Source organism: Bidens hawaiensis, unplaced genomic scaffold (genome assembly GCF_021521415.1).
Source record: "Bidens hawaiensis isolate Kalapana, Puna unplaced genomic scaffold, B.hawaiensis_p1.1 tig00017468_1, whole genome shotgun sequence".
In the NCBI taxonomy this organism is placed as follows: Eukaryota; Viridiplantae; Streptophyta; class Magnoliopsida; order Asterales; family Asteraceae; genus Bidens; species Bidens hawaiensis.
The window spans coordinates 354,437-470,256 of NW_027492644.1; the positions used below are offsets into that span (position 1 = coordinate 354,437).

General features: G+C 35.9%; 8 protein-coding genes and 9 pseudogenes across 11 annotated transcripts; 14 read left to right on the plus strand and 3 right to left on the minus strand.

Moving 5' to 3' along the window:
* The first annotated feature begins 6,822 nt into the window (after positions 1–6,822).
* On the plus strand, positions 6,823–14,272 carry LOC143553979 (3-hydroxyisobutyryl-CoA hydrolase-like protein 1, mitochondrial). 2 transcript variants are annotated; one of them, XM_077043856.1, is made up of 14 exons: positions 6,823–7,031; positions 10,813–10,957; positions 11,105–11,185; positions 12,311–12,379; positions 12,476–12,539; positions 12,626–12,705; positions 12,800–12,883; positions 12,970–13,054; positions 13,142–13,227; positions 13,310–13,492; positions 13,567–13,665; positions 13,755–13,856; positions 13,954–13,995; positions 14,079–14,272. In XM_077043856.1, the coding sequence occupies exons 2-14, from the start codon at positions 10,817–10,819 to the stop codon at positions 14,196–14,198; spliced, it is 1,236 nt and encodes a 411-aa protein (XP_076899971.1). In that variant the 5' UTR covers positions 6,823–7,031; positions 10,813–10,816; the 3' UTR covers positions 14,199–14,272. The 2 variants fall into 2 exon arrangements, with proteins under 2 accessions (XP_076899971.1, XP_076899969.1); XM_077043854.1 differs by lacking the exon at positions 6,823–7,031 and having other exon boundaries at positions 10,808–10,957.
* Positions 14,273–16,779: 2,507 nt separating this feature from the next.
* LOC143553980 (putative mitochondrial import inner membrane translocase subunit TIM21) lies at positions 16,780–19,324 on the minus strand. Of its 3 annotated transcripts, none has more exons than XM_077043859.1 (7): positions 19,168–19,324; positions 18,967–19,103; positions 17,749–17,927; positions 17,623–17,671; positions 17,407–17,526; positions 17,143–17,318; positions 16,780–17,037 (listed from the first exon to the last, which is right to left on the minus strand). In XM_077043859.1, the coding sequence occupies exons 1-6, from the start codon at positions 19,307–19,309 to the stop codon at positions 17,160–17,162; spliced, it is 786 nt and encodes a 261-aa protein (XP_076899974.1). In that variant the 5' UTR covers positions 19,310–19,324; the 3' UTR covers positions 16,780–17,037; positions 17,143–17,159. The 3 variants fall into 3 exon arrangements, with proteins under 3 accessions (XP_076899974.1, XP_076899973.1, XP_076899972.1); XM_077043858.1 differs by having other exon boundaries at positions 17,116–17,318; XM_077043857.1 differs by lacking the exon at positions 16,780–17,037 and having other exon boundaries at positions 17,046–17,318.
* A 1,803-nt stretch (positions 19,325–21,127) lies between these two features.
* LOC143553989 (cell number regulator 6-like) lies at positions 21,128–22,697 on the minus strand. The gene is made up of 4 exons (XM_077043864.1): positions 22,599–22,697; positions 22,402–22,513; positions 21,468–21,733; positions 21,128–21,385 (listed from the first exon to the last, which is right to left on the minus strand). Exons 1-4 carry the CDS (start codon positions 22,695–22,697, stop codon positions 21,128–21,130), a joined length of 735 nt encoding a protein of 244 aa, XP_076899979.1.
* Positions 22,698–26,377: 3,680 nt separating this feature from the next.
* On the plus strand, positions 26,378–29,134 carry LOC143553981 (putative 2-oxoglutarate-dependent dioxygenase AOP1). The gene is made up of 3 exons (XM_077043860.1): positions 26,378–26,780; positions 28,012–28,336; positions 28,889–29,134. The coding sequence occupies exons 1-3, from the start codon at positions 26,413–26,415 to the stop codon at positions 29,129–29,131; spliced, it is 936 nt and encodes a 311-aa protein (XP_076899975.1). The 5' UTR covers positions 26,378–26,412; the 3' UTR covers positions 29,132–29,134.
* On the plus strand, positions 27,821–27,946 carry LOC143554009 (U2 spliceosomal RNA; annotated as a pseudogene).
* Positions 29,135–30,186: 1,052 nt separating the features above from the next.
* On the plus strand, positions 30,187–32,138 carry LOC143553982 (type III polyketide synthase A-like). Its single transcript, XM_077043861.1, has 2 exons — positions 30,187–30,615; positions 31,157–32,138. Exons 1-2 carry the CDS (start codon positions 30,198–30,200, stop codon positions 32,134–32,136), a joined length of 1,398 nt encoding a protein of 465 aa, XP_076899976.1. The 5' UTR covers positions 30,187–30,197; the 3' UTR covers positions 32,137–32,138.
* Positions 32,139–36,115: 3,977 nt separating this feature from the next.
* On the minus strand, positions 36,116–36,848 carry LOC143553983 (dehydration-responsive element-binding protein 1E-like). The gene has a single exon (XM_077043862.1). The coding sequence runs from the start codon at positions 36,846–36,848 to the stop codon at positions 36,234–36,236; it is 615 nt and encodes a 204-aa protein (XP_076899977.1). The 3' UTR covers positions 36,116–36,233.
* A 10,692-nt stretch (positions 36,849–47,540) lies between these two features.
* Positions 47,541–51,937, plus strand: LOC143553991 (protein ARABIDILLO 1-like; annotated as a pseudogene).
* A 4,457-nt stretch (positions 51,938–56,394) lies between these two features.
* LOC143553992 (protein ARABIDILLO 1 pseudogene) lies at positions 56,395–57,959 on the plus strand (annotated as a pseudogene).
* Positions 57,960–62,950: 4,991 nt separating this feature from the next.
* On the plus strand, positions 62,951–65,178 carry LOC143553984 (protein ARABIDILLO 1 pseudogene; annotated as a pseudogene).
* Positions 64,342–67,096, plus strand: LOC143553993 (protein ARABIDILLO 1-like). Its single transcript, XM_077043867.1, has 10 exons — positions 64,342–64,437; positions 64,505–64,585; positions 64,657–64,788; positions 64,873–65,000; positions 65,079–65,166; positions 65,297–65,394; positions 65,610–65,673; positions 66,006–66,178; positions 66,545–66,845; positions 66,920–67,096. Exons 1-10 carry the CDS (start codon positions 64,342–64,344, stop codon positions 67,094–67,096), a joined length of 1,338 nt encoding a protein of 445 aa, XP_076899982.1.
* A 7,466-nt stretch (positions 67,097–74,562) lies between these two features.
* Positions 74,563–78,957, plus strand: LOC143553994 (protein ARABIDILLO 1-like; annotated as a pseudogene).
* A 4,457-nt stretch (positions 78,958–83,414) lies between these two features.
* LOC143553995 (protein ARABIDILLO 1 pseudogene) lies at positions 83,415–84,979 on the plus strand (annotated as a pseudogene).
* A 4,989-nt stretch (positions 84,980–89,968) lies between these two features.
* Positions 89,969–92,197, plus strand: LOC143553986 (protein ARABIDILLO 1 pseudogene; annotated as a pseudogene).
* Positions 91,362–94,115, plus strand: LOC143553997 (protein ARABIDILLO 1-like). Its single transcript, XM_077043868.1, has 10 exons — positions 91,362–91,457; positions 91,525–91,605; positions 91,676–91,807; positions 91,892–92,019; positions 92,098–92,185; positions 92,316–92,413; positions 92,629–92,692; positions 93,025–93,197; positions 93,564–93,864; positions 93,939–94,115. The coding sequence occupies exons 1-10, from the start codon at positions 91,362–91,364 to the stop codon at positions 94,113–94,115; spliced, it is 1,338 nt and encodes a 445-aa protein (XP_076899983.1).
* Positions 94,116–101,581: 7,466 nt separating this feature from the next.
* Positions 101,582–105,988, plus strand: LOC143553998 (protein ARABIDILLO 1-like; annotated as a pseudogene).
* A 4,465-nt stretch (positions 105,989–110,453) lies between these two features.
* Positions 110,454–112,018, plus strand: LOC143553999 (protein ARABIDILLO 1 pseudogene; annotated as a pseudogene).
* The last annotated feature ends 3,802 nt before the right edge of the window (positions 112,019–115,820 follow it).

The window sequence follows — 115,820 nt, forward strand, 5'->3', positions numbered from 1 at the left end:
AAAATATACAAGAAAATGAGTATTGGAGGTTGACAATTCATGTATCACCATGACTTTTCAAGTCTCCAACCTCAGAACATAATCGTAAATGGAATTTGAAAATCAACTATTCATGTATCACCATGACTTTTCGGATTTTCAATCCCAACAAACGAATATGTAAGTAAAATCAATAAAAATCGAAATTCAGCAAAAATCGAAATATCGCGAAATAAAACTTAAAACCATACGCTGCGTCTGCGCAAGCATATTTATAAATAACGAGTAATTAACAATAAGCGTGCAAACATGAGATTTCTCTCATGCGCGAGAAGGGACTCTTAGGTATTCTAGGCCGTTACGTCTAACCACCTATCCTAAAGTCAACGAGCTCTGATACCAATCTGTAACACCCCGACCAAAGGCGGATTATACATCGGGGCGCCACATATTGTTTCATTACTCGTGACACTATTGGGTGTCAATATTTAATAAATATATTCATTCGCGCACGCGCAACGTAATCACAAGATAACATAAATCAACATAAATCTATATATTATAAGACAAAATATTCGAACAATAATAACTTGTCTTGATACATTTTAATCTAGGTTCAAAAGTAAAAACGTCCTACGTGTCCACAAGCTCCAAATGCAGCTACAGCAAACCTGAACATGTGTTAAAATAAAACGTCAAACACTTGCGTGTTTGTGAGAAATCAAGTTTAATACCATACATAGATAACAATAAATCTGCGCGCAACATGTGTATGTCTGGTTTTCAACAAGGGTGTAATCAGTTCGGGACCAAGTCTAAGATTCATAGCTCATAGTCAATCCGTGCTCCCAATTGAGCACAAAAACAAGAAAACTGTGCAAGTGTAAACAAAAGAGAAAATCATAAACGATTGTTCTCCCGTGTTCATCTAATGGTACCATGAGAACTGCGGAATAGACCGACAAGACGGTTAATGATCCACACATACAAATAAACAGCCAAGTCTACGTCCTCAACACATGGGATACTGCGCGACTAAAGTTCATAAACAAGTTTAAGACTCTAAGTTTGTATGAACACATGAACATCCCAAAACATTAAAATAAAAAGGGATTAGGTACGAGATTACTCACTTGATAAACGGTGCGGTGAAAGATAAAGCAAGAACCAACTTTAAACAAGCACAAGTTAACCTATAATTAAAGATTATTGTTTTAACGATTGGTTTTAAGTCTTGATTATAAGTTAGCATAATTAATAAGTAACTTAAACAAATTATTATATATTATAGATTACCGGAAAACAGGGCAGAACAGGAGAGAGGACGAAGGCAGAGAGAGGAGACGGCAGAGGATCAACGGCAGAGAGCAAAGGAAGAGAAAGATAATAAGTGTTTGTGTGTGTAGTGTTAAGAAAATAGCATTATTATTTATAGGGAAACCCTAGGGAACACAATCCCTAGAAAAGGGGAAAAGATCTTCAACAGGATCAAGCAAAAGATAACAAAAGCAAAAAGGTTCCAAAAGCAAAAGATATCAAAAGATATGGCAGCTGCAGGGGACAAGGAAAAGCTGACAGGTAACAGTAAACAGGCATGGGAGGGTCAGATAAAGGTACTGGTCAAGCATGGAAAAGCAGATCTCAAAAGATAATGTCAGTCACTTTTTCTGTCAACCAATGGGGTTGGTGCGCATGCTGCGCCAAAAGTAACTTTTCAGACATAAGATAGGTCAGGTCAAAAGCTCAGAAGATAAGACATCACAAAAGTAAACGGCTGGATTAAACAGAAGAAGACTCAAAGGGTTTAGCGCGAGAAGACTCGAGCGCGCGAAGGCAGACACAGAAGGGCAAGAGTGCGTGAGCGCGAAGGCAGACAGAACCAACCTTAGCACACCGCGGGAAGAACTACAATTCTAAGCACGCCGCGGGAAGAACTATATTTCTTAGCGCGTCGCAGGAAGAACTATAATCCTTAGCGCGTCGCGGGGACAGTTCGCCTCGCGTATCGCAGCAACAGATGGTCTTCACGCAGGCTTCCTTGTAAGGAGTCTGGCGCGTGGAGCTGCGCAGACCTCCTTAGGCGGGAAGAAACAAAGGACAAAAAAAAGGGGGGGTTCAAGGCTTAGGGGCGGAACGACGACAAGAGAGAGAAAGAGGCGGGACGGCAACAAGAGAGAGAAAGAGGCGGGGCGGCGGAAAGAAATAGAAAGGGACGGGACGGCGGGAAGGAAATATTATTAGTAATATATATATTTTAAATGTCAAGTTTTAAAAGAAAATAATTAAATTTTAAATCATAAAAAGAATCGGATCAGAAAACGGGTACCTGGGTCGGATCGGATTCGGGCAGATGTCACATTGAAAAAGCCCAAAATTTAAAAAATAAGGTTCTTGAGATGAACAAGATAATGAAGATGAAGAAGATTCTGAGTTAGATGATGAAGATATAGGGATTCTGGGTTAGATGATGAAGATGAAGATGAAGATGAAGATTCTGGGTTCTTTAGATTTTGGGTTAGATGATGAAGATGAAGATATAGGGGTAAAATGGTCATTTCAACTTTTTTTGGTAGTCAACGCCGGTCAACTGACGGGAAGGGCACAGACTGCCCCGCCCAAATATCACAGACGTCCAAAATGCGCAATTTCGTTTTCAGTGGTCAATCCATCTCCCAACGATATATTTTAGGAGGCAAATTGGAATTTCCTCCTCCTAGAAAATTATCTATTTTTATTTTAACCTACTTATATATATATATATATATATATATATAACTTTTATTACTTTTTATAAATTTGTACAAGAAATAACTGTATAGTATATTTATGATATATATTACAATTATACTTATAAATATATAAAATATTAATTATCAAATTTACAAATTAAATAATTAAACAAGTAACAGCTAATGAACAAGCTAAGTCTAAGCAAGCTTAAGTTTATAAAAGTACTCACTAGTCGAGTTCGAATTTTATAATCGAGTTCTAGTGTTTTACTAAGTGGTCACTTGTTAGTCGTAACTCCATTTTAAAAGTAATAAATGTGCTTGAATATGTGAAAATTTTTAATGAGAAATGACATGAAATGACAGGGAAATTCGGTGAATGTTCGACAACAGTCCTCGGATCATTAATTTCATATATGTCACCGGAGCGCAGGTGTTTGGGGGGCGACAATTGAAACTGGCTGTCAACGTAAGAGTTTGTGTAATGACGGTTTTATGCTTTGTTAAAATCCATAATAAGAAATTTTTTTATACATTTATGAACAATATAACTTTGTGATATATCTAATAATATTTATACTATTAAAAAGTAACATTTATTGATTTTGTTTCACATTTATTAAAATTAATTCTTTTGTACTTTAGTATATTATGACCATTTTATATTATTAATTTTTACTTAATCGCCATCTTACTAATCTATTAAAGCAATAAAAGTCTTCCACATGTCTTTCTACTAGGTTGTCCACCTAGGCCTATAACTCACCATATTTCCATTCTAAATGTGTCTCTAATGCTGTCACGTGTCATATTTACCGTACACCCAAAAAACTTATATTTGGAAGATTTTTCATAACCAACCATCAATTTCACCACTCAATTTTCTCTCTAACCTCTTCAAGAACATACGAATCCTAATTCCGCCGCTCAGATCCAGCATCGAATGTCTACAGTATTTACCAACAATTGTTTAATCTACCATGTTTTTCTTCACTTCTAAGGTTATTGATGTCTTCAATCGGTTCGATTCCGTTCAATTGATCGTTTCTCAGAGGAGATGTTATAAGGTTTTGATTGGTCAATTGATGATGATTATAACATATCGATTCTCTGATGAATATATTAAAGGTAATTAACAATCCATTCTTGAACATAGAGTTAGTTTTTTATTATAGTATCCGATGAATATATTCCGGCCACTTTGTTATAAGCATATTTTACGTTTTCTGAGATTTTCCGACCAATTTGTTATTGTTGTGTTTAATGAATATTAAGAAGTGAATTTCCGTCAAATTTCTTAATTTTTTTCCGTCCAATTTTTTATTGTTTTCTTTGTCCAATTCTTAAATTTTTCGTCCAGTTTCTCATTGTTTTGTTTACTAATATTAATAAGTGAATTTCCATCCAATTTCTGATTTTTTTTTCCGTCCAATTTGCTATTGTTTTCTTTACTAAATATTAACAAACATAATTTCCGTCCAATTTTTAATTTTTTTTCCGGCCAATTTTGATTCAGTTTTATCAAAAGTCAGAAACTTCGATTTAATAACACAATTGTTTTGAATGTTTAATAAATTTGTTTTTAATTCTTTTTTTCATATATAATATTAATCTTTTAATATTCCAGAAATTTATTTATAAATTTACTAATTTTTTATTAATATTTACTAAATTGTAAATTTACTATTTTTATAATATTGATCTTTAAAATACATATTAAAGTATAATATTGATCTTTCAAATATAACTTATTCTAGAATTTTCTAAATATATAAATGTACATTAATCCGTTATTAGTTGACCTGTTTACTATAATTTGAAATTCAAATTCTATTTAAAGCTTTGACTATAAAACGATAATTAAGGAAATAATTTATGTTTTTATTATTGTTATTATTTGATTCCTAAATTACTTAATGTATTATTATTAAATATTAACTGATTTTCGAAAAACCTTAAACATGGAAATATTAAATATTAGAATGTAATACATTCTAATAATACTTTTTTTTTATAATCAATTGGTTATTTTTGGGCATGATTATTTGAATATAGTTTATTTTTTTAATTTATAATATTCAATGTATAATTATTCTAATAATACTATTTTTTATAATCAATATGTTATTTTTGGAGATAATTATTTACAATAAACCGGATTATTATATTCAAACTTATGTTTAGAAAGTTTCTATACATAATACGTTTAACAAAATTAATATTATATAATCCTGTAATGTTTTAATTTGTGGTCAAAATTTAAAACTTCAAATAAGAACAAATTAAATTCTTGATTGTTTTTACAAACTATTTTTGTTAAGCAGTCAATGAATTAGTTTAAAACGGATTTGACATTTCCATAATAACAAATTATATTTCAAAACTTTTTAAAGTTAAATACATATTTTTTTAATGGGTCAGCTGGGGTTTGATTTTCCTTTCAACACACACACACACACACATATATATACTTATCTAGCAACCGATTTTATGATAAAGTTAATCTTTCCAAAGTCAACATAAATTTAAACAATCTTTCCAAAGTTATTTGAAAATTAATTTATTGTAAAACGTTTTTAAGTTTAACAAAATATTAATGTTAGTGATTTAAAAGTTTGTTGCAAGATTGGTCACAAATAAAAAATAAGTGTTCAAGATGAGTTTCTTTTGTTATAATGTTTGAAGAAGTTTAACAATTTATTCTAATAATAGTATTATTTATTATAATATATTTAATTTTGATGCTATTGTTTTATTATATTTTCAGGTGGTGAAGCAAAATGAGTTTCTTTTGATAGAATGTTTGAAGAAGTTGGCGATGGTTTAATATGAAAGAACATGTTTATGTCTTTTGTTGATGTTTTTTATTTGTTCAGTGTACATTAACTTATTGTAACTTTTAACTTTTAATATCTAGACAAAGTAAATGCTTAATGTTTTGGTCCAAAAGTTTGAAGAAGTTTTGTGTTGTTTGAATTTGTTGTTTAAATTTATTATGTTTGTTGACATGTTTTTCCACCCGTGTGTAACACGGGCTATACCCTAGTTGATCAATAAATGAACGATATATCAACGTTTTCACATCTTGATTTTTCTATGGTTATAAATAGCATTGCTAAACTTGTTCAATACTTCAACTTAAAACAATAAGCTTAAAAAGGTATCATCTCTTTCATTTTGCAATGAAGGCTTCTAGTTTTATTTGTGTCATGGTGATGATAGTCACAATAAATCTTATGGTGCAAGTACATGCGGATGTAAAGGAACATTGTTCTATGGATAAATTACTTTATGTGTTTTCCTCATCTATTCGTTAATAAAACAGGTGATCCAGCTTCAAAGTGTTGTCAAGTTCTCCGACACCAGGAAGATTGCCTTTGTTACCATCAAGAGCCCGGGCCACTTCATATTCCTGGCATTGTAGGAGTTGCGAAAGGTTGTAATATCAAACTGCCTGCTTGTTTACAAAAATATTAAATAAGTTAATTGTTGAGAAATCATTTATATGTTTTATTTAAATATGAATAATCGCTTATGTAAGTTCATTTGAAGAACATTTAATGTACTCAAAAGTATAATTCGCTACATGGTTTTTATTTTAATATTTTATTTGAGACCAAAGATCCAATGACACATGTATAGTCGGTTTAGTTATAACATATTTTGAATCACATAGTTTAATAATTAAACACTTAAACCATCTATACTCAGATCTATAAATCAAACCAATTTGCCATGAATAAGGCTATGGAGATTTGCTAGGGGTGCATTGAAGATCGGTACCGACCAACCCGAACATGTTACCCGAGGACACCCCCAAACACCCTTATATTAATCATTTATGTATAAAGTTGGACACTATCTTCATGATTATTAATTAAATTAAATATCTAAGATAATAAATTAACCATATACATACTGATGCTCTATAGTATCTTTAATTTAATTATTCTATAGTCTACACAATTTAGGCAATTGGATAAGCCTTAACGTGGACTAAGGGAGATAAACATCAAAGATGGTGATGTCGTGATAGACTTCTTTTAAAGTTCTAATCATGTTGTATATGTATTTATAAGTACACTATCTCTATTCAAATCTTATCCTTAATATATATGGAAGCAAAACAATATAGCGAGTCTGAATGTTTGACAGAATACTAGCATGATCTATTATTGATGCACTTTTTCGTCGCTGTTCAACTCGCTCGTATATAAACAATTGAAGCGATTGAAGATGATTATTTGGTAGATCTATTTCATGAGGGTAGAAAGTATATTCGAGCCTAGGTCCACTTAAACGAAGCTTAATATCATTAATTAGGTGAGTTTCATATGATTTGTAAATAGTTTAATTTACACATGTTATAGAAAATGCTATTATAGTACATCTCTATAATTACGTAGCATATATGTATAATAAATAACACGTAGTTACATATATAATTACGAAGCATTATATATATAATTACTTATAATTATACAAAATGTGTGAGCATTTAAAAAATCGTTTTTATATATCAATATTGTACTCAAGTTAAAGATAATAAATAAAAGTAAAATAACTTAAATACAACGATGTATATAAAAATTATACGTGCTTAAAGGTAGTATAATTAAAATAAAAGAAAAATCAAAATTGTGGTTATTCCAATTTTGTTCTTTTAGTCATAGTTTAAATAAAATTATTGATGAAATTGTCATCTTCTAATTAAATCTATTAAGTTACATTATTTTCCAGATTCACTTTACATCTCATCTTAAAGTTTACTTATGTTTTTATCCGAACTATGTTAATATATTTATTATGTGAGTCATTTTAGGAAAACAACTATGCAAGGGTCATTATAATATGTGTATGGGCACAGAATTACGACAAACATGTATGTTTTGACGTTTAGTGGTTTGGTACAATAGTGACTATTTTATGCAAAGAAAAGAAAATAAGAATGATATGATTTGTGATTTTGTGTATTTAACTCGTATTTGACTATGTGATTATTATTATTTTTTTAATTAATATTCAATAACTATATAGTAAAATACTAGAATTATTAGAGATACGACATAAAATCATTCATATCAAGTTTGATAGATATTTCATCAATTTAATAACTAATACCATTCAAGTCTTCTGATATTTCATCTCTTCAAATATTAAAATCTTGTTACCACTAATCCTAGTATGCAACAAAATTCTTTTAATTGAAATACAAAATTTATGCTACAAAATTATTACACAATATAAAATATACATTAAATATGAATCTAAACTAAAATGTATCTGGACTAGATAAGGAACATGCCATGAGACAAACACCTAAGAAGATGCCCCCATACGTCTATAAATGATTTAATAATAATAATAATAATAGTGTCTTATCATCACCCTGACAAAAATTAAAATTTGAATCACATAAAACACCAAGTTTATTTCTTATCATTTTACCATCAGCTCCCAGGTCAGGAGTCAATTGCTCAAATATATAAAAAAAACATATATTGTACTATTACTATCTGGGTGCCCGTGCGATGATGTAGGATATGCACACAAACATGACATCGAACGCGTAAGCGGCGTTACTGCTTTTGTACGTGCGTGACCCGGCGATAGTATGCTCGTAATGCGACATTGGAAGCTTAACCAGTGCTAGTAAGCACGTCACACAACGGCTATAGGTGTGCACATAACGTTACATTAAGCGCGTCTTGACCTGCAACCCGTTCCACCTGACACTGTTCTAACCCAAAATCCGTTATGACTTGACCACTTTCTACCCGAACCCCTCCCGACCCGACCCAAACCAAATAAACCTTTTTTGTGTTGACCAATTCCAACCTTACCCGAACGATCGAACCCGTCTGACCCATTTGTCGGTCCTTAATGGTAACCACGTAACATGTTAAGCTTTTAAAATGAAAAAAAGTATAGCAATATCATACTCAAATTAAAAGAAAATAAAATACTCGTTTTTATAGTATAATGCTTTTAAAAAAATATTGATGTGTGAGATATATATATCTAACAATTTTATAAATTTTTGAATAAAGTAAAATTCACCTGAATGATTTTGTTAAAAGACAAAATTACCCATTGCGGTTTTTAAAAATAAAAAAACATAATCTATAATATATATAAATGAAGACCCAAAAATCATACGTGTCGCGATGTGGGCGCTCCCCATTTTCTTGGAGTCACCAGATTTGCTTGATTTTTAAATGGAGGCTTCTCATGCTTTTGACCCGAATTCACAGGTATGGGTCTTACCAAACCCATACATTTCTTAAACGGGTTATAACGTCTCATTAAATTAAAAACTAATCTCATCAAATATTTGATATAAAAATCCTATAAAGTAGGAATATACTAAAAATTAATATTTTATTTATTTAAAAAAAGATATATATCATTTATAATTAAAAAACCAATTTTATAGTAAAAAATAAACGGGTCTTGGGTCCCATCAAACCCATATAGCTAAAAATTATTGTATGTTTTTTTTTAAAATAATATTATTTATAATTAAAAAATAATTTTATAGTAAAAAAAATAAGCGGGTCTTGGGTCTTACCAAACCGAAATAACTTTTAAACCGGGTTATAACATATTAGTTATTTGTGAAACCTTTTTATCATCAAACTCTAAGTATATTATAAATTTCATTACAATAAATAAAATTAAACCCAAAAAAAGTATATAAATATTAAAAACGAGAAATGTAAAACAGCCCCGTAATACGGGGAATAAAAACTAGTATATTAATAAAGAGTTAATAGCCATTTTCGTCCCTGTGATTTGCTACTTTCGCCACTTCAGTCCAAAGTTTGAAATTTTGTCAATTTAGTCCTTATAGTTTTAAACATTAGCCAATTACGCCAACCCGTCTAACGGCATCCAACTATGCCGTTAGATTTAGGGGTATTATTGTCTTTCTCCTATTTATATTTAGTTAATGGTCAGTTTCGTCCCTGTAGTTTGATACTTTTGCTACTTCAGTCCAAAGTTTGAAATTTGTCAATTTTATGTTTAATTTATTCAGTTTTTTTGTTTTTTTTGTTTTTTTTTTTGCTTTTGCTACTTCAGTCCATGATGGAATTCATTGGTAATTTGGTAAAGTGGTCAGGGTAATTCCCTAAAACCGAACTATATCGAAAAAACCAAAATCGTTTATCTGATTAATGCATAATAGTTAGGGTTTAGAGATTAACATACCGTAGCAAACATTTGGGTCGAAATCAACATCAGGAGGTCGAATATCCCGTATTTCCATGTTTGCTCAAGAAATTAATGCACTAAATCGCATGTGTGTTCTTCAAATCGTGGTATTGTTCTTGAATTCGTCGGATTCAACCCTAGAATTGTAGTCGATATGAAGAATTCAAGAACAACACCACGATTTGAAGAACACACATGCGATCTAGTGTATCGATTTCTTGAGCAAACATGGAAATGCGGGATATTTGACCTCCTGATGTGATTTCGACCAAGATGTTTGCTACAATATGTTAATCTCTAAACCGTAACTATTATGCATTAACCAAAGAAACGATTTTAGTTTTATCGGTATAGTACGGTTTTAGGGAATTACCTTGACCACTTTACCAATGAATTCCACCATGAGGGAGAGTTTAGAAAATGTTTAGAAACTAAATACGAGGGGGTATGATTATTGTTATCGACAGAGTAAACGTAAACCTGTTTTGGTCGATGATTGATGGTTTTGGGCTTGGTTTATGCTCTTAAAGGCTATAGACAAAAAAAAAGAAAAAAAAGCTGAATAAATTAAACATAAAATTGAAAAATTTTCAAATTTTGGACTGACGTAGCAAAAGTATCAAACCACAGGGACAAAACTGGCCATTAACTAAACATAAATAGAAGAAAGACAAAAATACCCCTTAAACTAACGGCATAGTTGGATGCCGTTAGACTAGAGGACGTAATTGGCTAATGTTTAAAACTATAAGGACTAAATTGACAAAATTTCAAACTTTGGACTGAAGTGGCGAAAGTAGCAAACCACATGGACGAAAATGGACATTAACTCGTTAATAAAAGTAGAAAAGAAAAACATGTACTAGTTTGTGACCTTCATTTATCATAGAGAGATGCAGAGCTTAGCTAGAAGATTACGTCACCTTCGTTCAAACGAATTCAAACAAACAACAAGAAGCAGTTACACCAACACCAATAGCAACGCTTTTCTATCCGATCATCATTCGGTTATCACCGGTGATCCTGATTCAACGGTAACTCCTTAATTATTATTATTATTATTATTATTAACAAATTCATCACACACACACAATCTATATATATAATTATATATATATATATATATATATATATTAATAGTGGTTTAATGAATTTGATAATGATAATGAATGAATATGCAGGTGTTAGTTGAAGGCAATGCATGTTCCAGATCCGTCCTGTTTAATAGACCGTCCTTCCTAAATGCACTTAACACTTCCATGGTTAGATGATTATTATTATTATTATTATTGTTATTATTATTATAAAATTGCTGGTGTAGTTTGATTAAGTTATTATTATTATTAATTGCTGGTGTAGTTTAATTAGGTTATTATTTTTATTGTTATTATTATTATTATTATTATTATTCATTGATGGTGTTGTATAATAAGGTTAAGTTTTTAATAGGAAGGGAGACTTCGGATTTAATTAGATTTATTTAAAAATATATATATATGTTTGGAGGTCAACTTGATTATTTAATATCTCCATGTTTCTGCTGATTTCTCATTTTTCATCCATGTGGTGATTTGTTTATTTCTGGATATTTAAATGCTTAAAATCCTTAGCTTGACTTATATGTTAACTGCTCTACTTTTTATGTAAAAAATCAAGATGATACTCATAATATATGTTTGACTGACTTTAAATAAAAAAAAAACGTTTTTGCGTGCGCCAAGGCCCCCAAGCGATCAGACCTGTTTAGACACGATCAGACCTGTTTAGCAAAAAAGTGCGCTATGCAATTTTATACTTTTTTAAAAATAATTAATTAAGACACTAGAGTACATCATTTCTCTTTCTTGATACATAAAACGTATAACTGTCATGTCTGCTCAAACCTGTTAAACGAGTCATTTTCAAGTTTGATACTTGTGTTAATCACGTCGTCTCTTACTTGTTAAACACGTTAAGACACGAACTGACAGCCATAGGCGAGGCGCTTGCTTGCCATCCAGGCGATCAGGCGACCTTCGAGTCAGATTTCACTGAGATTTCAGCCAAATCCTAAAAATTTAAGCAAAGTTCAGAAATTTATGGGTAAACTGGTCTGAAAGATCCTAAAATGGCCTGGAACCAGCCTAAACTAGCCTTAAACAAGCTTTAAACATGTCTAAAAGCCTAAAAAAGGGTATGTTTATGCTATGCGCCTTGTTAATCTCGGGCCCTGCCATTTAAAGCGCCTTGCGCCTAGGCCCAAGGCTCAATCTTTGCACCGTTGACAACTATGCTTTAAGTAGAAACATTTCGCCTTAAATAAACAGCATGTTGTTTGAGTTTTCCGTTGGTTTTCTTCTTGTTATCGGCTATAATTATGTTATTTGGGCACTGCTGGTGTTGTTCAGGGAAAGAGGTTGCAGAAGCTATATAAAAGTTGGGAAGAAAACCCCGATATAGGCTTTGTGGTAATGAAGGTAATTCTATGAACTAATACCAAGTTACCAAACATTTGGTTTCATTTTTCTACAAACTACTAACAAGTCACTGATAGTTCTGCGTATCTTTTATAGGGCAGTGGCAGGGCTTTTTGTGCTGGTGGTGATATTATTTCTGTTCATGATATGATAAGAAAAGGTATAAAGAGAAACCACTTATGTCGGTTTAAATTTGGTACACTTGATATTATTTCTTACTGATAGTCTGATACAATCAATATACAGGTAATATTGAAGGATGCAAGGAATTCTTTTGGACACTGTATAACTTTATGTATCTTGTAGGCACGTATTTAAAGCCACATGTAAGTAGTATACTACAACTCTACCTTCATGTTTAATTGGAAGTGGTGATTATTGAAACCAGATTGGATTACTGGTGGTAACTATTATCCATAGGTGGCTATATTGAACGGGATTACCATGGGTGGAGGGGCTGGAGTGTCCATTCCGGGAACATTTAGGGTTGCAACTGATAAAACTGTAAGCGTTTTTATACGCACTTTCTTTTTATTTCTATGTTTCTTTTTATTTTAATATGAACACTTATAAGTTATAACATACTGCAGACGTTTGCTACGCCTGAAACGCTAATTGGTTTTCATCCTGACGCTGGAGCTTCCTTTCATCTTTCGCATCTTCCCGGTTATTTAGGTACTAAATTTACTCGTACTTTTCAAAATCGATTAAACATATGGTAAGGTAAGTGATGCTGAGTTTTATAAAATATTTTTTATGCAGGGGAGTATTTGGCTCTAACAGGAGACGCATTAAATGGAGTAGATATGGTTGCATGTGGACTGGCTACACACTATTCACCCAGTGCAGTAAGTTCTACTTGTGACATATTAATTTTTCTTAATTTCATGATAACTATAAAATAGACTATCGAGATTAATTTCTTCGCAGAATGTTCCAGCAATTGAAGATTGCCTTAAGAGTCTAGTAACCGATGATCCTTCTGTTATTGAAACGTGTCTTCAAAAGTACAATTATATTGACTTTCCGAATAATGCAAGTGTTATCAGGAGGACCGAGACGATTGACAAATGTTTCAGCTATGATACTGTTGAGGAAATCATTGATGCTTTGGTAACAATGAAACTGTTAACTTTCATATTTGGATATTTTAAATAAGTTTAGTAATAAACAGGTAAAACCGACAGGAAAGTGAAGCTGGAAAAACTAATGACGAGTGGTGCGAGTCAATCTTAAAGAAACTAAAATACGCATCACCATTGAGCTTGAAGGTTGCTTTGAGATCTGTAAGTGTCTTCAAAATTTAGCTTCTTCAGCTGATCTTAATTTATAACTTTATAAACTGAGTTTATTTTTAATTTTATTTTGTATTCAGATACGAGAAGGCCGGTTTCAGACTTTTGATCAATGTCTAATTCGTGAATACCGGATGTCATTACAAGGAGTTGTTGGACATGTATCAAGTGATCTCAATGAGGTATTATTATCACTTATTCACTTCTTCATCTAGTTATGTACCAATGAAAATCATCTTTTAAAAGAGTATCGCCTTATCCGGTTAATATCTTCGTCAGGGTGTTCGGGCACGACTGGTGGATAAAGATTTTGCACCAAAGGTATCAACTTTGTACATTTTTTTCTTGAATGTTTGTAGATCTTTGGTAATATGAACTTAGTCTTTACTCTAAAAAATGTACAGTGGGACCCACCGAGCTTAGAATACGTCACGAAAGACATGGTGGATCAGTACTTCTCTCGCCTCACTCCACTAGAGCCTGATTTGGATTTGCCTACGAAGCAACGAGAGGCATTTACGTAAACGATGGCATGTTGGTAAAAGGGTACGGATTAGGGATGAACATAATTAATTTCGTAGAAAGTGAGGAAGCCACCAAATTACGACATGTATTTTCGCAAGGGGTATAAATGTTCACATGTAACCACAAACCATTGTTTTGTTTAATGCATCACATTAGACGTGCACAAAAAAACCGGTTTCGGAACCTAACTGGTGGAACCGAACCGGAACCGGTTCCAGTTCCTACCCGGTTGGTCCAATACCCGGTTTGGGTATTTTTGTACCCGAAAATCGTACCCGGTTCTCCTATTTGTACGTCCCCATCGGTTCCAACCCGGTTCTTAATTGTAACCGGTTCGGTTCGTACCCGAAAAAACCGGTTCCGGCGGGTTTTTTTTGAAGAGTCAAACAAAAGTCAAACTAGCCGTTGGAACCGGTTCCAACGGTAATATAGCCGTTGGAACCGGTTTTTGAGACACCAAATAGCCGTTGTAACCGGTTCCAACGGTAATATAGCCGTTGGAACCGGTTTTTGAGAGACAATAGAGCCGTTGTAACCGGTTCCAACGGTAATATAGCCGTTGGAACCGGTTTTTGATGCCCGAAACCTATATATATCTTGTTTTCCACCACTTGTTTCACCACCAAACTCAAAAACAAACTAAAATACTACTCCTTTAGCAAACCCGTTCTGTTACCCGACCATCCAACTAAATATTATTATGGCACCCAACAAAAAAACTAACAAGAAGGCTAAGAAGAGTGTTTTTGTTGCCCCCGTTCCTGTTACGGAGGACCGAAGGGTTGTTACGGTAGTCAACCATAACCGCAACGAAGACATATGGAAGAATTGGGATTTGATTGTGGGTGACGAAGGTTATCAAAAGGCTCGTTGCAAACTATGTGGTTCAATATTAAAGCACGATTTCAACTCTACTTTGAGAAAGCACATCGAGAAGCCATATTGCAAGGCGTTGAAAGGGATTGGCGCGACCGATCAAATTGACTTGGGTAAAGATGGTACACTATTTCGTTACAACACGACTCAAGTTCAAGATAGAATGGCAAAGTTCGTTATTCAACGAGGTTTGCCGTTTAACCACTTTGATGACCCGGATTTGACGTCGTTGATTCGCGAAACTCTACAACCGAGATACACACATGTAAGTCGTACTACCTTAAGACGTCATTGTATCAGGTTGTGGGAGTGTGCTAAAAAAGAGTTAATCGAGTCTTTTCATTCTTTAGAACCCATGGTTAGTTTAACTACCGATGTTTGGTAGGCACCACACGGGTTGCCCGAATCATACATATGTGTCACCGCTCATTGGGTTGATCCGGTGACATGGCAATTGATGAAACGCACCATCGCTTTTGAAAACTTCCCATTCCCACATACTGCCGAAAAATTGTTTGAATTACTTGATGAAGTTATAACGACTTACAACTTGAGAAATAAAATATTTTCGATTTCGTTTGACAATGCTTCAAACAATACTAAGGCGGCTGAAAAATTTATCATTAAATATTCACCACCTTGTTTCGGGGATTTTTTCATGTTCGATGTGTTGCACATATCATCAACTTGGTTGTTCAAATAGGTCTTGACAATGAAATTACTTTTGTTACTCATGATTAAATATTCACCACTTGTTCAACTAATATTTAGTTTTGATTTGTTTTATTATAATTACTTTTGTTACTCATGATTAATTTTTTGTTACTTTTTTAATAACGACGAACATTTTATTTATTTAAACAATAACTATTACAAACATTATTAAAACATAAACGATACTAAACATAACAACTAAAACTTAAAAAACAAAGTCCGTCGTTTTAATCCGGGAATACTTATTTTTGGGTTGTAGAGCCGGACGACTTTCCCACTTCCGTTTTTTTAGCATCCAAACTTCTTTTCTCTCGACAATACTTATTCGTATGTTTTCGTAATGTCGAGTTGGACCCTGCTTTAAGAAACTTCGAGCAATATTTGCAACGTGCCATCTCATGTGAGTCGGTCATGAGACACAAATCGTAATGAACCCAAACATCGGGGCATCTTGTTGTTTCGATCACCATAACAACGTCATCATTAATTGCCATTTGTTGTCGGTTTAAGGTTAATTGTGGTTTGGAGTGTGTTTTATAGTTTTGGAAGTGGTTTAACAAGTACACAAACAAACATTGCTATTTAGAGTAAAAAAATAACCTATTTATAGTTAAAAAACCGGTTCCAACGGTCAAAAACGGCTATATAGCCGTTGGAACTGGTTCCTAACGGCTATAATATTTGAATTTAAAAAAAAACCGGTTCCTAACGGCTATCACATGCCAGTTTATATAATCTCGTACCACCATCGCAATTGTTCAAAACCACCTATTGAGAACTGATGACTGAATTAACCAAAGTCAATTACCTTTGGTTTTTCATAACCAAAGTGTTTTAGTCTTGGTTCATTTTAAAATAATAACCGAACCAAACAAAACCGACTCATGTTTGCCCCAGTATAAAACGGCTTTTTGCACCATTTCAGCTTTTAAAAATGGGTACATTAGAGAACCTATATATCAAGAAAATAAAACATTACAAGTGCAGGATTCAATAACTTTTTTTCCCATTCAATTGCTTCCTTTCAAACTAAACCAAACAAGATTTTTATCATCCTCATTCCATTTACTACCTATCAAACATAACTTATTCGGGCTACGAAATAATTAGTGACAAAACCACCACCACTTGACACAAAAAGAGACTGATAGAAAATGATACAAATAGTCAAATGGAAAACAGACAACAGGATCAAACCCATTCAAGTGTCTTATGTATCATCAAAACAGAGTGCTTGATATCATTTGCCTGCATAAAACACACAAAACGAACCCGTCATCATCACCGTTAAAACAGGCTTGATTGAAAACAAATAATTTGTGTAACCTTTATGCATTTATGATGTTAAATTACATGGTGCATTTGTTTAATCAAGCGGGAATATAAGATTCAAGCAGCATCCTTGACGGGGATGGCGAGTGGATCTCGACTTGAAGATACATAAACTTCCATTGCTTATCCTCGTTGTCTTTAAACATTTCGCTGAAAACCTTACCAGCACCATGTGGGCCCCGGATGGAAAAATTAACCTACATATATCCAATCATTAACAAAATTAAAACAGACGTATTTTCCTAAACATAATTATATGATTCAAAAGAAGTTAGAAAGAGTTACCTCAACATGCTCAACACCATCATCATCCTTCCAGACTCTATTAGGGATTCGTTGGCGAGCCGCACGGTTTCTGGTTTCTTGACCGTATCCAGTAATAGGTGAGCCTATCCTAACTCTAACCTAGTGTCCATGATAGATATTACGATAAATAATATTATATTTTATTCCTTTCTTGATAAAAAAAATGTTGTATATGAAACACGATAATGAAGAAACCTGACTATCATCTTGAATCCTGCGCAGAGCCTTGTTAAAAACCTTGTACCTAATGAACAAAAAATAACGACAGATCAGTAAAATAACAAAGTATAAAAATATAAAACTTACGCTACGAAGTCATACTCTTTGGGTTCAAATACAAGTTCTTTAAAAACACCATATCCCGCTGCAGCAGCAATTCCAAGTCCTGCCAAAATAACAACACTGTACGAAGCTCCTTCGGTAAATGTCATTGGCTTTTCGGGTATATTGTAAGTCGGTGCATCAAATGGATCTTCAACAGTTGTAACATCTTTCCTACTCTATAAAGTAAGACGGAAACTGAGATAAGTTAAAGTCCAAATAATGACTTTGGAAAATGAGATAAGTGGTTACTTTCAGGCTAGTAGAAGTTTGTTTTCAGGTACATTATATCAAACTTCATACTTGTTTCTTATAGAAATTTGCATGCTACTAGAAGTTTGTCTAAAAGCTACTAGTTTGTTTTCACATTATATCCAACTTCAAACTTGTTTCTTATAGAATTTTCTAACGTGAAAAAAGCGATTTAAGTAAAAAGCAAATACACCCACACAAACTTGGAAGCCGGACTGAACCGTTGACACTAACCATTCTCAATTAATCAAATCAAAAATAAGATTATTTGTGTTCGTGAACCATTCATGAACAAGCTCGATCCCTAAACGAATGAGCACGGACAAGAAATTCGTTCGGTTAGCTGTTCGTGAACCGTCCGGTTGTCCGATAAAAGCTTATCACACAAACAAGAACAAGGTCTTTTTCGGTTTGTTTACATCCTTATATAAAACTGAAATAGCTCAAAAGCTAGTTTCTTTTCGATACAGATTCATACAGAGTTCCAAAAACACACTTACTGCCCTTCTCATTAGTTTTGCTAAATTTTGTCAACCAAGAACCGTCTATGCAGTCGATATGATATGACGGTGATAATTGGTTATCGATCCCTTGGTAAAATATCGGTCTTAATATCGGTAACGATAATATCCACGATATTGACCGATATATCATCGATATTCCCGATATCATTGTTTTTAAGTCTTAATTATCAATTTTTAGTATTCAATGTTAGTGTTTAAAGTCTTAATCAATTCCTACTTGCTACGATTGCTAGTATTTTGCAAGTCGCAAAAGGTTAATTTGTTAATGGTAGGAGAGTATACTGAGTTATTAGTGTTAAATTGATATATGAATTTTACATGATATTGAAATTATCGATATCTCAAATATCCGTCCTTGACCGATATCCGACATTTTTCCGTGTTTAACTACAAATAAAAAAAATCACTAATTAGGTCATAGCAAAATAACACAACACACAACCTGCGACGCATTCGCACTCGTAGACCGCGAGGCTTTCGACGCAAACGATCTCTCGCCATAACCACTCACATTCCCACCTCCATTAACCCGAGCAGCATGAAACCGAGACCTCAAAAACCCCAAAGCACCAAACTTTCCTGCAAAAACCCATACAAATCAACAAAATAAACCAAACCCATTAACAATTACACAAACCCATACCCGTTTCTTGTCTATTTGGTACCGTTACATCGGTTGTTAACCGCCGAATCGCAGTGACAGTTGACTGGGAAGATGGAATAGAAGGCCAGGATCTATACGAGGATGTTAATTTGTGTAAAGAGCGTGAAGATGATCGAATCATCGTGTTAACTGATTGATTGATCTATTGATTAATTGATTGATAATGATAATGATAATGATAATGATAATGATAAACCCTAGTCTTGAGATTTGGGGTTTTTGTTTAATAGTAAAGGGAAGAGTTTTGAGTTGTGGAGTTTTATGTCGGATATGACTTAGTGGGGTGGATCACTGGTCCGCATGTCGGTTTTTTAAGTTTGAGTTTGGCTCATTTATTATTATTGGTCCCAACATTTAGTTTGTTTCTAAGTGATGATGTAGACTAGACGAGTATATAGTTTTCGTTAGTTGGATAATTGAAGTGAGCGAGTTCTATTTCGTTGCATTGTCGTGCATTCGAGCGAATGTTAAGGGCGTTGGTATTAGGTGAGGGTTTTTCCTGGATTAAAAGACGAGTGTATCTTGATGTAGCGAATTTAGCCTGTAGCTCGTTTGAAGGATTCGTTGGCGTTTAAATTAAAAGGTAAAGCTTATGAACGGGCTCGTCTTAATCCACCATGATTTTTTTACGAAATAAAAATGGTTGTAAATTGTTAGAGAAAGAACCATACATTGAAATATTTTCATATGCTAATTGTCTGAAATCCCTCTTATTTTGTTAATAAAGGAGAGGTTGGGAGATAACTCTTGAAGTGAATTACTAGCCGAACCAATCTGCGAATAAAACCTAGCCTTTATAATTGCTTAATCTATCTTAATTCGTGTAAACCAGGACTCATGGTTATGATCAAACCAGAGATCTCGTGATTGGAGTGGAGGGGAAGGCCGATTTATAATATAGTTCAAGTCTAGCCCAGTTGCTCCCATTTTAGGCGCTTCCATTAGTTAAAGAGTGAATTCATGAGTTCCAAGCAGGTGATAGAGGGGGCTTCAGGGCGGGAAAAGCTTGGTTGTATTAGCTTCATGCGGGGATTGTTGACGTACTGACTCATGCTCAAGATATGCTTATGACCCTTAGAGTATGTACTTCTGAAAAGGAAGAAGGTCCATTTTCCACGTAGTTCGTCGGTCAAACCAACAATTCTCTTCTCGGACCAATTTGCGAATCGAGCGAGAATACATTTTTAATTGTTTTTATATAGTTTGAGAAAGGCTTTAAACAAGCCTAACTTCGGCTCAAGAACGTGAAGTACTTTAAACGAGCCGAAGCTAGGTTGTGCAGTGTGAAACTAATACATAGGAGCCCAAAAGGGGTATAACTTAAAATTCACAAGGTTCGTTAGGCCTAAAAGAGCTTCTCATACAAGGCTCGAGTTCGAATTCAATAACTGAACGAGCTTTTGAGGACCGAGTTCGTTTCAAGCCTTTTATCAATCTGATATTGAGTAAGTTGCAAACGACTTGACTCGTTTTCATCGCTACTTTAACTTTTATTACGTAGCATATTTACCTCTTCATTTGATGCTTATTTTATATTTTTCATATACATTTTTGTATTGTATTTTCTTTTCTGTTTATTTTAAGCACCTATTGGATACTGACAATGATGTTAATGAGCTTTAACTTAAATGACATTGAATGGGAAGTGAAGATTTGGGCCGGAGGTAGCAAGGCTCAAGCACATTTAGCCCTTTACACTTACAGATGGTCTAAAAGGATGATCGTAACTAATAAAAAAACATAGGTACAAATTGGAACGAATGGTTTTCTTGGTATAAAGATTATATCACTAGAGATAGAAATAAGATTATTAGACCTACACCATAATTAACTATGTTAACTCATTTCATACAAGTAAACACTCACTACGATTTCTTTTTTCTAAAACTTGAGCACGATTATCTTAAGGTTTTTAGATGTCCGCATGCGTGTTTTTCACTCATATACTAACCATCTGGAGCTCAGTATTCTTGGCATTTTCACCTTCTTGTTGGGAAGACGAAGCATGTGATGAAGAAGTAGACACATCATCTTTTTCAGTTCGTTCAACAATGGTCTTCATCTCTTGAACGTGAGGCGGGCTCAGTGGGGTCTCTTCAATGTTATCTGCTAGATGCAACTTCATCTCACGATGCTCTTGACATAACGCACACCAATGCAAGCAACAATGTACCGCACAAGGGTCACAAGGTGAATTCTATACAAAATAGTAAACAAAGTTAAAGAATATGCATGTAGCATTTGTTAATTTTATGATATGAAAATGCTACACAATATACCTTTAGGTGGTATTTTCTTTGTAGTGTTTGTCTTGCCATACCGGCATAAATACCGCACATCCACCAAGCAAAGAAAAGACACTCAGTAAGGAGACACAACGTGCCAGGGTCGATTCCCGGGATGCATGCAGTTATTCCGACTACGGCCATGCCACCTTCGACACATAACGCGTGACACATACATGCATTGTTTGCCGGAATCTCTTCATTTAAGGTCTCTATGTTACGCCCAAACAACATACATGGACAAAAAAGTCCGGTCACACCTAAACAATATTGAAACAAAGTGCTACAAATTTAAGATATTTATAAGAGGTTGTAGTCTATAGATTTGATAGGTGTTTTTGGACCATTTTTTTAATGAAAGATACATATAATGTAGTGAACTCATGATGAAAGATGGCAAAGTCAAAAGAGTTGATCATATGAAGTGATCCAATTGAAATTCTTTTTCTTTTTCAATGTAACATGTAATTTGATTTTTCCTAAATTAAAATACGTAGTTTTTAAAACATTTTGAGACAAATTTTATTAAAAACCAAGTTATATTTAAATTAAATCATTTTTTATTTTATAAATTTAAAAATACAATACATTTTTAATGCAACTTAGTTTTCAATGAAATTTATATCATATTATCCACAAACATATCTTTAAATAAATATAAATATAAACTACTAGACAAAATTCAAATTAGATCACCGACGGTCAAATCCATTGGTGATAATCATGAGTCATGACATTCTTTGTTTCGTCGTGTTATTTGTTAATTGAAATTTAAAAAAAAAGGAAGAAGAAGATGAATTCCAATTGAAGTTCATGCTTCTTGTATAAACTTTTCTCATCTTTTTATATAAGTTCGTTATTTGTTTGTATAAACTATAAAAGAATTCACGATGTATATATGTATAAAGGTAAAGAAAAAACTTATAACTTTTGGAGTCGTCCGCACAACTAAATAAACCCGTAGACCAATCCTCATCGGCTGGTGGTTCATATGATGAAGGTAAAGCTTGCCCACATTCAGGACATCTTCGAGCATTTAACTATGAAAACAACAAAAGATAGTACGTATTAGCATGCACACACATACATGCATCATACACACATATATATTATCATTTTTATAACCTGATGAACATCGATAGGCTGATTGAGCTCCCCTGGTGTGACATCTTGTAGGGACGATTCTTGCTCTTTGGTAAGCTTCACATAAGACTTATCTCCCATTTCTCTATGTTATTTTGAATTGTATATACATACAAAACATTTGTCATTTGCACATAACTTCCACCATTTTTTGTGTACAAGTGTGTGTTTCCACGTCTATATATGCATGTGTGTATTCTCATCCATACATCTTAGTTTAAGAGAGAAACTCTCTTGTTTGTTTGAAACGTGTGAACCAAATTAACTTGACCTTAATAGTTACAAGTTTAGCTTATTACTAGTAAATGTATATCACTTATGCCTACTGACGGACTACATTTGTCAGGATTGACAGTTAATCCCACAGTATACGAAAAAAAAAACAAATAATATATTACATATCGGCAGTTAAAACCTATAAAAATTATGGGTTGAGTTATTCTACAAATGTTAATAAACATGAGAAGTGTAAGAAGCCATAATTAATTGACACGTGTTAAGTGTGAATCAAAAGAAAATGGTATAAAAATAATCGTACATATTTTATCTTTTCACATGCAAGTCACATGTTAATTCCCCTATCATTTTAAAACGTTTATAACTTTGTAATATGATATTTTTTTAAGAAAAAATCACCATAATGATAAATGTTTTTTATCTTTAATATGAGTATGATTTTGTTATATAAAAATTAAAACAAAAGTTATGTCATTGTGTCTTTTTGCTTACCATTATATCTTTTTCGTCAGCGTGTCTTTCTTATTGTCATTGTGTTTTTTTCGTCATTGTGTCTTTCAACACATCATTGTATTTTTTAAATACCAATAACACCGTTGTGTAATATTAATATGTAAATATAATGATAAAATAACAACAAATTATCTAATACCTAAAACACAATGATGAATACATATTACACAATAACATGAAACGTAAAACACAATGATGAATACATTTAACGCAATGACCTGAAACATAAGACATAATGGTAAATATATATAACACAATGACCTGAAACGCAAAACACAATGGAAACTATATATCACACAATGTTTTGAACGTAACACATAATGAACATAATACTATTTTTCTAAAATTAAGTGAATGCCACATGTCAATCCCGAACAAAAGACCATGAACGTATTACACAATGACAACACAATGATAAGTAGAAAGTCAAATGTTGAGCATAAAAAATAATGACTAACAAAAAGACATAATGACGTAAATTTTGTTTTAATCTTTATCTTTAATATGTGTACCAATTGAAAAACACAATAACCAAATCTACAACATAATTCATAGAAAAATCCAATCAAAAAACACACTTGATAACCAATAACATAATATAAAAAACCCACTAATATTTTATTAAAAAGAAAGTCATAATTAATTGAGTGACATGCATAAGTCAAATAAAAAACATATTAGTGAATGAATTGACGTGTGTCTTGTATGTGAAAAGAGAAAGTTATTATAATTAAGTTATTACATTTATGTTTTTTTCATCAATTTTTCAAATTAATTAATTTCAACTATTCAAAACTAAAAGTATTGGATTAAATTACTTTTTAAATTTTTCATTTTCGTCGTCGTTTGTATTTTAACCTTCTATGTAAATTAAAAGGATATAGACAAATTACTTTATTGATATATATTTAATGTTTCATATTGGGGGTCGTTTAGTCAAATAAAAAGATACATTAGAAAGGAAGAAAGTAGATCCTGATGTCTGAAAGCAGTGGACATACATTAATCAAAGAGATAATGATATTTTATCTTTCTTTCATTCACTAAAATTATTTGTTAGCCAACTATTCATCGTTTGAACTAACGCAGGCGCAGTCAAATAGTATCATGATTAGTTGTCTTTTCCAGAAGTGATTTAAGGGGTGTTTCAGATTCCTTTGTTTTACGTCCTTATGATTTATACACTTACAAAATCTAATAACACAGTAACCAAAATCTAATAACACTGTAACACCTGTATATTTATAACACCTCTTTATCATATTTTCTTAAAAGGAAAACCAGTCTTAAAATTTTATTTGTTTTTTTACAGCTGCAGAAGCGTATGTTGATATAATGTGATATAACAACCAACTTTAAATTTCACATTATATATTTGATAAGTCGAGTAAGTTTACATCATAAAAACTTACTGACAACCCATACTTTTGACATCCAAAAGTGAGTCATAAACATATGTTCGATCCTTCAACGTACGGAGGCTCAATCTATCCTTTTAGTCTCGCTGTAGTGATTTTACCTGGAGAACATTATTTAAACATTTATTAACAATGCTAAGTGAGTTCATATATAAACTATTTATAATGTTCTCCACGTCACACATTTATCCATTCCACCATATCTTTGTCATGGCAATTCATTCGATAACACTATTTGCATGGCAATGACTTATAAAAAAGATGCATTAGTATGAATGCATAAACATTTGTCACATGTATAGCTATCACCAGTACGTGAATTATCAATTATCAATCATAGGTGGATTAACTCCTCACCCCGCCTTAATCTCCATAGCAAAGTATCACACAAGTGATTTAGCACCTTAGCACCCACCACGTTATTTTTGTGGCAACAATTATCACATAAAGTGATTTAACGCCCACCACATTATTATCATGGCAACAACTATTACGCATGGCAATATTTATCACAAAATGGTGATTCAACGCCTCACCACATTACAATTGTGGCCATATTTATTTTTACTATACAATAACATAACATTATTTATTTAAAATCTAGCTACTTATGTAAATAAGAGCACATCTTTACAAGTCTTCCTAACGTATAAACACCAATTCCACACACAGTCGTTGCTGATTGCCATCGACAATCTGTAACGTCCAAATTACCATCGAAAATTTGTTACGTACGTCCAACCACCTGTCACGCTACTAGTTGCCTTCTACCTCTTAATATATATATCATCACTATAATCTGATCATCATGAATATTAGTACGTCCACTCTCTAGGCATAAATAAAAATTCTTCTTTTGCTAATATATATATATATATATATAGATAGATAGATAGATAGAGAGAGAGAGAGGTGGTAATCGTAAGTTTCAAACACCTGGCATGTGAAAGCATAGTCATCTGATGAGTTTTAATATTTTTGACAGCCTTATGACAACTAATATATATGGAACCATATTTATCCTCTCCTCATAGTTGTGTATATATAATATTCTTTTTTGATAATTGGTGTTACATCGAATATTAAATGAATTAAAAATGGGAGCACTGGTGCAACTAAATTTTACAATCAGTGAATTTTTTAAGATTCAACACCAATTAAAAATTTGCATTAAAATGTATGCATGTAATTAATATCGATAATTTGTTTGTTTAGAAATATTTAAAATTTGAAGTTCAATATTTTATTTTTCCAAACTACTGATAACAGGATGTTACAAACACATTAAAACTTATAGATTATAAGCTATAACACGGTTAGATAAGAAATCCCAAACACCTTTTTCATTATTAAAAAAAAACGTGTGATAAGATCATGGACCCATTCTCAATAATGATATAAATAATGAGTGGATGTCATGAAATGATTTGGTTTATTCATAAATAATTGAACAAGGGTACCCATTAAACAAACAAATATGTTCAAAGTTTTGCCTAATTAACAAACCTCTTTAAAGCGAGAGAAAACTACATTTTTAAAAACCATCACTATTTCTACACACTCAAAAAGACATACAAAACATCTCTCTTTCTCTCTTACATGGGCGCGCGCACACACACATAAGAATCATGATTTCCGTATCAGAATCCAAACTTCCTATAATTAATATGGAAGACTTGAAACCTGGAACGGAATCATGGAACATGACTAGTCATAAAGTGAGACAAGCACTTGAGGAGTATGGTTGTTTCATGACTATATACGGAGGGTTTTCGCAAGAAGCCATGAAGGAAGTATATGATGCCTTAAAAACCCTATTTGATCTTCCGGTCGAAACCAAAATCAAGAACACTTCGAATAAGCCTTTCCATGGCTACTTGGGTCCTTTTCGTAGTCGTCCTCTTTATGAAAGCCTGGGAATTGAGTGTGCTACAAGTTATGATAATGTTCAAAGCTTTACAAACCTCATGTGGCCATCTGGAAATGAAAATTTCAGGTAATAACCTATGCAAATATAGAACCTTTGGTATTAATAGGTGATTTAAGGATACTACTCATCTTCTTAGGTTATTTTTTAAGTTGTATATTAAAAAAGGTAAGTTGTTCGGGTGGTGGGCTACGAGAAAAAAACAAGTTACCTAAAGTTGTAGCCCTACCCAGCTACTTTTACACAATGTTGTAAAAGTAGGTCTAGAAGACCCACTATTCTCTTAGTAGTCGCTACAAGGTATGGCGCCGATATTATTTTTTTTAACTATGCTTAGGTTTTACGAAGTGATCAAAAGCTGTCAATCTCAGTCGGAATCAAATCTAATCAGTCAACTTGGGCCAATTTTGACTTGAAAAAATAAAACATAATTCTTATTACTATAATATTAAAGAACAAAAATTATTTTTTTAATTAATTAATGATTAGCAATTTTTGGAATAATTCAGTGTTCAAAATTATATTTCTCTTATCTACATTGATATTAACCTATTTTGTTATAAATATTACTAAAAACTTGTGATATTAATTTGAAATATGCATGATATCCAATAATTAATATTCTTTATATTTGAGTATTCCTCGAGTACTCCGGGTACACCCAACTCTCAATCGATCGCATATGGCCCGCCTAACGACTTTTACAACGTTGCTTTTACATTAAAAAATGGAAAATTTAGGAAATGTCCAGTTTGACCTCACAATTTCTAGGGATGTCCATGGAATTCAAAAATACCCAAAGTGTATGTGACATACCGCGCGCCTCTTATAACTGTGTCATCAAAATTGTGTTTCTAATATTTTCTTAATAAACAGCCGGATTCAAAGAGAAATGGTTGGATGGGTTTAAAAATAGTCGGACCCGAACGAATAGCTGACATGTGGCTTGGTTTTATTGGTTTAAAATTCAGGCGATTAGGATTTGTAAAACGGATGGAGCGACGGTTTTATAGTGGATATTTTGGGTGTTCTTGAATTTCATGGAAATTCTAACTAGAAAGTGGAAGTTCAAAATGGACAGTTTGGAAATTTTCACTTAAAAATGACCTAAAACATGGATGCTTTTTGGCTAAGATCAAGTGTAGTATCTGTTCTTATCAGTTTAATATTAATATATGATATGTGAGTCATCGGCTCACTCGATATTAATCTTAGCTTCTCCTAAATCAACTATTATTACAACTTTTTTTCTTTGAACAACTGGGTATATATAATAATCATATTATGAACTCTTTTTCAGTAAAACTATGCATTCCTATGCAAATATGATTTCAGAACTAGAACACATGGTGAGGAAGATGGTATTTGAAAGCGATGGAGTTGAGAAATACTATGAATCGTACAACGAATCAATGGCTCCTCTTCTCAGAGTAATGAAATATAGGCCAGCGAAAGCGGATGAGAGTAATATGGGTTCTGTGACTCATACAGATAAACACTTTTTGACCATACTTAACCAAAATCCTGTGGATGGATTAGAGGTTCAGATTAAGGATGATGAAGAAATGGTGAAAGTTGAGTACCTTCCGTCGTCCTTTGTTGTCATGGCAACTGATATATTCATGGTAAAGTTACATTATTATTTGTATCTAGTAGATATGGTGATCGATCACTATTTCTTTTTAGAAAACAAGTGTTTCCAAAGAATTTATCATTTAACTAAGACAAAATAGCAAAAGACGTCCTTTATGTTTGAATGTTTTTTCAATGGACGTCATTTAGCAGAAGCACATGACACATTTACACGTTCAAACATTAAGGACGTCTTTTGCTATTTTGTCTTTAACTAATTAGTAGTCACCAATGAGACGGGTAGTGGTTTATAGGCAAAGTACGTACTACGTACGTTATTATCTGTTTAAGTTTTAGTTATTTTTGTCATGTTTCATCATTCTGCTAGTTTCGGATCAACTCCTCATCATCGTGTCAAGTGAACAGAAACATAGTCACATAGATGACTTGAAAAGTATTCATGGTTATGTTTTTTCATATAAGGACACTGATTGTTTTCTAAAGATGTAGAAAAATGTATTTAGTGACTTTTAGGATGTGCCATTTTGTACAATCAAATTTTGCAACTCTTGGTAATGACTTAATTTGTTTGTGTATATATTTAGGCATGGAGTAACGGTAAACTTAGATCGCCTCGTCATCGAGTGGTCATGAATGGACAAGAAGATAGGTACTCCATAGCGTTATTCACGTTTAAGAACGGGGCAGTAGAAATCCCGGAAGAATTTGTAGATGATGAACACCCTCCGAGATTCAAACCATTCGATCATTTCAAGTTTCTTGAATATTATGCTAAAAATCCAATATACACGGATGAGCGCACGATCAAAATGTTTTGTGGAGTCTGAAACTGGATAATTCAATATGGAGTTGAAGTTATTAAGGTTGGAAACTTGGAATCATTTGAAATAAGAGTTTGTTGGTATTTATGTTTGGTTTGTTTCTCTTTTAGTTTGTTTAGTAATTGGCTTAGAAAGCCTTCCTAAGCATTGAAATAAAAACTTATAACAAGTACAATAGTTTCATTGATGATTGTTTCGTGATGTTGCTAGCGCTGGGTTCGATTTAAGCATGTCTCTTGTGACGTAACTAGCCAGATCAATCGTAAGTTTTTACAAACGAGAAGAGAACTGGCTCCTTAGAAAACCGGCCTACGTTCCTGGATAGGTTAATTAACCGTTTGTTTCTAAAGACATCGAAGTCGGTCTCCATTAGATGCATACAACCATTTTAATTCCAAGATCACGAATTATAACAAATTAGTTTTCACCACACCAACACTTATTAGGTATTCAACAACTCATTTGGCGAAGTTTAATTCGAAGGCACCGATTCTAACAAACGATAGTTGATATCAACAAACATTGTCACTAGAGAGATCAAGAACAAAAATCATGAAAATCATAGAATACGTAAGTATATACAACATATACATTTATGACGAATCTCATAAATCACGGTCGAGGAAAAAATATTCTCAACAACACGTTAAAATATTGGAAGGAAACCTTCTCTAGAATCTCATATTTAAAATTTGCAACGGATCGATAAGGAATTGTTCATCTCCAATTTTTCCTCACCCCACAACTACCTAAAAAGTCTAGAACGAAATCTTATCTGAAATCTTATCCGCAAACCCTTGAATGGGCTACTTTTTATTGCTTAATAAAATATGATTGGGCTTGTTTGTTAGAGCCTTAGAGGTATCCATTGAAAGTAATTGTCTTTGTTCATTTCAGACACAAAATCTTGGATTTAATTCATAAGAGCCTCAACAATTATAAGGTTAATATGACTTGATCATAGATGCATACACCTTGGAAAGTAATAATCTATAGTTAAATATTGTTAGATCAAAATAGTTAGTTGAAATCAGGTTTCCCAGAAAAAGAAAACACATATTTAACATAATAAATGATTCTTGATTTACTTGTTTCATCACACTTCCAACACACAAATTATGAACCCAAACAATCCAAGAAGTATTTCTTAAGCAATTTTATAACCTTTTCATGCTGTTTCACTTCTTCTCCAAACCAAACTTTCTCCAACAATTGCCTAAATCATTTCATTATATATACATCCAACTTAATCAACTTATCTCCATCAAACTTTCAATTCCTCTTAAAAGTAACCATGTCAAAGATTAATAGCAACGGTGTATCTGACTCATCAACAACTAGGCGTCTTCCTACCCCAGGAAAAGCCACCGTGCTAGCAATAGGCAAGGCCTTCCCGAGCCAACTCGTGCCACAGGATTGTTTGGTTGAAGGATATTTTCGTGACACAAATTGTGTCGACTTTGCCATGAAAGAGAAGCTCGAACGCTTGTGTAAGCAACTTTATATTATTATAACGACATGTCGTTGCTAAAGGGTCTGGTGACGACAAATGGGGACATGTCGTCAGTAAAAGTTCGTCGTATCATATTACTTTTCTTCTAGTGAATGAAGGAAAATAAAGTACAATGTATTTTTTATTTTATAAAACAAAATAATAATAAAAAATAGATATTTGGTTCCGTCAAATCGGTAGCAAACACCCATTTTGCTACAGATTTGATCCGTAGCTACAAATATCATCGTTAATCTATGAAACCGTATGTTAACGATTTTAGCTAAAAAAGGGTGTTGCTAATTTAGCTAGACATTTTGCTACGGATTTTTAGCTACATACTCTTTTTGCTCTAGAGTTTTTACAACAAATAATTTGGCTATGGGCGTTACCTACAAGTTTTGCTACGATTTTTGCTACTTATTCTCCTAGGAATCTAGCAAAATTTCATAGCAAAAAAATATATGTGTACTAGTGAGAATTTATTTTTGTAATTTTTGTAAAATTTTTTAATCTTTTTGTTTGTTTTGAAATGATAGGTAAAACAACTACTGTGAAAACTAGATACACAGTCATGTCAAAGGAAATCCTTGACAAATATCCAGAACTAGCAACAGAAGGCACAGCAACTATTTCTCAAAGGCTAAGCATAGCAAACCAAGCTGTAACAGAGATGGCGAAAGAAGCTAGTTTAGCCTGTATCAAACAATGGGGAAGACCTGTTGAGGACATCACTCACATAGTCTATGTTTCCTCAAGCGAAATCCGTCTTCCAGGAGGTGATCTCTATCTCGCTAGCGAGCTAGGGCTACAAAACGATGTTAATCGCGTAATACTATACTTTTTAGGATGCTACGGAGGCGTTACAGGCCTCCGTATCGCTAAAGATATCGCGGAAAACAACCCTGGGAGCCGAGTGTTATTGACCACTTCCGAAACCACCATTTTAGGGTTTCGACCACCAAACAAGTCCCGACCATATGACTTGGTCGGGGCAGCTCTTTTTGGAGATGGGGCTGCAGCAGCTATTATTGGTGCAGATCCCATCTCCAATGTTGAGTCCCCGTTTCTGGAACTGAGCTACTCTGTGCAGCAGTTCCTTCCGGGGACTCATAATGTGATTGATGGACGGTTGACCGAAGAAGGGATAAACTTTAAACTTGGACGTGACTTGCCTCAAAAGATTGATGATAACATTGAAGGGTTTTGCAAGAAGTTGATGGAGAAAGGTGGTGGTGGTTTGGAGGACTTTAATGAGTTGTTTTGGGCGGTGCACCCGGGCGGTCCAGCGATATTAAACCGGTTGGAAACTACATTGAAGTTAAGAGGGGATAAGTTGGATTGTAGTAGGAGGGCTTTGATGGATTTTGGTAATGTGAGTAGTAACACTATATTTTATGTGATGGAGTATATGAGGGATGAGTTGATGAATAAAGAGAATGCTGAAGAGTGGGGACTTGCTTTGGCTTTTGGCCCTGGGATCACTTTTGAAGGCATTCTTTTACGTAGCCTCAATTAAGTGAACACAAGTTAACTATTGTTCAAGTATTAATATTTATATAACCCTAAGCAAGAAAATATTATAAGTATGTCACCCTTAGAATGCATGTTTCATGTTAACCATGAACTTTGCACCCTTCATTTCTATTATTTTCACAAGCTTTAACTTGTAAGTGTTTTCGGATGTAGCAAGTCGCGTGTTTCCATGCTGTCCACTAATCGGGCTATGTTAACGAATAAACTAGTGAGATTTATTGTTGATTCTGTGTTATGAACCGGCCCAAGCCCGTACAATCGGCCCAAATCAAATGGCCCAAACATGAAAAACGTTCCAGGTTATAAGCAAAGTCACAAGGGAGTCCAGGCATGAATGAACTTATGGTGAATTGGTTCTACTCTCCCATCTCCTTTCTCTCTGTATTCTCATCTTCTTTATATTGGATCCTAATTGCTTCTTGTAATTTCTAATTACAATTGAACGATTAATTGATTTGAGTGTTATCAATTGAATTATTTGGTTAATTCCACTTTGTATTGAGAAGTAATCACTTCATTCTGATTCCGGGTCTAAAATTTCACATGGGTTATGTGTCACGCAACATCAACACTAGGAAACTGATTATTGCGACAATAATTTTCTGTGGTAAAAAGGGTAACGAAACTTCTAGCTACCAACTATCATCAATCTATATTCTAGTTAAAGTCGACAACGATAAACTAAAAACATTTTACAAAGTATAAAAATGTATGTGTGTAAAACTGTAAATAGTATGTAAAGTTATATAAATAATAATATAATGTAGAAATTAATAAATTATTTTAAAAATTTTAAAATATATCTTTGGAGGATTTGAGGCCAACTAAAAATTGGGTCCAAACTCAAGTTATCGTATAATGAATATTAGAGCATGTTGTGGACAGGAGCCCGCGTTATGGCCTTTGTTATATATATATAAATATTTTTTATAGAGCTTGTGTTGTGGAAGAGGGGGGGGGGGGGGTAAGAATAGTTTGGATCATGATGTGCCGATTTGTATAGGTTTAACATTACGAATGCTCTTATGTCAGCCATGAGGCCCATGACTAGAGGCTTACTTAACCGGTGTATTTACACTATAAAATATGCTTTTAAAAAAACAATATTATTTTTTTTGTTTGTATTATGAGAAAGCATATTATAGTACATGCCGACACTGAATACAAATATCATACTTTTGAAATCATTGATTTTAAAGAAATACAAAACTAATCTAATTGAATATTATTTCTTTATAATACATAAATTTCTACAAAACATGAAGAATCCCATTGATATTGATGTGAGATTTGCCGACGTGTCCCATGAAGGATTTGATGTTTTAAAATGATAATTATAAGGGGGCCTTAAACCATTAGATTCCAAATTCACAAAGTTAATTGGATTGATTGTCAACCTTATTGTAAGCTTGACCCCTTTGATAGATGTCTTTCTAGTTGATCAACTTAATTTTTATATTAATTTTGTAGAGCCAAAGGCACTCAATAACTCAAACACGCTCAAACGAATTCCGACTGAACTTATTCTGATGGCACTGAAACCAACTCGGCGTTTATATTTTATGAACACCCTTGATTCAAGAGAACCGCAAAACTCTCCACCATCAGATTATTGACTCCTATGTAATTTTATTTTTGATTTGCGAGAACCAAACACCATCCTTTAGGGGATGAATGGTAAAGGGGTCTTATAGCATTGCCTTAGAGGCTAGCCAACTGTTGTATAAGTAGGTTATGGGCATGGTAGCGACGAGCCGATGACTAATGGCGTGGAGTGGTGACGATCATTCATGTTATGTAAGTTATGTACTTATTTAGATATTGAAATGTTTTGATTGATGTTGTGTGGTTAAAGTATGTATCCTTGTGATATGCGTTCATTAAGTTTTCATGTTAAAGCTACGTCATGATGTAAATGTTATGTTTGTGTTAAAGATCCCTTTCAGTGGTTTGTGAAAACTAGAAATTATACACCAAAGCTAATTTTAGTATGTACATAAGGTTAAAGTGTATTGGTTCCATAACTAGTAAGTTTTAAGAAGCGATATTTTGAAGCTTATCTTCGCCCCTTCATTCCACTACGTAGAAAAACCCTTTATTATTCATATATATATATGTGTGTGTGTGTGTGTGTGGTTTGAATCAAATACAAGTTAAATTAACGTGCTAAACGTGAGAATCAAGTAGAGTAATTATGTAATTACATCATAGGGTAATTATTATGTAATTATATTATAGAGTAATTATATAATTACTCTAATTGTATTTATAATTACACGACTTGATTTTACGTTTAGCACGTTAATTTCATTTGTACGCTAACCTCCCCCCCTCTCTCTATATATATTTAAAAATCATGAAATGACGTATATGATGCAAATACATGACTGTTAGATGTATACAATATTATTATTGATAAAACTAGTACAATGATTGTGTTAACTTTTAGTTTTGTTTTACTATAACATAATAAAGAAGGGGGTGGTCATTTATATTATATAGCATTAAGATCTTGTCATGTTCTTGTTGCCACTTTCATGTGTGGGTTCATTCGAGTAGTTAGTATGGTTTTTATATCCTAAAAGGCAAATTAGACAAGGATAGTGATGACAAAAGATCATTATTGCATTATGAGATATCTATATATAGTAAATGACAATAGTTAATGTAATTTAAGTTAACAAACATGTTAACTAATCAAACAAACAAACATACTAGTATAATCTTACTGATAGCAAAAATATTAATAGGGACTGGAAATCATGTTAACTAATCAATTACGTCAATATAGGAACCCATTAACCGAAAACCAAGACCCAACCCGAAACCAAACAAGTTCAAAACTCATAGAATAGGAATTAGTTTGGAATCTAAGTTAACTATCAGTTTGGGACCGGTTTATAGTTTTGGAGCAGGAACCAATTTGAAACCGGTATGTATGTACTTATGTATAAACTATAAATAAGTAGGACTAAATTTCTAAATACTCATAGTTATGAATAATATCCAAACATATGAATATATTGCATAAATTATATATGTAATTTAGCATTTTAAATGTTATATATATTAAAAGATATAAAAACTTAGACATGTAAACCACTAGCTTGATGATCTAATAGTAAATGTGTATAATTTTCAATCAAATGATCATGGATAGTCTTATTTGAGACATGAAAAAAGAATAAGAAGGAAAAAAAGACTATATGTTAAAAGTAAATATGTATAAAAATGTAATTCTATCACAATAATTTAAGCACTATATATAATAACTATTAAGTACAATCATATATAAACGACACTTGACAACCACAATTATATTGTATTATATAAATATTAATTTAATACTGATTTTACAGTTTTTCCACTATAAAGAAAAAGCTAATTCTAAACATTGATATGCTATTAGTTCGGGGACAAGATATAAAAATCAATAATTAATTATCAAGAAAAGGTATAAACTTCTTTTGGGCCCTATCTCTCCGTCTAAAGACTTTGATGTATTGATGATCTAGTATACTATTGTAGTATTTTTAACATCATGTGTTATATAACTTATATGACTATATCTTATGCTTATTGTAGAAACAAAAATCTCCATGTTATGATATATACTTTTTTAAAAATAAAGTGCATAAAAGTTACTTGATTTTAAAAAGATGATCAAACTATTGTTTGATGAAAGTAACTCAGTGGGTGAATTCATTCATTTATGGTTTACCTGTCACAAGTCGTCGTCGTTACATGTTTTAAATAATTACAAAATTATCACCGCATTTATTTTGATAAATTGCTAGTTTAATTAAATAAAACTCGTATATTTTTTAAGTCTCTCACGCGATTAACTATTTTTTTTAACGGCTAAACTACTCCTAACTCAACCTAACCCGTCTACGCAGGCGATTAAGTTTATATGGGATTTAGCAAGTATATGACATGCTGATAAACGTGACCCATCTCTTGTTAATATATTTACCAAAGAAATTTAACTATTGTACATTAACTTATATACGTGTCACACTGTCACACTGTAAAAGGTTATCCAGAGCTTAACTCAAAGAGCAAAGGTACAATAATATCTTATAGATATGGCTCTTGACCTTCAACCCAAAAGCCAGTGTCAACACAATCCATTAGCTGCCATGATGAAGGATAATAAGCGAAATCATCGTTAACGAAAGAAAGATCCGGCAAGTGAAAGAATGTATCATCATCATCATCATTATCTTCTATCGATTGTGAGGCCACTGATTCTTGAGTGTTATCTGTTGATGAAGATGACAATGACGACGACAAATTGTTTGATGAATCTTGTCTAGGTGGTTCGGCTTGGTCTCGACCAAATGAGGCGGCTGCCTTGGCAGCCGCTTCTTGAATGTCTTTTGGTGATGTAGTGGCTGGTTGTGGAAGTAGGTGCACCATGTCTGGAAAATTAAGGAATGCGGAAGGACCTTTTATCGCGATTGCTGCCACATCATGTGCTCGAGCCGCCATCTCAGCAGTTGAGAATGTTCCTAGCCGTATTCTTGATTTTTTCCTAGGCTCACGAATTTCAGACACCCATTTTCCCCAACTTCTCCTTCGTACACCACGGTATGTTGGATGTTGTTCTTCTTTCGATCTTTTTGTTCCTTTTCGATGAATGGTAGTGGTAGCAGCGACGGTGATGGTAATTACTTGGCCTTCATGTTCCATGTTTAAAAGATTAATGTTGTTGAATGGTGGAACATAGAGTTAAGAAGTAAATAAATGAGTGGATTTGAATTTGATTCAAGCATAAAATGATGAAATTGGTTTAAATAAGGAAAAGTTATTTGGCCTACATGAGGCATCTTATTCTTCTAGCATTATCTAAAGTTGTAAAAATGGATAGATAAATAGAAAAAGATGTCGGGGAAGATTGGGTTGATTTGTTAATAGTTTTATTTTAATATATGTATGTAAATGGAAATACTTTGTATTATAAAAACTATATTAATAAAGAAAAACTATTCATGTGTATCAAACATGTGATAATAGACCACCTTTTTTTGTACATTAAATTACTTAAAACTTGTAAAGATAAATAAGAACTCACCTGGTGTATTAAAATTAGGGTTGTTATAAGCCGAACCGAGCGAAGGTTGTTGCTTGGCTCGTTTCTAAACGAACAGAACCGAACGGCTGAAATTCGAACCGAGCGAAAATCGAAACGAGCCAAAAACGAATCGAACATTTTTCGATCGAACAGCGGTTTCAAGCATTATTTATTTCTTTTTCACTTTAAAATTTTCAATAATAAACAAATTTTAAGTTTGTAAATAATATATTTTATAAATAAATTAGCAGTTTTTAGACAAACGTAAAATATATTGTAAATTTTTATTAAAAATAAGTTTGAAGTGAGATATAATGAAAATGTAAACAACTTCTAGTATTCTAAAAACTTGAATCGAACAAATAAAACAACAAAGTTGATGGGATATGAAAATTTTAAATGAGTAAAAATAATTGTAAGCTTATATTTATGTGTTTTGTCTATATATTTATATATTTTTTCATATATAATTATATATAAAATAAATTAAATATATTCGAGCTGAACCGAACCGAGTAGGTCTTTGCTCGTTGCTTGGCTCGTTTGCAAATCGAACCGAACAGAGTGGCTCGTTTTCAATCGAGCGAAAAAACGAGCGAGTATTTTCCGAGTGAATGATGAGCGAGTTTGAGCGACGAGCAGTTTGGACGGCCCTAATTAAAATCTTGAAGATGTCTTAGAGGCATTTTTCATGCATTTACTTGTGAAAATGATAAAATAAAATAATGGGTTGTTTATTTCTTCTTAAAATGGTAAAATTAAGATTATATATGTATAGTATAATGTAGAAAGAATTTAGACCTGTTTTAAGTTGTAACATGTCATCATGTTATATGTTTTTTTTCATGATTTTTGTCTTATCTTAGTCCACTTGTGTCTATAAAACTAAAGTATATTAACTTATGTGACATTATGATTTAAAAAAAAAGGGTACATAACTATTTTTGGTTACTAAGATAAAAACATGTTGATATATTTAAATATATTTTCTAAATGCTTATAATTTTTTTGGTGAGCATTTTGTCATATATGATATGTGTATACCTTGATTGCAAGCCACTAGTTCACACAATTCATGTGATTTTACAGTTATTGGTCTTTTGCATAATAATGGTGGGCTCACACAATGATGTGTTTTTCCAAGATATTTGGTTTTAATGATACTTTTGTTATTATTTATTTTGAATATATAATCATGTAATCATTTTGTTAATGAAATCAAATCGAAGTTTTATATAATTTACTATAAAACGATTACAATAAAGTGGCAGGCAAACGGGCAACAAGCTGCGCCGCAACCCCCTTTTGAACAGCAAAGCCAATCCTGCTAAAAACGAAGCTTTGGGACCTAGAAGCTGAAGAGGTTCCGTGTACGACGCGCTGAACCCTACTCAAAAATTTCACAGCCTCTGGAGCCAGAAAACCAAATGTATCAAAGGCAAATGGTAGAAAGACATGTTGATTATCTAAACAAGCTTTCTCGTGTTTAACAACTTTGCCCGATTCAGCCTTCGACGCAGCCTGACCCACAACAAACCCACGGTCCCTGAGCCCAACAAGAGGAGACACTCCTGTAAGATCCACACAAGCGTGTTTCCTGCCCACCCGAACACAAGAATATCAGCTGGTCGTAAAGTAGACCTCCCTTCAATAGGATCCGTGAGAAAGTTAACAGGGGCCTCCTTTTTAGCAGAAATCCCTGCCCGTTTAAGAACATCACACAGAACATCCCTAACCAGATCATGTCTGTATTTAAAGCCAGGCAATTCTTTGCAATGCACCGCATGGTCACCAAAAGAATCCAAACAGACCTTACGACAAATTGGGCAAGGTTCATCCGTCGGGAACATAGGGATCATTAATCGGTACTTAAGGATAGCCCGATACTCCAAACCCGACATACGTTGGCCTAATCCTTCAATGGGGATGGCCGTTAGAAAATCCTGAGCCCGAGGAGCCCGAAGGCATTCAAACACCGCCTTTTGGCGAGGGGATAGATCAAACTTCACTTCTAAACTCTTGACGATTCCACTAAATAAGGCACTCGCCACAACATGTTGGGCTTTAGGGGGGGCGGTGTCCTTATTAGAGAACCCGCTAAGATCAAAATCTGGAAGTGAAGTACGTAAACGATCCATCGCACACCTATAATCAGAGTCCAACCCATAAATATCACAACCCCGAAGAATTTGGTCTTGCAAACACCACGACTGTGCTCTCGAAGCCACAAAAGCATATGTAGATACATCCTCGGCCGAACAGAGACCCAACCCCCCATAACGGATCGGAAGTGATGCCAACCTCCATTGGAGATCCCCAAAGAACGGACCTCCACAAACCACGATGTCCTCAATCGCCCTCCGAAGACCATTGTCAAATATAGAAACAGCTTCCCCCACATACATAGGTTGGCATGTTCTCAAACCGAACAAAAGCTTGGCGACTCCCATACATGAGCGAAGCAAAAGAAGCTCGCATTGAGGATCCCGAAGTCTTGGGAGACAGCTCATCAGTTCCACCGCGCTAGATGCCCTTTTCATAGCCAAACTGCTGATAAACCCCGCATCCTGGCTTACAGCACCACCAAGGAGTTTCACGCCAAGTACCGGCCTTCCAATCCCGCAAGGGAACAACCCCTCCTGTGCCTTCACCCCATTGCATGTTGGCCAAAATAACTCTGTTTTCTTAACGTTTAATTCAAGACCCAAACGAGGCCCCTCAGACCTGATAATATCTAATGCTTTGGCTACCTCTCTAGTATCCCCGATAATCGTGCCATCATCCAAGTACCAAGCATGAAAGAGAAGCTTGCACCGATCTCTGATTTGGTGAACAAGTGGGTGCAAAGCCAAGGCAAAAAGGAGAGGCCCAAGAGGGTCCCCCTGTTGAACCCCAGTGGTGGATTTAATGAAAGTATCACCCACATATAACCTAGCCGACTGCCCATATAAAAAATCCACCCAAAGAGAAATGGAAGGACATCGACTCCGAACCTCATGTAGAAGGGTCGTCCTATCAACTAAGTTGAAGGCATTGGAGAAATCAACAGTAAGCATAGCCAATGACCCATCCGAATGAAACTGATTTAGAAACCTGTTCGCGCTATGAAGCACGGCCTCTGCCCCACTGGGGACTCCCACCCCAAATTGAAAGTCACCGAGGTATTTAACCATCTCCTTCCCGACACCCCTCATAGCCACCTTAGAGACCAACCGCCTCCAAATGGCCCCAAAGGCAATAGGTCTAATCCCATTGTCCGGTTTAAGCAACGGCGTAAGTGGGGCAGACGCAACAAACTCTGCCAACACCTTAGGACACCTTCCCCCCAAAAATAAATTAACCACCGCAGAGATAGCCTTGAGCAAACCATCCGCAATCGGAGACCCCTCTCCGCACAACGCATCTAAAATGTGTTGGGCTCGCAAACCGTCCCGCCCACACGAAGACCCTTTAGGGAAAGACTTAATGCACCCAAGCACACTATCAACGTCCACGACAAGGGGAGACTCAGAAAGCAAGGAAGCAGGCATAATCGGAGGTGCCATGATGGGATGCTTAGACAATAAAGCGTTCAAAGTATCCTTACCGAAAGGTGCAACCCCTGAAGAGCATAATACCTTGACCGCAGCAGTGAAATGCCCGTCCGCAACTTTTCGCAAACATTGTTTAACATTGGCGCCCAACCCGGCGTTGTCAGACTCGGGTACAAACGCATCACCACCCGGGGCATCTCCTAGGGGTTGGTTAAAAAGCGATATAAGGAGCTCAAAGAAACCGTCACGGTCACCCCAAGCGGATAGCGACCGTTGAATAATTCGGCATTGCTCAGACTTTCTATTGCCAGACCTGCGTTGCTGACGATTAGAAGGTCTGAAAACTCGTAAGGTGCAACGTGGTAACAACAACAGTTTCACCCACGCCTCAACAGACTCTGGCATAGCCGCCACCTTACCCAGAGCACCCACTAAGGCTTGGGAAAAAGCCATACGACAACTATGAGGAATGTTTTTAACAGTCGTAATAGGAAGAGTGAAGACACGCTCAAGGAGAGCTACATCCACCTCCACCCTTCCCACCGCGACAACTTCCCTCCCAACATGTGGCTTCGTAATCCCCACTATATATTCCTCCACATCTCCCGTGACACACTTGTACCAGACCGACCCGTCATCATGATGGCACCCCCGACGGAGAGCATGTGACTCCATACACGCTCCACACATCCACCTACGCGAGACCTTTAAAGCCTCACCAACCGAAATAAACAAATCCAAATTTGTCGAGATCGCCTCCCGTAAGGTCTCTTTCTTGTCATCCGATGACAAATGAAGCCGCTTAATATGTGCGGCCAATCGAACCCCCTTGGACCCCGGTAATCCATCCGGGCAACAGTGGAAGCCTCTAAACGGACACGGCCAAACAACCTCCTCAATAGCCCCGGTCATACCACCCCCGACCCACAAAACACCCCGGTAGCCAAGTACCACACCAAGAAAAATAATAATAAAACAAAACTCGAGTTGAGTTTGAGGAATGAACACCCGAACCAAAGAGGAAGGAGGAGAGCAACCACCCGTTGCCCTCCCCTCCTCAAAACACCAAAAACAAAGATTATTTCATTGAGGCGTTTTGTCAAACACCTGGCGGGCAAACTATTTTCTTCAAAATTTTAGTTGATGATGATTCCTTTTTAAATGTGCAAAGTGAAAATGGGATATTTGATATATTTTGCAATGAAGGATAATCACAGCACAGGGATTTATCGAAAATCTAGAATAATGATTTTCGAATCTCCTAAGGACGCCATGCCGTGGGTTGGCCTGTATATTGTTGTTGCATCCTTGACATGCACCCTTGCAATGGCAGCTTATAATGATTCGGTTGTGTGAAATCTTAAGTTTGCGTGGGATAAATGATTTAGATAATTTCTTACCTGACCTCTATCAAGAAATTAGGATTAATTGATGTAAATTAGGATTTAGAGAGAATATTGAGACATCAATTATAGAAAGAACCGGATGGAAGGAAGAACTCGGCTAAATTATGGACGTGTAAGCTCAATTAATCTAGTGTTTGATTGATTTTAGGTCATATTTTGTTGGTTATTGCTTGACATTATATTCCTAATTCACTCACACCCACAATGAACCATTTTATGCTTTTGCCTTTGTTATATATATACCTCTTTACTTTTCTTGAAATAATATTGTTGACGACATTTTCATGAATATCGTATTATAAAGTTATGTCATTGCCACTTATAACTACCTTTACGAGCATTTCCATACGTCTTCTAAGGAAACGGTTTTGACAAACGCTATTACGGGATGGAAAAACGTCGATTATGATATTGCTTCTCACTCAAGATTGTAACAAACACTACTACACGATGAAAGCTAATACATTGTGCCAAACACTATTACGGGATAGAAAAAAGGTCTAAAGTAAAGTTAGGAAATTTATTTTATTTCATTTGTTAGAAATGAAAGAATCAAACCATCTCAATGTCCATTCTTAATATAACCTAATTTTGCTTTACTTGTATTAATAATCAGAGATGGAATTTTAATGTACTATTAACAAATTAATAAGTCATTTAATAGTATTTATTTGATTTAATGGAGTAGTTAGATATTCTTTTTATTCTTTAAAAAAAGGATGATGGCTTTGATAATTAAAAAATATACCAAAAAATAGTTTTATAAATGGGATTAATCAAACTCAGTTTGAATATAAAATAAAACCAATGTGGTCAAACTTGTTTAATTAACTTAAATATTATGATACTATATGTGATATTATATTTGTAAGGCCCATTTATGTAATGTAGTCTTTTGTATTATTATTTTGTTCATGATATATGTTGTTAGGTTTTGGTTTGTTTATGTATGTTTGGGTCCGAGACCTTGTAATGTTGAGCCAATTGGGCCGTAAATAATGAAGAATATGCATGTCATGTTTCACCTATAAATAGTGAAGCATGGACATGCATCACCAAACCTTTTTGCAAAATCTTATCTACTTTCCTACCAACTCTCTCTCCCTGTCTCTCTTTCTTTCATTTCTCGGCAATAAACCAAACACACTCAAGATCCGAGATCTCGGTTATACACAAGTGATTTCTGCTAGCTTGGTGTGAGATTGATCCAAGAACATTGTTGTTTGATCCGTATCTTAATGACTTACAATTGGTATCAGAGCTTTTGGCTATACTAGTTGAGGTTCTTGGGTCACAACATTGGATTTTAGTCTTGTTTAAGTGTCTGAAAGGTGTGTTTTTGTGCTACAAGTGTTTTTCAAGTTGGAAAGTGTGTTTGTTAGCTTCAAGATCGGTTAAAAGTTATACTCAAGAGTATTCAAGTGTTCTTCGGGTCACTTGTGGGGTGTGAAGCAGAAAAACAGGGTAAAAGTGTGTTCGTTTAAAGGACCATACATAAAAATTTGGATTTGTGCCTTTTTGAAATTCCAATCGAATCACATGTGGAAATTCCAGTTGAATCGCATTTGAAATTCCAATCGAATCGCATTTGGAAATTCCAATCGAACCGCATTTGAAAATTCCAATCGAATCGCATTTGAAAATTCCAATCGAATCGAATTTGGAGATTCCAATCACATCGCATTTGAAAATTATATTCGAATCACATTTATGAAAACAAATCGAATCACATTTTTAGAAGCAAATCGAATCGTATTTCTGAAAACGAATCGAAGCGCATTTGTAGAAACGAATCTAATCGCATCTCCTGTGCGATTCGTTTGTACTTAATGTTCCTAGACATATTTTGCTGCTTTTTGAGGATTGTATGGTTTGATAATCTGTTTGTCAAGATGACACATGATCCCGAGTTGTTGAAAAGTTACATAATGCTTGAAAATGAGGCCGAAATCACAACAAAACCTCCTAAGCTGTTGATATTTGAAAGTAACTTTAAAGAATTCAAATGGAGATTTAAAAATTATATGAGAATAACTGACTTTGCATTTTTTAGATCCACTGAAAGGGGACCTCATAGGCCTACTACAGACACTGAAAATGGACAAGTTGATATTCCTATTGAGAGCTACACTAATGAAGATAAAAAGATAATACTTGATGACGAAAAGGCCTTCTCTAACTTTAAGAGAATGCACAACCACTAAAGGGCTTTGGGATGCCTTGGTTGAGAAGTTTGAAGACAATATAGACATGAGAAATAGCCGGATGGAAATTTTGAGAGGAAAGTTAACATATTTATTCACATTCAAGGAGAATCGGTTGCAAACCTCATCAGCAGATTTGAGAAATTGATTACCAAAATGAGAAGTTCCGGAATTATTTATGAAATGTCAGAAATCAACAAGTTGTTGAATTCACTGCCATACATGTGGAACAATAGTGTGACTAACATTAAGAGAACAAATAATCTGAACACTACAACCTTATCTTACTTGACCTCCACCACAAGTCATTTGAGATGGATGAAAAGCTCAGATTGAAAAACCATGTCATTTCTCTCAACAATAGTGTGACTAACATTAAGAGAACAACTAATCTGAACACTACAACCTTATCTTACTTGACCTCCACCACAAGTCATTTGAGATGAATGAAAATCTCATATTGAAAAACCATGTCATTTCTCTCAACCATGCTGGGGTTTCTACAGGTTCAGGAATCAACACTTCTTTTCTAAGTCAATCTCATCCAACTGTTCATCAGTTAACAGGGTGAAAATGTAGAACAGAACAATTCCTTCAAGTCATCCGTGGGTCAATCAAGATCGTCAAAAACTAACTCCTTTCAAGATGCAGTCAACCAAGTTGTTGAGAAAGCTCTCAAGGCCCATGGGATCAATAAACCTTCAAGAAAAAAGACAAGCAGCTTGAGTAACTCCACCACTCAAGTTGATGACTCTCAAATTGCACTGTTCAATGCCTTTCTGGCTAGTCATAAGCAACCGCTACAAGGAAATCTGTTGCCTCCGTCTTTTCAACAATGAGACATTCCAGAAATCAACGAGAAAAACCTTGAGAAGATGGATATCAAGTATCATATGGCCATGACTGTTCACAGGGCCACAAACTTAATGAAGAAGCATGGGAAGAACAACTTCTAGGATTCTGATGGCAAACACGTTGGGTTTGACAAAGACAAGCTCCGTTGCTACAACTGTAATGAGATAGGTGTGATCTAATTGTTGGTTTGCTATATTACAACACGTTTATTTGATGTAGATGTCGTGCTCTAATAAAAAAAGTATTTTGAAAAGTTAAATACCTTTAACTAGTACGGGTAAGTAAGGTCGTCTTCACGAGGAATCAGTGACCAATTAATTAACTCTAGGCAGACAGACGATGTCAAGCAATTTGAATTAATTTGGTTGTAAAACGTTTTGAGAAAATATTGATACACCTCAGGTTCAGGAAATATAACAAACTGAATAATTATAACTCCTGTCAAATGGAAGTTTAAATTGATAAATATTTACTATACACAACAGTTTGATTGTGATAATTCACATAACCTAATCCGACGAATTGACACAACTGAACTTAGTCTACCTAATTACAAGCTTATTAGTATAAAACTCCTCAAGGTTTAACGATCAAAGGTAAACGGTTCAACGACTATAAGATCTTAATCTAAAATGTCAATGAACACAAATCAATTGATTTAATGAGATAGAATCCCAGAAAAAATATAAATAGATGTTTTAATAAATTCAGAAAACGTAAAGATTCAATCAACAAAATCTTAATAAAAAATTAATCCACACATAGAAACCATACACCTGAAGTGGTCAAGAAGGGGTTAGCCTTGCCTTTGCATCTTGAGTAGGTCGATTATCGTTTGGAAGGATGAATTAATGGATGATTTAGTGATTTAGTTAGGGTGTTAGTTTGGTGAGTCCTTGCTCCAAGATCGTCCAAAGCTGCTAGGGTATGAAGATAACTCGACTTAGGGTTAAACCCGGGCTTAAATATGGAAACAAATAATCAAAAATTGCCTTTTCGCGTCCCGTGTAACGCAAGATACGATAGGGCCACCGTAGCTTACGTGGGCCCAGCTCCAACGATGTCAACATTCTGCGTTACGGTGCCTGCTACGACATTTTTTGCCCAGCCACCATCGTAAGCTACGATGGAGCCACCATAAGTTACGGTGGAGGTAACACCCAAATCTTCAATTTTCATTTTTTATGCTTGTAAAAGGTATGTAGGTTCTACTTCACGGAGATCTGATGTAGTTACTCGTCACTATGAATAATTAATGATAGAAACAAAAGTTATAAAATACTCATAACAAGGTTCAACTCCACGAAGATCTAATGTAAAAAGGGGAGACAAAGACGGAGGAGAGAGAAGCCGAAAAAGCTTGTTGGTTTCTAAGTCCAACTCCATGATCAAAACTTCTGTGAACGATAGAGAGAGATCGGTTCATGACCTAAACTTAGTCTATGAGTTTTTCGTTCGAAATAACCAACATACAAATTTGTTTGAAGTGCTCTTAATTATGATGGCCGGGAGACAAAGGCAGGTGTGTGAGAAGCCGAAAAAGCTTGCTGGTTTCCAAGTCCAACTCCATGACCAAAACTTCTATGAACGATTTCCATCAGAATTAAACGATAGTGAGAGATCGGTTCATGACCTAAACTTAGTCTACGAGTTTTTCGTTCGAACTAACCAACATACAAATTTGTTTGAAATGCTCTTAATTAAGGAAAAAATACTTGACTAAAACACCTCAATAAACAAACCAAGTATGTATATTAATTTATACCAATATAATAAAATTAAAATAAGTATTACAAATTAATAGTACATTAATAAAACAAATTAATTAACAATCATTTTCATTGAAAAAAAACAAACGAATGTTGTTATGAAAAGCCCAAGTGGGTCCTTTTAGGGTTTTGCTACTCCACTCAATTCATTAGCACTATATATACTTAATACCTAGATTATCGCCTACCCTACCTGACACTTGTGTCCTCTTTCATTTTCTCTCTCTCTACACCTCTTTGCACCGCTCATTCTCTCTCTAAACCACACAATTTTCATCTTCTTGATATCATTTTGATCTTCTTAAGACTTCTGGTTTCTTGATCGGTGTTGTAAGCTATAGGTTTTGATCTAAACCCTCATCAGACTTGATGTGAAGTAGCTAAATATATATAAGATCTGATATCTGAGCTTATGTTCTTGTGCATCTGGTTTAGTTTAGTTTGATTACATGGCATTCTTATATGCATATTTGGTGATTGATTGAAGGGTTTTTGTTGTTATAATCTTTAGTGTATATTTCTTTGTAAAATCTTTGTTGTAAGATGTATCGTAGGGTTAGGAATAGAACCCAAAAGTCGGATTTGTCGGATCAACCCGAAATGGAGAGTGAAGATTGTCATATAGTTGATTGGATTAGATTGCATGATGATTTAGTAGTTAAGATTTTTACTCATTTAAGTTACCGTGATCGAGCAAACTTGTCATCGACTTGCAAAACCTGGAGATCAGCTGGATCTTCATCAAGTTTATGGCAATCGATAGATCTTCGTCCTCACAAATGTGAGTCAGGTTTAATGAATGTGTTGTCCTCAAGGTGCTCGAATCTAAGAAAACTTAGGTTTAGTGGATCTGACAGTATGGATTCACTAGTTAATCTTAGAGCTGAAGGTTTGAGAGAATTAAGAGGTAGTTACTGTAGGGAAATAACTGATGCAAATCTTGCACACATCGTGGCCCATCATTCGCTTCTTGAAAGCATCGAACTTGGGCCTGATTTCTGTGAAGGGATTACTAGCGAGCAGTGGCGGACCCAGGATTTTTTGTCGATGGGGTCCCAATTTTTCGGTTTACAAAATTTTTCGGGTCGGTCGTTATTCGGGTCGGGTCGAGGCGAGGAACATAATAAAACACGGAACTATGGTGTCATTGGAAACGAGTAAGTACAAAGAATCTAAATTAGAAACTAGATGAAACATACACTTTTAATTCATACCCGAAAAACATGAACGTAATCTGATGGAAGGTCTTCCAAATCAATTTTCTTAGATGTATTACTTGAAGAAGACGAGGGCTCAAACTTTCTTTTCAATGATTCTTGCATAATTAACCCTAAAGTTCAAGTTTTTAAGAAAACTAAGTCACAATCTAACAACAATATACAACATACAATAACCAATATGAGTATAAATGTATAATTATATATAAAATCAATCAACTAATTAGCCCTAAAATTACCTTTAGTTTGAGACAAAATCAGAGGAAACAAAGACTTATAAGACCAAAGAGGGGTGAACGGTGGCTGGAGTGAGTCGGAGGCTGGCGGATATGGGCGGAGATTGGCCGGAAAAACTGAGAGAGGCGTGAGTTAGGGATAAGCAGTGGGGTTGAGATGTGTGTGGAGGGTGTTACGTCTGATGAGTTGGGTTGGGATATGTTAAAACCCATGGGCCAAAAGTCAAAACTAAAACTAATATAAAGTAAATTTTTAAAAAACGAAATACATAAAAAAACGGGAAAGAGCAAGGCTCGAACTCGGGTCATTCGTGTGGTATTGGAAGGGGGTTTCCACCAGACTAGAATGGTAATATTGATATGGGGTCCAAGTGTTAATTTATATGGGGTCCTTCAAAAATTTTCTATATCGCTTCTAAATAAATTTTAAAAAACATTGGTGTCCCGGGACCCCGACGGCTACTATGTAGGTCCGCCCCTGCTAGCGAGGCAGTAGTCGCTATAGCCTTAGGCTGCCCTAGGCTCAAGAAACTTAGGCTTTCGGGCATATCAAATGTAAATTCTGCAGCCATTAGTTCTTTAGCTAATAACTGCCCGCATCTTCAAGAACTTGCATTTGTCAATTGTTTAATAATCGATGAAACGGCGTTAGGAAATGTGGTGTCACTTCAATTTCTTTCGGTTGCTGGTACCACACATATAGACTGGAATTTGGCTGGTAATTCTTGGGGCAACCTACGAAATTTAGAAGGTTTAGATGTTTCTAGAACCGACGCGGTTCCATCTGTTGTTAGGAGGTTGTTTAGGTCATTAAACACTTTGAAACTTTTGTGTGCATTTAATAGTCCTTTATTAGATGCTGACGCCGATCTTCATGACACGGCTAATCGCCTTGGTATAATGATGCTCGGGGTTTCTTTAATGATACTTTTAAAGAACTGTCTCGTATGTTTCCCGGCACTTTCTCTGAATGGAGAAACCGGTTAGGGAAGAAAGAAGGGAATTTGGATGAGTTTATGAGTTGGGTTGAATGGATTCTCTCATTTGCGCTTTTACATATAGCCGATTGGCTTAACACAGCCGGGTTCGAGGAGTTTTGGGTCAATCAAGGGGTGTGTCTCTTGCTTAATTTATTACAAAGTTCTCAAGAAGATGTCCAAGAATATGCAGCCATGGGGCTTGCGGCTTTCACGGTGGTGGTTGATGGTGTACCGATGGTTAATGCGATACTTGCTGACGCCGTCATAATAAGTGGCGGTGTTGAGCTTCTGTTGGGTCTTGCAACATCTGTGCAAGAAGGTATCCAAAAAGAAGCCACAAAGGTTGAATTATCTTTTATGATTTCTAGATTTATTTATCACAAAAGAGTACTTCTTGGGGCAGTTTAATAAAATAATTGTTTATTGTAGGCAATTGCAAATCTTTCTGTAGATCCGGTTTTTGCAAAAACTGTGGCGGGGCGTGGTGGGATCACCATTCTTGCAAGCTTAACGAAGTCTCTGAACCGATGGGTGGCTGGAGAGGCCGTTGGAGGGCTTTGGAACCTTTCTTCCTTTGATGAGCATAAGGTTTTTGGTTTTATTATTTGTTTGTCAAATTTCGAAACTTTGGCTCTTGGTTAAAATTGTTACTAATTTGGTTAATCTTGATTAAGGGAGCTATTGGTGAAGCTAGTGTTATTAAATCTTTAGTTGACTTAACCGTTAAGTGGCCAGGGTTCGACAAACTTCTGGTATGTCTCTTGATTTGTGCCACGTCTTACAAATGCGGAAATTGTATAATACAATATATTTTTCTTTTTAGGAACGGGTGGCGGGTGTACTTGGCAATTTGGCATTTGATGATATGTGCAACATGGAAATGGCGGCACTTGGTGGCATTAATGCTTTAATAACACTTGCTTGCATCTGCGAGTGCGAGGACGTGCAAAAAGAGGTAATAATATGATATTAATTAACGTGTAAAGTGAAATATCTAATTATCAAGAAATGTGATATCTTATTATGGTATAGGCTGTCCGAGCATTGGGTAATTTAGCACTTGACGATAGAAACCGAGAATATGTTGCATTAGCAGGCGGTTTGGAACCCTTGGTATGATAATTTATCTATTGACATTGACTTCTGGTACCTTTGTTTATTGCACACTGAGGTTTTATTGATGATATATGCAAAATCATGCACTTCATTTATTATAAATTTGACAAAAATAGTTGTATGATTTATTGTTTCATTACAGGTTGCTCTCGCAGAAACGTGTATTACCGCTTCTCCAAGTCTTCAGGCGAGAGTGGCTGTTACTCTATGGTCGTTGTCGGCTTCAGAATTCAATAAGTACATGCAAATATTAACCATTTACATTAATCTAACTATATATATATATATATATATATCCTAACTCACAAAGTAATTACCTTTTGTATCCAAAGATGATTAAAAAACATGTAACTTTCTATATGATTTTTCGATTTTGTATACGATCTTATGGTTACAGGAAATCGATTAATCATTATTTGTTCCATTTCTACTAGAATTACAATTGGACGAGAGGGAGGCGTCGCGGCTCTTATAAGGCTGGCAACAACGAACATACAAGTAAAGGCTTATTTATTTATTTACTTATTTTAAGAAATTCACTTCTTGTTAATTTGTTAAGTTTGATATAAAGTTATTAAAATGTTGCTATAAAATATTAGGATGTCCAATCAATGGCTGCTGGAGCCCTTTGGTGTCTAGCATCCAGCCCAGAAAACGCTCTGCGCATAGTCGAAGATGGGGGGATTCCGGTCTTGGTTGGTATTTGTTCAACAGGGTCCCAAATGGGTCGTTTCATGGCGGCTTTAGCTTTGGCATACGTGTTTGATGGCAGGTTATAATTTGAAGTTTTATGTCTTGTTATTTTTGTCCAATTACTATATTGCTTAATTATATATATTTTTTCTTTTATCTTGTATAGAGTGGAAGATTACGCTCCGGTAGACTTTGAAAGTGCAAGAATAACAAACTTGAAGTGCATTGAAGATTTTGTGTCGATTTTTGTTGACCCACATATGTTTACTGGCGTCTCTTTATCATCGGTTTCTGCTTCGTTGGCACAAGCAACAGAAGCTGTCTGTATTGTTGAGACAGGTCAATTACTATGCAGCCCAAGTGATATTAGACGGTTTGTATCCATGCTGCGTAATAAGTCTCCGGTGCTGAAATCCTTTGCCGCATTTGCTCTTCTTCAGGTCAAACTCATCATTCCTCTTATTTTAACAAAACTAGATTTTAACAGTTTTTGATTATAACTAGAATTACAGTTTACTGTTCCTGGTGGACGAAATGCACGCCACCATGTGAACCTGTTGCAAGAGGCGGGTGCATCACGTGTTCTAAGGGTAACTTCCGCGGCAGCTGCTGGTCCATTTGTAGCGAAGATATGCGCAAAAATCGTGCTCAGGAACCTGGAGCACCAAGAGATGTCTTCAGCAGATCAAGTTAGATAGCAATAAGTCAACCTGAATGTCAACAGTTATATATACTCTTTTATATTTTGATGTATTTGTTTGAGTTTTGTTTGTACCAGAAACTCTTTTTCTTCTTCTAAACTGGTTAGTTTTCAAGATCTGTTTCGAAAGTCAATTTACATATCTTTGGGTTTGAGTCTCACAATATTTTGGCTTTGCTCTAGATTACATTTTGAGGTTTGAAATCGTGTGGTACGTGCGCATTCAAAACAAAACTTTGTGACTTTCTTAGGATTTGATGAAAACGAATCCAAATCACAATGAAAAGACGAACTAAATCAATCATAGGCAATTTAAAACACACAAATGAATAGGTGAAGAACATTGCGATGTCGATTGTGACAAATGATAATATCTAGAAATACTTGGGATGATTTCTTCAGAAAAGCACACTTTATTATTAAAACTAACAAATTCGAACGAATTCTCAGCAAGGAGCTGAATAATAAACACCCAATTGTACAACACGGAAACCGCCTAACAATCTAGGACATCAGAAACAAAAGTGACAGAATGATAACAACCTAAACCTTCAACCCAATAGGAGCACAAGACAAGGATCAGCCAACAAAATTAGGAGGAGACACCAAAACGTAACAGCAACGAACACATGAGTGGACCAAAACACAAGGACAGAAAGGGATTCTCGATACCAATAATCACTAAATGAGTGTAAATTATAACTGAGACCCCAACCTCGAGCATGATAGAACTTCACTTCACACCATTAATCTAACACTGACTAGTCGAAACCTTACTCTAAGGGAATTCTCCATGTGGTTTATGAATTCTGCTGCTTCATTGTTCAATTGGGTGATTCACGCTTCTATTTCCTTCTGTTTTCATTTGCTTAAACCCAATATGCATGCATTACCTTGGTGATGAAATATTAAGGTCAATTGCAGTGACGGGCGTAGTAAATTTCTCACTTCAGTAGACTACCGCTATTTACTCACATGGTCGGTTATGAATTTTACCCTATATTAGTAAAAAAAAGTCACATGGAAGCCGACCCATATACCACAAGGGTAGGTCCGCTTCTAGCCAATTGGGGGCCTAAAGCCTTAGTTTCACTTCACTGTCCCTTGTGTAGGTCATAAGAACGGATCAAACAACAAAGTTTTTGAATCAATCTCACTTACTAGCTAGCGAAAATCACTAGTAAGCAACCGAGATCTTGGATCTTGTGAGTGTTTGTTATTACCCGAAATGGATAGAAAGGAAGAGTAGGGGGAGAGAGTTGGTGAAATGAAAAAGTTATTGTTTTTCAAAAGGTTGTTTGTAGCATGTGTATGCTTCACCTTTTATAGGTGAAGCTATGCCATGCTTGTTTCTATTATTCACGGCCCAATTGGCTCAATATTACATGGTCTCGGCCCAAACATACAACAAGTAAACCATATAAGCTACCTTGATATATCGTAATTAAAGCAAACAAATGCAAAAGACTAAATTACAAAACGGGCCCCTACACCTTGGGCTGAGCGTGTCGTAACATATTCCAATATCTGACTACCTAAGTACCTAAGTATACACCAAGGCTCAAGTTTGTTTGTATTTATGGGTTAAACGAAAGGAACAACCTCGTCAACAACGTCCACTTTGGTTAAGAATACGTAATTTTAAGTTATTATTCTCACTCAGTTTCGATCTCAAATGCTACATAAGTCTACACATTTATCTACATAATCATCCATTTTCAAATCATCACTCTCGTAAATTTAAAAGAAATTTTCAACATATCAACCCATATGAAGATATTAGTTTCTAGTTTGCAGTGACTATATGATAGATGCATAAGAAACGAATAAAACAAACATACGCTTCTCTTTCATGAGGATAGATAACACAAAATCTCAAGTCAGTAACAAGCGTTCTAAGATACCTATAATAGATCTGAACATGCCGCTATTAGTATCTAATAATGATAAAAAAACATAAATTCAAATAAAGTTCTCTAACGCTCATTACAAAGTTTGACTCCATAGACACCAAGACAATTGTGAAATAGAAAAGTTGAAAAACTTTGATGACTTCCAAGTCCAAGGTCCATTACCAAAGACTTCCATGAATGTTTTCTTAGAAGATAGAGAAAGGAGATCGATTCATGATCTGGGTTGGGTCCATGAGTTATACGTTACTAAAGACCAACAGAAAATTAAGTTTGTGACTCCCAGTTAGGGCTGTCCAAACTGTTCGCCGCTCGTTCGTCGTCCGCTCGAAAAATGCTCATTCGATTTAGGCTCGGTTTGGAAGTGAGCCGTTTGGTTTGGTTCGGTTCGTTTTGCTCGGTTTGGTTCGGTTCGTTTTGCTCGAATTATTTTTATTTATTAGTTTTATATATAAACTTTATGTATATATATAGAAGTATAATAGTTTTTTAAAGTTTTTAAGATTTCCCTATTTTGTGTTGAATTCAAAGTTCAATTTTAAACCATAGCTGCTCGTTTTATATATGTTTTGTTGTTAACTTTGAGTTTTATACATTTTAAAGGTGAAAGTTTAGATGATTTAGAGTTAAAATTCTTGAATTAATGATATTTTGAAGTTTTAAAAATTTAAAATTGGAAACTTTGTATGAAATCAAGCAAAACCAAACCTAACCAAGCCGCTCGGTTTCAAAACCAAACCAAGTTCAAGCATAAAGATATTGCTCGTTTATTTAAATTCAATCCGCTCGGTTCGGCTCGCTTTCAAACCAAACCAAGTATGAGCATGTCTGCGTTCGGTTCGGTTCGTGAACAGCCCCACTCCCAGTGCGTTAGAAACGCTCTTAAGACGAATCCTTAGGGGTGTTTGGGTGGGCTTCTAAAACTTGCTTATTTGCTATTTGTTTATTGAAAAGCAAAAGGTGTTGGGTAAAGCAACTCAAAAGCTTCAAAGTGAAGCTTTTCAAAAGTTGATTTTGCTTTTCAAAAGTTGATTTTGCTTTTCGAAAAGAAAATAAGCAAAAAAGTAAAATTATAAGCTCACTCAAACACCCCTTACTCTAAAAGGCTCCATTTCCATAAATGAAACCATGTAAATATATAAAATGATGAAATGAAAACGAAACCAAGTAACTGCTAAGAGCCTTAATTACTTCCCTACCTCTTTGAAAATGAAAAGGATAAAACCTGTTTGGTGTTATTGTGCATGATAAAGCAAGTGATTGCTGATTTTGGAAATAGTGTTGGAAAAGGGCTAACTTGATTCAATGCCGGTCAAGGGAATTATCGAGCTGTTTATCATTGTTGCATCAAGTTTCGGTTAAAAGCTATTATATAAAGTCTCAAATCCATCGGTCTCTTTTTTTAGAGGTGAAGTAGATTGGGTTCCTAAAAAGTTAATATGTGGCAGGTAGAGATGGATAGAATCTCAACTCTTGTTGCCCTTTCAAGAAATATTTAGGTGGTTTCGGTGACTTGTAGGCTTTGCAGTGATTACAAGGAAACTGCGACCATATTCTTGCGGGTTGTCACTTTGCTACCTTAGTTTGACAATTTAATTAGTGCCATTTACCTCCAATCTATGCATTACTCCGTTCCTGATTTGCTAAAAATTCAAGAATATAGTAACTTGGGTCATAGAAAACAAGAAAGGATGTCATTTTTGAAAAAAATCGGTTTGCTTGTCCAAGACTATAGTGGATCAAAAACTGATCTTCTCAAAAGCATTGTGTGGAAAGATTGATATAATTTAAAATAGTGATTTGGTTGTTTAGTTTAGTTTCTAAAAATATATAAATAATAAATATATATTAAGAAAACATATATATTAGAAATTTAGAATATATCATTTTCATTGAAATGAACAAGGTGGAACACAAATCTCGACAACAAGTGTTCTTATGATTGAAAGTACAAAAGCCTATGTGGGTCTTTTTAGTTTTTTTTTTCGTTTTCTTCTCATTCTCATCTGACACAATAAATTAAATACCTAGATATTCTCCTACCCTAGCTCACATTTGTGTCCACTTTCATTCTCTCTCTCTCTCTCTCTCTACATCGTATCCACCTCTTTCATTCGCACCGTTCAATCTCTCTCTAAACTACACCATTTTCAGCTTCTTGAACTCGATTTGATCATCTAAAGGCTTCTGGTTTCTAGATCGGTGTTGCAAATTATATATAGGTTTTGATCGAAAACCCTCATCGGTGTTGTATTCATTCTCTCTCTAAACCACACCATTTATAGCCTCTTGAATTCGATTCCATCATCTAAAAGCTTCTAGTTTCTAGATCGGTGTTGCACATTATAGGTTCTGATCGAAAACCCTCATCAGGTTTGCGGGATTCGCCAGGTTTCGTTTGATGTTGTTGTATTCATTCTCTCTCTCTCTCTCTACACCATTTTCAACTTCTTAAACTCAATTCGATCATCTAAAGGCTTCTGGCCATCATTAGATCTGAAATCCTCATCAGGTTTGATGTGTTGTAAGATCTGAAATCTGCTCAATGTATGCGCTTATGTTGTTGTGTACCTGCGTTAGTTCAGTTCGAGTATAGGGCGTTCTTTTATGCTTGCAGAAATTGTGATTAAAGCTCGATTAATGTTGTGAAATGGTGATGAGATTTTGAGGTTCGATTTTGGGTGTTTTTTGTGATTTTGTTATAAGTATTTAGTGTATACTTCTGTGTAGAATCTTTGTCGTAAGATGAATCATAGGGTTAGGAAAAGAACCCAAAAGTTGGATTTATCAGATCATCCTGAAACGGAGAGTGCAGATTGTGATATAGTGAGTGAAGACGCTGGAGGTGTTAATTGGTTTAGGTTGCCTGATGATGTATTAGTTAAGGTTTTTACTCATTTAAGTTATCGTGATCAAGCAAATTTGTCGTCAAGTTGCAAAACCTGGAAATCACTTGGATCTTCGTCGGATTTATGGCAATCATTAGATCTCCGTGCTCACCAAATCCAGTCGGGGCTAATGAATTTTCTGTCTTCAAGGTGCTCAAGTCTAAAGAAACTTAGGTTTAATGGATGCGATACTATGGATTCACTAAGTAATCTTAGAGCCAAAGCTTTGAGAGATTTAAGAGTTGGCTATTGTCGGACGATGACCGATTCAAATCTTGCACACATTGTGTCCCATCACAGGCTTCTTGAAAGCATCGAACTCGGGCCTACTCCATGTGATAACATAACAAGCGAGGGTATAGTCGCTATAGCCTTAGGCTGCCCAAAGCTAAAGAAACTTCGGCTTTTGGGGGTAAGACATATAAATACTGCGGCCATAACTGCTTTGGCTACTCATTGCCCGATTATTCAAGAAATTGGGTTTATCAATTGTGCAACTATCGATGGAGCAGCGGCGTTAGGAAGTGTCGTGTCACTTCATTTTCTTTCGGTTGCGGGGGCCTTACGCTTAGACTGGGATTTGGCTAGTAAATCTTGGTGCAACCTTCCTCATTTAGAAGGCTTAGATGTTTCTAGAACCAATGTGGCTCCAGGGGCTGTTATGAGGTTGATTATGTCCTTACAAAGGTTGAAACTTTTGTGTGCAATTGAATGTCCTTCATTAGAGCTTGTTGCTGATCTTCATACCAAGGCTAAACGTCTCGGTATAACGATGCTTGGTTACTTTAACGACACATTGAAAGAACTATCTCGTATATTTCCCGGCACTTTGTCTGAATGGAGAAACCAGTCGGGGAAGAAAGACGGGATTTTAGATGAGTTTATGATGTGGATTGAATGGATTCTCGCACATGTGTTTTTAGAGATAGCCGGGATTAGACCACCTGGGTTCGAGGATTTTTGGGTCAATCAAGGGATAGATCTCCTGCTCAATTTGTTGCGGAGTTCTCAAGAAGATGTTCAAGAATATGCAGCCACCGGGCTTGGTGAATTCACGGTGGTGGTTAATAATGTAGCGAGGGTTGATGCGGTAATTGTTGAAGCCATCATGAAAGGTGGTGGTGTTGAGCTTCTAGTAGGCCTTGCAACATCATTGACAGAACAGATCCAATATGAAGCAACAAAGGTTGAATCTTTTGTGTTTTCTTGGTTTATTTCTTAGGGCAACTTAATAATATAATTGTTTACTACAGACAATATCAAATCTTTTGGTGGATCCGGCTTTCGCAATGTCTGTTGTGGGGCGTGGTGGAATCAGCATTCTTGCATGATTAACAAAATCTATGCACCTGTGGGTGGCTAAAGAGGCTGCTGGAGGGCTGCGGAATCTTTCTGTCTATGATGAGTATAAGGTTTTTGGTTTTATCATTTGTTAGTCAAGTTTCAAAACTTTGATTCGGTTAAAATCTTTACTAATACGGGTAATCTTGATTAAGGGAGAGATTGCTGATACTGGTGCCATTAAAGGTTTAGTTGGCTTAATCTTGAACTGGCGTGGTTCCTACAGTAGTTGAACTCTGGTACGTGTCCTGAATTTGTGTCGCGTGTTACATATGAGGAAATTGTATGTTACAAAATATTTTGCTTTTTAGGAACTGGTGACGGGCGCACTTGCCACTTTGGCAACCGATCATAAGTGTGCCATAGAAATTGCTGCAGCTGGTGGTATAAATGCTTTAGATACGATCGTTCGCTATAGCGATCGCGTGAACGCGCGAGAACAGGTAATATCAGAATAATATTAAGTCTGCTGGTAAAAGAACAAGTTAATTAATGTCTAAAGTGAAATAAGTAACAAAACATGATATCTTATTTTGGTATAGGCAATTCGAGTATTGGCTAATTTATTAGAGGATGATACAAATCGAGAACACGTTGCGTTAGCTGGTGGTGTTGAATCCTTGGTATGATATTTTATCCATTGATCACTTTGACTCCTGGTACCTTTGTTTATTGAACATTTTGGTTGTATTGAAGATATATGCAAAATCCTACACTTCATTCGTTTAAATTTGACCGAAATCGGTTGTATCATTATTAGTATGATTTATTGTTTCATTACAGGTTGCTCTTGCGAAAACGCGTATATATAATTATCCAGATCTTCAAGTGAGAGTGGCGGATGCTCTATGTGCCCTGTCGGCCGCTTCAGAAGCCAATAGGTATATGCAAGTATTAACCCTTCACATTTCTATATAAAACTTACAATGACAACTTTTGATGTAACTATATATACCTTAACTCACTAAGTATTTAAGTAACCATTTGTATCCTACAAGTATCCAAAAAATGATTAAAAAACTATATACTATGTTTAGATTTGTATATGATCTCACAATTGCAGAAAAATCTATTAAATTATAATTTGTTTCATTTCTACTAGTATTGCAATTGGACGACAGGGGGGCATCACCTCGCTCGTTAGGATGGCAATGATATCTCAAAGAGAAGTGAGTCGCGGTTTCTCTTTTTAGATTCTGTAAAGGCTTATGTTTTTGTTACTTTTACTCTTTAAGAAACTCACTTCTTGTTTAAGTTTGATATGAAAAATAATTTGTCATTTTATAAATATAAGCATTTAAATATTGCTATAAAATATTAGGACGTCCAATCGATGGCTGCTGGGGCTCTTTGGAGTCTAGCATTCAACCCAGGAAACGCTATGCGAATAGTGAACGAATATCGGGGCACTGGGTTCTTGCTTCATATTTGTTTCACAGGGTGCAAAAGGGATCGTTTCACGGCTGCTTTAGCTTTTGCATACATGTTTGATGGCAGGTAAAATCCTGATGTTATATATTTCTTGAGGATTTTTTTTTTGTCAAATTTCTTTATTGTTTGTTTCATCTTGTACACAGACTGGAAGAATATTCTCGGGTAGCAGAAGGCGGTTTAAGGACTATTGAATTTCTAAGAACTAGAATGATACCAATCTTGGAGGACACTGAACTTGTTCTGAAGTACCATTTTGACCTACATGTATTTACCGGTGTCTCTTTATCATCGGCTGCTGCTCAGTTGGCACAAGTAGCGGAATCTGCTCACATTGTTGAATTGAAGTAGGTCAACTGCAATGCAAGCAAGCCCAAATTGAACGGTTTGTATCGATGTTGCGTCACAAGTCTCCAGTGCTAAAATCGTGGGCTGCATTTGCTCTTTTTCAGGTCAAACTCAACATTCCTCTTATTGTAAGAAAACTAAATTTTAGCAGATTCTGATTATAAATAAAATTACAGTTTACTGTTCCGGGTGGGCGGTATGCACACCACCATGTGAACCTGTTGGAAGAGTTGGGTGCATCGCGTATTCTTAGGGTCACCGCTGCTGCAACTTCTGGTCCGCTAGAAGCGAGGGTATTGGCAAAAATTGTGCTTGTTTTGAGTGTTGTTTGTTTTTGAAAAACTTCATCTTTTTCTAAACTGCTTAGTGTTCAAGATCATAGTTGCATGGGTTTTAGTCTTGTGAAGTTGTAATGTTTTGGGTTTGACTTAGACTACATTTTAAGCTTTGAATTTCTTGTGGTATGCATAAACAAACATAACTAGTTGATGGAAGCCGTATAGTGCAATAGTGACATTATTGATGTGGTTAAGTATGTAGAGAGAAGTGCATCAAGTTACGGTGAATTCTTTTTCAATATAGGAAATTTTAGAAGAGCGAAATGGTTTCTAGGAGAGAGAAATGGTTGTAATCGTTTCTAGGAGATTCACTATTTGAAATGGCGGATCTCAAATTATATATAGGGTATGCTAGTTTATGTCTGGTGAGTTGGAAAATTAGCTGGTGTTTCGCCATTTGAAATTGATGAATGTGGTACATTTTCTGTGTGTTCCGCCATGTTAAATGGCGGATGCCACTTTGTCTGGCGGTTCACGATACCCAAAAGTAGTTTGCCCCTGTATGTCAAAATGCCTTTAGACAAACATTTGTCATTCGAAATGACAAGTGTCACCAGGATATCCGCCATTTCAAGTGGCAAGTGTGAACATTATTTGCCATATTGCCTTTTGATTAACTCCAGTGTCTTATTTTTCTTTTTTTATATTTGTTGTATTAATATGTTTTTACTTATATTTTATTTTTAAAAACTATAATATTTAGAAAAAAATATAATTAATTATTAAAAAATAATTTGTATATCCTTCACTTATGGCCTAGTGTAGAGCCAATTTTGTGTATTTAGTCATGTATTATTCCAGAAACATAAGCGTGTTTGTAATAATTTGCTTATTTGTATATTTGGGTCCGATGTCATATGTTTAAGCCCATTGAGCCGTTTTAATGGAAACCTAGTATGGCATGTTCTCACCTATATAAAGTGAGACATGCACATACTAGAGACAACCTTTTACAAAACAACTATCTTATTCAAGTGGAGGTTTAAAAACTACATAAGAATGATGATACTACTCTCCTCAGGTCAATTCAAATTGGACCTCATTTACTCAAACCCCCGATGGACCTATTGACACTCCCGTTGAAGCCTACGAGGATGAGGACAAGAAGCTCATTCAAGAAGATGAAAAAGCTTATGGAATTCCCAGTGTCTGTCTGTCAGCTGAAATTGCCCAAACTTTAAGAGAAGAAACCTCCGCCAAAGGAATCTGGGACGCTATGGTTGAAAGTTTGAAGGAACCTTAAAATGAGAAATAGTCAAAAGGAAATGTTAAAAGGAGAGTTCAACATGTTCAATCACATTTAAGGTGAAACTGTGGCAACACTCTGTAGGGCCAAATTATGTGACTTGCGATATCAATATGATGAAACTCGTTAAATATAATTGGTTAAGTAAATAATTAAAGTGGACGTGAATTCCGGATCCGAGACGAGATCTTCGACACGTGTTTAACTTCAACGGGAAAACTTCTAGAATGTTAGGATTTTGTATTCAGCTATAAATAGGAAACTTGTTTTCTATTTGATTGTGTGTTTGTATGGTGTAAATCATCCACTCAAGGAGAGCTCACCTTGGGTGGGTCGGTTCTTGTTTAATGTTATTAACATTTTAACCGACAACGAGATCGTTCACTTATATTATATCTATATATTATCTTCTGTTCGGTCGTTTAATTTACCGCACCCGTCTCGACAGTTTGTATCAAGAGCAAAACCGTTCGAGTTGTCGTTTGAAACCTACGGTTAGGAACCGGCCGGTTTGGACTAATTTCTAGACAAGAACCTTTTAGGCTTTTGTTTCTCATTTCAATAAACAAAACCATATATGAATAAGATCCATTCCAAAAATATATACATTACAAATTTATAATCCATTAAAAAAACAAATTTACAAATTGTTTTCATCAAAAAAGAACAAAGTTGGAAAACAAAACGAATGTTTTGTTATGATTGAAAGTACAAAAGCCCACGTTGGTTCTAATTCTCATACAATATTAAATAACCTACATTCTCTCCTACCCTACCTCACACTTTCATTTTCATTCTCTCTCTCTACACCGTTTCCACCTCTTTCATTCTCACAGCTCTTTCTCTCTCTAAACTACACCATTTTCAGCTTCTTTAACTCAATTCGATCATCTAATGACTTCTGGTTTCTAGATCGGTGTTGCAAGTTATATGTTTTGATCGAAACCCTCATCAAAAGTTTGCTAAATTCTCCAGCTTTCGTTTGATGTTGTTGTATTCATTCTCTTTCTCTCTAAACCACACCATTTTCAGCTTCTTGAACTCGATTCGATCTTCTAAAGGCTTAAGTTTATAGGTTTTGATCTAAAACCCTCATCAGGTTTCACACCATAATCAGCTTCTTGAGCGAATCCGATCTTCTAATGTTTTTGATTCTTGATTGGTGCTGTAAGTTATAGGTTTTGATCGAAAATCCTCTTCAGGTTTCACACCATTTTCAGCTTTTGAAATCAGTCCGATCTTCCAAAGCTTTTGATTCTCAATCGGCGTTGCAAATTATAAGTGTTGATTGAAAACCCTAATCAGGTTTGCGATGTGTCGTAAGATCTGATATCGGCTTAATGAACGCGCTTATGGTGTTGTGTACCTGTGTTAGTTCAGTTCAATCATATGGCATTATTTTATGCATAATTTGGTGCCATTGTATGTTGTGAATTGTTGACGATTTTGAGGTTCAATTTTGGGTGTTTTTTGTAAACTGGTTCAAGGGTTTGTATATTTCTGTTGTAAGATGAATCGTAGGGTCAGAAAAAGACCCCAAAAGTTGGATTTATCAGATCAACCCGAAACGGAGGGTGCAGAATGTTTAAAAGTGAATGAAGATGGACTTGTTAACTGGAATAGATTGCCAGATGATATTATAATTAAGGTTTTTGCTTGCTTGAATTATCGTGATCGAGCCAATTTGTCATCAACATGCAAAAGCTGGAGATGTCTTGGATCATCACGAGGTCTATGGAAATCATTAGATCTCCGTTGGAGCAAAGTGCAGCCTCAAGGTGCTCGTTGCTCACATATCCAAGAACTTCGGTTTAAGGGGTCGGTTGATACCTATCTCCTAAGTAACCTTGAGGCAGAAAACTTGAGAGGATTAAGTGGTGAAAACTGTCAAGTAATAACCGATTTAACTCTTGCCATAGTCGTGGACCGTCACAAGCTTCTTGAAAGCATCCAACTCGGTCCTGACTTTTGTGAAAGGATTACAGGCGATGGAATAGCTATAATAGCTGATCGCTGCCATAAGCTAAAAAGCCTTAGGCTTTCTGGGGTCTCCAATGTCACTACTGAGGCCATAACTGCATTAGCTGATCAGTGCAAGGACCTTCAAGAAATTGCGTTTGTTGATTGTGCAAATATCGATGAAGTGGCGTTAGGAAAGGTCTTGTCACTTCGTTTTCTGTCGGTTGCGGGGACTACAAACATAAACTGGGATTCGGCGTGTGATACTTGGTGCAATCTTCGGTATTTAAAAGGTTTAGATGTTTCAAGAACTGATGTGGCTTCGGAGGCTGCTACGAAGTTAATTTCTTCATTAAAAAGTTTGAAACTTTTGTGTGCGTTTCTTTGCCCGTCATTGGAGGAAGACACCGCTCTTCATACCAAGGCTGATCGTCTTGGTATAACGATGCTCGGTTTCTTTAACAACAAGTTTATAGAACTATCGCATTTGAGAAATAGGTCGAAGAAAGACGAGATTTTGGCTGAGTTTATGACTTGGGCTGAATGGAATCTTTCACATGCACTTTTACGGTTAGCTGAGGTTAACCCAACCAGGCTCGATGAGTTGGTGGTTCTTTTACTAAATCTATTGCAGAGTTCTCAAGAAGATGTTCAAGAATGTGCAGCTATCGGGCTTGCAAATGTTGATGTGGCGCGCGCTGGTGCTGTCATGTATGGTCGCGTAGTTGAGCTTCTTTTACGACTTGCAACGTCTTGGAAAGATGGGATTCAATGCGCAGCAATAAAGGTTGAGTATTTTGTGATTTCTTGATTTAGTAATCATAAAAAAGAGTATTTATGGAATTATGGCAATCTAATCAAATAATTGTTTCTTGTAGGCACTCGCAAACCTTTCAGGAAATCCGGATTTTGCAAACTCGGTGGCAGCAAGTGGCGGCATCATGATTTTTGCAAGCTTAGCAAAATCTAGGAACAGATGGGTAGCTGAAGAGGCAGCTTTTGGGCTTCAGAATCTTGCTGAATGGGATGAGCATAAGGTTTCTCAATTTTCAAAGCTTTTGATTTTCAATTTTATATCTACTAATACAAATAATCTTGATTAAGGGGGCTATTGCTGAATCCGGTGCCATCATAACTTTAGTCGACTTAATCTTCAAATGGCCTAGAGGCGGTGATGAACTTATGGTACGCGTCTTGATTTTATGTCACGTGTTACAAATGAGAAAATTATTTATCAAAAGTTTTTTTTTTTTTAGGAACGAGCGGCGGGTGCACTTGCCCATATGGCAAGCAATGATAAGTGTGCCATTGAAGTTGCAGCAGTGGGTGGTATCAAGGCTTTAGTAATGCTTGCTCGTGTTAGCAAGGACGAACGTGTACAAGTACAGGTAATGATATGATATTTTACCTGATTTGAGCGATATTATTTAATATGTTATGTTATATCTTATTTTGTGGTTATTATGGTAAAGGTGGCTGCGGCATTGGCTAATTTAACGGCTTATGGCGATAGCAACACTTTAAATGCTGCAGTGGGACAAGAAGATGGAGCTATTGATGCACTCGTTCTACTTATTCGTTCTGAAAACGAAGCTGTCTGGTTGGTTTTTGATTATTACAGTTATCGAGTTTTGATTATTAAATATTAATATAAACTTTTTAATCTGTTTCTCCACAGCCAAGAAGCGCTTTCAGCATTGTCGAATTTATTATCTGATGACAGAAACCTAGAGCAGATTGTATTAGTTGAGGGTGTTGAAGCGTTGGTATGACGTTTTATCTTTGTTTATTGCACATTACGGTTGTAACTTGTATTGAACATTATATGCAAAATCCTACATTCATTTAGCCTTTTCGATGAATATGGTTATTAAATAAACAACATTATCATTACAGGTTTCTCTTGCACGAAGGTGTACAACGTCCGCTAATGCATATCTTCAAAAGATAGTGGCTAGAACTCTATGGACCTTATCGGCTTCAGAAGCTAACAGGTACATGCAAACATTAACTCTTCACACTCCTATAAAATCTTAAAAACTCACTTATGATCGAACTATTACTTTCAGTTAAAGCATCAATCCATTTTCCCCTTTGAAACTATAACATAACTCTCTATTAAACAATATGCAACTTTCTGTATGATCTTTAGATTTATATTTCAGTTACAGAAAATCTATTAAACCATATTCTGTTTTATTTCTACTAGCATTACAATTGGAAGAGAGGGGGGCGTTACAGCGCTCATAAGACTTGCACGATCTACGACAGAAGTAAGTGGCTGTTTCTATTTTTGGTTTCAATTAACGCTTTCGATGCTTTATATCGTTATTTTTTGAAATTCTGTTACACTTTAGCTTTCATTCTTTTTATGTTTTGTTATTCATTGGCAATACCAAAAAAATATATGTAGTTAGCGAGATTACATGTATGTAACCTTGGGAGCTACTTAAACGCACGCACGCTAACCTTTTATTTAAAGAAATGAAAAGAATATTGCAAAAGAAATCCTGTTTGAAGTAGTTCTCTCGGGTTTTTGCAATAACGAGGAGTTCAATTCATCATCTTAATTATAAATTAATAAAATATTGTTATAAAATATCAGGATGTCGAAGAGGCTGCAGCTGAGGCCCTTCTGCGTCTAACATTCAACCCGAGAAACGCTCTGCGAATAGTGGAAGATGGGAGCGTTTTGGACTTGTATAAACTTAAATCATGCGAGTCTGAGAAGGCTCGTTTCATGATTGCTTTAGTTTGCGCATACATGTGTGATGGCAGGTAAATCTTTAACTAATTAATTATCTTGAATTGAGCTATATATATACTCCCTCCGTCCCATTAAGACTGTCCACATTTCATTTTTTATTTGTCTCACTACAGATGTCCACTTTCAAAATTTATTAGTCAATTTCCAAGTTTACCCTTAAATAAACACAACTAACGTTAATAAACAATATTGATGGACCCAATTTTCAAGGGCATTATTGTCATTTGGTATGCAAAGAAAACAATAATTTAATCTACCTTAAACTTTGTGTTTTCAAACTAAGACACTATGACCGGGACGGAGGGAGTATATATTTTTTTTTGTTAATTTTAATTTGTTCTCAAATATTCTATATTGTTTTGCTATCTTGTACATAGAATGGATGAATATGCTCGGGTAGCAGAAGGTGCTCCAAACAGTTCTGACTTAGAAATGGCAAAGATAGCAGCCTCGAGTTACATTTCACCAGTTTTCATGTGGACCTTTGTTGACCGACGAGCGTTTTCAGGTATCTCTTTATCCACAGCTTCTGCACAGGTGGCACAAATAGTGAAATCTGCCCATATTGCTGAAGCGTGTGATTTGCGATGTAACCAAGCTGAAATTGAACGGATTCTGTCCATGTTGCGTAATAAGCGTCCGGCGCTCAAATCATGTGCTGCGTTCGCTCTTTTCCAGGTCCAACTCGAGTTTACTCTCTTTTAATAACAAATATATTTTTTTTAAACATATTCTAGTTATAAATTTTACAGTTTACTGTTCCGGGTGGGCGATATGCACGCGAACATGTGAACCTGTTGCGAGACTTGGGTGCACTACGTGTTCTTAGGCATGCTGCCGCTGCAGCTGCGGGTTCACTGGAAGCGAAGATATTTTCAAAGCTCGTGCTCAGGAACCTGGAACACCAAGACACAGAGTCTTCAGCATAGATCAAACTTAGAAAGTAATAAATTGGCAATCTGAATTGAATGCCAACAGTTAATACAGTTTTTATGTTCTGAATGCTTCTTTCATAGTCTGTTTGTTTTGAGTTTTGTTATACATGAACATCATAATCTTTTAGCAAAAAATTAATCCAATTTCTTGATGAATGATTAATAATTGATGTGTACTTTATCTAATTTTAACGACAGATACTTTCAAATTATACATAACGATAACTTTGTTTTCAGTAGGATCGGTTTCGCCATTCAAAAGGGGGTGGCAGCGCAGCTTGTTGCCCGCTTATGTGCCTCTCTGTTGTAATTGGATCCTTTTTTTTAGTTAAATGATCTTTTTTCTTAAAAAAAAGTTTAACAACAAATTTCATAATTTGGTAAAAAATTCAAAAGTTGAAGGTGTTTAATGTTATTTTCTTTTTATTCCAAATTTAGCGAGACCATCAATGTTTGTATAAACATTCATGTAGATACATAGTTATTGTATTCAACAGAACAAGAGTTATCGAATGAGAAGACAACCAACTTTCGTGTTATAGCATGCAACGACAACTAAGAAAAACAATGACGACATATCCTTACATGACTAGCAATTGCTTAGCAATTTCAACATGTCCGAGACCTCCGCCAATGATAAGTTTTCCATCAGCCACCACTCGACAAAGTTATAAGAACACGAACACGGAAACTAATCTCAACCAAGATCGACTCTTTTCTGTTTTTATAACTCTTTACACACTAATTACAAACCCATGTCCATCTATTTATATTACATAGCTTCCTAAACATACTTTAATTCGACTCCTACTTTCTAGACTTTCAAACTAATAAAATAAACTTGCAAACAAATAAATAAAGAGATCATTCTAAACATTCAAACTAACACACTTTCTCGATAAATCGTTTCAAGATTAACTTTCAACAAGCTACTACGCACATAGCATAAATCTCCTACAATCATTAACCTAAAAAGTTAAAACGAACCAGTAGTCCAGAAAGTTGATCAGCTTTGTCTCTCTCGAACAGCAAGCTCAACCAGTGCAAGAGAGTATTCCATGGTGGTTCCCAGGCCTTGACCAGTAACAACTTTTCCATCCATCTGGACTCGTGAACCAACCTCAGTCGCATGGGAAAATAGCTATCGTCTCCATTAAGACGTTATGCTTATATTTTTAGGCATCGAACATTGGCTGCAACATTGAGAACAGAACAAGAATTTGGTGATAAGATGCGTTATAAATTTGTGTTTTGACAACGAAGAAATGGGAAATATTGATGCTCAAAAGGCGTTGGCGGATGCTGCAATAAAATATGATATGAACATCGAAAATCTAAAGAAAATGCGGCGTTATTCTTTTCGAGTTAATCTATATTGCATTATGTGTCTAATGGTGTGTTGGAATGAGGTTTCAAATTGCCTTGGTCACAAAGGACACATTCCGTGATATATATCTTCCACAACTACCTTCTTAAAATTAGTTGGTCCTTGTTTGCGTTTTGGTGTTAATTTCGAAGGTTCAGAACATTGTTCGTGTCACTTCGTTACTTAGCAAATGCCGTGTTACTTAGCATTTCGAAGGTTCAGAACTTTATTCTGGATTGCTTTAGCTAATTAGTGCCCGGATCTTCAAGAAATTGCATTTGTTGATTGTGAAAGTATTGATGTCGCGGCATTAGTTAGCAAATGCCGTGTCACTTCGTTACATGTCTGTTTCGTGGACCCTCGACGTAGACTGGGATTTGGCACGTGAATCTTGGAGTCGTTTTCCGAACTTAAATCTGCGTTGAGGGGTGGCCGCATCACCATATATTCTTGCAAGATTAGTAAATTAAATTTATGAATAGATTGGTGGCTAATAAGGACATTGGCGGGCTTTATCTTCTCAACCTTCAAACTTTATATTTGATTCTTCCATTGCACTTCTTGGTTCTATCAAGATTATATCCTTCAAATGCATTATGATATATCTTAGCACAGTTTATAACAAGTCATTTAATTATTTAAATATTGCTATAAAACATCAGGAGACTGTTCATGCGACTGCTGTTGGGCCCTTTGGAGTCTAGCGCTCAACCGGCCCCAGAAGGCTCTACAAATAGTGGAAGATAGAGGCATAATGGTCTTGTTTAATCTTTCATCATCTGCGTCGAAAATGGCTGTGTCATAGATGCTTTAGCTTTCGCGTACATGTTTGATGGTAGGTGAATTATTAAGGAATTATGTTGAATTAACTTATATATTTCTTGTTAACTTTTGTGGTAAAAGTTTCTATATTAGCTTGAAGTACATTGAAACTTTTGTGTTGACTTTTGTTGACCTAAAAGCGTTTTCTGCTCCTTTAACATCGGCTAATTCTGCACTTTTGGGCATTGGCGCAAGCAGCCAAATCAGCCAGTATTGTTGAAGTAGGCCGGTATATTGTGATGCAACCAAGCTGAAATTAGACGGTTTGTATCCATGTTGCGTAGTAAGTGTTCGGTGCTCAGATCGTGAGCTGCATTTGCTCTTCTTCAGGTCAGACTTGACTTTTTCTATTTTTAGTTATACTAAATAAATAATATAAAAAAACTAGATTTTAATGAATTATGACTATAAACTTTATAGTTGCAAGAATTGGATGCCCCGTGTGTTGTTAGGGATGCCATGGCCGCAAATGCAGTCCACTAGAAGCTAAGATAATTGCATGGATTGTGCTTAGGAACCTGGAGCACCAACAAACATTTAATTGTCTAGTTATTCTGTATGTGGTGATCTAACGGCAAAAAGTTACCGTCAGCTGACTTAACCTAGCCATAAGAAGCCCTTAAATGCCTCTAAGTTATCTCCAGTTCATGGGAAACCCCACACGCCCGAAAGCCCACCGGTGATAAAACCCCGACAGCCTCAGTATCGAACTGGAGATCACAAAGATCATAGTCTTTCTTAATTAATAAGATTGATCCAACAACTAGAACCGACCGCACCTTCCCGACCCATAGCTCGGGTTCGGGAATAAACTACAAAATACCTCACACAACTTTTATAGTTCGTTGCAATTTCATATTTGATCCGATTTATTTTAGACCAAAAGTTTTAAATGTCTTGTTTTTAATTATAATCTTAAAAACATATATAAAGCCATCTATTTGAAAGTAATCAATATTGCTTGCCTTCAAATGAGAGATTACACCCAAATAAATAGAATAGTTGCCTAACAACCTATGCACTATTTTAGGAGACTAAATCAAGATATAAATGACAATATATAATACTAAAATATATGTTACTAATATTCCTCCTCAGCTTGAGCGTGCAAAAGATGAAACGTTCAAGCTGTTTCGAAACGATTCAAATAATTGTCTTGGAAGGCCCTTAGTGAAAATATCCGCATATTGGAACTCGAACGGCACGCGAAGAACTTGAATGTGACCAATTTGAACCTTTTCTCTCACGAAGTGTATATCCATTTCAACATGTTTGGTGCGCTGATGTTGAACAGGATTCTCGGCAAGATAGATTGCAGAAACGTTGTCACAATAAACGATTGTGGCTCTAGTGACCGGAGTTCCAAGTTCGAGAAGTAAGTTGCGGATCCAAGTAGCTTAAGCGACAGCGTTTGCTACCATGAAATTCCAATCGAATCACATGTGGAAATTCCAGTTGAATCGCATTTGAAATTCCAATCGAATCGCATTTGGAAATTCCAATCGAACCGCATTTGAAAATTCCAATCGAATCGCATTTGAAAATTCCAATCGAATCGAATTTGGAGATTCCAATCACATCGCATTTGAAAATTATATTCGAATCACATTTATGAAAACAAATCGAATCACATTTTTAGAAGCAAATCGAATCGTATTTCTGAAAACGAATCGAAGCGCATTTGTAGAAACGAATCTAATCGCATCTCCTGTGCGATTCGTTTGTACTTAATGTTCCTAGACATATTTTGCTGCTTTTTGAGGATTGTATGGTTTGATAATCTGTTTGTCAAGATGACACATGATCCCGAGTTGTTGAAAAGTTACATAATGCTTGAAAATGAGGCCGAAATCACAACAAAACCTCCTAAGCTGTTGATATTTGAAAGTAACTTTAAAGAATTCAAATGGAGATTTAAAAATTATATGAGAATAACTGACTTTGCATTTTTTAGATCCACTGAAAGGGGACCTCATAGGCCTACTACAGACACTGAAAATGGACAAGTTGATATTCCTATTGAGAGCTACACTAATGAAGATAAAAAGATAATACTTGATGACGAAAAGGCCTTCTCTAACTTTAAGAGAATGCACAACCACTAAAGGGCTTTGGGATGCCTTGGTTGAGAAGTTTGAAGACAATATAGACATGAGAAATAGCCGGATGGAAATTTTGAGAGGAAAGTTAACATATTTATTCACATTCAAGGAGAATCGGTTGCAAACCTCATCAGCAGATTTGAGAAATTGATTACCAAAATGAGAAGTTCCGGAATTATTTATGAAATGTCAGAAATCAACAAGTTGTTGAATTCACTGCCTTACATGTGGAACAATAGTGTGACTAACATTAAGAGAACAAATAATCTGAACACTACAACCTTATCTTACTTGACCTCCACCACAAGTCATTTGAGATGGATGAAAAGCTCAGATTGAAAAACCATGTCATTTCTCTCAACAATAGTGTGACTAACATTAAGAGAACAACTAATCTGAACACTACAACCTTATCTTACTTGACCTCCACCACAAGTCATTTGAGATGAATGAAAATCTCATATTGAAAAACCATGTCATTTCTCTCAACCATGCTGGGGTTTCTACAGGTTCAGGAATCAACACTTCTTTTCTAAGTCAATCTCATCCAACTGTTCATCAGTTAACAGGGTGAAAATGTAGAACAGAACAATTCCTTCAAGTCATCCGTGGGTCAATCAAGATCGTCAAAAACTAACTCCTTTCAAGATGCAGTCAACCAAGTTGTTGAGAAAGCTCTCAAGGCCCATGGGATCAATAAACCTTCAAGAAACAAGACAAGCAGCTTGAGTAACTCCACCACTCAAGTTGATGACTCTCAAATTGCACTGTTCAATGCCTTTCTGGCTAGTCATAAGCAACCGCTACAAGGAAATCTGTTGCCTCCGTCTTTTCAACAATGAGACATTCCAGAAATCAACGAGAAAGACCTTGAGAAGATGGATATCAAGTATCATATGGCCATGACTGTTCACAGGGCCACAAACTTAATGAAGAAGCATGGGAAGAACAACTTCTAGGATTCTGATGGCAAACACGTTGGGTTTGACAAAGACAAGCTCCGTTGCTACAACTGTAATGAGATAGGTGTGATCTAATTGTTGGTTTGCTATATTACAACACGTTTATTTGATGTAGATGTCGTGCTCTAATAAAAAAAGTATTTTGAAAAGTTAAATACCTTTAACTAGTACGGGTAAGTAAGGTCGTCTTCACGAGGAATCAGTGACCAATTAATTAACTCTAGGCAGACAGACGATGTCAAGCAATTTGAATTAATTTGGTTGTAAAACGTTTTGAGAAAATATTGATACACCTCAGGTTCAGGAAATATAACAAACTGAATAATTATAACTCCTGTCAAATGGAAGTTTAAATTGATAAATATTTACTATACACAACAGTTTGATTGTGATAATTCACATAACCTAATCCGACGAATTGACACAACTGAACTTAGTCTACCTAATTACCAGCTTATTAGTATAAAACTCCTCAAGGTTTAACGATCAAAGGTAAACGGTTCAACGACTATAAGATCTTAATCTAAAATGTCAATGAACACAAATCAATTGATTTAATGAGATAGAATCCCAGAAAAAATATAAATAGATGTTTTAATAAATTCAGCAAACGTAAAGATTCAATCAACAAAATCTTAATAAAAAATTAATCCACACATAGAAACCATACACCTGAAGTGGTCAAGAAGGGGTTAGCCTTGCCTTTGCATCTTGAGTAGGTCGATTATCGTTTGGAAGGATGAATTAATGGATGATTTAGTGATTTAGTTAGGGTGTTAGTTTGGTGAGTCCTTGCTCCAAGATCGTCCAAAGCTGCTAGGGTATGAAGATAACTCGACTTAGGGTTAAACCCGGGCTTAAATATGGAAACAAATAATCAAAAATTGCCTTTTCGCGTCCCGTGTAACGCAAGATACGATAGGGCCACCGTAGCTTACGTGGGCCCAGCTCCAACGATGTCAACATTCTGCGTTACGGTGCCTGCTACGACATTTTTTGCCCAGCCACCATCGTAAGCTACGATGGAGCCACCATAAGTTACGGTGGAGGTAACACCCAAATCTTCAATTTTCATTTTTTATGCTTGTAAAAGGTATGTAGGTTCTACTTCACGGAGATCTGATGTAGTTACTCGTCACTATGAATAATTAATGATAGAAACAAAAGTTATAAAATACTCATAACAAGGTTCAACTCCACGAAGATCTAATGTAAAAAGGGGAGACAAAGACGGAGGAGAGAGAAGCCGAAAAAGCTTGTTGGTTTCTAAGTCCAACTCCATGATCAAAACTTCTGTGAACGATAGAGAGAGATCGGTTCATGACCTAAACTTAGTCTATGAGTTTTTCGTTCGAAATAACCAACATACAAATTTGTTTGAAGTGCTCTTAATTATGATGGCCGGGAGACAAAGGCAGGTGTGTGAGAAGCCGAAAAAGCTTGCTGGTTTCCAAGTCCAACTCCATGACCAAAACTTCTATGAACGATTTCCATCAGAATTAAACGATAGTGAGAGATCGGTTCATGACCTAAACTTAGTCTACGAGTTTTTCGTTCGAACTAACCAACATACAAATTTGTTTGAAATGCTCTTAATTAAGGAAAAAATACTTGACTAAAACACCTCAATAAACAAACCAAGTATGTATATTAATTTATACCAATATAATAAAATTAAAATAAGTATTACAAATTAATAGTACATTAATAAAACAAATTAATTAACAATCATTTTCATTGAAAAAAAACAAACGAATGTTGTTATGAAAAGCCCAAGTGGGTCCTTTTAGGGTTTTGCTACTCCACTCAATTCATTAGCACTATATATACTTAATACCTAGATTATCGCCTACCCTACCTGACACTTGTGTCCTCTTTCATTTTCTCTCTCTCTACACCTCTTTGCACCGCTCATTCTCTCTCTAAACCACACAATTTTCATCTTCTTGATATCATTTTGATCTTCTTAAGACTTCTGGTTTCTTGATCGGTGTTGTAAGCTATAGGTTTTGATCTAAACCCTCATCAGACTTGATGTGAAGTAGCTAAATATATATAAGATCTGATATCTGAGCTTATGTTCTTGTGCATCTGGTTTAGTTTAGTTTGATTACATGGCATTCTTATATGCATATTTGGTGATTGATTGAAGGGTTTTTGTTGTTATAATCTTTAGTGTATATTTCTTTGTAAAATCTTTGTTGTAAGATGTATCGTAGGGTTAGGAATAGAACCCAAAAGTCGGATTTGTCGGATCAACCCGAAATGGAGAGTGAAGATTGTCATATAGTTGATTGGATTAGATTGCATGATGATTTAGTAGTTAAGATTTTTACTCATTTAAGTTACCGTGATCGAGCAAACTTGTCATCGACTTGCAAAACCTGGAGATCAGCTGGATCTTCATCAAGTTTATGGCAATCGATAGATCTTCGTCCTCACAAATGTGAGTCAGGTTTAATGAATGTGTTGTCCTCAAGGTGCTCGAATCTAAGAAAACTTAGGTTTAGTGGATCTGACAGTATGGATTCACTAGTTAATCTTAGAGCTGAAGGTTTGAGAGAATTAAGAGGTAGTTACTGTAGGGAAATAACTGATGCAAATCTTGCACACATCGTGGCCCATCATTCGCTTCTTGAAAGCATCGAACTTGGGCCTGATTTCTGTGAAGGGATTACTAGCGAGCAGTGGCGGACCCAGGATTTTTTGTCGATGGGGTCCCAATTTTTCGGTTTACAAAATTTTTCGGGTCGGTCGTTATTCGGGTCGGGTCGAGGCGAGGAACATAATAAAACACGGAACTATGGTGTCATTGGAAACGAGTAAGTACAAAGAATCTAAATTAGAAACTAGATGAAACATACACTTTTAATTCATACCCGAAAAACATGAACGTAATCTGATGGAAGGTCTTCCAAATCAATTTTCTTAGATGTATTACTTGAAGAAGACGAGGGCTCAAACTTTCTTTTCAATGATTCTTGCATAATTAACCCTAAAGTTCAAGTTTTTAAGAAAACTAAGTCACAATCTAACAACAATATACAACATACAATAACCAATATGAGTATAAATGTATAATTATATATAAAATCAATCAACTAATTAGCCCTAAAATTACCTTTAGTTTGAGACAAAATCAGAGGAAACAAAGACTTATAAGACCAAAGAGGGGTGAACGGTGGCTGGAGTGAGTCGGAGGCTGGCGGATATGGGCGGAGATTGGCCTGAAAAACTGAGAGAGGCGTGAGTTAGGGATAAGCAGTGGGGTTGAGATGTGTGTGGAGGGTGTTACGTCTGATGAGTTGGGTTGGGATATGTTAAAACCCATGGGCCAAAAGTCAAAACTAAAACTAATATAAAGTAAATTTTTAAAAAACGAAATACATAAAAAAACGGGAAAGAGCAAGGCTCGAACTCGGGTCATTCGTGTGGTATTGGAAGGGGGTTTCCACCAGACTAGAATGGTAATATTGATATGGGGTCCAAGTGTTAATTTATATGGGGTCCTTCAAAAATTTTCTATATCGCTTCTAAATAAATTTTAAAAAACATTGGTGTCCCGGGACCCCGACGGCTACTATGTAGGTCCGCCCCTGCTAGCGAGGCAGTAGTCGCTATAGCCTTAGGCTGCCCTAGGCTCAAGAAACTTAGGCTTTCGGGCATATCAAATGTAAATTCTGCAGCCATTAGTTCTTTAGCTAATAACTGCCCGCATCTTCAAGAACTTGCATTTGTCAATTGTTTAATAATCGATGAAACGGCGTTAGGAAATGTGGTGTCACTTCAATTTCTTTCGGTTGCTGGTACCACACATATAGACTGGAATTTGGCTGGTAATTCTTGGGGCAACCTACGAAATTTAGAAGGTTTAGATGTTTCTAGAACCGACGCGGTTCCATCTGTTGTTAGGAGGTTGTTTAGGTCATTAAACACTTTGAAACTTTTGTGTGCATTTAATAGTCCTTTATTAGATGCTGACGCCGATCTTCATGACACGGCTAATCGCCTTGGTATAATGATGCTCGGGGTTTCTTTAATGATACTTTTAAAGAACTGTCTCGTATGTTTCCCGGCACTTTCTCTGAATGGAGAAACCGGTTAGGGAAGAAAGAAGGGAATTTGGATGAGTTTATGAGTTGGGTTGAATGGATTCTCTCATTTGCGCTTTTACATATAGCCGATTGGCTTAACACAGCCGGGTTCGAGGAGTTTTGGGTCAATCAAGGGGTGTGTCTCTTGCTTAATTTATTACAAAGTTCTCAAGAAGATGTCCAAGAATATGCAGCCATGGGGCTTGCGGCTTTCACGGTGGTGGTTGATGGTGTACCGATGGTTAATGCGATACTTGCTGACGCCGTCATAATAAGTGGCGGTGTTGAGCTTCTGTTGGGTCTTGCAACATCTGTGCAAGAAGGTATCCAAAAAGAAGCCACAAAGGTTGAATTATCTTTTATGATTTCTAGATTTATTTATCACAAAAGAGTACTTCTTGGGGCAGTTTAATAAAATAATTGTTTATTGTAGGCAATTGCAAATCTTTCTGTAGATCCGGTTTTTGCAAAAACTGTGGCGGGGCGTGGTGGGATCACCATTCTTGCAAGCTTAACGAAGTCTCTGAACCGATGGGTGGCTGGAGAGGCCGTTGGAGGGCTTTGGAACCTTTCTTCCTTTGATGAGCATAAGGTTTTTGGTTTTATTATTTGTTTGTCAAATTTCGAAACTTTGGCTCTTGGTTAAAATTGTTACTAATTTGGTTAATCTTGATTAAGGGAGCTATTGGTGAAGCTAGTGTTATTAAATCTTTAGTTGACTTAACCGTTAAGTGGCCAGGGTTCGACAAACTTCTGGTATGTCTCTTGATTTGTGCCACGTCTTACAAATGCGGAAATTGTATAATACAATATATTTTTCTTTTTAGGAACGGGTGGCGGGTGTACTTGGCAATTTGGCATTTGATGATATGTGCAACATGGAAATGGCGGCACTTGGTGGCATTAATGCTTTAATAACACTTGCTTGCATCTGCGAGTGCGAGGACGTGCAAAAAGAGGTAATAATATGATATTAATTAACGTGTAAAGTGAAATATCTAATTATCAAGAAATGTGATATCTTATTATGGTATAGGCTGTCCGAGCATTGGGTAATTTAGCACTTGACGATAGAAACCGAGAATATGTTGCATTAGCAGGCGGTTTGGAACCCTTGGTATGATAATTTATCTATTGACATTGACTTCTGGTACCTTTGTTTATTGCACACTGAGGTTTTATTGATGATATATGCAAAATCATGCACTTCATTTATTATAAATTTGACAAAAATAGTTGTATGATTTATTGTTTCATTACAGGTTGCTCTCGCAGAAACGTGTATTACCGCTTCTCCAAGTCTTCAGGCGAGAGTGGCTGTTACTCTATGGTCGTTGTCGGCTTCAGAATTCAATAAGTACATGCAAATATTAACCATTTACATTAATCTAACTATATATATATATATATATATCCTAACTCACAAAGTAATTACCTTTTGTATCCAAAGATGATTAAAAAACATGTAACTTTCTATATGATTTTTCGATTTTGTATACGATCTTATGGTTACAGGAAATCGATTAATCATTATTTGTTCCATTTCTACTAGAATTACAATTGGACGAGAGGGAGGCGTCGCGGCTCTTATAAGGCTGGCAACAACGAACATACAAGTAAAGGCTTATTTATTTATTTACTTATTTTAAGAAATTCACTTCTTGTTAATTTGTTAAGTTTGATATAAAGTTATTAAAATGTTGCTATAAAATATTAGGATGTCCAATCAATGGCTGCTGGAGCCCTTTGGTGTCTAGCATCCAGCCCAGAAAACGCTCTGCGCATAGTCGAAGATGGGGGGATTCCGGTCTTGGTTGGTATTTGTTCAACAGGGTCCCAAATGGGTCGTTTCATGGCGGCTTTAGCTTTGGCATACGTGTTTGATGGCAGGTTATAATTTGAAGTTTTATGTCTTGTTATTTTTGTCCAATTACTATATTGCTTAATTATATATATTTTTTCTTTTATCTTGTATAGAGTGGAAGATTACGCTCCGGTAGACTTTGAAAGTGCAAGAATAACAAACTTGAAGTGCATTGAAGATTTTGTGTCGATTTTTGTTGACCCACATATGTTTACTGGCGTCTCTTTATCATCGGTTTCTGCTTCGTTGGCACAAGCAACAGAAGCTGTCTGTATTGTTGAGACAGGTCAATTACTATGCAGCCCAAGTGATATTAGACGGTTTGTATCCATGCTGCGTAATAAGTCTCCGGTGCTGAAATCCTTTGCCGCATTTGCTCTTCTTCAGGTCAAACTCATCATTCCTCTTATTTTAACAAAACTAGATTTTAACAGTTTTTGATTATAACTAGAATTACAGTTTACTGTTCCTGGTGGACGAAATGCACGCCACCATGTGAACCTGTTGCAAGAGGCGGGTGCATCACGTGTTCTAAGGGTAACTTCCGCGGCAGCTGCTGGTCCATTTGTAGCGAAGATATGCGCAAAAATTGTGCTCAGGAACCTGGAGCACCAAGAGATGTCTTCAGCAGATCAAGTTAGATAGCAATAAGTCAACCTGAATGTCAACAGTTATATATACTCTTTTATATTTTGATGTATTTGTTTGAGTTTTGTTTGTACCAGAAACTCTTTTTCTTCTTCTAAACTGGTTAGTTTTCAAGATCTGTTTCGAAAGTCAATTTGCATATCTTTGGGTTTGAGTCTCACAATATTTTGGCTTTGCTCTAGATTACATTTTGAGGTTTGAAATCGTGTGGTACGTGCGCATTCAAAACAAAACTTTGTGACTTTCTTAGGATTTGATGAAAACGAATCCAAATCACAATGAAAAGACGAACTAAATCAATCATAGGCAATTTAAAACACACAAATGAATAGGTGAAGAACATTGCGATGTCGATTGTGACAAATGATAATATCTAGAAATACTTGGGATGATTTCTTCAGAAAAGCACACTTTATTATTAAAACTAACAAATTCGAACGAATTCTCAGCAAGGAGCTGAATAATAAACACCCAATTGTACAACACGGAAACCGCCTAACAATCTAGGACATCAGAAACAAAAGTGACAGAATGATAACAACCTAAACCTTCAACCCAATAGGAGCACAAGACAAGGATCAGCCAACAAAATTAGGAGGAGACACCAAAACGTAACAGCAACGAACACATGAGTGGACCAAAACACAAGGACAGAAAGGGATTCTCGATACCAATAATCACTAAATGAGTGTAAATTATAACTGAGACCCCAACCTCGAGCATGATAGAACTTCACTTCACACCATTAATCTAACACTGACTAGTCGAAACCTTACTCTAAGGGAATTCTCCATGTGGTTTATGAATTCTGCTGCTTCATTGTTCAATTGGGTGATTCACGCTTCTATTTCCTTCTGTTTTCATTTGCTTAAACCCAATATGCATGCATTACCTTGGTGATGAAATATTAAGGTCAATTGCAGTGACGGGCGTAGTAAATTTCTCACTTCAGTAGACTACCGCTATTTACTCACATGGTCGGTTATGAATTTTACCCTATATTAGTAAAAAAAAGTCACATGGAAGCCGACCCATATACCACAAGGGTAGGTCCGCTTCTAGCCAATTGGGGGCCTAAAGCCTTAGTTTCACTTCACTGTCCCTTGTGTAGGTCATAAGAACGGATCAAACAACAAAGTTTTTGAATCAATCTCACTTACTAGCTAGCGAAAATCACTAGTAAGCAACCGAGATCTTGGATCTTGTGAGTGTTTGTTATTACCCGAAATGGATAGAAAGGAAGAGTAGGGGGAGAGAGTTGGTGAAATGAAAAAGTTATTGTTTTTCAAAAGGTTGTTTGTAGCATGTGTATGCTTCACCTTTTATAGGTGAAGCTATGCCATGCTTGTTTCTATTATTCACGGCCCAATTGGCTCAATATTACATGGTCTCGGCCCAAACATACAACAAGTAAACCATATAAGCTACCTTGATATATCGTAATTAAAGCAAACAAATGCAAAAGACTAAATTACAAAACGGGCCCCTACACCTTGGGCTGAGCGTGTCGTAACATATTCCAATATCTGACTACCTAAGTACCTAAGTATACACCAAGGCTCAAGTTTGTTTGTATTTATGGGTTAAACGAAAGGAACAACCTCGTCAACAACGTCCACTTTGGTTAAGAATACGTAATTTTAAGTTATTATTCTCACTCAGTTTCGATCTCAAATGCTACATAAGTCTACACATTTATCTACATAATCATCCATTTTCAAATCATCACTCTCGTAAATTTAAAAGAAATTTTCAACATATCAACCCATATGAAGATATTAGTTTCTAGTTTGCAGTGACTATATGATAGATGCATAAGAAACGAATAAAACAAACATACGCTTCTCTTTCATGAGGATAGATAACACAAAATCTCAAGTCAGTAACAAGCGTTCTAAGATACCTATAATAGATCTGAACATGCCGCTATTAGTATCTAATAATGATAAAAAAACATAAATTCAAATAAAGTTCTCTAACGCTCATTACAAAGTTTGACTCCATAGACACCAAGACAATTGTGAAATAGAAAAGTTGAAAAACTTTGATGACTTCCAAGTCCAAGGTCCATTACCAAAGACTTCCATGAATGTTTTCTTAGAAGATAGAGAAAGGAGATCGATTCATGATCTGGGTTGGGTCCATGAGTTATACGTTACTAAAGACCAACAGAAAATTAAGTTTGTGACTCCCAGTTAGGGCTGTCCAAACTGTTCGCCGCTCGTTCGTCGTCCGCTCGAAAAATGCTCATTCGATTTAGGCTCGGTTTGGAAGTGAGCCGTTTGGTTTGGTTCGGTTCGTTTTGCTCGGTTTGGTTCGGTTCGTTTTGCTCGAATTATTTTTATTTATTAGTTTTATATATAAACTTTATGTATATATATAGAAGTATAATAGTTTTTTAAAGTTTTTAAGATTTCCCTATTTTGTGTTGAATTCAAAGTTCAATTTTAAACCATAGCTGCTCGTTTTATATATGTTTTGTTGTTAACTTTGAGTTTTATACATTTTAAAGGTGAAAGTTTAGATGATTTAGAGTTAAAATTCTTGAATTAATGATATTTTGAAGTTTTAAAAATTTAAAATTGGAAACTTTGTATGAAATCAAGCAAAACCAAACCTAACCAAGCCGCTCGGTTTCAAAACCAAACCAAGTTCAAGCATAAAGATATTGCTCGTTTATTTAAATTCAATCCGCTCGGTTCGGCTCGCTTTCAAACCAAACCAAGTATGAGCATGTCTGCGTTCGGTTCGGTTCGTGAACAGCCCCACTCCCAGTGCGTTAGAAACGCTCTTAAGACGAATCCTTAGGGGTGTTTGGGTGGGCTTCTAAAACTTGCTTATTTGCTATTTGTTTATTGAAAAGCAAAAGGTGTTGGGTAAAGCAACTCAAAAGCTTCAAAGTGAAGCTTTTCAAAAGTTGATTTTGCTTTTCAAAAGTTGATTTTGCTTTTCGAAAAGAAAATAAGCAAAAAAGTAAAATTATAAGCTCACTCAAACACCCCTTACTCTAAAAGGCTCCATTTCCATAAATGAAACCATGTAAATATATAAAATGATGAAATGAAAACGAAACCAAGTAACTGCTAAGAGCCTTAATTACTTCCCTACCTCTTTGAAAATGAAAAGGATAAAACCTGTTTGGTGTTATTGTGCATGATAAAGCAAGTGATTGCTGATTTTGGAAATAGTGTTGGAAAAGGGCTAACTTGATTCAATGCCGGTCAAGGGAATTATCGAGCTGTTTATCATTGTTGCATCAAGTTTCGGTTAAAAGCTATTATATAAAGTCTCAAATCCATCGGTCTCTTTTTTTAGAGGTGAAGTAGATTGGGTTCCTAAAAAGTTAATATGTGGCAGGTAGAGATGGATAGAATCTCAACTCTTGTTGCCCTTTCAAGAAATATTTAGGTGGTTTCGGTGACTTGTAGGCTTTGCAGTGATTACAAGGAAACTGCGACCATATTCTTGCGGGTTGTCACTTTGCTACCTTAGTTTGACAATTTAATTAGTGCCATTTACCTCCAATCTATGCATTACTCCGTTCCTGATTTGCTAAAAATTCAAGAATATAGTAACTTGGGTCATAGAAAACAAGAAAGGATGTCATTTTTGAAAAAAATCGGTTTGCTTGTCCAAGACTATAGTGGATCAAAAACTGATCTTCTCAAAAGCATTGTGTGGAAAGATTGATATAATTTAAAATAGTGATTTGGTTGTTTAGTTTAGTTTCTAAAAATATATAAATAATAAATATATATTAAGAAAACATATATATTAGAAATTTAGAATATATCATTTTCATTGAAATGAACAAGGTGGAACACAAATCTCGACAACAAGTGTTCTTATGATTGAAAGTACAAAAGCCTATGTGGGTCTTTTTAGTTTTTTTTTTCGTTTTCTTCTCATTCTCATCTGACACAATAAATTAAATACCTAGATATTCTCCTACCCTAGCTCACATTTGTGTCCACTTTCATTCTCTCTCTCTCTCTCTCTCTACATCGTATCCACCTCTTTCATTCGCACCGTTCAATCTCTCTCTAAACTACACCATTTTCAGCTTCTTGAACTCGATTTGATCATCTAAAGGCTTCTGGTTTCTAGATCGGTGTTGCAAATTATATATAGGTTTTGATCGAAAACCCTCATCGGTGTTGTATTCATTCTCTCTCTAAACCACACCATTTATAGCCTCTTGAATTCGATTCCATCATCTAAAAGCTTCTAGTTTCTAGATCGGTGTTGCACATTATAGGTTCTGATCGAAAACCCTCATCAGGTTTGCGGGATTCGCCAGGTTTCGTTTGATGTTGTTGTATTCATTCTCTCTCTCTCTCTCTACACCATTTTCAACTTCTTAAACTCAATTCGATCATCTAAAGGCTTCTGGCCATCATTAGATCTGAAATCCTCATCAGGTTTGATGTGTTGTAAGATCTGAAATCTGCTCAATGTATGCGCTTATGTTGTTGTGTACCTGCGTTAGTTCAGTTCGAGTATAGGGCGTTCTTTTATGCTTGCAGAAATTGTGATTAAAGCTCGATTAATGTTGTGAAATGGTGATGAGATTTTGAGGTTCGATTTTGGGTGTTTTTTGTGATTTTGTTATAAGTATTTAGTGTATACTTCTGTGTAGAATCTTTGTCGTAAGATGAATCATAGGGTTAGGAAAAGAACCCAAAAGTTGGATTTATCAGATCATCCTGAAACGGAGAGTGCAGATTGTGATATAGTGAGTGAAGACGCTGGAGGTGTTAATTGGTTTAGGTTGCCTGATGATGTATTAGTTAAGGTTTTTACTCATTTAAGTTATCGTGATCAAGCAAATTTGTCGTCAAGTTGCAAAACCTGGAAATCACTTGGATCTTCGTCGGATTTATGGCAATCATTAGATCTCCGTGCTCACCAAATCCAGTCGGGGCTAATGAATTTTCTGTCTTCAAGGTGCTCAAGTCTAAAGAAACTTAGGTTTAATGGATGCGATACTATGGATTCACTAAGTAATCTTAGAGCCAAAGCTTTGAGAGATTTAAGAGTTGGCTATTGTCGGACGATGACCGATTCAAATCTTGCACACATTGTGTCCCATCACAGGCTTCTTGAAAGCATCGAACTCGGGCCTACTCCATGTGATAACATAACAAGCGAGGGTATAGTCGCTATAGCCTTAGGCTGCCCAAAGCTAAAGAAACTTCGGCTTTTGGGGGTAAGACATATAAATACTGCGGCCATAACTGCTTTGGCTACTCATTGCCCGATTATTCAAGAAATTGGGTTTATCAATTGTGCAACTATCGATGGAGCAGCGGCGTTAGGAAGTGTCGTGTCACTTCATTTTCTTTCGGTTGCGGGGGCCTTACGCTTAGACTGGGATTTGGCTAGTAAATCTTGGTGCAACCTTCCTCATTTAGAAGGCTTAGATGTTTCTAGAACCAATGTGGCTCCAGGGGCTGTTATGAGGTTGATTATGTCCTTACAAAGGTTGAAACTTTTGTGTGCAATTGAATGTCCTTCATTAGAGCTTGTTGCTGATCTTCATACCAAGGCTAAACGTCTCGGTATAACGATGCTTGGTTACTTTAACGACACATTGAAAGAACTATCTCGTATATTTCCCGGCACTTTGTCTGAATGGAGAAACCAGTCGGGGAAGAAAGACGGGATTTTAGATGAGTTTATGATGTGGATTGAATGGATTCTCGCACATGTGTTTTTAGAGATAGCCGGGATTAGACCACCTGGGTTCGAGGATTTTTGGGTCAATCAAGGGATAGATCTCCTGCTCAATTTGTTGCGGAGTTCTCAAGAAGATGTTCAAGAATATGCAGCCACCGGGCTTGGTGAATTCACGGTGGTGGTTAATAATGTAGCGAGGGTTGATGCGGTAATTGTTGAAGCCATCATGAAAGGTGGTGGTGTTGAGCTTCTAGTAGGCCTTGCAACATCATTGACAGAACAGATCCAATATGAAGCAACAAAGGTTGAATCTTTTGTGTTTTCTTGGTTTATTTCTTAGGGCAACTTAATAATATAATTGTTTACTACAGACAATATCAAATCTTTTGGTGGATCCGGCTTTCGCAATGTCTGTTGTGGGGCGTGGTGGAATCAGCATTCTTGCATGATTAACAAAATCTATGCACCTGTGGGTGGCTAAAGAGGCTGCTGGAGGGCTGCGGAATCTTTCTGTCTATGATGAGTATAAGGTTTTTGGTTTTATCATTTGTTAGTCAAGTTTCAAAACTTTGATTCGGTTAAAATCTTTACTAATACGGGTAATCTTGATTAAGGGAGAGATTGCTGATACTGGTGCCATTAAAGGTTTAGTTGGCTTAATCTTGAACTGGCGTGGTTCCTACAGTAGTTGAACTCTGGTACGTGTCCTGAATTTGTGTCGCGTGTTACATATGAGGAAATTGTATGTTACAAAATATTTTGCTTTTTAGGAACTGGTGACGGGCGCACTTGCCACTTTGGCAACCGATCATAAGTGTGCCATAGAAATTGCTGCAGCTGGTGGTATAAATGCTTTAGATACGATCGTTCGCTATAGCGATCGCGTGAACGCGCGAGAACAGGTAATATCAGAATAATATTAAGTCTGCTGGTAAAAGAACAAGTTAATTAATGTCTAAAGTGAAATAAGTAACAAAACATGATATCTTATTTTGGTATAGGCAATTCGAGTATTGGCTAATTTATTAGAGGATGATACAAATCGAGAACACGTTGCGTTAGCTGGTGGTGTTGAATCCTTGGTATGATATTTTATCCATTGATCACTTTGACTCCTGGTACCTTTGTTTATTGAACATTTTGGTTGTATTGAAGATATATGCAAAATCCTACACTTCATTCGTTTAAATTTGACCGAAATCGGTTGTATCATTATTAGTATGATTTATTGTTTCATTACAGGTTGCTCTTGCGAAAACGCGTATATATAATTATCCAGATCTTCAAGTGAGAGTGGCGGATGCTCTATGTGCCCTGTCGGCCGCTTCAGAAGCCAATAGGTATATGCAAGTATTAACCCTTCACATTTCTATATAAAACTTACAATGACAACTTTTGATGTAACTATATATACCTTAACTCACTAAGTATTTAAGTAACCATTTGTATCCTACAAGTATCCAAAAAATGATTAAAAAACTATATACTATGTTTAGATTTGTATATGATCTCACAATTGCAGAAAAATCTATTAAATTATAATTTGTTTCATTTCTACTAGTATTGCAATTGGACGACAGGGGGGCATCACCTTGCTCGTTAGGATGGCAATGATATCTCAAAGAGAAGTGAGTCGCGGTTTCTCTTTTTAGATTCTGTAAAGGCTTATGTTTTTGTTACTTTTACTCTTTAAGAAACTCACTTCTTGTTTAAGTTTGATATGAAAAATAATTTGTCATTTTATAAATATAAGCATTTAAATATTGCTATAAAATATTAGGACGTCCAATCGATGGCTGCTGGGGCTCTTTGGAGTCTAGCATTCAACCCAGGAAACGCTATGCGAATAGTGAACGAATATCGGGGCACTGGGTTCTTGCTTCATATTTGTTTCACAGGGTGCAAAAGGGATCGTTTCACGGCTGCTTTAGCTTTTGCATACATGTTTGATGGCAGGTAAAATCCTGATGTTATATATTTCTTGAGGATTTTTTTTTTGTCAAATTTCTTTATTGTTTGTTTCATCTTGTACACAGACTGGAAGAATATTCTCGGGTAGCAGAAGGCGGTTTAAGGACTATTGAATTTCTAAGAACTAGAATGATACCAATCTTGGAGGACACTGAACTTGTTCTGAAGTACCATTTTGACCTACATGTATTTACCGGTGTCTCTTTATCATCGGCTGCTGCTCAGTTGGCACAAGTAGCGGAATCTGCTCACATTGTTGAATTGAAGTAGGTCAACTGCAATGCAAGCAAGCCCAAATTGAACGGTTTGTATCGATGTTGCGTCACAAGTCTCCAGTGCTAAAATCGTGGGCTGCATTTGCTCTTTTTCAGGTCAAACTCAACATTCCTCTTATTGTAAGAAAACTAAATTTTAGCAGATTCTGATTATAAATAAAATTACAGTTTACTGTTCCGGGTGGGCGGTATGCACACCACCATGTGAACCTGTTGGAAGAGTTGGGTGCATCGCGTATTCTTAGGGTCACCGCTGCTGCAACTTCTGGTCCGCTAGAAGCGAGGGTATTGGCAAAAATTGTGCTTGTTTTGAGTGTTGTTTGTTTTTGAAAAACTTCATCTTTTTCTAAACTGCTTAGTGTTCAAGATCATAGTTGCATGGGTTTTAGTCTTGTGAAGTTGTAATGTTTTGGGTTTGACTTAGACTACATTTTAAGCTTTGAATTTCTTGTGGTATGCATAAACAAACATAACTAGTTGATGGAAGCCGTATAGTGCAATAGTGACATTATTGATGTGGTTAAGTATGTAGAGAGAAGTGCATCAAGTTACGGTGAATTCTTTTTCAATATAGGAAATTTTAGAAGAGTGAAATGGTTTCTAGGAGAGAGAAATGGTTGTAATCGTTTCTAGGAGATTCACTATTTGAAATGGCGGATCTCAAATTATATATAGGGTATGCTAGTTTATGTCTGGTGAGTTGGAAAATTAGCTGGTGTTTCGCCATTTGAAATTGATGAATGTGGTACATTTTCTGTGTGTTCCGCCATGTTAAATGGCGGATGCCACTTTGTCTGGCGGTTCACGATACCCAAAAGTAGTTTGCCCCTGTATGTCAAAATGCCTTTAGACAAACATTTGTCATTCGAAATGACAAGTGTCACCAGGATATCCGCCATTTCAAGTGGCAAGTGTGAACATTATTTGCCATATTGCCTTTTGATTAACTCCAGTGTCTTATTTTTCTTTTTTTATATTTGTTGTATTAATATGTTTTTACTTATATTTTATTTTTAAAAACTATAATATTTAGAAAAAAATATAATTAATTATTAAAAAATAATTTGTATATCCTTCACTTATGGCCTAGTGTAGAGCCAATTTTGTGTATTTAGTCATGTATTATTCCAGAAACATAAGCGTGTTTGTAATAATTTGCTTATTTGTATATTTGGGTCCGATGTCATATGTTTAAGCCCATTGAGCCGTTTTAATGGAAACCTAGTATGGCATGTTCTCACCTATATAAAGTGAGACATGCACATACTAGAGACAACCTTTTACAAAACAACTATCTTATTCAAGTGGAGGTTTAAAAACTACATAAGAATGATGATACTACTCTCCTCAGGTCAATTCAAATTGGACCTCATTTACTCAAACCCCCGATGGACCTATTGACACTCCCGTTGAAGCCTACGAGGATGAGGACAAGAAGCTCATTCAAGAAGATGAAAAAGCTTATGGAATTCCCAGTGTCTGTCTGTCAGCTGAAATTGCCCAAACTTTAAGAGAAGAAACCTCCGCCAAAGGAATCTGGGACGCTATGGTTGAAAGTTTGAAGGAACCTTAAAATGAGAAATAGTCAAAAGGAAATGTTAAAAGGAGAGTTCAACATGTTCAATCACATTTAAGGTGAAACTGTGGCAACACTCTGTAGGGCCAAATTATGTGACTTGCGATATCAATATGATGAAACTCGTTAAATATAATTGGTTAAGTAAATAATTAAAGTGGACGTGAATTCCGGATCCGAGACGAGATCTTCGACACGTGTTTAACTTCAACGGGAAAACTTCTAGAATGTTAGGATTTTGTATTCAGCTATAAATAGGAAACTTGTTTTCTATTTGATTGTGTGTTTGTATGGTGTAAATCATCCACTCAAGGAGAGCTCACCTTGGGTGGGTCGGTTCTTGTTTAATGTTATTAACATTTTAACCGACAACGAGATCGTTCACTTATATTATATCTATATATTATCTTCTGTTCGGTCGTTTAATTTACCGCACCCGTCTCGACAGTTTGTATCAAGAGCAAAACCGTTCGAGTTGTCGTTTGAAACCTACGGTTAGGAACCGGCCGGTTTGGACTAATTTCTAGACAAGAACCTTTTAGGCTTTTGTTTCTCATTTCAATAAACAAAACCATATATGAATAAGATCCATTCCAAAAATATATACATTACAAATTTATAATCCATTAAAAAAACAAATTTACAAATTGTTTTCATCAAAAAAGAACAAAGTTGGAAAACAAAACGAATGTTTTGTTATGATTGAAAGTACAAAAGCCCACGTTGGTTCTAATTCTCATACAATATTAAATAACCTACATTCTCTCCTACCCTACCTCACACTTTCATTTTCATTCTCTCTCTCTACACCGTTTCCACCTCTTTCATTCTCACAGCTCTTTCTCTCTCTAAACTACACCATTTTCAGCTTCTTTAACTCAATTCGATCATCTAATGACTTCTGGTTTCTAGATCGGTGTTGCAAGTTATATGTTTTGATCGAAACCCTCATCAAAAGTTTGCTAAATTCTCCAGCTTTCGTTTGATGTTGTTGTATTCATTCTCTTTCTCTCTAAACCACACCATTTTCAGCTTCTTGAACTCGATTCGATCTTCTAAAGGCTTAAGTTTATAGGTTTTGATCTAAAACCCTCATCAGGTTTCACACCATAATCAGCTTCTTGAGCGAATCCGATCTTCTAATGTTTTTGATTCTTGATTGGTGCTGTAAGTTATAGGTTTTGATCGAAAATCCTCTTCAGGTTTCACACCATTTTCAGCTTTTGAAATCAGTCCGATCTTCCAAAGCTTTTGATTCTCAATCGGTGTTGCAAATTATAAGTGTTGATTGAAAACCCTAATCAGGTTTGCGATGTGTCGTAAGATCTGATATCGGCTTAATGAACGCGCTTATGGTGTTGTGTACCTGTGTTAGTTCAGTTCAATCATATGGCATTATTTTATGCATAATTTGGTGCCATTGTATGTTGTGAATTGTTGACGATTTTGAGGTTCAATTTTGGGTGTTTTTTGTAAACTGGTTCAAGGGTTTGTATATTTCTGTTGTAAGATGAATCGTAGGGTCAGAAAAAGACCCCAAAAGTTGGATTTATCAGATCAACCCGAAACGGAGGGTGCAGAATGTTTAAAAGTGAATGAAGATGGACTTGTTAACTGGAATAGATTGCCAGATGATATTATAATTAAGGTTTTTGCTTGCTTGAATTATCGTGATCGAGCCAATTTGTCATCAACATGCAAAAGCTGGAGATGTCTTGGATCATCACGAGGTCTATGGAAATCATTAGATCTCCGTTGGAGCAAAGTGCAGCCTCAAGGTGCTCGTTGCTCACATATCCAAGAACTTCGGTTTAAGGGGTCGGTTGATACCTATCTCCTAAGTAACCTTGAGGCAGAAAACTTGAGAGGATTAAGTGGTGAAAACTGTCAAGTAATAACCGATTTAACTCTTGCCATAGTCGTGGACCGTCACAAGCTTCTTGAAAGCATCCAACTCGGTCCTGACTTTTGTGAAAGGATTACAGGCGATGGAATAGCTATAATAGCTGATCGCTGCCATAAGCTAAAAAGCCTTAGGCTTTCTGGGGTCTCCAATGTCACTACTGAGGCCATAACTGCATTAGCTGATCAGTGCAAGGACCTTCAAGAAATTGCGTTTGTTGATTGTGCAAATATCGATGAAGTGGCGTTAGGAAAGGTCTTGTCACTTCGTTTTCTGTCGGTTGCGGGGACTACAAACATAAACTGGGATTCGGCGTGTGATACTTGGTGCAATCTTCGGTATTTAAAAGGTTTAGATGTTTCAAGAACTGATGTGGCTTCGGAGGCTGCTACGAAGTTAATTTCTTCATTAAAAAGTTTGAAACTTTTGTGTGCGTTTCTTTGCCCGTCATTGGAGGAAGACACCGCTCTTCATACCAAGGCTGATCGTCTTGGTATAACGATGCTCGGTTTCTTTAACAACAAGTTTATAGAACTATCGCATTTGAGAAATAGGTCGAAGAAAGACGAGATTTTGGCTGAGTTTATGACTTGGGCTGAATGGAATCTTTCACATGCACTTTTACGGTTAGCTGAGGTTAACCCAACCAGGCTCGATGAGTTGGTGGTTCTTTTACTAAATCTATTGCAGAGTTCTCAAGAAGATGTTCAAGAATGTGCAGCTATCGGGCTTGCAAATGTTGATGTGGCGCGCGCTGGTGCTGTCATGTATGGTCGCGTAGTTGAGCTTCTTTTACGACTTGCAACGTCTTGGAAAGATGGGATTCAATGCGCAGCAATAAAGGTTGAGTATTTTGTGATTTCTTGATTTAGTAATCATAAAAAAGAGTATTTATGGAATTATGGCAATCTAATCAAATAATTGTTTCTTGTAGGCACTCGCAAACCTTTCAGGAAATCCGGATTTTGCAAACTCGGTGGCAGCAAGTGGCGGCATCATGATTTTTGCAAGCTTAGCAAAATCTAGGAACAGATGGGTAGCTGAAGAGGCAGCTTTTGGGCTTCAGAATCTTGCTGAATGGGATGAGCATAAGGTTTCTCAATTTTCAAAGCTTTTGATTTTCAATTTTATATCTACTAATACAAATAATCTTGATTAAGGGGGCTATTGCTGAATCCGGTGCCATCATAACTTTAGTCGACTTAATCTTCAAATGGCCTAGAGGCGGTGATGAACTTATGGTACGCGTCTTGATTTTATGTCACGTGTTACAAATGAGAAAATTATTTATCAAAAGTTTTTTTTTTTTAGGAACGAGCGGCGGGTGCACTTGCCCATATGGCAAGCAATGATAAGTGTGCCATTGAAGTTGCAGCAGTGGGTGGTATCAAGGCTTTAGTAATGCTTGCTCGTGTTAGCAAGGACGAACGTGTACAAGTACAGGTAATGATATGATATTTTACCTGATTTGAGCGATATTATTTAATATGTTATGTTATATCTTATTTTGTGGTTATTATGGTAAAGGTGGCTGCGGCATTGGCTAATTTAACGGCTTATGGCGATAGCAACACTTTAAATGCTGCAGTGGGACAAGAAGATGGAGCTATTGATGCACTCGTTCTACTTATTCGTTCTGAAAACGAAGCTGTCTGGTTGGTTTTTGATTATTACAGTTATCGAGTTTTGATTATTAAATATTAATATAAACTTTTTAATCTGTTTCTCCACAGCCAAGAAGCGCTTTCAGCATTGTCGAATTTATTATCTGATGACAGAAACCTAGAGCAGATTGTATTAGTTGAGGGTGTTGAAGCGTTGGTATGACGTTTTATCTTTGTTTATTGCACATTACGGTTGTAACTTGTATTGAACATTATATGCAAAATCCTACATTCATTTAGCCTTTTCGATGAATATGGTTATTAAATAAACAACATTATCATTACAGGTTTCTCTTGCACGAAGGTGTACAACGTCCGCTAATGCATATCTTCAAAAGATAGTGGCTAGAACTCTATGGACCTTATCGGCTTCAGAAGCTAACAGGTACATGCAAACATTAACTCTTCACACTCCTATAAAATCTTAAAAACTCACTTATGATCGAACTATTACTTTCAGTTAAAGCATCAATCCATTTTCCCCTTTGAAACTATAACATAACTCTCTATTAAACAATATGCAACTTTCTGTATGATCTTTAGATTTATATTTCAGTTACAGAAAATCTATTAAACCATATTCTGTTTTATTTCTACTAGCATTACAATTGGAAGAGAGGGGGGCGTTACAGCGCTCATAAGACTTGCACGATCTACGACAGAAGTAAGTGGCTGTTTCTATTTTTGGTTTCAATTAACGCTTTCGATGCTTTATATCGTTATTTTTTGAAATTCTGTTACACTTTAGCTTTCATTCTTTTTATGTTTTGTTATTCATTGGCAATACCAAAAAAATATATGTAGTTAGCGAGATTACATGTATGTAACCTTGGGAGCTACTTAAACGCACGCACGCTAACCTTTTATTTAAAGAAATGAAAAGAATATTGCAAAAGAAATCCTGTTTGAAGTAGTTCTCTCGGGTTTTTGCAATAACGAGGAGTTCAATTCATCATCTTAATTATAAATTAATAAAATATTGTTATAAAATATCAGGATGTCGAAGAGGCTGCAGCTGAGGCCCTTCTGCGTCTAACATTCAACCCGAGAAACGCTCTGCGAATAGTGGAAGATGGGAGCGTTTTGGACTTGTATAAACTTAAATCATGCGAGTCTGAGAAGGCTCGTTTCATGATTGCTTTAGTTTGCGCATACATGTGTGATGGCAGGTAAATCTTTAACTAATTAATTATCTTGAATTGAGCTATATATATACTCCCTCCGTCCCATTAAGACTGTCCACATTTCATTTTTTATTTGTCTCACTACAGATGTCCACTTTCAAAATTTATTAGTCAATTTCCAAGTTTACCCTTAAATAAACACAACTAACGTTAATAAACAATATTGATGGACCCAATTTTCAAGGGCATTATTGTCATTTGGTATGCAAAGAAAACAATAATTTAATCTACCTTAAACTTTGTGTTTTCAAACTAAGACACTATGACCGGGACGGAGGGAGTATATATTTTTTTTTGTTAATTTTAATTTGTTCTCAAATATTCTATATTGTTTTGCTATCTTGTACATAGAATGGATGAATATGCTCGGGTAGCAGAAGGTGCTCCAAACAGTTCTGACTTAGAAATGGCAAAGATAGCAGCCTCGAGTTACATTTCACCAGTTTTCATGTGGACCTTTGTTGACCGACGAGCGTTTTCAGGTATCTCTTTATCCACAGCTTCTGCACAGGTGGCACAAATAGTGAAATCTGCCCATATTGCTGAAGCGTGTGATTTGCGATGTAACCAAGCTGAAATTGAACGGATTCTGTCCATGTTGCGTAATAAGCGTCCGGCGCTCAAATCATGTGCTGCGTTCGCTCTTTTCCAGGTCCAACTCGAGTTTACTCTCTTTTAATAACAAATATATTTTTTTTAAACATATTCTAGTTATAAATTTTACAGTTTACTGTTCCGGGTGGGCGATATGCACGCGAACATGTGAACCTGTTGCGAGACTTGGGTGCACTACGTGTTCTTAGGCATGCTGCCGCTGCAGCTGCGGGTTCACTGGAAGCGAAGATATTTTCAAAGCTCGTGCTCAGGAACCTGGAACACCAAGACACAGAGTCTTCAGCATAGATCAAACTTAGAAAGTAATAAATTGGCAATCTGAATTGAATGCCAACAGTTAATACAGTTTTTATGTTCTGAATGCTTCTTTCATAGTCTGTTTGTTTTGAGTTTTGTTATACATGAACATCATAATCTTTTAGCAAAAAATTAATCCAATTTCTTGATGAATGATTAATAATTGATGTGTACTTTATCTAATTTTAACGACAGATACTTTCAAATTATACATAACGATAACTTTGTTTTCAGTAGGATCGGTTTCGCCATTCAAAAGGGGGTGGCAGCGCAGCTTGTTGCCCGCTTATGTGCCTCTCTGTTGTAATTGGATCCTTTTTTTTAGTTAAATGATCTTTTTTCTTAAAAAAAAGTTTAACAACAAATTTCATAATTTGGTAAAAAATTCAAAAGTTGAAGGTGTTTAATGTTATTTTCTTTTTATTCCAAATTTAGCGAGACCATCAATGTTTGTATAAACATTCATGTAGATACATAGTTATTGTATTCAACAGAACAAGAGTTATCGAATGAGAAGACAACCAACTTTCGTGTTATAGCATGCAACGACAACTAAGAAAAACAATGACGACATATCCTTACATGACTAGCAATTGCTTAGCAATTTCAACATGTCCGAGACCTCCGCCAATGATAAGTTTTCCATCAGCCACCACTCGACAAAGTTATAAGAACACGAACACGGAAACTAATCTCAACCAAGATCGACTCTTTTCTGTTTTTATAACTCTTTACACACTAATTACAAACCCATGTCCATCTATTTATATTACATAGCTTCCTAAACATACTTTAATTCGACTCCTACTTTCTAGACTTTCAAACTAATAAAATAAACTTGCAAACAAATAAATAAAGAGATCATTCTAAACATTCAAACTAACACACTTTCTCGATAAATCGTTTCAAGATTAACTTTCAACAAGCTACTACGCACATAGCATAAATCTCCTACAATCATTAACCTAAAAAGTTAAAACGAACCAGTAGTCCAGAAAGTTGATCAGCTTTGTCTCTCTCGAACAGCAAGCTCAACCAGTGCAAGAGAGTATTCCATGGTGGTTCCCAGGCCTTGACCAGTAACAACTTTTCCATCCATCTGGACTCGTGAACCAACCTCAGTCGCATGGGAAAATAGCTATCGTCTCCATTAAGACGTTATGCTTATATTTTTAGGCATCGAACATTGGCTGCAACATTGAGAACAGAACAAGAATTTGGTGATAAGATGCGTTATAAATTTGTGTTTTGACAACGAAGAAATGGGAAATATTGATGCTCAAAAGGCGTTGGCGGATGCTGCAATAAAATATGATATGAACATCGAAAATCTAAAGAAAATGCGGCGTTATTCTTTTCGAGTTAATCTATATTGCATTATGTGTCTAATGGTGTGTTGGAATGAGGTTTCAAATTGCCTTGGTCACAAAGGACACATTCCGTGATATATATCTTCCACAACTACCTTCTTAAAATTAGTTGGTCCTTGTTTGCGTTTTGGTGTTAATTTCGAAGGTTCAGAACATTGTTCGTGTCACTTCGTTACTTAGCAAATGCCGTGTTACTTAGCATTTCGAAGGTTCAGAACTTTATTCTGGATTGCTTTAGCTAATTAGTGCCCGGATCTTCAAGAAATTGCATTTGTTGATTGTGAAAGTATTGATGTCGCGGCATTAGTTAGCAAATGCCGTGTCACTTCGTTACATGTCTGTTTCGTGGACCCTCGACGTAGACTGGGATTTGGCACGTGAATCTTGGAGTCGTTTTCCGAACTTAAATCTGCGTTGAGGGGTGGCCGCATCACCATATATTCTTGCAAGATTAGTAAATTAAATTTATGAATAGATTGGTGGCTAATAAGGACATTGGCGGGCTTTATCTTCTCAACCTTCAAACTTTATATTTGATTCTTCCATTGCACTTCTTGGTTCTATCAAGATTATATCCTTCAAATGCATTATGATATATCTTAGCACAGTTTATAACAAGTCATTTAATTATTTAAATATTGCTATAAAACATCAGGAGACTGTTCATGCGACTGCTGTTGGGCCCTTTGGAGTCTAGCGCTCAACCGGCCCCAGAAGGCTCTACAAATAGTGGAAGATAGAGGCATAATGGTCTTGTTTAATCTTTCATCATCTGCGTCGAAAATGGCTGTGTCATAGATGCTTTAGCTTTCGCGTACATGTTTGATGGTAGGTGAATTATTAAGGAATTATGTTGAATTAACTTATATATTTCTTGTTAACTTTTGTGGTAAAAGTTTCTATATTAGCTTGAAGTACATTGAAACTTTTGTGTTGACTTTTGTTGACCTAAAAGCGTTTTCTGCTCCTTTAACATCGGCTAATTCTGCACTTTTGGGCATTGGCGCAAGCAGCCAAATCAGCCAGTATTGTTGAAGTAGGCCGGTATATTGTGATGCAACCAAGCTGAAATTAGACGGTTTGTATCCATGTTGCGTAGTAAGTGTTCGTTGCTCAGATCGTGAGCTGCATTTGCTCTTCTTCAGGTCAGACTTGACTTTTTCTATTTTTAGTTATACTAAATAAATAATATAAAAAAACTAGATTTTAATGAATTATGACTATAAACTTTATAGTTGCAAGAATTGGATGCCCCGTGTGTTGTTAGGGATGCCATGGCCGCAAATGCAGTCCACTAGAAGCTAAGATAATTGCATGGATTGTGCTTAGGAACCTGGAGCACCAACAAACATTTAATTGTCTAGTTATTCTGTATGTGGTGATCTAACGGCAAAAAGTTACCGTCAGCTGACTTAACCTAGCCATAAGAAGCCCTTAAATGCCTCTAAGTTATCTCCAGTTCATGGGAAACCCCACACGCCCGAAAGCCCACCGGTGATAAAACCCGGACAGCCTCAGTATCGAACTGGAGATCACAAAGATCATAGTCTTTCTTAATTAATAAGATTGATCCAACAACTAGAACCGACCGCACCTTCCCGACCCATAGCTCGGGTTCGGGAATAAACTACAAAATACCTCACACAACTTTTATAGTTCGTTGCAATTTCATATTTGATCCGATTTATTTTAGACCAAAAGTTTTAAATGTCTTGTTTTTAATTATAATCTTAAAAACATATATAAAGCCATCTATTTGAAAGTAATCAATATTGCTTGCCTTCAAATGAGAGATTACACCCAAATAAATAGAATAGTTGCCTAACAACCTATGCACTATTTTAGGAGACTAAATCAAGATATAAATGACAATATATAATACTAAAATATATGTTACTAATATTCCTCCTCAGCTTGAGCGTGCAAAAGATGAAACGTTCAAGCTGTTTCGAAACGATTCAAATAATTGTCTTGGAAGGCCCTTAGTGAAAATATCCGCATATTGGAACTCGAACGGCACGCGAAGAACTTGAATGTGACCAATTTGAACCTTTTCTCTCACGAAGTGTATATCCATTTCAACATGTTTGGTGCGCTGATGTTGAACAGGATTCTCGGCAAGATAGATTGCAGAAACGTTGTCACAATAAACGATTGTGGCTCTAGTGACCGGAGTTCCAAGTTCGAGAAGTAAGTTGCGGATCCAAGTAGCTTAAGCGACAGCGTTTGCTACCATGAAATTCCAATCGAATCACATGTGGAAATTCCAGTTGAATCGCATTTGAAATTCCAATCGAATCGCATTTGGAAATTCCAATCGAACCGCATTTGAAAATTCCAATCGAATCGCATTTGAAAATTCCAATCGAATTGAATTTGGAGATTCCAATCACATCGCATTTGAAAATTATATTCGAATCACATTTATGAAAACAAATCGAATCACATTTTTAGAAGCAAATCGAATCGTATTTCTGAAAACGAATCGAAGCGCATTTGTAGAAACGAATCTAATCGCATCTCCTGTGCGATTCGTTTGTACTTAATGTTCCTAGACATATTTTGCTGCTTTTTGAGGATTGTATGGTTTGATAATCTGTTTGTCAAGATGACACATGATCCCGAGTTGTTGAAAAGTTACATAATGCTTGAAAATGAGGCCGAAATCACAACAAAACCTCCTAAGCTGTTGATATTTGAAAGTAACTTTAAAGAATTCAAATGGAGATTTAAAAATTATATGAGAATAACTGACTTTGCATTTTTTAGATCCACTGAAAGGGGACCTCATAGGCCTACTACAGACACTGAAAATGGACAAGTTGATATTCCTATTGAGAGCTACACTAATGAAGATAAAAAGATAATACTTGATGACGAAAAGGCCTTCTCTAACTTTAAGAGAATGCACAACCACTAAAGGGCTTTGGGATGCCTTGGTTGAGAAGTTTGAAGACAATATAGACATGAGAAATAGCCGGATGGAAATTTTGAGAGGAAAGTTAACATATTTATTCACATTCAAGGAGAATCGGTTGCAAACCTCATCAGCAGATTTGAGAAATTGATTACCAAAATGAGAAGTTCCGGAATTATTTATGAAATGTCAGAAATCAACAAGTTGTTGAATTCACTGCCTTACATGTGGAACAATAGTGTGACTAACATTAAGAGAACAAATAATCTGAACACTACAACCTTATCTTACTTGACCTCCACCACAAGTCATTTGAGATGGATGAAAAGCTCAGATTGAAAAACCATGTCATTTCTCTCAACAATAGTGTGACTAACATTAAGAGAACAACTAATCTGAACACTACAACCTTATCTTACTTGACCTCCACCACAAGTCATTTGAGATGAATGAAAATCTCATATTGAAAAACCATGTCATTTCTCTCAACCATGCTGGGGTTTCTACAGGTTCAGGAATCAACACTTCTTTTCTAAGTCAATCTCATCCAACTGTTCATCAGTTAACAGGGTGAAAATGTAGAACAGAACAATTCCTTCAAGTCATCCGTGGGTCAATCAAGATCGTCAAAAACTAACTCCTTTCAAGATGCAGTCAACCAAGTTGTTGAGAAAGCTCTCAAGGCCCATGGGATCAATAAACCTTCAAGAAACAAGACAAGCAGCTTGAGTAACTCCACCACTCAAGTTGATGACTCTCAAATTGCACTGTTCAATGCCTTTCTGGCTAGTCATAAGCAACCGCTACAAGGAAATCTGTTGCCTCCGTCTTTTCAACAATGAGACATTCCAGAAATCAACGAGAAAGACCTTGAGAAGATGGATATCAAGTATCATATGGCCATGACTGTTCACAGGGCCACAAACTTAATGAAGAAGCATGGGAAGAACAACTTCTAGGATTCTGATGGCAAACACGTTGGGTTTGACAAAGACAAGCTCCGTTGCTACAACTGTAATGAGATAGGTGTGATCTAATTGTTGGTTTGCTATATTACAACACGTTTATTTGATGTAGATGTCGTGCTCTAATAAAAAAAGTATTTTGAAAAGTTAAATACCTTTAACTAGTACGGGTAAGTAAGGCCGTCTTCACGAGGAATCAGTGACCAATTAATTAACTCTAGGCAGACAGACGATGTCAAGCAATTTGAATTAATTTGGTTGTAAAACGTTTTGAGAAAATATTGATACACCTCAGGTTCAGGAAATATAACAAACTGAATAATTATAACTCCTGTCAAATGGAAGTTTAAATTGATAAATATTTACTATACACAACAGTTTGATTGTGATAATTCACATAACCTAATCCGACGAATTGACACAACTGAACTTAGTCTACCTAATTACCAGCTTATTAGTATAAAACTCCTCAAGGTTTAACGATCAAAGGTAAACGGTTCAACGACTATAAGATCTTAATCTAAAATGTCAATGAACACAAATCAATTGATTTAATGAGATAGAATCCCAGAAAAAATATAAATAGATGTTTTAATAAATTCAGCAAACGTAAAGATTCAATCAACAAAATCTTAATAAAAAATTAATCCACACATAGAAACCATACACCTGAAGTGGTCAAGAAGGGGTTAGCCTTGCCTTTGCATCTTGAGTAGGTCGATTATCGTTTGGAAGGATGAATTAATGGATGATTTAGTGATTTAGTTAGGGTGTTAGTTTGGTGAGTCCTTGCTCCAAGATCGTCCAAAGCTGCTAGGGTATGAAGATAACTCGACTTAGGGTTAAACCCGGGCTTAAATATGGAAACAAATAATCAAAAATTGCCTTTTCGCGTCCCGTGTAACGCAAGATACGATAGGGCCACCGTAGCTTACGTGGGCCCAGCTCCAACGATGTCAACATTCTGCGTTACGGTGCCTGCTACGACATTTTTTGCCCAGCCACCATCGTAAGCTACGATGGAGCCACCATAAGTTACGGTGGAGGTAACACCCAAATCTTCAATTTTCATTTTTTATGCTTGTAAAAGGTATGTAGGTTCTACTTCACGGAGATCTGATGTAGTTACTCGTCACTATGAATAATTAATGATAGAAACAAAAGTTATAAAATACTCATAACAAGGTTCAACTCCACGAAGATCTAATGTAAAAAGGGGAGACAAAGACGGAGGAGAGAGAAGCCGAAAAAGCTTGTTGGTTTCTAAGTCCAACTCCATGATCAAAACTTCTGTGAACGATAGAGAGAGATCGGTTCATGACCTAAACTTAGTCTATGAGTTTTTCGTTCGAAATAACCAACATACAAATTTGTTTGAAGTGCTCTTAATTATGATGGCCGGGAGACAAAGGCAGGTGTGTGAGAAGCCGAAAAAGCTTGCTGGTTTCCAAGTCCAACTCCATGACCAAAACTTCTATGAACGATTTCCATCAGAATTAAACGATAGTGAGAGATCGGTTCATGACCTAAACTTAGTCTACGAGTTTTTCGTTCGAACTAACCAACATACAAATTTGTTTGAAATGCTCTTAATTAAGGAAAAAATACTTGACTAAAACACCTCAATAAACAAACCAAGTATGTATATTAATTTATACCAATATAATAAAATTAAAATAAGTATTACAAATTAATAGTACATTAATAAAACAAATTAATTAACAATCATTTTCATTGAAAAAAAACAAACGAATGTTGTTATGAAAAGCCCAAGTGGGTCCTTTTAGGGTTTTGCTACTCCACTCAATTCATTAGCACTATATATACTTAATACCTAGATTATCGCCTACCCTACCTGACACTTGTGTCCTCTTTCATTTTCTCTCTCTCTACACCTCTTTGCACCGCTCATTCTCTCTCTAAACCACACAATTTTCATCTTCTTGATATCATTTTGATCTTCTTAAGACTTCTGGTTTCTTGATCGGTGTTGTAAGCTATAGGTTTTGATCTAAACCCTCATCAGACTTGATGTGAAGTAGCTAAATATATATAAGATCTGATATCTGAGCTTATGTTCTTGTGCATCTGGTTTAGTTTAGTTTGATTACATGGCATTCTTATATGCATATTTGGTGATTGATTGAAGGGTTTTTGTTGTTATAATCTTTAGTGTATATTTCTTTGTAAAATCTTTGTTGTAAGATGTATCGTAGGGTTAGGAATAGAACCCAAAAGTCGGATTTGTCGGATCAACCCGAAATGGAGAGTGAAGATTGTCATATAGTTGATTGGATTAGATTGCATGATGATTTAGTAGTTAAGATTTTTACTCATTTAAGTTACCGTGATCGAGCAAACTTGTCATCGACTTGCAAAACCTGGAGATCAGCTGGATCTTCATCAAGTTTATGGCAATCGATAGATCTTCGTCCTCACAAATGTGAGTCAGGTTTAATGAATGTGTTGTCCTCAAGGTGCTCGAATCTAAGAAAACTTAGGTTTAGTGGATCTGACAGTATGGATTCACTAGTTAATCTTAGAGCTGAAGGTTTGAGAGAATTAAGAGGTAGTTACTGTAGGGAAATAACTGATGCAAATCTTGCACACATCGTGGCCCATCATTCGCTTCTTGAAAGCATCGAACTTGGGCCTGATTTCTGTGAAGGGATTACTAGCGAGCAGTGGCGGACCCAGGATTTTTTGTCGATGGGGTCCCAATTTTTCGGTTTACAAAATTTTTCGGGTCGGTCGTTATTCGGGTCGGGTCGAGGCGAGGAACATAATAAAACACGGAACTATGGTGTCATTGGAAACGAGTAAGTACAAAGAATCTAAATTAGAAACTAGATGAAACATACACTTTTAATTCATACCCGAAAAACATGAACGTAATCTGATGGAAGGTCTTCCAAATCAATTTTCTTAGATGTATTACTTGAAGAAGACGAGGGCTCAAACTTTCTTTTCAATGATTCTTGCATAATTAACCCTAAAGTTCAAGTTTTTAAGAAAACTAAGTCACAATCTAACAACAATATACAACATACAATAACCAATATGAGTATAAATGTATAATTATATATAAAATCAATCAACTAATTAGCCCTAAAATTACCTTTAGTTTGAGACAAAATCAGAGGAAACAAAGACTTATAAGACCAAAGAGGGGTGAACGGTGGCTGGAGTGAGTCGGAGGCTGGCGGATATGGGCGGAGATGAGCGGAGGCTGGCCGGAAAAACTGAGAGAGGCGTGAGTTAGGGATAAGCAGTGGGGTTGAGATGTGTGTGGAGGGTGTTACGTCTGATGAGTTGGGTTGGGATATGTTAAAACCCATGGGCCAAAAGTCAAAACTAAAACTAATATAAAGTAAATTTTTAAAAAACGAAATACATAAAAAAACGGGAAAGAGCAAGGCTCGAACTCGGGTCATTCGTGTGGTATTGGAAGGGGGTTTCCACCAGACTAGAATGGTAATATTGATATGGGGTCCAAGTGTTAATTTATATGGGGTCCTTCAAAAATTTTCTATATCGCTTCTAAATAAATTTTAAAAAACATTGGTGTCCCGGGACCCCGACGGCTACTATGTAGGTCCGCCCCTGCTAGCGAGGCAGTAGTCGCTATAGCCTTAGGCTGCCCTAGGCTCAAGAAACTTAGGCTTTCGGGCATATCAAATGTAAATTCTGCAGCCATTAGTTCTTTAGCTAATAACTGCCCGCATCTTCAAGAACTTGCATTTGTCAATTGTTTAATAATCGATGAAACGGCGTTAGGAAATGTGGTGTCACTTCAATTTCTTTCGGTTGCTGGTACCACACATATAGACTGGAATTTGGCTGGTAATTCTTGGGGCAACCTACGAAATTTAGAAGGTTTAGATGTTTCTAGAACCGACGCGGTTCCATCTGTTGTTAGGAGGTTGTTTAGGTCATTAAACACTTTGAAACTTTTGTGTGCATTTAATAGTCCTTTATTAGATGCTGACGCCGATCTTCATGACACGGCTAATCGCCTTGGTATAATGATGCTCGGGGTTTCTTTAATGATACTTTTAAAGAACTGTCTCGTATGTTTCCCGGCACTTTCTCTGAATGGAGAAACCGGCTAGGGAAGAAAGAAGGGAATTTGGATGAGTTTATGAGTTGGGTTGAATGGATTCTCTCATTTGCGCTTTTACATATAGCCGATTGGCTTAACACAGCCGGGTTCGAGGAGTTTTGGGTCAATCAAGGGGTGTGTCTCTTGCTTAATTTATTACAAAGTTCTCAAGAAGATGTCCAAGAATATGCAGCCATGGGGCTTGCGGCTTTCACGGTGGTGGTTGATGGTGTACCGATGGTTAATGCGATACTTGCTGACGCCGTCATAATAAGTGGCGGTGTTGAGCTTCTGTTGGGTCTTGCAACATCTGTGCAAGAAGGTATCCAAAAAGAAGCCACAAAGGTTGAATTATCTTTTATGATTTCTAGATTTATTTATCACAAAAGAGTACTTCTTGGGGCAGTTTAATAAAATAATTGTTTATTGTAGGCAATTGCAAATCTTTCTGTAGATCCGGTTTTTGCAAAAACTGTGGCGGGGCGTGGTGGGATCACCATTCTTGCAAGCTTAACGAAGTCTCTGAACCGATGGGTGGCTGGAGAGGCCGTTGGAGGGCTTTGGAACCTTTCTTCCTTTGATGAGCATAAGGTTTTTGGTTTTATTATTTGTTTGTCAAATTTCGAAACTTTGGCTCTTGGTTAAAATTGTTACTAATTTGGTTAATCTTGATTAAGGGAGCTATTGGTGAAGCTAGTGTTATTAAATCTTTAGTTGACTTAACCGTTAAGTGGCCAGGGTTCGACAAACTTCTGGTATGTCTCTTGATTTGTGCCACGTCTTACAAATGCGGAAATTGTATAATACAATATATTTTTCTTTTTAGGAACGGGTGGCGGGTGTACTTGGCAATTTGGCATTTGATGATATGTGCAACATGGAAATGGCGGCACTTGGTGGCATTAATGCTTTAATAACACTTGCTTGCATCTGCGAGTGCGAGGACGTGCAAAAAGAGGTAATAATATGATATTAATTAACGTGTAAAGTGAAATATCTAATTATCAAGAAATGTGATATCTTATTATGGTATAGGCTGTCCGAGCATTGGGTAATTTAGCACTTGACGATAGAAACCGAGAATATGTTGCATTAGCAGGCGGTTTGGAACCCTTGGTATGATAATTTATCTATTGACATTGACTTCTGGTACCTTTGTTTATTGCACACTGAGGTTTTATTGATGATATATGCAAAATCATGCACTTCATTTATTATAAATTTGACAAAAATAGTTGTATGATTTATTGTTTCATTACAGGTTGCTCTCGCAGAAACGTGTATTACCGCTTCTCCAAGTCTTCAGGCGAGAGTGGCTGTTACTCTATGGTCGTTGTCGGCTTCAGAATTCAATAAGTACATGCAAATATTAACCATTTACATTAATCTAACTATATATATATATATATATATATCCTAACTCACAAAGTAATTACCTTTTGTATCCAAAGATGATTAAAAAACATGTAACTTTCTATATGATTTTTCGATTTTGTATACGATCTTATGGTTACAGGAAATCGATTAATCATTATTTGTTCCATTTCTACTAGAATTACAATTGGACGAGAGGGAGGCGTCGCGGCTCTTATAAGGCTGGCAACAACGAACATACAAGTAAAGGCTTATTTATTTATTTACTTATTTTAAGAAATTCACTTCTTGTTAATTTGTTAAGTTTGATATAAAGTTATTAAAATGTTGCTATAAAATATTAGGATGTCCAATCAATGGCTGCTGGAGCCCTTTGGTGTCTAGCATCCAGCCCAGAAAACGCTCTGCGCATAGTCGAAGATGGGGGGATTCCGGTCTTGGTTGGTATTTGTTCAACAGGGTCCCAAATGGGTCGTTTCATGGCGGCTTTAGCTTTGGCATACGTGTTTGATGGCAGGTTATAATTTGAAGTTTTATGTCTTGTTATTTTTGTCCAATTACTATATTGCTTAATTATATATATTTTTTCTTTTATCTTGTATAGAGTGGAAGATTACGCTCCGGTAGACTTTGAAAGTGCAAGAATAACAAACTTGAAGTGCATTGAAGATTTTGTGTCGATTTTTGTTGACCCACATATGTTTACTGGCGTCTCTTTATCATCGGTTTCTGCTTCGTTGGCACAAGCAACAGAAGCTGTCTGTATTGTTGAGACAGGTCAATTACTATGCAGCCCAAGTGATATTAGACGGTTTGTATCCATGCTGCGTAATAAGTCTCCGGTGCTGAAATCCTTTGCCGCATTTGCTCTTCTTCAGGTCAAACTCATCATTCCTCTTATTTTAACAAAACTAGATTTTAACAGTTTTTGATTATAACTAGAATTACAGTTTACTGTTCCTGGTGGACGAAATGCACGCCACCATGTGAACCTGTTGCAAGAGGCGGGTGCATCACGTGTTCTAAGGGTAACTTCCGCGGCAGCTGCTGGTCCATTTGTAGCGAAGATATGCGCAAAAATCGTGCTCAGGAACCTGGAGCACCAAGAGATGTCTTCAGCAGATCAAGTTAGATAGCAATAAGTCAACCTGAATGTCAACAGTTATATATACTCTTTTATATTTTGATGTATTTGTTTGAGTTTTGTTTGTACCAGAAACTCTTTTTCTTCTTCTAAACTGGTTAGTTTTCAAGATCTGTTTCGAAAGTCAATTTACATATCTTTGGGTTTGAGTCTCACAATATTTTGGCTTTGCTCTAGATTACATTTTGAGGTTTGAAATCGTGTGGTACGTGCGCATTCAAAACAAAACTTTGTGACTTTCTTAGGATTTGATGAAAACGAATCCAAATCACAATGAAAAGACGAACTAAATCAATCATAGGCAATTTAAAACACACAAATGAATAGGTGAAGAACATTGCGATGTCGATTGTGACAAATGATAATATCTAGAAATACTTGGGATGATTTCTTCAGAAAAGCACACTTTATTATTAAAACTAACAAATTCGAACGAATTCTCAGCAAGGAGCTGAATAATAAACACCCAATTGTACAACACGGAAACCGCCTAACAATCTAGGACATCAGAAACAAAAGTGACAGAATGATAACAACCTAAACCTTCAACCCAATAGGAGCACAAGACAAGGATCAGCCAACAAAATTAGGAGGAGACACCAAAACGTAACAGCAACGAACACATGAGTGGACCAAAACACAAGGACAGAAAGGGATTCTCGATACCAATAATCACTAAATGAGTGTAAATTATAACTGAGACCCCAACCTCGAGCATGATAGAACTTCACTTCACACCATTAATCTAACACTGACTAGTCGAAACCTTACTCTAAGGGAATTCTCCATGTGGTTTATGAATTCTGCTGCTTCATTGTTCAATTGGGTGATTCACGCTTCTATTTCCTTCTGTTTTCATTTGCTTAAACCCAATATGCATGCATTACCTTGGTGATGAAATATTAAGGTCAATTGCAGTGACGGGCGTAGTAAATTTCTCACTTCAGTAGACTACCGCTATTTACTCACATGGTCGGTTATGAATTTTACCCTATATTAGTAAAAAAAAGTCACATGGAAGCCGACCCATATACCACAAGGGTAGGTCCGCTTCTAGCCAATTGGGGGCCTAAAGCCTTAGTTTCACTTCACTGTCCCTTGTGTAGGTCATAAGAACGGATCAAACAACAAAGTTTTTGAATCAATCTCACTTACTAGCTAGCGAAAATCACTAGTAAGCAACCGAGATCTTGGATCTTGTGAGTGTTTGTTATTACCCGAAATGGATAGAAAGGAAGAGTAGGGGGAGAGAGTTGGTGAAATGAAAAAGTTATTGTTTTTCAAAAGGTTGTTTGTAGCATGTGTATGCTTCACCTTTTATAGGTGAAGCTATGCCATGCTTGTTTCTATTATTCACGGCCCAATTGGCTCAATATTACATGGTCTCGGCCCAAACATACAACAAGTAAACCATATAAGCTACCTTGATATATCGTAATTAAAGCAAACAAATGCAAAAGACTAAATTACAAAACGGGCCCCTACACCTTGGGCTGAGCGTGTCGTAACATATTCCAATATCTGACTACCTAAGTACCTAAGTATACACCAAGGCTCAAGTTTGTTTGTATTTATGGGTTAAACGAAAGGAACAACCTCGTCAACAACGTCCACTTTGGTTAAGAATACGTAATTTTAAGTTATTATTCTCACTCAGTTTCGATCTCAAATGCTACATAAGTCTACACATTTATCTACATAATCATCCATTTTCAAATCATCACTCTCGTAAATTTAAAAGAAATTTTCAACATATCAACCCATATGAAGATATTAGTTTCTAGTTTGCAGTGACTATATGATAGATGCATAAGAAACGAATAAAACAAACATACGCTTCTCTTTCATGAGGATAGATAACACAAAATCTCAAGTCAGTAACAAGCGTTCTAAGATACCTATAATAGATCTGAACATGCCGCTATTAGTATCTAATAATGATAAAAAAACATAAATTCAAATAAAGTTCTCTAACGCTCATTACAAAGTTTGACTCCATAGACACCAAGACAATTGTGAAATAGAAAAGTTGAAAAACTTTGATGACTTCCAAGTCCAAGGTCCATTACCAAAGACTTCCATGAATGTTTTCTTAGAAGATAGAGAAAGGAGATCGATTCATGATCTGGGTTGGGTCCATGAGTTATACGTTACTAAAGACCAACAGAAAATTAAGTTTGTGACTCCCAGTTAGGGCTGTCCAAACTGTTCGCCGCTCGTTCGTCGTCCGCTCGAAAAATGCTCATTCGATTTAGGCTCGGTTTGGAAGTGAGCCGTTTGGTTTGGTTTGGTTCGGTTCGTTTTGCTCGGTTTGGTTCGGTTCGTTTTGCTCGAATTATTTTTATTTATTAGTTTTATATATAAACTTTATGTATATATATAGAAGTATAATAGTTTTTTAAAGTTTTTAAGATTTCCCTATTTTGTGTTGAATTCAAAGTTCAATTTTAAACCATAGCTGCTTGTTTTATATATGTTTTGTTGTTAACTTTGAGTTTTATACATTTTAAAGGTGAAAGTTTAGATGATTTAGAGTTAAAATTTTTGAATTAATGATATTTTGAAGTTTTAAAAATTTAAAATTGGAAACTTTGTATGAAATCAAGCAAAACCAAACCTAACCAAGCCGCTCGGTTTCAAAACCAAACCAAGTTCAAGCATAAAGATATTGCTCGTTTATTTAAATTCAATCCGCTCGGTTCGGCTCGCTTTCAAACCAAACCAAGTATGAGCATGTCTGCGTTCGGTTCGGTTCGTGAACAGCCCCACTCCCAGTGCGTTAGAAACGCTCTTAAGACGAATCCTTAGGGGTGTTTGGGTGGGCTTCTAAAACTTGCTTATTTGCTATTTGTTTATTGAAAAGCAAAAGGTGTTGGGTAAAGCAACTCAAAAGCTTCAAAGTGAAGCTTTTCAAAAGTTGATTTTGCTTTTCAAAAGTTGATTTTGCTTTTCGAAAAGAAAATAAGCAAAAAAGTAAAATTATAAGCTCACTCAAACACCCCTTACTCTAAAAGGCTCCATTTCCATAAATGAAACCATGTAAATATATAAAATGATGAAATGAAAACGAAACCAAGTAACTGCTAAGAGCCTTAATTACTTCCCTACCTCTTTGAAAATGAAAAGGATAAAACCTGTTTGGTGTTATTGTGCATGATAAAGCAAGTGATTGCTGATTTTGGAAATAGTGTTGGAAAAGGGCTAACTTGATTCAATGCCGGTCAAGGGAATTATCGAGCTGTTTATCATTGTTGCATCAAGTTTCGGTTAAAAGCTATTATATAAAGTCTCAAATCCATCGGTCTCTTTTTTTAGAGGTGAAGTAGATTGGGTTCCTAAAAAGTTAATATGTGGCAGGTAGAGATGGATAGAATCTCAACTCTTGTTGCCCTTTCAAGAAATATTTAGGTGGTTTCGGTGACTTGTAGGCTTTGCAGTGATTACAAGGAAACTGCGACCATATTCTTGCGGGTTGTCACTTTGCTACCTTAGTTTGACAATTTAATTAGTGCCATTTACCTCCAATCTATGCATTACTCCGTTCCTGATTTGCTAAAAATTCAAGAATATAGTAACTTGGGTCATAGAAAACAAGAAAGGATGTCATTTTTGAAAAAAATCGGTTTGCTTGTCCAAGACTATAGTGGATCAAAAACTGATCTTCTCAAAAGCATTGTGTGGAAAGATTGATATAATTTAAAATAGTGATTTGGTTGTTTAGTTTAGTTTCTAAAAATATATAAATAATAAATATATATTAAGAAAACATATATATTAGAAATTTAGAATATATCATTTTCATTGAAATGAACAAGGTGGAACACAAATCTCGACAACAAGTGTTCTTATGATTGAAAGTACAAAAGCCTATGTGGGTCTTTTTAGTTTTTTTTTCGTTTTCTTCTCATTCTCATCTGACACAATAAATTAAATACCTAGATATTCTCCTACCCTAGCTCACATTTGTGTCCACTTTCATTCTCTCTCTCTCTCTCTCTCTCTCTACATCGTATCCACCTCTTTCATTCGCACCGTTCAATCTCTCTCTAAACTACACCATTTTCAGCTTCTTGAACTCGATTTGATCATCTAAAGGCTTCTGGTTTCTAGATCGGTGTTGCAAATTATATATAGGTTTTGATCGAAAACCCTCATCGGTGTTGTATTCATTCTCTCTCTAAACCACACCATTTATAGCCTCTTGAATTCGATTCCATCATCTAAAAGCTTCTAGTTTCTAGATCGGTGTTGCACATTATAGGTTCTGATCGAAAACCCTCATCAGGTTTGCGGGATTCGCCAGGTTTCGTTTGATGTTGTTGTATTCATTCTCTCTCTCTCTCTCTACACCATTTTCAACTTCTTAAACTCAATTCGATCATCTAAAGGCTTCTGGCCATCATTAGATCTGAAATCCTCATCAGGTTTGATGTGTTGTAAGATCTGAAATCTGCTCAATGTATGCGCTTATGTTGTTGTGTACCTGCGTTAGTTCAGTTCGAGTATAGGGCGTTCTTTTATGCTTGCAGAAATTGTGATTAAAGCTCGATTAATGTTGTGAAATGGTGATGAGATTTTGAGGTTCGATTTTGGGTGTTTTTTGTGATTTTGTTATAAGTATTTAGTGTATACTTCTGTGTAGAATCTTTGTCGTAAGATGAATCATAGGGTTAGGAAAAGAACCCAAAAGTTGGATTTATCAGATCATCCTGAAACGGAGAGTGCAGATTGTGATATAGTGAGTGAAGACGCTGGAGGTGTTAATTGGTTTAGGTTGCCTGATGATGTATTAGTTAAGGTTTTTACTCATTTAAGTTATCGTGATCAAGCAAATTTGTCGTCAAGTTGCAAAACCTGGAAATCACTTGGATCTTCGTCGGATTTATGGCAATCATTAGATCTCCGTGCTCACCAAATCCAGTCGGGGCTAATGAATTTTCTGTCTTCAAGGTGCTCAAGTCTAAAGAAACTTAGGTTTAATGGATGCGATACTATGGATTCACTAAGTAATCTTAGAGCCAAAGCTTTGAGAGATTTAAGAGTTGGCTATTGTCGGACGATGACCGATTCAAATCTTGCACACATTGTGTCCCATCACAGGCTTCTTGAAAGCATCGAACTCGGGCCTACTCCATGTGATAACATAACAAGCGAGGGTATAGTCGCTATAGCCTTAGGCTGCCCAAAGCTAAAGAAACTTCGGCTTTTGGGGGTAAGACATATAAATACTGCGGCCATAACTGCTTTGGCTACTCATTGCCCGATTATTCAAGAAATTGGGTTTATCAATTGTGCAACTATCGATGGAGCAGCGGCGTTAGGAAGTGTCGTGTCACTTCATTTTCTTTCGGTTGCGGGGGGCTTACGCTTAGACTGGGATTTGGCTAGTAAATCTTGGTGCAACCTTCCTCATTTAGAAGGCTTAGATGTTTCTAGAACCAATGTGGCTCCAGGGGCTGTTATGAGGTTGATTATGTCCTTACAAAGGTTGAAACTTTTGTGTGCAATTGAATGTCCTTCATTAGAGCTTGTTGCTGATCTTCATACCAAGGCTAAACGTCTCGGTATAACGATGCTTGGTTACTTTAACGACACATTGAAAGAACTATCTCGTATATTTCCCGGCACTTTGTCTGAATGGAGAAACCAGTCGGGGAAGAAAGACGGGATTTTAGATGAGTTTATGATGTGGATTGAATGGATTCTCGCACATGTGTTTTTAGAGATAGCCGGGATTAGACCACCTGGGTTCGAGGATTTTTGGGTCAATCAAGGGATAGATCTCCTGCTCAATTTGTTGCGGAGTTCTCAAGAAGATGTTCAAGAATATGCAGCCACCGGGCTTGGTGAATTCACGGTGGTGGTTAATAATGTAGCGAGGGTTGATGCGGTAATTGTTGAAGCCATCATGAAAGGTGGTGGTGTTGAGCTTCTAGTAGGCCTTGCAACATCATTGACAGAACAGATCCAATATGAAGCAACAAAGGTTGAATCTTTTGTGTTTTCTTGGTTTATTTCTTAGGGCAACTTAATAATATAATTGTTTACTACAGACAATATCAAATCTTTTGGTGGATCCGGCTTTCGCAATGTCTGTTGTGGGGCGTGGTGGAATCAGCATTCTTGCATGATTAACAAAATCTATGCACCTGTGGGTGGCTAAAGAGGCTGCTGGAGGGCTGCGGAATCTTTCTGTCTATGATGAGTATAAGGTTTTTGGTTTTATCATTTGTTAGTCAAGTTTCAAAACTTTGATTCGGTTAAAATCTTTACTAATACGGGTAATCTTGATTAAGGGAGAGATTGCTGATACTGGTGCCATTAAAGGTTTAGTTGGCTTAATCTTGAACTGGCGTGGTTCCTACAGTAGTTGAACTCTGGTACGTGTCCTGAATTTGTGTCGCGTGTTACATATGAGGAAATTGTATGTTACAAAATATTTTGCTTTTTAGGAACTGGTGACGGGCGCACTTGCCACTTTGGCAACCGATCATAAGTGTGCCATAGAAATTGCTGCAGCTGGTGGTATAAATGCTTTAGATACGATCGTTCGCTATAGCGATCGCGTGAACGCGCGAGAACAGGTAATATCAGAATAATATTAAGTCTGCTGGTAAAAGAACAAGTTAATTAATGTCTAAAGTGAAATAAGTAACAAAACATGATATCTTATTTTGGTATAGGCAATTCGAGTATTGGCTAATTTATTAGAGGATGATACAAATCGAGAACACGTTGCGTTAGCTGGTGGTGTTGAATCCTTGGTATGATATTTTATCCATTGATCACTTTGACTCCTGGTACCTTTGTTTATTGAACATTTTGGTTGTATTGAAGATATATGCAAAATCCTACACTTCATTCGTTTAAATTTGACCGAAATCGGTTGTATCATTATTAGTATGATTTATTGTTTCATTACAGGTTGCTCTTGCGAAAACGCGTATATATAATTATCCAGATCTTCAAGTGAGAGTGGCGGATGCTCTATGTGCCCTGTCGGCCGCTTCAGAAGCCAATAGGTATATGCAAGTATTAACCCTTCACATTTCTATATAAAACTTACAATGACAACTTTTGATGTAACTATATATACCTTAACTCACTAAGTATTTAAGTAACCATTTGTATCCTACAAGTATCCAAAAAATGATTAAAAAACTATATACTATGTTTAGATTTGTATATGATCTCACAATTGCAGAAAAATCTATTAAATTATAATTTGTTTCATTTCTACTAGTATTGCAATTGGACGACAGGGGGGCATCACCTCGCTCGTTAGGATGGCAATGATATCTCAAAGAGAAGTGAGTCGCGGTTTCTCTTTTTAGATTCTGTAAAGGCTTATGTTTTTGTTACTTTTACTCTTTAAGAAACTCACTTCTTGTTTAAGTTTGATATGAAAAATAATTTGTCATTTTATAAATATAAGCATTTAAATATTGCTATAAAATATTAGGACGTCCAATCGATGGCTGCTGGGGCTCTTTGGAGTCTAGCATTCAACCCAGGAAACGCTATGCGAATAGTGAACGAATATCGGGGCACTGGGTTCTTGCTTCATATTTGTTTCACAGGGTGCAAAAGGGATCGTTTCACGGCTGCTTTAGCTTTTGCATACATGTTTGATGGCAGGTAAAATCCTGATGTTATATATTTCTTGAGGATTTTTTTTTTGTCAAATTTCTTTATTGTTTGTTTCATCTTGTACACAGACTGGAAGAATATTCTCGGGTAGCAGAAGGCGGTTTAAGGACTATTGAATTTCTAAGAACTAGAATGATACCAATCTTGGAGGACACTGAACTTGTTCTGAAGTACCATTTTGACCTACATGTATTTACCGGTGTCTCTTTATCATCGGCTGCTGCTCAGTTGGCACAAGTAGCGGAATCTGCTCACATTGTTGAATTGAAGTAGGTCAACTGCAATGCAAGCAAGCCCAAATTGAACGGTTTGTATCGATGTTGCGTCACAAGTCTCCAGTGCTAAAATCGTGGGCTGCATTTGCTCTTTTTCAGGTCAAACTCAACATTCCTCTTATTGTAAGAAAACTAAATTTTAGCAGATTCTGATTATAAATAAAATTACAGTTTACTGTTCCGGGTGGGCGGTATGCACACCACCATGTGAACCTGTTGGAAGAGTTGGGTGCATCGCGTATTCTTAGGGTCACCGCTGCTGCAACTTCTGGTCCGCTAGAAGCGAGGGTATTGGCAAAAATTGTGCTTGTTTTGAGTGTTGTTTGTTTTTGAAAAACTTCATCTTTTTCTAAACTGCTTAGTGTTCAAGATCATAGTTGCATGGGTTTTAGTCTTGTGAAGTTGTAATGTTTTGGGTTTGACTTAGACTACATTTTAAGCTTTGAATTTCTTGTGGTATGCATAAACAAACATAACTAGTTGATGGAAGCCGTATAGTGCAATAGTGACATTATTGATGTGGTTAAGTATGTAGAGAGAAGTGCATCAAGTTACGGTGAATTCTTTTTCAATATAGGAAATTTTAGAAGAGTGAAATGGTTTCTAGGAGAGAGAAATGGTTGTAATCGTTTCTAGGAGATTCACTATTTGAAATGGCGGATCTCAAATTATATATAGGGTATGCTAGTTTATGTCTGGTGAGTTGGAAAATTAGCTGGTGTTTCGCCATTTGAAATTGATGAATGTGGTACATTTTCTGTGTGTTCCGCCATGTTAAATGGCGGATGCCACTTTGTCTGGCGGTTCACGATACCCAAAAGTAGTTTGCCCCTGTATGTCAAAATGCCTTTAGACAAACATTTGTCATTCGAAATGACAAGTGTCACCAGGATATCCGCCATTTCAAGTGGCAAGTGTGAACATTATTTGCCATATTGCCTTTTGATTAACTCCAGTGTCTTATTTTTCTTTTTTTATATTTGTTGTATTAATATGTTTTTACTTATATTTTATTTTTAAAAACTATAATATTTAGAAAAAAATATAATTAATTATTAAAAAATAATTTGTATATCCTTCACTTATGGCCTAGTGTAGAGCCAATTTTGTGTATTTAGTCATGTATTATTCCAGAAACATAAGCGTGTTTGTAATAATTTGCTTATTTGTATATTTGGGTCCGATGTCATATGTTTAAGCCCATTGAGCCGTTTTAATGGAAACCTAGTATGGCATGTTCTCACCTATATAAAGTGAGACATGCACATACTAGAGACAACCTTTTACAAAACAACTATCTTATTCAAGTGGAGGTTTAAAAACTACATAAGAATGATGATACTACTCTCCTCAGGTCAATTCAAATTGGACCTCATTTACTCAAACCCCCGATGGACCTATTGACACTCCCGTTGAAGCCTACGAGGATGAGGACAAGAAGCTCATTCAAGAAGATGAAAAAGCTTATGGAATTCCCAGTGTCTGTCTGTCAGCTGAAATTGCCCAAACTTTAAGAGAAGAAACCTCCGCCAAAGGAATCTGGGACGCTATGGTTGAAAGTTTGAAGGAACCTTAAAATGAGAAATAGTCAAAAGGAAATGTTAAAAGGAGAGTTCAACATGTTCAATCACATTTAAGGTGAAACTGTGGCAACACTCTGTAGGGCCAAATTATGTGACTTGCGATATCAATATGATGAAACTCGTTAAATATAATTGGTTAAGTAAATAATTAAAGTGGACGTGAATTCCGGATCCGAGACGAGATCTTCGACACGTGTTTAACTTCAACGGGAAAACTTCTAGAATGTTAGGATTTTGTATTCAGCTATAAATAGGAAACTTGTTTTCTATTTGATTGTGTGTTTGTATGGTGTAAATCATCCACTCAAGGAGAGCT

What these genes read in the sequence shown, in the direction of transcription:
- LOC143553993 (XM_077043867.1), top strand. Translation starts at nt 64,342, where the DNA reads ATGATTTTTGCAAGCTTAGCAAAATCTAGGAACAGATGGGTAGCTGAA. An exon ending in ACGAACGTGTACAAGTACAG is followed by an intron (nt 64,789 to 64,872) that starts GTAATGATATGA and finishes ATTATGGTAAAG; the next exon opens with GTGGCTGCGGCATTGGCTAA. An exon ending in CTGCGTTCGCTCTTTTCCAG is followed by an intron (nt 66,846 to 66,919) that starts GTCCAACTCGAG and finishes TAAATTTTACAG; the next exon opens with TTTACTGTTCCGGGTGGGCG.
- LOC143553981 (XM_077043860.1), top strand. Translation starts at nt 26,413, where the DNA reads ATGATTTCCGTATCAGAATCCAAACTTCCTATAATTAATATGGAAGAC. An exon ending in TCTGGAAATGAAAATTTCAG is followed by an intron (nt 26,781 to 28,011) that starts GTAATAACCTAT and finishes ACTCTTTTTCAG; the next exon opens with TAAAACTATGCATTCCTATG. An exon ending in TGGCAACTGATATATTCATG is followed by an intron (nt 28,337 to 28,888) that starts GTAAAGTTACAT and finishes GTATATATTTAG; the next exon opens with GCATGGAGTAACGGTAAACT.
- LOC143553982 (XM_077043861.1), top strand. Translation starts at nt 30,198, where the DNA reads ATGATTCTTGATTTACTTGTTTCATCACACTTCCAACACACAAATTAT. An exon ending in AGAGAAGCTCGAACGCTTGT is followed by an intron (nt 30,616 to 31,156) that starts GTAAGCAACTTT and finishes TTGAAATGATAG; the next exon opens with GTAAAACAACTACTGTGAAA.
- LOC143553980 (XM_077043859.1), bottom strand. Translation starts at nt 19,309, where the DNA reads ATGATTCGATCATCTTCACGCTCTTTACACAAATTAACATCCTCGTAT. An exon ending in ACCAAATAGACAAGAAACGG is followed by an intron (nt 19,104 to 19,167) that starts GTATGGGTTTGT and finishes GGGTTTTTGCAG; the next exon opens with GAAAGTTTGGTGCTTTGGGG. An exon ending in CTTGTATTTGAACCCAAAGA is followed by an intron (nt 17,672 to 17,748) that starts GTATGACTTCGT and finishes TTTGTTCATTAG; the next exon opens with GTACAAGGTTTTTAACAAGG.
- LOC143553997 (XM_077043868.1), top strand. Translation starts at nt 91,362, where the DNA reads ATGATTTTTGCAAGCTTAGCAAAATCTAGGAACAGATGGGTAGCTGAA. An exon ending in ACGAACGTGTACAAGTACAG is followed by an intron (nt 91,808 to 91,891) that starts GTAATGATATGA and finishes ATTATGGTAAAG; the next exon opens with GTGGCTGCGGCATTGGCTAA. An exon ending in TTGCACGATCTACGACAGAA is followed by an intron (nt 92,693 to 93,024) that starts GTAAGTGGCTGT and finishes ATAAAATATCAG; the next exon opens with GATGTCGAAGAGGCTGCAGC.
- LOC143553989 (XM_077043864.1), bottom strand. Translation starts at nt 22,697, where the DNA reads ATGGGAGATAAGTCTTATGTGAAGCTTACCAAAGAGCAAGAATCGTCC. An exon ending in TTGTGCGGACGACTCCAAAA is followed by an intron (nt 21,734 to 22,401) that starts GTTATAAGTTTT and finishes AATATTGTTTAG; the next exon opens with GTGTGACCGGACTTTTTTGT. An exon ending in AAAGAAAATACCACCTAAAG is followed by an intron (nt 21,386 to 21,467) that starts GTATATTGTGTA and finishes TATTTTGTATAG; the next exon opens with AATTCACCTTGTGACCCTTG.
- LOC143553983 (XM_077043862.1), bottom strand. Translation starts at nt 36,848, where the DNA reads ATGGAACATGAAGGCCAAGTAATTACCATCACCGTCGCTGCTACCACT.
- LOC143553979 (XM_077043856.1), top strand. Translation starts at nt 10,817, where the DNA reads ATGCAGAGCTTAGCTAGAAGATTACGTCACCTTCGTTCAAACGAATTC. An exon ending in TCATGATATGATAAGAAAAG is followed by an intron (nt 12,540 to 12,625) that starts GTATAAAGAGAA and finishes ATCAATATACAG; the next exon opens with GTAATATTGAAGGATGCAAG. An exon ending in CACACTATTCACCCAGTGCA is followed by an intron (nt 13,228 to 13,309) that starts GTAAGTTCTACT and finishes ATTTCTTCGCAG; the next exon opens with AATGTTCCAGCAATTGAAGA.